The sequence below is a fragment of the Mytilus trossulus genome, chromosome 4, assembly GCF_036588685.1.
Source record: "Mytilus trossulus isolate FHL-02 chromosome 4, PNRI_Mtr1.1.1.hap1, whole genome shotgun sequence".
NCBI lineage: Eukaryota > Metazoa > Mollusca > Bivalvia > Mytilida > Mytilidae > Mytilus > Mytilus trossulus.
The window spans coordinates 71,855,995-72,000,173 of NC_086376.1; the positions used below are offsets into that span (position 1 = coordinate 71,855,995).

General features: G+C 31.8%; 2 protein-coding genes and 2 long non-coding RNA genes across 4 annotated transcripts; all 4 read left to right on the forward strand.

Annotated features, from left to right (window-relative positions):
• Positions 1 to 3,179: 3,179 nt before the first annotated feature.
• On the forward strand, positions 3,180 to 15,673 carry LOC134716791 (leucine-rich repeat-containing protein 3-like). The gene is made up of 5 exons (XM_063579799.1): positions 3,180 to 3,268; positions 5,688 to 5,857; positions 12,132 to 12,203; positions 14,543 to 14,614; positions 15,598 to 15,673. Exons 2-5 carry the CDS (start codon positions 5,688 to 5,690, stop codon positions 15,671 to 15,673), a joined length of 390 nt encoding a protein of 129 aa, XP_063435869.1. The 5' UTR covers positions 3,180 to 3,268.
• A 975-nt stretch (positions 15,674 to 16,648) lies between these two features.
• On the forward strand, positions 16,649 to 26,880 carry LOC134714154 (uncharacterized). Its single transcript, XR_010106502.1, has 3 exons — positions 16,649 to 16,729; positions 24,518 to 24,589; positions 26,811 to 26,880. It is a non-coding gene; the product is annotated as an uncharacterized LOC134714154 (long non-coding RNA).
• Positions 26,881 to 28,225: 1,345 nt separating this feature from the next.
• LOC134714155 (uncharacterized) lies at positions 28,226 to 40,176 on the forward strand. Its single transcript, XR_010106503.1, has 5 exons — positions 28,226 to 28,296; positions 31,014 to 31,085; positions 31,764 to 31,835; positions 32,937 to 33,011; positions 40,114 to 40,176. It is a non-coding gene; the product is annotated as an uncharacterized LOC134714155 (long non-coding RNA).
• Positions 40,177 to 41,381: 1,205 nt separating this feature from the next.
• Positions 41,382 to 63,196, forward strand: LOC134716792 (uncharacterized). The gene is made up of 11 exons (XM_063579800.1): positions 41,382 to 41,444; positions 42,071 to 42,142; positions 42,635 to 42,706; positions 47,471 to 47,625; positions 48,172 to 48,315; positions 49,606 to 49,746; positions 55,618 to 55,728; positions 56,260 to 56,382; positions 59,015 to 59,086; positions 61,765 to 61,797; positions 63,141 to 63,196. Exons 1-11 carry the CDS (start codon positions 41,392 to 41,394, stop codon positions 63,194 to 63,196), a joined length of 1,032 nt encoding a protein of 343 aa, XP_063435870.1. The 5' UTR covers positions 41,382 to 41,391.
• Positions 63,197 to 144,179: the final 80,983 nt, after the last annotated feature.

Consider the following 144,179-nt stretch of genomic DNA (forward strand, 5'->3'; position numbering starts at 1 on the left):
ACCAGTACACGTACAATGCATGCGTTGTCAATCTCTAGCTAGGGGTTAACTTGAAGTTCACATGAATACCGGTTAGAATGATGATGACGTTTTCACTTGCAAGCGAATCAGTCAAAAATTATGTTTAATCGCTTATTTCAACAAAATTAAAGGAAATTGATTGCTAAAAGCAAATTATTATTTCATTATTCCAATTTGATTAATGATTGATCTAAAAAAAAATCATACTTTATTTTTTTATATATATCGTAGCTAGTGCCCCTTTAAATATTAATTTTGACCATTTTTAATATAACATAAACACTTAGGCTTTATATATATCAAGACTTGTAAGTTTTATTTACTCTATGTTAATTCTAGATGAATTTGATGTGGTCTTCATTTGAGAGATATTTTTTATCTGTATAGAGTGGTGAATCTTTTAAGGGAAAACTGTCTTTTGCTGTTTTTTTCCTGATCTGGTTTAAAAGTAGCGTTAGTCTTTCCTTTTGCATATGGCAGGTACCTTCATTTTTGTTAAGCATATTCCAATTTTGTATGATTTTTCTTGTCTTCGGCCAGATCTTCTGTATCATTTGAATTCAATTGCTTGTTCTGTTCTGAAACTGTCTTTTGGTAGATCTATCATATTCATAGTTATAAGATGTGGTATGATTGCCAATGCGTTAATGTAATTGTTGTTACGACAACTCTCTACAAGCGCCACAATGTCATAGAAGTTAACAGCTATATGTCATCGCACAGCGTTAAACAATGAACAAAACTAATACAGCGCTATATGCTGTCTGGAGTTTTTTTATGTTAAATTTTCAGTTTCCTTTTTTTTAAGAGTTATCTTCATTTCTTTGATTTTCTATTCTTGATACTAGTAAGCTGTCATTTCATTTTAAGATAGTCCATTTTTTTTATCCTGACTTGTCGCTATTACTACCCATCCACTTGCTGGTATTTAAGTCCTGCTATATCATTGTCAGTTTGTTTTAGTTTTAGTTTTTTTTCGCCTCGCTTTTGCATTATTCTGAAGTGCACGCAGGGATAAGGTAGCTGCAAATAGTTTGCGGCAACTTCCCCGCGACTTTTTACCAATCAAATGAAGGTTGGACAGACTTGCCGCCAAACTTGATATCCTTATATAGTTTGATGTGAACGTCTGTTTACTATTTGTGACGAACCTCTGTCGAACTATGATTGCCTTATATAGTTCCGGCAATCTTCCAAAGCCTTCAGAAAATGCCTGTACCAAGTCAGGAATATGACAGTTGTTATTCATTCATTAATTTGATGTGTTTGGACTTGCACAAGGGGATCAAAATTTAAACTGTATAAATTATTGTGACCAATAATTGTTATTTACTTGCTTACCTGCTGGTTAAATTTTCATTTTCAAAGAAATGAGAAGTTGAACAATATAAAATGAGACCACAAAAAAAAACTATAGGTACATGTATATCTATTAATTTACTCAGTGCAGAATTCAGAATGAGGTAATTAAATTCTTAACAAATTCATATGTATAGAAACACAATCTAGAATAAATCTGGGTTATAATGGTAAATTTCATAAAACCAGGTTCAATCCAACATTGTCTACATTTTAAAATGCCTGTACCAAGTCAGGAATATGACAGTTGTTGTGCATTCGTTTGATGTGTTTTATCATTTGATTTTTTTTTGATAAGAGACTTTACGTTTTTGAATTTTTCTCGGAGTTCAGCATTTTTGTGATTTTACTTTTTTTTTTATGACGACATTTATACTGTTTATCCAAATTTCGCATGGAATTATCTTAATTATTTATACTCCAATGTGGTTTAAAAAAAAAGAATTACAATGTTTGAACATGAGAACATCATTCCCACAAAACATCAATAATTGCAAAGTTTTAGTTTGCAACTTTAATGATAATTCCTTAAAGGCAGTAAGATTGTAACACAAATGTTATTTTCAAAAATGAGGAATCCTTGACATACGTTTGGTACCAATAATAACAAATTCCCATGCAGAGGTTTTCTAAAATGACTTACAAATAGATGAACAGTTCCAGCAACTAATCGAATCATATATAACTCGGACATCTATCATATATAACATTCACTAACGTTTTACATGAAAACAACAACATTATAACATCCCTCCTATTTCAAATATAGAAGTAGGAAGTCTGTTTTAGAGCATGAAGTATGCCCAGTATTAGAAATAAGCTACATATAATGGTAAAGGCATACTATAAAGTTTGCAACAGACTTGCAAACTTTACATTTGTTTGCCGAAAGATCGATGCTAGCGGCCAACATTGGTGAACATTTTGTAAACTAAAATGATTGACGCAAGCTTGCTGTAACCTTAGCGAAATTAAGGTTGCGTCAAAATTTCTTTAAATCATATATCATACATGCGTGATTGTTCCCAGCCAATGAATAATATCCTCATCTGGCAAGGCAAATCTAAAATTCCTCCGATAAATATTTAAAACCTTTTTAGTTTTACACCGTTGTTTTGTTATATTTAACATTGCCATAAAATCATGAGGTTTGGCTAGCGGCAAAACTAGGTTCGACCCACAATTCTTTCTTAAAATGTCCTGTACCAATAGCAGTTGTTATCTGATTGTTCTTTTCTGTGTTTTGCATTGTCGTTTTGGTTTCTTGTTTGATTTTTTGTTCTCTCAATCGATTTATTACTTTCGAACATCGGTATACTACTATTTCCTTTACTTGAAATAAATGCGAATTAATAACCAATTTTCAGTTTAAATCTTGTGTCAAGTAACATTAATAAGTGTAAGTAAACAATTGATAGTTTTCTTAAGAAACCGATATATGAACTTGTAACTGAGTGTTCCTGGTAAATTCATCTATAATACACCAATACTTCGCAAAATATTTTGACAAACACAATATATCTTTTAATTGGTTTATTAGATGTTTATTGACTGATTACTAAAAATATTAAAACGCAATTTATTCTTAAGAACTGTTCTACTATATATATCGTAAACAGACTATAATTTAAAAGACTAAACATATAAACACATTGTTAACATTTTTGTACTGACGGTATGTAAAAAGTAAAATGCAAGCATCTGCTTGTTTTCAATTTAAACCATCAGTACAAATGTAAATTACCGAAAAGTGATTTAATTCTATTTTTGCAAAACTAACGGCGTAGAAGATGTATTGGAACGTATCCAATGGTATAAAATTACATATTTATGTCAATTTGGGTTAAACAACAATTAGTTGGGTGCTAGGAGGTGAAGAGTGTTACAGGTAAGTGGAAGAGTTCCTTCATTGGCTATTCTGTCCATTTTTAAAATGAAGGGTTTTATGTAAATATTACGTACATATTCTGGATAAGAATATATCACAAATGTGTAGTTTTCTTTGTATTAATGTGGTTGTTTTACATGGAAGCAGTCCGTAATTTATGTTCTTTGACAGATAGGCAACATATTCCAAAGGGACATTCATCCATATAAGTCGAAAATAAACTAGCAAGTCCATGTTTAGATAAGAACAAGACTAACTGATAAATACACAAGATACAATAAAGAAACCCAAGCATCCAAGGACTGAGCAACTCGAACTCAATCAAATATTGGTTTTAAGATTTATTTTGACAAATAGACAAATATTGCCGTATTCTAACCTCAAAAACTACATCTCTGATGACAGTGTTACATTTTATTTTAAAGCTGGTGCTTTCTAAAAGACTTTTTTGTCTGTCTCAAAACATTCAAATATTTGTAAATGCTATTTATCGTAACAATGAAACTGGTTATCGGCTCAATAAAATAATATGTTGTTTCGTTTTTAAAAGGCAAATTTTAACAAGAATATCAACCATGAAAAGATATCAGATTAACTTTAAAAATTATTGTTGGATTTGAGGGTTGGGTTATGGTAATTTGGAAATGTTACACTGTATTTAGCATGAAAGTACTAGTAACATTATGACAGTATAATCACCCGTTGTGTTTCCTTTGAGCAGAACTAACATATATTTTTTTTAATTCTATTGATATCTCAACTCAATATATATTTAATATCATATGTTTCGCTTGACCTATTATCATTTTGTGCGTAAGAAATTAAAACTTGTGAGATGTTTTCCAAGAAAATAATCATCAAAGGTATCAGGATTCTAATTTAGTACACCAGACGTAAGACATAACACTCATCAGTGACGCTCATATCAAAATATTAATATACGCAAACAAGTTCAAAGTTGAAAAGCATTGATAATTCAAAATTCCAAACAATTGTGCAAAATACGGCTAAGGTAATCTATGTCTGGGATAAGAACATTCTTAGTATTTCGAAAAATTCAAAGTTTTGTAAACTGAAAATTTATAAAATTGATTACATTATTGATATTCATTTCAACACTGAAGTAATGAAGCTATGCATATGTCTTTCTATAAGAGTTGTATGTTAAACTGTGTTCCATGCATTTTGAAAACCATCTTATTTCAAAATGGGCAATAAAATATGAAAATATGTTTCGTCGCCATTAAACCTAAGAAACTCTAAGAATATTGCACTAACGAGTTTTGTGATTTATATAGTAATTTGTGGAAGGAGAGGGAGAGTCACATTGCAGAACATTATTTTTGCTTTTGAATAACAGCTTCTACACAACCTTTATATTACATCATTCTACAAACCCTCATTAGACATATCAGTAGTCAGACTGCCCAGCTAGCTCAAAGTACGTTGATTTTGTTGAACGAGAAATACTGCTCTCTCAAAAGTTGCTAAGCCAGGGCTACAAATCAATCAAATTAAGGTTATCACTCAAGAAATGTTACGGTCGCCATCATGAGCTGATTGGCCGTTATGACAAAAGCCTATCAGAAATCATATCTGATATTCTTCCTCAGTCATAATAACCTTCCATCATTACCGAACTGAACAAAGAAATAACACGACGGGTGATGAATACGGTGCAGGAAATGCTTACACTTTCGGAGCACCGGATTTCACTCCCGGTTTTTAGTGGAGTTCGTGTTGTATTTCAATTAACATCTATAACTGTTGATGTAAATGTCCTTTGGTTTTGTGAGTCTTTGTTTACTCCTTGGTTTTTAATGTAATTGTCTCTTACGCTGTACATGATTTTTATGCATGCTATTATAAAATCAGGATTATAGGTTATGATTGTCACCAGAGACCAAATGTCGCAGTTTCTTACACTTATATGTCACCATGTGTTCTTAAAAAAAATGGTTTGCTTGATCATTTCAATACCGAAATACTATAGAATTGTATGTTGAAAAGCTAATTTTGAAATAACTTTTTGTACAAATGTGTTTGGTGTCTCATAACTGTCAAACTTTCATTTTATATTTTTGATAGAATGTAATATATGTGTATGATCATGTAGCTTTAATAAATATAAACTACGCTTGTAGAGCGAGCAACATATCTTGAATTAGTAGAAAAGAATTGAGTTCGAATCTTTTAAAAAAATGCTGTTTGTGTGTCATCTATTTTCGATTTTTTCTTCTTCTGTGCATTGGTTGTATCATTTGTTTTTCAATTACAGAATCGTATTAACCGAAATAAACTTTATTGCATTAGTGTTTGTATTTTTCATTTTCTTCTGTAGACTTTAGAAAAAGCAATTGAATTGTTCCTTCCACATATTTTGAGACTGTACTAATTCAAAATTATATTTACATTGCAGATGACTATATCAAACATGATAGTATTCTTCGTAATATCACTAACGCTTGTAGCTACACTCGGTTGTCCAACGGACTGTACCTGCAGCACAGGTGATTTTCCAACAGCAAATTGTTATGGAAGAGGTTTGGAAACGATATCATTTAACTTTCCTGAAGACACATACAGCATGTGAGTGATACAAACTTAAGCTTCAATTTTTGTTTGGTGCAATGATAAGATCATGCTCAGTACCAATCACTTCATAATATATAAACATATATAGAAATGCATTTCTTTTACATCTTTTTATTATGTTTTACATTGCAAAGGACAAGTGGCAATAAATACCAATTAAGGTCCAATCACATATTTTGTTGAATTTGTCATCTTGTTGCTCTATACCACAGACTACCAGTGTATATAAAGTGCGAATCCAGTCAGTTCATTTTCACTGTTGTTTGCGAGTATGTTCATTGTAGAATAAAGGATCATGGGAAAACTTTATTTGTTTACGTTTTGAAATTACCAAAATAATTGATTTGAAACTAAATTGTAACATATTTTCATTATGATATGTCTTTTTAATGTAAATCAAATGTATTAAAGTTCAAATATGTGTTACAAAGGCAACATTATATAGAATATCAATTATCAAAAACGATCCATTTTCAATATAGATGCGATGAATTATCACTGTATAGCATTTTTTTCTGATGTAGAATTATCGAAGATGCGATGAATTATCACTGTATAGCATTTTTTTTCTGATGTAGAATTATCGAAGATGCGATGAATTTTTATTGTAGATTAATGTGATAATTAGACTTGCAACAAATGAAAAACTTATTAGAATGCTTTAGTATTTATATCTATTTATAACTTGTATATGTCTATAAAAACTGGCTGGCCATTTGTACGTTTTCCCACAGACAGTGTTGACATGTGTGAACTGTATTGTTATGTTTCCCTGCTTTGTGATTCGCTAGGTCTTTTGAAGTTGCAAATTCCTGATTACACAAATCACACTGATATTTGTTGTTGTTTTCTTGGTGCATGTTTGTAAAAAAAATTCAACATTAATAGGGTTTGTTGTTTAGGTGCTTGTTGGCTTGACCATCAAAGAGTTGTTTTTATACGACCGCAATTTTTTTTCCGGTTCGTATATTGCTATGATGTCTTCATCGTCTGCGTCGTCCGAAGACACATTTGGTTTCCGGACAACTTCAATTTAAGTGAATGGATCTATATAAATTTTAAAGAAGGTTCAATACCACAAAAGGAAGGTTTGGACTATTTTGGGGATGATGGTTCCAATCACTTACGAAAAAGGGGCATAAAAGAAGCATTCTTTTTCGATTCAGGATTATTTCTTGTGTATAAGAATTTCGATTGCTCTGAAATTATACTACAGCACTCAATACTATAAGTAGAAGGCTAGGATTCATTTTGGGGGTTATGGTACTGACAGTTTAGGAATTAAGGAACAAAAAAGGGAAAAAACAAACATCTTAACTTTGTAGTATCCGGACAATTACTTGTGTGTAAGTTTTTGGATCTTTCAAGCATTGTGCCACAAGGAACAATATAACAAATAAAGGGAAGACTGTCGTAGAATTGAAATATGGTGCAATTTGTTTTTAAATAAGGTCAAAGGTTAGTGATAGTTTTTTCACTATTGTCAATTTATTTCACAAGAGGTTATAAAAAGTCTCCAAATAATATCTGAATTGTTACTAAACTTAGAAATTTATAATGAAATGAATTGTGAAACATCATTTTCAACTGCACCTCAAATGCCCATTTTCAGGGGAATTCAGACTAGCAACAATAAGAAAATAGAAGATGGAAGAAAAACCGACTCTCAGTTAATTTTTCTCATCATTTGCGTCAGTCGTCCGACATCGTCTGTTAACTTTTACAAAAGTTTTCTCCTCTGAAACTACTGAGCCAAATTTAACCAATCTTGGCGACAAACATTATTTGGGTATCTAGTTAAAAAAAATGTTTCCAATGACCCGGCCAACCAACCAAGATGACTAACAGTAGAACATAGGGGTGAAATGTAGATTTTGGCTTATAACTCTAAAACCAAGCATTAAGAGCAAATCTGACATGGGTAAAATTGTTTATTAAGTCAAGATCTATCTGCCCTAAAATTTTCAGATGAATAGGACAACTGGTTGTTGGGTTGCCGCCCCTGAATTGGTAATCTTATGGATTTTTTTCCGTTTTGGGTTATTATCTTAAATATTATTATAGATAGAGGAGATAATCTTAAAACAGCAATAATGTTCAGCATAGTAAGATCTACAAATAAGTCAACATGAACAAAGTGGTCAATTTACCCCTTAAGGAGTTATTGTCCTTTATAGTCAATTTCTCATAAATTTCGTAAATTTTGGTAAATTTTTACAAAATGTTTTTTCTCTAACTACTGGACAAAGTGCATTATAGATACATATATTGTTAACAACAAGAGTGTTCAGTAAAGTTATATCTCCAAACACATCACCATTACCAAAACACAATTTTGTCATGAATCCATCTGTGCCCTTTGTTTAATATACGCATAGACAAATGTGAGCGGCTAGTTTTTTTTTACATCATGACTTACTTGACTTAATCCACTTCATCCTAAGGGGGACATAGGGCGACTACAGTTTCTCTCCATTTCTTCCTGTCCATGGCTGTACGTTTGTTTCTTTCCAGATCATCCCAATTTTACTTAGCTCGGTTGTTAGTACCCTACGCCAGGTGGTTTTTGGCCTTCCCCTTTTTCGATGTCCTTGGGGGTTCCATTGGGTGGCTTGCTTGGTAATGAGTGTGTCTTTTACATCATATGTACTTTTAAAGATATATTTCTGAATTTTACGTTTTTTAGCATTGTGCCACAAGGAACAATATAACAAATAAAGGGAAGACTGTCGTAGAATTGAAATATGGTGCAATTTGTTTTTAAATAAGGTCAAAGGTTAGTGATAGTTTTTTCACTATTGTCAATTTATTTCACAAGAGGTTATAAAAAGTCTCCAAATAATATCTGAATTGTTACTAAACTTAGAAATTTATAATGAAATGAATTGTGAAACATCATTTTCAACTGCACCTCAAATGCCCATTTTCAGGGGAATTCAGACTAGCAACAATAAGAAAATAGAAGATGGAAGAAAAACCGACTCTCAGTTATTTTTTCTCATCATTTGCGTCAGTCGTCCGACATCGTCTGTTAACTTGTACAAAAGTTTTCTCCTCTGAAACTACTGAGCCAAATTTAACCAATCTTGGCGACAAACATTATTTGGGTATCTAGTTAAAAAAAATGTTTCCAATGACCCGGCCAACCAACCAAGATGACTAACAGTAGAACATAGGGGTGAAATGTAGATTTTGGCTTATAACTCTAAAACCAAGCATTAAGAGCAAATCTGACATGGGTAAAATTGTTTATTAAGTCAAGATCTATCTGCCCTAAAATTTTCAGATGAATAGGACAACTGGTTGTTGGGTTGCCGCCCCTGAATTGGTAATCTTATGGATTTTTTTCCGTTTTGGGTTATTATCTTAAATATTATTATAGATAGAGGAGATAATCTTAAAACAGCAATAATGTTCAGCATAGTAAGATCTACAAATAAGTCAACATGAACAAAGTGGTCAATTTACCCCTTAAGGAGTTATTGTCCTTTATAGTCAATTTCTCATAAATTTCGTAAATTTTGGTAAATTTTTACAAAATGTTTTTTCTCTAACTACTGGACAAAGTGCATTATAGATACATATATTGTTAACAACAAGAGTGTTCAGTTAAGTTATATCTCCAAACACATCACCATTACCAAAACACAATTTTGTCATGAATCCATCTGTGCCCTTTGTTTAATATACGCATAGACAAATGTGAGCGGCTAGGTTTTTTTTACATCATGACTTACTTGACTTAATCCACTTTATCCTAAGGGGGACATAGGGCGACTACAGTTTCTCTCCATTTCTTCCTGTCCATGGCTGTACGTTTGTTTCTTTCCAGATCATCCCAATTTTACTTAGCTCGGTTGTTAGTACCCTACGCCAGGTGGTTTTTGGCCTTCCCCTTTTTCGATGTCCTTGGGGTTCCATTGGGTGGCTTGCTTGGTAATGAGTGTGTCTTTTACATCATATGTACTTTTAAAGATATATTTCTGAATTTTACGTTTTTTTAAAAGTCAATTTAGTTTTCCATTGATGTATAGTTATTACCAGTCAGAAATATTTCACAAGGCAACTTAATCAAATTAGTTTAATAAAGAACTAATGATTCAGCGTATATTCTAGCTCTATGAACGTTTTAAATTTTATTACATTTGCCTTATAGAAACACACATGGACCCAACAGAAAGAGTGTTTTTGGGGATACTTTAGCAAACAAAGGGCATGACAACTTTCGAAAACCTGACATCAGTCATTGTTTTCATCGTTGTCTTCTTCCAATATTACTCGGTGAATTAAATACTTTCTACCACCCTTCACATGAACAGATATTGGTAGACGCCAAATTCTGTTGATTCGGTTTTTCCTTTGTACGATATGTAGTAACAAGATTTTGAAGGACATTTGCTGACATAAGTTCAATAAAGAAAAGCGAGATTAAACCGTTTTTACCCTCTTGCCGACCAGACTTTTGGGAAAGTATGATCACTGGTATGGTAATATGAGAGTTCACACAAGCATGCGTTTGAAGCATTGCACGTGGGATGTCTGTAAAAATGGGTTTTCACATGGGGGATTTTCCCCCAAAACTGACATCCTACGTGGTGGCAAATTTCACCATTTCTTGTGTAGATCATCATGAAGATTCCTGAATGTTCCCTTGGAAGCATACAATATATATCTTTATTTGCAAAACATACAAAAACCAGTTTTGGTTGTGGCAAATACATTGACAAACAAACATAATGAAACATAATGAAAACTCGACAATATTATAAGAAATATGATAAAAACAGTTACTGTTCTCCTTTCCTCAGTTCTAATGACTCTTTAATAAAAGAAACAACTGCTTTTACATCATTTGGTGTTGATGGATTAAGTATTATCACGAGTTTACAATGACACAACAAATGCACTTTCAATGTCAACGGCGAATTCTTTATATCCCGTTTAAAAACTTATCCGGAGAGTGTATCACCAGCCCAGTAGTCAGCACTTCTGTGTTGACATGAACATCAATGACATGAATAAATTCATCATATATACCAGGGCTAAATTTTGTGTATACACCAGACGCGCGTTTCGTCTACAAAAGACTCATCAGTGACGCTCGAATCCAAAAAGTTAAAAGGGCAAAATAAAGTACGAAGTTGAAATCAAATTCCCTAGAATTCTTCAAATATAATACTAATTGCAAGATAGCATTTCTTTTTATCAATGAAAGGATTCTCTAACCTTAGCTACCTCTTTTACTCACGTGGGTGGTCGGTGATTTAATGGTCATCATTAAGGTCGTGTGATTTTGAACCCGCTTGTGCCGGTGGTTTTGACTCTAATCTTACATGTCTTAATAGACAACTTTCCGTAAAAAAATCTGGTTTTAGTGAACGTCATTTGTGCGTTTAGGGGCGTCGTCACTTCCGTTCCAATGATGAGCGAGTGGTTGGAAAACTATAATTCTATATTGTACGAATTATTCGGCAAATTGAATTCTCAAATTTGACAATCAGCCTTGCTGTCATTAGGGAATTGTCATTAAGTACCTACAGAACAACCATTATTTCTAGTTAATCCTGCACAATGACGATCACTAAGACGCTTGATGAACGTAAATAGTTCAGGGATACAGGCGACCCGCTATATCTGGTAAATGATGTCATAAAGGCGCGTATAGTTGACGAGTTTTTTCCGGTGACAGATGAACTCGAAAGTGGTCTATTGACTAGGATTGTCAGTTTTCCTACCAAAGTCGGACTCCAATTGCGCCTACAATAAAACCTAACCGTCATGAAATAGCACAATAGTTGTAATAGTGGCGTCAAATACATTCAATCAAACAACCAATTAATCAATTTCATGTAAGTTTTGTCATATAGCATTTATTGGTTCAACGTATTTAAACACCCCTGTCTTTCAAATGATTTTAATGTATGAGAGTAGCCGATGAAGGTTAATCTAGAAAGGCAAGTCGCATGCATGAAACATACTTAGCGTATTTTTATTCCATTTGAAAGCAGTTTTTTCAGACAGACTTTATGTGAAGGTACATCTCAGATTACAAGCAGTGTTTTTGCATTTTGTCACATTAGTAAGAAGTTCCTTATCTTAAAATAAATATTTTAAACCACCAGATATGTATGTCAGCCATTATACCAGATATGACGGTACATTTGTAAGAAGGTTGCTCTACATATACATTCATTGCCTTTTGCTATTTATTGACCACGATCATAATTATTTGTGTTTACTCTGCATATATTAAACGTTTTAATTTCAGTCTTCTTGACAGAAATAACATACCAGGAATTCCCAGTGGTGTATTTGCAAATTTGCCATATCTGAATAAGATGTAAGCAAATATGTTTATAATAAACTGATTAACTGGTCACGGGAATGCATTGTTTTCACAAAGTACAAAAGGACACATAGTGTGATTTTTCAAATATGGAACTCAACTGACTTCACAAATTAAAAAAAAATAGAATTCTTAATCTGATTCAAATTATAATACCGATAATGTAAACAACTACATTGCTTTCAACAAATGTTATATACCAATCTTGTAAATCATCTGAAAAATCCATCACTCAGATGTTCATAGTTACTGTTCAGAGTTCAGAGCACAAGATAAGGTAATAAACCGTAGAAAAAAGATATTCCGGTAAACACGTAAAAATTACTTATCTAACATAATGAAGTGGTCAGCAATATACAATACTGCCGAATATTATATACAGATTGTATATGCTATTCCGGGTATTCATATATTTTAAACAATTTATAAATTTACACATATCTTCTATATAGCTTCTATCAGTTGTGGATGATAGAGTTACAATTAGATTGAGTCATAGTGAGTTTCAAATATATTGCAAAAATTAAAAGAAATTTGTAATATCATAGCTTTATCCTTGTAAGGTTTGAGTACAACACAATGTTGACCACCGTACACTTATTTATGTCATTTTTATCTATTATGTCTTTGAATTTTATGCGACTGTCATGCAGGTGAGAGGTTAAGCTAGCTATAAAACCAGGTTTAATCTACCATTATCTACATAGGAAAATGTCTGTACTAAGTCAGGAATATGACAGTTGTTATCAATTTGTTTGATGTGTTTGAGCATTTGATTTTGCCATTTTTGATTAGTGACTTTCTGTTCTGAATTTTCAGCATTTGTTTTTTACCTTATAATTTCATTACTATTTCCTTTTTTGTGTTGAATACTATTATCATTAGCCATGTTTTTGTCTTCATTTGAACGCTTGAAACCTCAAGAACATTACAAATACTTGATAAACAACGACACTAAAGCAAAAATAATTACAGGAAATCTAAATCCAACGTTTGGTTACGGCACGCCAGTGACAAGCCCAATGCAGATCGCAGTTTTGAACGATGTGTCTCGACATTTAAAAATTTATTTGTGGGTCTGTAAATTAACAACGATAACCATAAATGTGCACTTCTTTTCCAATAAACTAGAGAAATTTATGATGCGGCGAAAGGTATAAGCGAGTTGTCAGACAGGACAACAAAACAGGTTTAAGCACCTACTTCGAACCAACGAGAAAAAACACAAGTGTGAGTTCAACAAGAATAACGTTAAATTCTTTGCAGTTATATTCTCAAAGGAGGGTATTTCATGTGACCCATAGAATCTCAAACAGTCAAAGATGCAGAAGTACAAACGACAATTCCAGAGTTTCTCAGCTTTCTTGACATGACTAATTACTGTGGATTCATAATTGTTCAGATGGACCATGATTCAAATGTTCAACAAATTAAGATTTTTCTATGCGGAGATTGGTAAAACCAAGAAATAAAATATCAATGAAAACAGAAGTTTTCCTCTATCCACAAAAAAATCAGTTCCCACAAATATAAACGAATCAACAGTACTCCTCCCGATTTATAAGACACTATGCATCTATCTGGAAATATTTACGAAAAATCACACGACACAACATGGATACAGAATTGATTTATGAGCAACAGAATTCATTTGACAATCTTTTAAAAAATGTTTTTTAATGAACTCGTACGTTTTTTTTACAAAGTTCATTATTAGTATTTAAGACTCAAAGTCTGACAAAGGGTGAATATTATATTCTATCTTTCTCATTGTAAGATTTTGGCTACCTTTCTTATATATATATCTGTAATTCCATACCTGCTACTAATTTGCTTTTACACTTTCATCATGAGACATGTTTCCAGAATAATAATTTCGATAATTTTAGTAGATACCTCATTCACTGAGCTCAACTGAGAAGCCAGTCTTTTTCCGAAATATATCTCCTCTGCACATTGTCGACAAATGTCATTTGATGTTAAACATAAAGGAAAACAAGGCAGTAAGATATTTGAATTTGAATGCCTTGTATTGTGACAAAGAATAGTCAGACTAAATAATAAAATAATGTACCACAATTTGCTGTTGCCTTTCGTGATCTATATTTAGTGCATTATCTTTCTTCTAATGCGAGTACTAAAATTGAGAATGGGAATGGGGAATGTGTCAAAGAGACAACAACCCGACCATATAGCAGACAACAGCAGAAGGTCACAAACAGGTCTTCAATGTAGTACTTGTATGTAAATGCAACTAATTTGAGAGAAATTAAAGAAAGAATAAGAGCATGAAACATATAAACTAGTACAACATAATATACTCTTATATTTAGAGACATGTCTTATAACAAGATTAAAACAATTGAATATAATGCATTTGGAGAAAGTTCCAGCTTACAGATTTTGTAAGTAGGTTTAGATTATACATTATGTATTTGAAATATTCTATAAAAACAATCTTTTATTTCAATTATGTCACCATTGTATTATTTGACAAAAAGTCAATTTCCTGCTGTATAACAAAACACCATTATGAAATTATGATATTGATTGTACAAATGCGCATCTGGTGCCAAAATGTTTGCACCGTTTATGTTTTGCAAACATTTTGACATCCGTCGATACGACTTCAAATACATGGTTTCAGAATGCAACATCCTGCATTTTTTAGTCAGCCGATGCAGGCCTTTGATTGGAGGATTTTCTCGCTGTTTTAAAGACACATTGATGACATCCGTGTGTCTCTTTGGTCGGGTTGTTGTCACTTTGACACAATTCCTTATTGTGCGAAAAACAAACCGGGTATAAAATTAAAACCGAGGGAAATACATCAACTATAAGAGGAAAACAAAGGAATATTGAAGTGCAACAAAAACAAACGCTAACTCAACGAACTATTTTATAACAACTGCCATATTCCTGACTAGAAACAGGACATTGTTAAAAAAAAAATGGCGGGTTGAACTTAGTTCAGCTCTTGTGACAATGTTAAAGAAATATCGCATACATAACAACACTACGTATCAGAAATACATCAGGAAACACACGCAAGCACATTGATCACAGAGAAACTCACAAATATGAATGTTAAAAATAAGGTTGAATACAAATTAAAAGTAGAAAAAAAATATCAAAAAATGATTTATAGATCTACCGAATTAACGAAATGTTGTAAGGAACACACCTTAACTTGGACCAAGTCAGTCATGAATCCATGGGTTACTGTAAATAATAATAATAATAAATTACTATTATTTTCATTATAAATTATTATTATAATATTATTATTTCATATCAATAAGACAAGAGGAAAAAAAAACACCGCCACATTTTTGTTTTTTGTCATTGTATATTTCATAAGTAATTTAAAGTTGGTTTTCTCTTACAGGCGACTCCAAAATAACCCGATGACAAAGATTGAAGATACATACTTCAAACATTTGCGAAACCTATCTTATTTGTAAGTTTCAGTCATAAGGCTTGTATTTATCAGGGTTTTTTTTACCATTTTTCATCAATTTTTACCTAATTTTGGCCTATCATCGTGACAAAAGCACAGTAAAAGATAAAGATGTAATGGACCAATCTGAATAAATTTACCTTTAAATTTACCATGCTGTCAATTTTGCTACTTGTGATTTTTCTCTGTTTTAGGAATAACATGCATATTATTATTTTTTTTTGGTAAAAATGATTGAAAAATGTATATCTTAGAAATTTGAAAAGAAAAAATGACATGGAATGTACATGTTACATGGTTCTTGTAAAACTGTTTCTTTGAACCTACTAAACAATTACTTATTGCAAATACACAATTTTTTCACAAAATTTAGTTTTATTATCCTATTTTTTAAATTCATTGCTATTTTCCACTAGTATTACTTTCAATATTCCAACAGATTCTTTTTTCCCCTTCATTTGATTTAAGACCCAAATATTACCAATGCAAATAAAAGTTAAAAGTCCGAATCAGGCCATTTCCCGTCATATTAAAACATATAAATATCTCAAAAAGGAGCGTAATAACCTATCAATATTTCTAGCTAAATTCGTCGCTTAATTAACTAGTGTTCTTCTGACTTAAAGTATATTTATATATGTATATATTATTTTTTTCAACAAAGTACATCCTTATGTGTCAATTCTTTTTTAACATGACTTTTAAAGTTTTTTTCTAATGGTAAGCTGAAATTCTATTGTCTAATGTTGTTTGTTTTGGATGGCGGTGTGCGCAATAAGTTAAAATAACAAAATAACTCAATTCCGATGAAAATTGGAAACGGAGAGTCCCATATCAAATAGCAAATTCAAAAGCAAAAAAATAAAAAAAACAAATGAATGGAAAGCAACTGTCCTATTTTTGTACAGAAATACCCGTAAATAGGAAATGCAGGATCAAACCTGGTTAAATGGACTTTTTTTTCTATATATGATTTTCTATATTACAGGGACTTGTACTATAATGACATTTTTGTAATATCAAACAATGCTTTTGAAGACCTTGTCAGCTTGCAGACTCTGTAAGTGCTAATCATGTTTTATCAAAGATTAATATGCCTTTTAAGTTTTGCTCCAAATCTAAAATTTTCGGTTAAACTTATTTCATACAATGAGTTGTTTAAAGAAAAAATAGACATTAATGTGATAAATGTACCAATTATGCAGATTATATTCACCGGAAAATGTAATGCATACACTAGAGGAACTATTGCTTTCCAATGGTAATTGTCAAACAAAAGTAAGTGAATTCATTTAGTTTTCATTTTTCAACAAAGATAATAAATATAAGAAAGAAGATGTGGTATGATTACCAATGAGACAATTTTCTCAATTGACCACATTGACATACAAAATACCAACTGTAGGTCGCCATACGGTCTTCATAAATATAGTATAGTTTAAAAAAAAGTTCGAATTGTCTTAAGTGTACATGGTTAATCAGAAATAACAGTCAAGTTAACCAAACACACTGAATTCAAAAGAAAAGAAATGGCAGATACTTACAAAGAATTAAAACCCATTTAGCAAATAAATGTAGAAAACAAAGCATAGTTTTAGAATAAAACAAAAGGATCAGAAAGTTTGAGTAGCTCGTACATAACATATATTATTTAAAACAAACGAGATACTGTTCGTAAGAGAACAATCTACGTAATATGGTCTGTGTCTCAAATTTGCAACTCTTTCTTGACTTTCCATAGTTACAGTCAAACATAACATTGTTTTCTGGTTTTGACTTTTTACCGGGCACCAAAGTTATTGTGAAACTGCCTTTTCTAGAGTGGGCGTGAATCAGATGTTGACTAAAAAAATATAAAGATCGTCAGGACTAGATGCATACAATCTAACTCTCTTTCATCTCAAATACAAGTCAATAATATTAAATCTTTGACTTTTCTACACTTTACACAAGTATTCCTCATTCCCAACTAAAAGTCCAATTGAAAGAGTTGGTATTAATTTCTTTCATTTAAAAGAATGGCGAACGTAGATACAAGTACCTAGTCTTTGGGAGGAATGAATCCTACTTTGTAAAGAATCTTTCCGATTCGAACAAAAAGTGTCTGATTAGTTATCAAAAGTACCAGGATTATAATTTTATACGCCAGACGCGCGTTTCGTCTACATAAGACTCATCAGTGACGCTCAGATCAAAATAGTTAAAAAGCCAAATAAATACAAAATTGAAGAGCAGTGAGGATCCAAAATTCCAAAAAGTTGTGCTAAATACGGCTAAGGTAATCTACTCCTGGGGTAAGAAAATCCTTAGTTTTTCGAAAAATTCAAAGTTTTGTAAACAGAAAATTTATAAAAATGACCATATAATTGATATTCATGTCAACACCGAAGTGCTGACTACTGGGTTGGTGATACTCTCGGGGACGAAACGTCCACCAGCAGTGGCATCGACCCAGTGGTGTAAATAGTTATCAAAAGTACCAGGATTATAATTTTATACGCCAGACGCGCGTTTCGTCTACATAAGACTCATCAGTGACGCTCAGATCAAAATAGTTAAAAAGCCAAATAAATACAAAGTTGAAGAGCAGTGAGGATCCAAAATTCCAAAAAGTTGTGCCAAATACGGCTAAGGTAATCTACTCCTGGGGTAAGAAAATCCTTAGTTTTTCGAAAAATTCAAAGTTTTGTAAACAGAAAATTTATAAAAATGACCATATAATTGATATTCATGTCAACACCGAAGTGCTGACTACTGGGTTGGTGATACCCTCGGGGACGAAACGTCCACCAGCAGTGGCATCGACCCAGTGGTGTAAATAGTACCAGTCTGAAACTGAAATTATCAAGATGCTTGATTTCTCGATTGACATCATATTTGTTACGTTTGGAGGACGTGTTTTTAACAGACTGTCGGAATTTCAATGGGAACCGAGTGTGCCTTTCTTCTTGCCGACTAGTTTCCTTATTATTATGAGGCTGACTTCATACGGGAACATCTAAGGAAGAAATATAAGCAATATCCTCTAACTTTATGTTCTGCTTTATAGATGTATTCTTTCGTCAAATAATACAACATTTGGTGACTAGTATAATGTTGAACGAATTTATCCCATCGAACTTGAGATAAAGGATACTACAGATGCAGTTAAGTCTGCCTCATATCTTCACTTACGTTTAAAAATTGATAATGTGGGTCGGCTGAAAAACAAAACATTACGACAAAAGAGATGATTTTAGTTTCCTAATTGTGAACTTTCCATTTCCATGTAGCAACATTCCAGCAGCGCTTGCATACGGAGAATATATCTCCCAATTGATACGATATTCCCGGGGATGCATTTCCTATCATGATTTATTTGAGGATTGCTGCTCACAAGGAATCTATTAAACCAAGAGTTCCAAATGGTGAAGTTGAAATCATCCCTTCGTACGCCGTCATGAGTTGATTGACAGTTACGGTATAACCGTTTTACAGATCATATCAGAAATGCTCCTTATCTCGTAACTACAAAACACTTCTCTTTTCATGAATGTAACCTACCGAATTAGAATTAGACTATTTAACCAAATTTGTAATCACATAAGCAACACGACGGGTGCCACATGTGGAACAGGATCTTCTTATCCTTCCGGAGCACCCGAGATCACCCCCAGTGTTTAGTGGGATTCGTATTGCTTAGTCTTTAGTTTTCTATGTTGTGTCTGTTGTACAATTATTCATTTTAGCCAGTCAATTTTTTTTTCGATCTACGAGTTTGATTGTTCCTCTTTTGTAGCAGGACCTGCTCATCCTTCCTGAGCATCTGAAATCCCCCAAGATTGAGGTGGTGTTCGTGTTGCGTAGGTTTTTTTTTCTTTGTTTTGTTTTGTATACTAATGTTTGTCTGTTTGTCTTTTTCTATTTTAGGCACAACATTGTAAGGGTTATTTCTATTTATTAGTCTGAATGTGCCTCTGATATCCCACTGTTATCACAAAATCGGCCTTAACTTGTTTCCTACCTTTTCGATTGTAAAATATTCCTACCTATGTTATTGTAAAATATTCCTACCTATGTTATTGTAAAAATATTCCTACCTATGTTATTGTAAAATATTCCTACCTATGTTATTGTAAAAATATTCCTACCTATGTTATTGTAAAATATTCCTACCTATGTTATTGTAAAATATTCCTACCTCCTGAATTGTAAATTATTTCTATCTGTTCTACAATATTTTTTAACATGAATGAAATTATTGAGTCTGTAATCGGAATCGATTGTAATTTAATTGTAATAGACAGAAGCCTGTAATCGACAATATTTACGATTATATGTAATCGTAATTTAATCGATTTCAGAAAAACTTATAATGAAATCGTCTAATATTCCTAGATTACATTTGATTAATTTGATAAAATAGTTCCATGAAATATAACTTGGTAACGTTTAAATGAAAATAGACAATAGCGTGTATCATCAGTTCATAGTGCTGATAAACTTGGAAGCAAAGATATGACTTATGAGTTTATCAAATACCTTTTACTTGTCTATTGTTTAACCATCTAACCATTTAACTAGTATTAGCTTTAACACAGTGTAGATACGATTCTGTACGCGATCCGGAAGTCGCGATTTTCGAAACGAGGATTTCAAACTGGCTAACAGAACGGTTTTGTTTTGGTGCTTTTTTCATCATTTTTTTACTCCTATATCTATTAAGTGCTTTGCACATCTTAAAAGTATGTATAGCATCATACATATGAGTAACTGTAACAAAAACATGCAGTAGAATATGAAATATACGTGTGCATCACGTCAACTTCATAGAAAAAGGTGAATTCGATTGACAATTTTGCTCTCGTAGTACAAAGTAACTAATCTTTTATTGCAAATATTTACATCAGTTTACAGTTAAATATATACTGTTTCAATATTCTTACCGTATTTAAGTAGAATGTTCGTACTTCAAATAAAAAATATGCTTTCCTTGAGGATCCCAAAATAAATAACTGTACGATCAGTCTAAAACTGACTGTATTCTAGAAGCGATTTCAGATTTTTTGTCTGTATGACCAGTCGTGATTTTGAAGGAAAAAAAACCGGCAATTTGAAGGTATATACGTGTCTAAGTGATATTATGATTGTGTCCATGGAACTATAACGTGTAAATTCTTTCATCAGACAATTACAAATATATTTCTGATGATTTTTGTAGACGGCAAAATAATTATATTTTTTCCCCGTCAGTCTTACTTAAAATCAAATGCCTAAAAAGCAATACATGATGCGCTTGTGGACCTTTGTGTCGTTGCAGTTATCTGTTTAACGATTACATTTCTAAAGACTATTTACACCGACTGCTGTTGACAAATTGGTGATAACATACATCAAGCCTGTCTCTTTTAAAATGACAAAAAATAAATAGAGAAAGCTTTGTTTAAAAACTTTCGGTTTTGAGGAAAGAATTAACGAAAGTATACCCCGCCACTTCTATAGTCCATGTTTTGGAAAAAAATAAACCACCAAAAAAACCTAAATTATAGGTGCACAGGGGCATCATTTAATTACGAATAAGAGGAAGTTTTATTAATATATGGTAAGTTTTGAAATTTGCGTATAGTATACGGGTACCACCCAATAAGGTAGTGGAAAAGTCCTTATCGTGGAAATAGAAAGCTGGTGAATTTTCGAAAAAATCAAAATAAGAGGTTCACAATTGAATTGAATGATAAGGAATCTGAAAAAAAAGATGCATTAAGTTATGACAAGTGTCTGAAGGAAGTGTAGGATATAAAATAGGTTCGCCCAATATAACTTAAAAAGGCTAAAGTCCGTATTTTAGATATAAAAAAATCAAAAACATTTTTACCAAAAATTCGAAATAGAAGGTCCATAATTGATAAAAAATGGAGCAATTTTACAAAAGTTTAACAATTGGTTTTTGAGGTCAAGTTTGAAATACCTGATTGGTGCCCCCATATAATGCAATGTTTAAGACCGTATCTTGAAAACCCATAAAAGATTTTTAATAAAATTCGAAATACATTCCGTTTTTTTTATATAAATAAGACCGTTAATTTTCTCGTTTGAATTGTTTTACATTGTCATTTCGGGGCCTTTTATAGCTGACTTTGTGGTATTGGCTTTGCTTATCATGTGTTGAAGGCCATACGGTGACCTATATTTGTTAATGACTTTTCTCCTGGATTGGACCTCCTCTCTTTTTGTAAATGTTTGAAAACCCCAATGTAAATTAAGTGGTTTATGAGGAGATGCCCTTACCAAACCGGCGAAACATGTTGTACCGGTCCAATGGACGAACGGAAAGACGGACTTCATTATCACTATAAACCACCGCTTTACAAAGTGGTGTACAATTGAGTGTGAAAGAGACAGATCTACATCCAAAATAAAGTGAAAGAACTGTGATCAATTATAGGCTACAGTACGGCCTCGATTGTTTGTAAATACATGCATTTTTATATAACAATTAAATAAAAATACAATTTTAAGTATAACGGAGGACATTTTTGAATTTTATATAAACAAAAAAAACTTTCTCTTATTTCAGCAACATTCAAACATCCTTATACTTAATGTAGTAAGTCAAGTACACGCTATCAAGCTAAAACATGTTTGATAAGTTTTCAGGATGAGAATTTATCAAAATATATTTGTGTTATTTAGAAAAATGCCATCTTCTAATGTATCGTAATTAACTTTGAAATCACCACTAGAATACAGTGAAATAAAGACTGATCATACAGTTTCAAAATATACAAGCGAGACTGATCGTACAGTGAGAAATTCAAACAAGTGTAATTTTCTTATTTCTGGCTACAAATATCTGGCTGAATCTTTTACCACAACTTTAAAGATTGTTTTTAGGTTCACCGACTGATTTTTCTTAGTGATGCACTTAAAAATCTCTTGATTAAGGCAAAGATACGAATAATGAATGTGCTAGATTTAATTTTAAACCATTTGTGAATATAGATGTCAGCTGAATTAATCATTAAGCAATGTGCAGATGAACATTTTACCGTTTAATATAGCATATCCAACAAATTTAAAATGTGATCCAAAAAGTTCTCGCTTCGAAAATCTCGACTTCCGGATAGCGTACAGAATAGTATCTACACTGTGTTTAAAACAAATGAATTGTACTGCTATATTAAGAATAATAAAAAAAATAAGTAAAGTTCTGTACTATATTAAAGTATTAAAGTTATTTTAAGCATAATTTCAAAGAGTTGTAGTTAGAAACGATAAACCAATGATTCTCCGTGTGGTTAAGAAAGTAAACAAAATCTTTTTCAAACGAACCAATGCATTGCACATTCTTGATTATTATTTTAAAAATTGATTAAACAATTCTCAACAAACTTTTGTCTTTACTTGTCTGACGATCAACGAATTCTTATAAATAAAAAGTAGAGATTTTGTATTTCAATTATGAAGTATTAGATCGAAATGAGATTATATGAGTAATGTTATAAAGAAACACTATTGGTCACTTTATAACATGTTATTATGGAGGTTATTTAAATAGAACGATAAAAAGATAAAGAAAATGGTGGATTGAACCTGAATTTAAAGCTAGCTGAACCTCTCACATGTACAACAGTTGCTTAAAATACCATTATATTGACAACGATGTGTGAACAAAACAAATAGACATAATAGGTTAAAATGTCATAAATAAGGGTTCAGCTGTCAACATTTTGTTATAATCTTAATCAATATAAAACAAACAAATAAATAAATTCAGGTTATTATTAATCATAAATTTATTCTTGAAAAAAAGCTTAACATATACTTCTTCTTATTCCTAGATTTTTCTTTTAAAAGGAAACTTCCAACATTGTAATAAACTATATTCAAACATACCGGTTAAAAATGAATACGAAAAAAGTCACTTTATACTGTATGTTATGAAAAAAACCCAGCAAAATACGCAAAAATGACCTTAAATATAAAAACTTGATTGATGCAATGTTCATTGTAAAATTGTAATCACTATACACTAGTTCTGAAACCTACATATGAACATTGGATAAGAGTAAGATCGAGTAAGTGTAAGAAACAAACATAAGAATCGATTAGATACAAAAGTCAAAGAAATTGATAATTTATCAATTGCACAAGAAAAAAACCGTATCAACGTAACCTATTACATGTGTCAGTTATCCCTGGTATGATAGTATTTATAATCAACAAAAATATAAACAAATGTCAATAACTGTTTTTTACTATTAAATAAAGATTCGTGTAAGAAAGTGAGGGTGAAAATATCTCATTCCAAACAGGAAAACCTCTTTCAGAAATGACATTATCTAGGTTGTCAAAATATGACATCTTCTAGGTTGTCAAAATATGACATCTTCTTATTAATTCATTGATTGATTGTTTATTGCTTTACTTCAAGTGGCGAATATGTCATGTCATATGTCAATATCTCATCCGGTATGAATACATAATCTTTCGTTTAAATTAAGATATGTATTGGTTTCTGTTCAACAAGATGTTGTCCTCACACTCTCAAACGTTTCTTTTTTTGGCCATCCATATTATTGGACAAACCGTAACCTAATGAATGTTCTTTCAGAAAATTTGAAGATGTACGATAAGAAAAGATTTCAAAATTTTCAAAGTTGTCTAATAAATAGTTTGATTTGAACAAAATCTATAATATGAAACAACACATCCCTTTATCTCTATAACAGTTTTAATCGTAAATGAAATACCTTTTGAATATATTTTTGAAGCATTATATATGATACAAGAAGAAAGACATAATATACATTGTGTGCAATATTAACAATAATGAGAAATGTTTGATGATCTTTTATTTTTTATAAAGGATATTGTCGCATTGTAAGCTACTCTACGTGCAAGGAAATGTTTTTCTGTACAATATGAATTTATTACAACTGTGAGTATATTTCAACAATACCCCCAGTAATGCTAATATATATATAATTGATAAAAAAAAGTTTTGAGAACTTGTGGTGGCAATTTATACACATATTTGTTATTTGGATGGAGAGTTGTCTCATTGGCACTCACACCACATCCTCCTATGTCTATCCTCATTTGTTTACTCTCTAACTCCGATTAATGTACCAACTCTTGAAAACCTTCATTTAATAAATATTATATATAAGGGATGATAACAGGTGTTTTTTTTAAAAACTTAGAATTGCAGCGGCATGTTATAATGAACTTTATCGAATAGTTCATAATATTATGCCGCTTGCAATTCTAAGTTCTTTTTCAAAGAAAATGTATAACAACAATACGGTGGTCAGAGTTGTCTAAAACTTGAAGCGAGATGAGAGTTTTTGCTCCCTGATGAAAGCCTTACTGGTCACATTCTTAAATTTTGTCATCTCTATGAGATAAAACATACAGATCATATCTGTTTTTCAATCATTCTAACTTTTATGCTCGTTATTAATTTCAGCAAATTTTTCTCACAAACTTGTTTTTGTTCAAATTGTAAAGAAAAGCGATACATTTCGCGTTTCAAAGTGAGAAAGGAATATTTCATTTTTAGCGTACTCATAAAAGCCGGAGTCCTATATATTTGATCTATAGCTTCAAGCATTCTATTTCTCTGGTAAATTAAGGACAGTTCTAAAAAAATTGAACGGAAAAGTTAACATTCAATCATATTATTGATATTTATTATCTCTTGAGTTTAGAGATAGATTACTATATGCATAATGCATATATTCTTATCACAACAACTGCAAGTCTATTATTTAATTATCTTAAAACTTGTTGAATTGATTCCTATTTTATCTGAACATTTATTCGAATGACTTTAAATGAATAAAATATAGAGACTTTTACATGTTACCTTTACAAATACCTATACTGACAAAACGTCTTATAAAACTTAAGTAAACACATTTTATGCCCTTGTCCTGTACAGAAGGTAAGACTGACGTATGAATTGATGTTCTATTTTACTCCCTGCAAGATAAAAGATACAAATTCATGTTGACACCCAAACAAGTTTTTTATTTTCATTTTCAGTTCGGTATCATCAATTTCATGATCATCCCCTCCATATAGTATATTTGTTTTCGTTATTCAAATATGACACAATCAATGGATTGAGTCATGTATTTTATAGTCTTTACACTTTTTAAGTGATCTCTTGTTTGATAAGATAATTTCTATCTTCAAGTGTTTTGTTATCCTGTCATCTTGTTGATAAATTTATTTTTGTTTGCTTATGGAGAATATTTTAACTTAAGTAGACACTGTTTCTACAGAGATTGAGATGAAACTGCTTGAACCCGATCACATCGAGTTTCTGAATAAATTCTTTTAATTAATGTATTTATTTTATAAAGACGTGTGTTCTGGCAGTTTTTTTCTTCTGTGCAATAATTTTTGTAAATCTTGCTGTCATTATTTTAGTAAAAGATTCTACTCCGTCAATAAAAATATGAAATACACAATTTTTGGCAGTTCCGATAACTTCCATTGAATGTTTGTACGATTACCATTCGTTTATACGTGTTATCTGTAGACTTGATAATCAGTGACAAAGTGAATACAGTATTAAATGGTGTTATAATTCAATTATAACTTAATTTGAATGGTCTATTTACATTAATATGTTACAATTAAAACGAAACGCAACCAACGATGTACAGTAGTCTAAATCAACCACCTCATAACAAAGTCATGAAACTGTAACAAACAACAATGGACCAAACATTGCCCAGATAGAATCGCTATGTACAAAAACGAAATGCGGACTGGTGAAATTAATTTTACGTACGCTCACATTTACCTCATTGCAACATAATGAAAATAATCCTGATATTTTCATACTTTTCTTTTGACAGCTTTCACTGGAATGACAAGCTGATGAAACATTTCGTGTGATTTAAAACTTTATATTTAATCTTACATGATTCTAATTAAAGAGTCTAAAGATACCAAAATGAGCATTCAATTTCATATGCCATAGGACAAAGAAACGAATTATGACGATAAGAAAAACAACGTACAAAACAAAAAACAGCAACAAAGAAAACTACAGACACATATGTATATCTTTTTCTTAAGTATAGAAATTTAAAATGTTCTTGTTTTTTTGGGGATTTTTCTATAACATGCATGATGAACAACAGGGACTTAGGAAGTAACGATATATCAACGATTGAAGACACAGCATTTGGTCAATTACGGAATCTTATAACACTGTAAGTTTATCATTCACAAAATATTTCAAATTTACACCTCTTTTATTCATATGCAGTTGCTAATGTTGTCTTTTATTTATTGTTTGACCTTCTCGAGTATTCAATGTATTCGTTTTGATGATTTAAGAAAAATGACTAAAAAAAAATTCAAAAAAAGAGGTACGACAGATACCAGATTAACAGTCAAACTCATAGATTGAAAAAAACTGATAATGCTATGGTTAAAAAAAAATACACTCAAAGGACAACACATGTCTTATCATTTCAACATAAATTGATATTCCAAGTAACTGTGTGAGCGATTTTTGTATAAAAAAAGATATCATAATCTATAGAAATGTTTTATTGTTTATTTGGCAATATTGATGTGAAGTTCGTTTTCATTATCTGATGGGTAAAACACAAATACAAATATTTATGATTTTAATTTGGTTACAATACATAGCAAACTTTTCAAGAAATATTTTTTTTGTGTTCATCTCGTCAAAAAATTAAAATGAGCGCATGAATTAAGGATTTGCCAAATAAACAATTAAACTTTAAACATTTCTACATCTTATGGTGTTTATTTGATGTAATTCATTCATGTAGTTACTTGGAAATATTCGTTTGAAAAATATTTGTTTTAGTTGAAATGATAGGACAGTTTTTGACAGGGATGTCACTTTTGTGCAACAACTGTACACATAATATTACAGAAGAAACAACATAGAAAACTAAAGACTCAGCAACACGAACCTCACCTAAAACTGGGGTTGATCTCAGTTGCTCCGGAAGGGAATGTAAATTCTGCTCTACATGTGGCACCCGTCGTGTTGCTTATGTTATTACAAATCCAGTCTGAAACTTTTCGTTCCGTAAGAAGGTGATAAATCTTTTAAAGAAGTTGTCAATTGCAGGTTCATATTTGTTTTACGTAACAGTTAGTCAATAACATAAATGCCTTAATCTTACAGACATTTAAAAAAATTCCTAGAGTTTAAAGAAAATGCACCTATAATATATAAAATTGCGTTAAGCCTGATGGGTTTTTCAAATAGGACAGAAACATATGGAATCCACGAAAAGTTTACGGAAGAAATGAGAAAGGCCAAACTGATACTTTTAGTTTCCATGTTGAGGGTATCACTCTGACTTTGTGATGCAGAATAGAAATAAAAGTGTTGTTTGATTGCTTTTTTTGTTTTGTGTTTTTGTGTGAGTGTACTGATTTTGTGTCATTTATAATATAGCACTTCTAAAATACTGATTTCACAAACTTCGATTCAGCTGTTATAGATACATTTGTATGACCAAAATATTTTTATGAACAATATAGTTAATTTAAGTTTCTGTGTTGTAGGAACTTGCGGTCTAACAAGTTACAACATCTTAGTGCAAGAATTTTTTCGAATTTGACGAATCTTCAAACGCTGTATGTAAACTAACCTTGTTCACACCAAAAAGTGGTCATCATACAAACAATCTTATCAACACATTTGACCATTCTTTTTGTAGTAATGTTTTGGTTTTACCACACTGTTTTGCTTATAGGCCATAAACACACATTCCACTTGTAAATTTCTATATATAGAAATAACATTGATAACATTGCTTTCTCGACATATGAAAAAACTGTGAACAAAACTATTTCTGAAAAAAAATCATAATAATATAATATAATAGTGGTTTTGAAATAACTTTGTTTTTAGTAAACACATGGATTAACACTTTTGATTTTATTAAAAGGCATATGAAAACCATTCGTATTCTAATATATACTCTCTCCTTATTAAAGTCATGCTCTTCGTTTCTCAAGATCTTCCTTGATACTTTGTGGAAATACACCAGACTCATAGAAGTGTTTATGAATAATGTGATTTAAAAATGATGTCCATTTGTGGTGGTTTTTCTTTTTTTACATTTTAAGCAACCCATTTTGGTATGTGTGATTGGCCATGCTCTTTGTCTATGGTCTGATGTATCCTGCATTCCTTTTCTTATCTCTGGTTTCCATCTTTAAGAATAATAGAATAAAGAAATTATTTCGAACTCTGTGATTTTTTAAAGTCTTGCAGTTTTATAAAACATAAGATGTTCTGTTCAAATACACAAGAACATTTATTTTTCAAATAGATCAGCACGTTGCTTTGTCTGTTTACATTTTTTTACACTTGCCATTTTTCGGGCTCGGTGTTGATGGTCTTCCTTTGATATTTAATTAATAACACTTTTATACATTATGCCTTGGATTGAGAGTTATCTCATTAGCAATCATACCACATTTCTTTATTTATATTGTTTAATGGTTCATTTTAGGTTGTTGTCATAAATAAACTTTGTCTTCATTAATGTCTATCTGCGACGAAATTTCAATTATAAGGGAATGTGTGTTTAACCTGTTTACTTCATTAGATTAAAATACATATCCATCAAAAAAAACAATTTTACAACATAACTCTCGAACGAAAAACAAAATTACGATAATAATCATTAAATACTTGCCAATATAACAATATAATTTGATATTATGTAAAGTTGTATTTATTTTGAATCAAGTATCAAGACATTATTATACTGCTTATATCGAGAATCTTATCAATAGTCGAAGCATGCAAACATGACTAAGTCGAATGTCCAAACATTCAATATTTCAATTTGTGTTCAAGGACAATCAGGATGTTACTGCCGTTTTAACACTATTTTTTGTATGGTCTGTTTCTTGATACATTGTTTATCAACGCAAGAAAACGAGAATACGAATTATGCAAGATTGTTATGAAAACTGGATGTTTCAGTCAATTTAAAACAAATAGTGAAAAAACGTAGTATATAACCCTGAGCATATATGAAGGAGTCAACATTCCTTGCAATGAGGACATTAGGTCGTCAAATTCATGAATAACAACAAAATATGTGTGTGCTGTTTGCAATCTTCATAGCGAAAGATCACTGATGCTTTTAAATAGTTATTTAGGACTTTGATTGTATTGTCTTGATTAATATGAAAGCACTCTCAAGCACAACATTTTCACATGGCAGTATTTCATGACAATTTGGGGGATTTTACTTTTATACGTGTCCAATGATGTACATACACTTGTCCCTTTGCTAAATTTTATAATTGAAAAGCATTTGCTGAAACCCATTTTCTTCATAAGAGAACGCCTGTACCAAGTCAGGAATATGACAGTTGTTATCCATTTGTTTGGTGCTTTGGATTATGCCATTTGATTAGAGATCCTCCGTTATTCCTCGGAGTTCAGTTTTTTTTTGGTGTTTTACTTTTCTTTAACAAGATCCGTATATTCTTGTATTCTGTAATAGTTTGTTAATTGATCATCACTAGAAGAAGATTTATCACATTCTGGATCATTATTGCAGAATAGTTAATCATCATCATACATAATGATGATAACATTGAAAACTTTGGTTCGGAAAATGGCTCGTTGCAAAATCAGTCGTAGCAGAAGCGTCGTGAGAGCTGCAGCCGCTGCGTCATTTTTACAACCTCACTTTTACTATAACCTTCCGCGACTAACCACGCTCCTACTACGAATATACCACATTTATACCACGTTGTTCAAACCCATATTACGATTCTAACATTTTCACGACGCGTTAATCACGCTTTTCTTACGACCTGATTATGTTAGTACGTTGTTGGAATGACTGTGTTTTTTCCAAGAAATCCTCGTATTTCTAATGATAAGGAATGGAAGGAATGACATATTTATATTCTATATGGAACACGATGCTGATGTTATTGCGAAGATGGTAGTAAAATCTCGGTATGAATGTGATATGATCGTGGTAAGAGCGTGCTATATTCGGCGTATAAACGTTGTAAGATTGTTTTGCAATCAAATAGATTGTGGTATGGACGTAGTGAGAACCTGTTGTGCCTAGTAAGATCGTATTAATCGAAGAGAGGTCTCAGAATAAGAGTGTGATGAGAACTTGGTATCATCGTAGGGAGATCTTTGTAGACGGTTAACGAGGGCGTAGTAGCCTTGTGAAAACAACGAAAAATTACATGTGCATGCCCCTCATTACACGACCTCACCACGATCTGAATTTACTCTAGATCGCGGTAGTGCGATCATGGTCTAGCGTGACGGGGAATTAAGAATGAATTTTTGTATCTTTCAGTAAACTAGAGTCAAATGCTATTTCGAAAATTGAAGATTATGCGTTTATTAACCAGGACAAATTAGAGATGTTGTAAGTATACATGTATACATTTAAATTTTCTTCGAAAAAAAACACTCTTTCTTTGCCAATTTTTAAGGTTTAGATTGAATAAAACTAGATACTTTTCAAAGTTCTTTCCAAAAGACGTGCGTTTTGTCAGGATCATGACAGTTGTTATCAGTATGTGTGTTTCGCTAACACATTGTTAGCAATGTAATGGAGTGTAATGCGATTATTTTACTTATAATAGGTTTAGCTAGCTATAAAACGTTGTTTAGTACACCAATTTCTACATAAGATAATGCCTGTACCAAGTGAGTAATATTACAGTTGTTATCTATTCACTGAATGTGTTTCAGCTTTCAGAAATTTTAGGCACGTCGTAAATGGTAAAAATGTAACTAAAGTTGTCGCTATGTCAAATTTAACTTATAATGTATAAGCATGTGGAAACTTTACGACAGACGTTCTCCATCTCATATTTGGTCCAACTATGTAAGGTCAGTTGGATTTGAACCCCAAATTTTGTGTTATCGGCGCACAAATATATAAGATAAGAAAATAAGATTAAAACACTATCAATTCAAAACAATACAGAAAAGTAATCAAAATGCAGCATTAATATCATTGTTTTACATTTATCAATGTATGTAATTTTTCATAATGATAATTAGATGTATCAGTAGTTTGTTTTTCTCTGTTTGATAGACGGTTGAACCATAATTCTATCACAGCAATAACTCCAAATACATTTGCTGGATTGAAAAGAGTAAACAGTCTGTGAGTATCCCTTAATAAAGATCACAAACTCGATAACAAATTAAAACTTCTGCTATGTTTAAATTTTCTTTTTAGTAAATTTCTCATGACAGATTATGACAAAGATTCTGATTTATAATTATTGAAAGAGCAATGAAAATCTCATCATCTTATTTGGTGCTCTTAAAACTCGTATACTGTGATTGAAAGTTGCAATCGTATACTACATTTTCTACATTTGAAAATGCCTGTACCAAGTCAGGAATATGACAGTTCTTGTCCATTCGTTTTTGATGCGTTTTGTTTTTTGATTTTGCCATGTGATTATGGACTTTCCAAATTGATTTTCCTCTGAGTTCAGTATTTTTGTGATTTTACTTTATACTGTGATTGAAAGTTGCAATCGTATACTGTGATTGAAAGTTGCAATCGTATACTGTGATTGAAAGTTGCAATCGTTTGGATTGTTTTTTGTGGTCTCTTATTTTAATTATCTCATTTTGTCAGATAGGGACCAACATGTACCTTTTTAAAACACTAACAATTGTTCTACAAACTTTACTCCCTATACTGGCATTAACCAAAAGAAACTGTTTATAAAACAACCACAGCAATGCCTCACATAGTCTATCTGTGGCTATGGTGTACATGATGAAGTTTTTGAGTTATTAAATTTATGGTCCAGGTAAGAATGCATATGATTAAACTGTGATTTTTTTTGTATAGACTTGATATGGATTGTAAGAAAAGTAATAACCAAGTTCATAAATAATTTTTGTATGCTCTTAATCTATGTCTAAATATCAAATCTATGTTGTTGTTTTGTTGGTAATTAGGGTACACGGCAAAAATTAGTTTTATACAAAAATCAAACCTTGTAAATGTTACTTGACAGATTTTTGCCTAATTGAAGTAACTTTTAATAAATGTTACTAAGAAATTAATTAGGATTTTTTATATAGAAGATATTGAAAATATCATATTTTTCTCAATTTGGGGTTTGTTTACTTTTTTGCAATCACTCTGTTATCTTATTACTATAGATTTGTTTTACACCATTGGAACTCTGAAAATTGCACCTCTAAGAAAAATGTTAAACGTAATAGTTTGTTTTTGATTCAGGTATATGAACAACATAAGTGCTTTAAAAAAGTTGGTTGCTTATTCGTTTCGTGATCTACCAGATATGGGCTTAATGTAAGTATAACAGATTTGGATCTATTTTATTGATTGTGACTGTTTATTTAACGCATCATGTAAATGTAACGGAATTTGATGAGACTGTTATTAAAGTGAGAGGGTTAGCGCTATAGAACCAGGTTTAATCCACCATTTTCTACATTTGAAAATGCCTGTACCAAGTCAGGAATATGACAGTTCTTGTCCATTCGTTTTTGATGCGTTTTGTTTTTTGATTTTGCCATGTGATTATGGACTTTCCAAATTGATTTTCCTCTGAGTTCAGTATTTTTGTGATTTTACTTTTGAATACTAAGTCAAATGTGAATCTTATTTCTAATTTTGTAAGAAGTAAAACGAACAGGTTTCAAATATTCACATTGCAAAGATAAAAGACAAAAGAATAAATTTCAAGATCTGAGTAAAATTATTTTGGTGGTTGCGTAAACATTTTTAACATTTTTCCCTGCGACAATGTCTAAACATTTGAATATAAAAATATTCAAATATATGAAATTTGATAGACTGATAGTAATTAGATTTTGTGAGGTTATTCAGAGTCATATTTGATGTATATGTTTAATGCATATCTTATTGAAACAATATTGTATGAACGAAAAGTCATGATTTTCTTTTACTTTTGACTCATTAAGGGATAGTATGGACATATATATATATTGGACAATGCTGTCTTTTGATTGATTGTCAATATTTTACTTAGATTTAATGAGTTAAAAATGGCGACATAAACAGTTACTAAATGCGTCTGCAATGTATTTATTAACAACTAAATGAATACATCATATCTTCCAAATTAAAATTAGTACACAACTATATGTTTAATTTTAAACTTCATTAATATTCTGAGAAAACAACACCTTTTGCAATTCCGAAATAAAACCATGGGCTCGATGAAGGACCATGAGTGTTTAAACTTTAAAGGGATAACACATTTAGTTATCATTAAATTTTAAAAACAAAATTCGAACTCTAATTAAAATGTTAAATTAATCACCTTTAAGGTAGTACACCACTAATTCATGACCCCATTGCATTTATGTTAAATCCCTCAATTTCTGGCATGTACAGCTCTTTTTGTTTTCATTTCAAATAAAGTGGCAATCATTGTATGACAAGCAAAACTTTAGGGTGTCTAGTATTTAAAAAAAACCAACATACTTGTAAAGGCATATTCAATATTTTTTCAATATTCAAAATTAAAAGTCAAAGGGTGTTATACAATGATAATCAGTAATTCAGCTTTCATTTGACATCCAAAATATCTAGATATTCTACATATTTTGTAAGTGGCACTCATGCTTAGGAATTAGTTTGTGCTAGATATGTACTACTTTCTGGTATTTGCCTTCTGATCGGACCCGATTTAGGGGTGTAACACCTTAATAGAACGAATTGTAAAAAGAGGACTGATATACTTACATGGAATGTATATAAAATTTGTAAAGGTTACTATTAACTTATTTTAGAACGAGAATTATATTCGAATGATTATGAACACCACAAAGATAATATTAAAAAAAACTGATAGGAGTTGGATGAGTTCTGCCTTTTTGGAAAAAATATAATATTTGCCAAATGACATATCTATTGTTTTTATACAAAGTAAATAGTTTATAAAAAACACGTACAGGAACCAAAATTAAATTATTGATTCATTTTTTTTAATTCCCTGTCATTTCATAGTGACGTATCTTGTGAATTAAGTAGACTAAGGATAAACTTGTGTCATCCCTTGAAAAATTAAATGACGAGGCAGTCCGGTGTCATTTGCTGTCTTATCTGGCGTACTGATTTATAATCCTGGTACCTTTGATAAATAATTATATAGACCAGACATAGTCTGGGTATGTGTTTCATTAAGATCTTGTTTTGTTTTAGATGTGGTTTTTGTCTGATAAATCTTGTGTAGTAATCTTGCTATTCTAGTCTAACAGTAATTGTGGTATATGCTGACCTATTCTCTACTTTTTTGTTACACTGTCTTCTGAAATGAATGTCCATAAAGCCTTTCTTATTTTCTGTGTTTTGCACTTCGTTTCATTTGATGAAGTAGCATATCTTTTATCTCCAAGATCTCATTCATCTCCAGATTTCTTATTATTTTTCGATGCACCATTCTATTTTTCATAAGTTTTCTTAAATCTGCTGTCTTTAAGGGTTGCATTTTGTTTTTACGAGAAACATTAATATGCGAAGGCGCATTCTGCAGAACAATTGGTATCGTTTTTTTGGGATACTACCACTAGTCGATACTTATGTTAGATGACTTTCAGTTTTTCCAGGATATGATTCCTACCCGGTAGCTCCTTCTTAGGAAGTGGCATGCAAATACTGATACTTTTACGATGCTGATATGATATTTTAAAATCCGTGCAAAGCACTAATTACTTATCCGTGTCTGTCCTATGTGTTTATCACCTCAGTAATCTATGTTTACGGTTTGGACTTTTAGATTTTTTGCCTCAATCATTATTGAAGAGGCGTCATTTGTCACAATGCACAGATTACTTGATTGAAATTTGATATTAGGAAACTTTTTAAATTATTCTAACTAAAGAATAATTATCCCGCATGCAAAGCTTTGAATCCTTATCCAGATTTGTCTATATCTACTAATAAGTACTTTTGTTTAGGTATAGTCGGTTCCTCAACGTTTTTTTCAAGTTTTGGCGTTTCAAATATTGTAGGTTCGAGCATCACTGATGACACATCATATGAGTTGTCGCAATACGTATCTGACACAGGAATATTTGTACCGTTCATGTTATAACTATCACCTGATCAACATCTTTGTAAGTTAACTGAAAAGTATCACCAGCCCTGTAGCAATTCATTCGGAGGTCTTATAAACACCCCAAGGAAGTCCTTTGTTGCATTTTGAAAAACAAGACCAGGAGTTCTGTACTGGCATGCAACAACGGTTAATGATTGAGTGATTATACACTAATTTTGTTCACACTTTTAACCTTTTAAACAAGACCTGAATATAATTGTTGTCCCCATCAACAGATTAAATTACAGTTGTCTATAATTCAACCACAAATAAGGCTCATGAATCTTTAATGGGGCTTTTTTTTACAAACCAGTTTATTTTAGAAATGTTCTTCATTCATATCGCAATACTATGTATTTCTTTAACTGTGTGGCAATTTTACTCTTTCCGGATCCGTTGAATAAATATATTTAACCAACGTGTGGTCGTTGGTGGTCTCAGAAGATTATTGAATAAGTTTACAGGTCATAACCATATTTGACACAAAAGATACAATAAATTGAAAATAAACTGACAACGCCATGGCTAAAAGTGAAAAGGACAAACAGACAAACAACTTTTTGGAAATTTTACCCTCAATTCTCTTCAACTTTTAACTTGTTTGGCTTTGGAAATATTTTGATATGAGCGTCACTGATGAGTCTTATGAAGACGAAACGCGCGTCTGGCGTACTAAATTATAATCCTGGTACCTTTGATAACTATTTACACCACTGGGTCGATGTCACTGCTGGTGAACGTTTCGTACCCGAGGGTATCACCAGCCCAGTAGTCAACATTTCGGTGTTGACATGAAAGTCATCAAAGTGGTCATCTTTTTAAAATTTCCTGTTTACAAACTTTCGAATATTTTGAAAAACTAAGGCTTTTCTTATCCCAGGCATAGATTACCTTAGCCGTATTTGGCACAACTTTTTGGAAATTTTTATCCGCTCACCGAATGATTCAAATCACCATGAATGTGTAAATGAAATTGACAACCTTGTGAATTGTGGAATGCACTCAAAGAGTATTTTGTTTACCAAAAAATTTTTTTATTTGATTTCCATTAGAGAAACATGTTCGTGCAAAGTAACCCAGTGATTATCACATTTATGCAAACGAAATAATTAAATCAGCAATTTAAAAATCTTTGTTGTGACTGTGACTTTAAATTCAATAATCTAGCTCTTTCGATATGATAAATTCGATAATCAACTGGTACCAATATAAGAATATATATATATGCTAGCAAATTTACAGATCTAACATTGTTGGGTTGATGTTTAGACGAGTTGTTTATACATTATGTACACAGTCATGTATCACCATCATTGATGGCGATCCGATGGATACATCTGTTGTAGGGTTGTCACTAACTCAGACGTACTTATGTATATATATTTATATATATACAACTCGTCTAAACATCAACCCAACAATGTTAGATCTGTAAATTTGCTTTCGCAAATTTTTGGTTCTTCCCTCGCCGTGATTCGAACCCATGCTACTGTGATATCGTGACACCAAATCGCCTGCCCGCTAGACCACACGACCACCTGGGCTCTCAAAAAAAGAGCTTTCGGTGGGCATGTGTTACCTTTCCACGTCAGTTTTAATCTAGCGGCGTACTATAGTACATGATATATAAGGCATGAAGACGTTATTGTTACAGATCAGCTAAATTATCTAAAGTAAAGGATCCTACAACTTAATGTAAGATACAGTCACAGAAAATAATTATATTCATAAGTACGTCTGAGTCAGTGACAACCCTACAACAGATGTATCCATCGGATCGCCATCAATGATGGTGATACATGGCTGTTTACATAATGTATATACAACTCGTCTAAACATCAACCCAATAATGTTAGATCTGTAAATTTGCTTTCGCAAATTTTTGGTTCTTCCCTCGCCGGGATTCGAACCCATGCTACTGTGATATCGTGACCCCAAATCGCCTGCACTGCAGCCGTCCCGCTAGACCACACGACCACCTGGGCTCTCAAAAAAAGAGCTTCGGTGGGCATGTGTTACCTTTCCACGTCAGTTTTAATCTAGCGGCGTACTACAGTACATGATATATAAGGCATGAAGATGTTATTGTTACAGATTTATCTATAGTAAAGGATCCTACAAATTAATGTAAGATACAGTCACAGAAAATAATTATATTCATAAGTACGTCTGAGTCAGTGACAACCCTACAACAGATGTATCCATCGGATCGCCATCAATGATGGTGATTCATGGCTGTTTACATAATGTATATACAACTCGTCTAAACATCAACCCAACAATGTTAGATCTGTAAATTTGCTTTCGCAAATTTTTGGTTCTTCCCTCGCCGGGATTCGAACCCATGCTACTGTGATATCGTGACACCAAATCGCCTGCACTGCATCCGTCCCGCTAGACCACACGACCACATGGGCTCTCAAAAAAAAGCCTCGGTGGGCATGTGTTACCTTTCCACGTCAGTTTTAATCTAGCGGCGTACTACAGTACATGATATATAAGGCATGAAGATGTTATTGTTACAGATCAGCTAAATTATCTATAGTAAAGGATCCTACAAATTAATGTAAGATACAGTCACAGAAAATAATTATATTCATAAGTACGTCTGAGTCAGTGACAACCCTACAACAGATGTATCCATCGGATCACCATCAATGATGGTGATACATGGCTGTCTACATAATGTATATACAACTCGTCTAAACATCAACCCAACAATGTTAGATCTGTTAATTTGCTTTCGCAAATTTTTGGTTCTTCCCTCGCCGGGATTCGAACCCATGCTACTGTGATATCGTGACACCAAATTGCCTGCACTGCAGCCGTCCCGCTAGACCACACGACCACCTGGGCTCTTAAAAAAAGAGCTTTCGGTGGGCATGTGTTACCTTTCCACGTCAGTTTTAATCTAGCGGCGTACTACAGTACATGATATATAAGGCATGAAGATGTTATTGTTACAGATCAGCTAAATTATCTATAGTAAAGGATCCTACAAATTAATGTAAGATACAGTCACAGAAAATAATTATATTCATAAGTACGTCTGAGTCAGTGACAACCCTACAACAGATGTATCCATCGGATCGCCATCAATGATGGTGATACATGGCTGTGTACATAATGTATATACAACTCGTCTAAACATCAACCCAACAATGTTAGATCTGTAAATTTGCTTTCGCAAATTTTTGGTTCTTCCCTCGCCGGGATTCGATATATGTACTATAAAATTATAAGTAGCTTAAAACAAAGTTTAATAAAATATACATTCCTTCATTCTTTATCACCTCTGAATGATGATATCATCATGCACTCACGTAGACACCAACACAATTGAATTTATCTTATATCTAAATTATTATTTTGTATTTTGTTCACCAGACAGCAATCAAGATCTTTTTTAATGATGAACTGGTTAATGGTCGAAGCATTTCAGTGAACAATTCACTTTGATGATTTTCCTTTATAATCTGTAAACAGGAGGAATCATTCAAAACTCATTTTGTAAAACGTTCATCAAAGGATGAAACATTTATGCGACATAATCAATAATATTGTTTGTTTCATGCGCTATCAATATAGCAGTGTACTCGTTGAATAAGATATTTATCGGTCCTAACATTTATTACACTTCAACTCTTCAATACAGAAAAAGAAATGTTGAGTTATCCATTAATTAACATAAACATCCTGTTGGTATTAATAATTTAACATTGTACAGGCCAAAAAAAATGATTTTTAGCTGAAGGTTGTCTTCTTGGTATTTATTAGTTACTACGAGTACTTTTTGATCGATGTTTCTGAAGTTTGTATCTTTTTACTTTTTATGTACCTCTATAATGAGTCTTGACATGTTTCTAATGTTTGTTCTAGTGTGATGTATTTAACCACTCTATCGTGTTAGCAACAGCGATGGTAAGCCGACAAAAATATGTTAATTTGCCAAATTCTACAAATTCCACAAATTCAGTGACTGTCCTAAGGTGTCGATCATTGGTGAGATATACATCATGCCATTACTTTTTACTAAAATCTTTTTATATTTTTTCATACCGGCGATGTTTACTTTTGCCCATACGGTATAGGTATTACAGATAGTTGATGGCCTCGTGCTGAACTGTAAATACTCACATCCTTGTCATTATAGAAATAAGAAGATGTGGTATGAAAAAAATATTTAAAAAACTATATATACATGAAATAGGGGTAACGAATACCATCACTGAATGTTTATATAACATTTCTTGGATATTGATAGCATTTACATTGGACTTCTAGTATTTAAATCACCCGCTTTGGAATTCTTCTTTTTTTTTACAGTGAGCTTGGACAATGTCGCGTAAAAACATTAGAAAAATATGCATTCTACAACTTAACTGGAACTCTCACATTGTAAGTAAATCTTGTCTTAGGTAAAATGAAATAATTTCAAACAAAGAACTACAAAATTGGAATAAGCGTTTATAAACATTATATCTTTTTACGATTACACAAATCAAAGCACCATAAGATCATCACGTGTACTAATGGTTAAGCAGCTGTAAAGTGTCAGTCCATTTGTCTCTTAAACATCGTTACTTATCTGAAGATCTAAGTTTTATGAGTTGAGAATCGTCGGCGACCAAATGCAATTAGACATCTAATGTTACGTTGGCATAACGTATAAACGTTTGCCTGATCTAACTCAGCCAGTGGACGGCAAAATATTGGTCATTAGTTCATCGTATCAAAGCAAGAACTAACATCTTACAAACAACATTCATGTAAATAGTTTGGAATTATATACAATAAAGGTGTAGCGTTTTTCAAAATGGTTACGGTTTTCGTCTTTCAAGTTCATGATTGTTCAGACGGCCCATTGACAGCAAGTTATCAATTATGAACGATTATATCAGGAAACAAACAAAAATAAAAATATCGCCTTAAGTCTCTGATTCTATTCATCTTAACTAGATAATTGTTTGCTAAAAAAGGAATTTTAAACTTTTAGCACAGTAAATCAATATTAAAGGTAACGTTCGGTGATTTATAAAAATAATGTGATATTAAATGAGTGATTGAAATATATATAAAGTATAGTGACTCCATGAAGAATTTTATAAGTTCTCACTCAAAAATAGAATGTACGCATCTTTTAGAGATTAATTTGTTGTTACTGCTTCAAAATAACTTCAAAGTAAACTGATAAATGTATATTTATTAGTGGATTTCTCAGAAAAGTATTATCATCATAGCAAAAGATTAGCAATAAGGAGCAAAAGTCCGAAAAAGCTGAAGCCAGCCTCCATGTGTGGTATTTTACCGCTATGTTGAAAACCTATGATGGCCTCGAGCAGTTTTCTGCTCTTTAGTAGGGTTTTTGTCTTTTGACACATTAACCATGTCCCTTCTCTATCTAAATGTTTACGCCACATTCACGTTTACTCTATAAAAGACTTGTCCATGACGTCCGAATTAAATTAGTTAAAATAATAAAGTATTGTTTGAAAAGAGACATGAATATATGCATTCAAATTGTGTTTATTTATGATATTTTTCACTAGCGTATAATGGCTAAGTTATTACCAAATTCTTGACAGGAATCTTCAAAACAATTTCATGTTGGAAATACAAAGTGAAGCTTTCAAAGGTTTAACAGCAGTTGAAAAAATGTAAGTTTAACTGAATACAGTACTGGCAATGTCATTGTTACAGCAACATGTTGCCTCATAAACATCAGTTATAGACCTACCAATAGTTTATTGTAGTAAATATAATATCTTGTAAATTGAAAACAAATTGTATTAATTACAAAACTCTAACAATAGCCTGTCGTTCATTGTTATCTTCGACTTTGAGTCGTACCATCACAGTTCTTTGCATAAAAAAGTGTTAACGAAAATACCGAAATCCAAAGAAATGTCAATATTTAAAAAAAAAAAAAAAAAAAAAAAAAATCTGACTAAATTCTTTATCAATCATCCGAACAAATTGAAAAGAACAGTCATATGCATGGCTTAATAAAGGCGTTTTTAGAAGTTAATAATAAGTTAATCATGGTTTTATAACCCCGGTAAACAGAAGTACAGTTTCATTGCTTAAAGCTTTCAAAAAATGCAAAGAACAAGGATCATGAAAATACTAGTTCTCACTTTTTGATAACATATTATTTAATGATTTACTTTATTTCAGACATTTATAGGTTATATCAATTAGTATCAGAGTGACTTTTGAAGATTTTTTTATTCATTTTATACAACATGTATATGAAACTTGATTTACTGATTTTGTTTTATAGAAATTTAGAAAACAATGAGCTGAAGACAATCAAACGTAACACCTTTATAGATATGCCTAAACTAAATGTTATGTAAGTGATTTTATATATACAATTTTTTTTTTATGATACTGCGTCATCAAAGTGTTATATTCTTAGTTTTTATTTAAATTCAGTCAGATACCGTAGTTCACCCGTACACCGGTGACTCGTTAGTCGTAAGTGGCGCTCAAACAAAAATATTTAGAAGGAATATTTAATAATGAAGTTGTAAAACATCAAACACCAAAAATGTTTATAGACAATAGTTGTTTCCGAAATGTGTGTTGTGACGTCTGACTCTGACGGCCTATTTGATTAATTTTCTTTGGGGCGTGGAACGCCAAAGCACAGTTTAAATCACCAATTTTGAACTAAGACTTCTAAATTTCTAGATTTCTAAATCATTTAACTTATATTAAAATATATTTCTTTTGTTAACGTTTTAATACTCTGTTACACATACTGTAGCTTTGTTTTTATCAACCCTTCATGTTCGGAATATTACAAGCATGTAAGAAAGCAGAACGATTATTCTATTTTTAGTATTCTGCAAGGAAATGATATTATAGAAATCGAGCAAAACGCATTTGGTGACTTACCAGAACTACTTTACTTGTAAGTTATTTGTTATACAGTTATGTTGAAAACCACAAAAAAGACAAATCAACCAGTATTATTGCAATATTGAATATTATTAATCTCATTGAGCAATATGGGAATTTAGATTCAGATTCGTTTTATTTAAATATGCGCAGGTAGTCAAAACAAAATCCCTTTGAATAATATACAGGATTTGAAAGCATAAAAATGTGTGTTCTTAATAAGTGTAGAGCTTCATAGCTAGGATGCAACTTTTAGCTCTAATCGAACCGTTTTAATTTATTTAAACAAACGATCAAGATTTGTCGTCTCTCAATGTATAATTATTGCTTCTTTTCTATCAAGTAGGACGACAGCGATGATGTCGCATGCTTGTCATTCAATCTTTCAAAAAAACTCAAATTTCTGTTTTTACGAAATACAATATGAACATGAACCGTGTGAAACAAATTTACAAGTAAAACATTCACAAAAATAATTGATTTTATTCCGATCGAACTACAAGCCTACAGAAAGTTTATTTATAAGGATTCTTTAAATTAAGAGGTCTTTAATAGCTAACTAGATATATTACATTTTCAAAGACTATACGATGATCTATAGAATCTTGATTGTTGTCTTATTGCAAATCAAAACACATCTCCTTTTAAAACTCACCTGGCCCAAAGGGCCATTTGAACTTTTCTCATCACTTGGCGTCCGTCGTTCGTCGTCGTCGTCCGGCGATGTCTGCTAACTTTAACTTTTGTAAACAGAAATATTTATAAAAATTACCATATAATTGATATTCATGTCAACACCGAAGTGCTGACTACTGGGTTGTGTGATACCCTCTGGATTTAAACGTCCACCAGCAGTTGCGTCGACCCAGTGGTATAAATAGTTATCAAAGGTACCAGGCTTATAATTCCATATGCCAGACACGCGTTTTGTCTGTACGAGACTCATCAGTGGCGCTCAAAATAGTCATAAGACCAAACCAAGACAAGACAAGTTTATCAAAACACTCAGGCACACAGGTTCTGCAACAAGAGCAACATAATATATATAGTATACAAAATAATAAGTTGGTCAACAAATATTACAAATAACAAATAACGCAACCCTTTTATCACTACATCAAATTTCATTATTTTGACAATGATGTGTTAACAAAACAAACAGACATATTAGGTTAAAATATCAAAAAGAGGGGTTTATCAGGCAATATTGTGATTTAATCTTATTTACTATGAGGACATGCAAATATGTCAATTAAGATTTACGAAAAAGCATAATTATAAATCACACAAGCAAAAACGAAAGACAAGAATATGAAAATACAAAAAATACAAAATAAATCAGAAATAATAAAACACAAAAAATACTCATTTTACCTACTGTGGGTTGGTGTCGTAAGAACGTTTTAACTCTCAACATTGTAACCTTGGACTAGATATTAGTTTCAGGAATTTTATACCATCAACAATATAGGAACACGTTTTTCGAACAACAAAGAAACTAGTTTGAAACAACGATCAGAGAGCGCCTCAATTCATAAATTAACGTTCTTACTTGTTTGTTTGTTCGCTTGTTTTTTTCTTCTTCAAATAATAACAAGCAAAACTGTAAAACTGTGAATCGTTGAAGTTTAAATATGATTCTTATGGCAATGGTATCACAGGGGACCTCAATATAGTCTAGGACAGAGAGGTTGAAAACTTGTTTTGAAAAAAGGACCAAAATATCGTTCTTCATCTTAATTAGATTGGAAAGAGGGTCGTCAAGTCACAAATGAAGCTTTTTCCTTGTTTTGTAAAAAATGGTGTAAACGGGAAAAATCTAGTATGAAGTATGAATATTGTAGATAACAGAACAGCACATTTTGAAAATAATGTAGAAGTAAGTTCAAGAATACATAATACGTCTACTTCCAGAATAAAAAATACACTTCAAGAAATTTCGGGCTCTAGTAAGCGTTCTACAACAAATCTTTCAGTGCTTTTAACAAGTTCCTTAACTACCATCAACGAACTTATCACAAACTATTGTAATAAAATATATGAACATAGTGGCATTTAATGTTTTTGGGTGTTTTAGATAAATTACGTGCTTTTGATGATCCTTTTGATTCTGTTAACAGTTTTGATTTTTCCTTTCTTTACATTTCAATTCTTATCAAACAAGATTAATTAGATGGTTCTAAGTAAATCTGAATGCAAATGTATTTGCAGCAACTCATTAAAAACCTTTTCTATAATGAGAAAGGTAAACATGCCAGCTATACTAACTGGAGGTGTGATGAGTTGATTGAAACTGTTAACGTCCTCCTTGAAAATAAAATTTATCGACAGGTTGTAGGTATCCATATTGGCACTAATTGTGCCCCTTCGATAGCAGACTTGTTTTTGTACTGTTATGGATCACAGTTTATGACATAACAGAACCATCAGAATTGCATTTCATTGATGAATTCAATAACACTTACTGTTCTGTTGATGATATTTTTTCGTTCAACAATCAAGAATTTCCTCAATATACTGCTGCAATTAACCCAAAGTATCTTACCTTAAAATAAATCAAATTTAAAAGGTAATAACTGTCCTTTCCTATATTTTGATAATTCAGTCTTAAACTGGAAACTCCACACTAAAATTTAAGACAAAAGGGACAATATTTTGTTTCCTATTGTAAATTTTTCCTTTCTGGATAGTGATGTTCCTTTGGTACCATCTTACGGTGTTTATATTTCATAGCTCGTTCGCTACGTCCGTGTCTGTTGTGATTTTTTTGATATACTGGTAAATCATTAAACCAGGGATTTCGTTAGCAACAAATTACTTAAAACATTTACGAAATTTGTCCATAGATTTGGTTTTGAAGTTTAGTTGTTCCTGTAGAAAAATAATTTCTAACGGGATAGCACATCCTCTTTTTTACGGAAATGTTGTTAACCGTGCACGAAAATCTAGAAACGATCCTGGTAAACTTGTCAATCCTTTGAATAAATTTATTCTAAAAGTTAACTAATTCAACGCTGTAATGAGATCATTGAATATTGTTTTCATTGGCATAAATGTTGATTAATTAGTTATCAAAGGTACCAGGATTATAATTTAGTACGTCAGACGCGCGTTTCGTCTACATGAGACTCATCAGTGACGCTGATATCAAAATATTTATATAGCCAAACAAGTTCAAAGTTGAAGAGCATTGAGGGTCCAAAATTCCAAAAAGTTGTGCCAAATACGATTAAGTTATCAGTAAATTAAAATCAAACTTGTCTTAAATTGTTAGAGACTTTGAACTATCTGTCCGTTATCAGCGAGTACTCTCAGATATGTACCTAGTTTTTTGTTGTTGTTGGGATGGACAAAGTACCCGTCAACGTCCACTTGGAATTTTTATCCATCTATTGAGTTAAGCCTTTTTCAACTGATTTTGATAGTTTGTTCTTATGTTATACTGTTTTACCACTGTCATAGGTTAAGGGGGTTGGGATCCCGCTAAAATGTTCAACCCCACCACATTATGTATTTATGTGACTGTCCAAGTCAGTCGCCTATAAAACAGTGGTTGTCGTTTTTTATGTGTTACATATTTGTCTTTTATAGCTGACTATGCCGTATGGGCTTCGGTCATTGTCGAAGGCCGTACGGTGACCTGTAGTTGTTAATTTTTGATAGTTATTTCCTTGGCAATCCTACCACTTCTTCTTTTTTATAAACTTTATTATTCACATGGTAATAGGTTTATATGGACTTTAAACTGGCAGACAACATTGATGTGTACCATTATTAATGGGAACATCGACTATTAATAAAGTCCCTCATCAATTTATAAAAGCAAAAGCTTAAACAGATCAAACGAATGGGTAACAACTGTCATACTCCTGAATTGGTACTGGCATTTTTAGTTAAACCTCTCATGGGTATGACAGTATCATTAAATTCCATTTTATTGCCAACGATGTGTAAACAAAACAAACAGACACAGTTAGTACAAATGTCAAAAAAAGGGGTATATCAGTCAACATTGTGGTACAAAGAAGCACAAAATAGCATATATACAAAGCATGTTTAAACTTTTGCAATGATAAACCTGTCGCAATTTTAGTTATAATCAAGACATCGCAATAATTTCTGCATTGATATTAATTTTTATGGGTTTCGTGGGTACAGGTGAACCAAGAATTCAAATAGTCAACGAATTACAAATTTACTTACGGCTGTGTAAGCAGCAATTGCAAGTAAAACCACGAAATCCAATATCCACGAGAATGCAAGTTTTTCTTAATCCACGAACATATCGTAAATGTTTTGATTGGTCAATAGTGGTTTTTCTTTTTATGTTGGATTAATTCAATCATCTTTACACTTAAATTTGGTAGAACTCTGTTACAAAAATAATTTCCACAGTTGTCATTACACATATTCGGATTATTTAACGAGAATCAACCAAAATGAAGTACTATAAATGAAATTCAAGCAAAGGAATTTGCAATTCTGGTCCGAAATCCATGTGAGACATTAACAAACAAAAAAATCATGCCAGTTAATCATGTGTACTAAAACTTTTAAGCTTCATATCCGTTAATCCTCATAAATACTGCGACCAAGTTTTGTACATCGGTCTATACTTATGACTGAAGTCTTATCAATTCAGTGTATCCCCTTATACTTTCATAAACATTTTGGTAACATAAAGATGTATCTTAAAAATTGACCAATCTCTAATGAAGGCTAGCGATTTGAATAAGTGGGGATGCAAACTATACATATGATGTTTATTTCATTTCAGATCCTTGCTATCGAACAATATCATATGCAACTGTAAAATTCGACCATTTCATCATTGGATTTTACAAAGATCAAAAACTATTATAGATGGCGGTGTTTGCTCAGATCTGAATGGCCAACAAATAAAAGATCTGTTGGATGTGGAGGAATGTATTGGTATGTTAGAATACAATTCATTCAGACTTCATTGTTTCTTTTTCAATACTATTAGATTATTTTCTACAGTTAAAGATAAGCCATGGTTTCTTTTACTTTTTTTTGTAATTAACAGATGAAAATCAAAAACATATATATAAACCGACTAAATGTTCACTGATTACTGAGATTGTTCCAATATTTACATTCACACGTCTAACTGAAGTAATTTCGTGTTAATATTTTGAATATGCATGATTACTGTATACCTTTCTGTTATATTTGTAAACATAAGGTCAGTAGTGTTTTGTGGCCTTAAATCATTTGTTTTTATCATTTCCCCTGTGTTTGAAATTATTTTAACAACAAATTTATTCCCCAGCATAAACAATATATTCATTGGATGCTGTATTTTTGTCGAGTCACAGTGTTAAGATATATTCACTCAAATTGCCACTAAGGTTCACAAAAGAGAAATCTAGTACGTAAAAAGAAAATAATCGTTCAACCTAATTTGTATCTTGCCTTTTGTTTATATATAACCTATTATCTTCGATATTTCAATAGAGACTTCTACTGTGCCTGAAGTGTCACCAACAACAAAATCAGTTTCTTCAAAAATTAAAACGTCAACTGAACTAATTCCAATTATAACAACAGTTAAAGATGATGAACAAGATGTTCATACATGGTTTTCAACGGACATGAAAAGTATGTTAATGCTAAGAATTAATAAATATTTTCAAAATCTTCTGCTTTTTGTGCATTCCTGTTTGAAGGTCACTTGAAAAAAGATAAAGTTTGAACTACTCTCATTTTTGCCAATCGTATTCCTTCGTCTGTCGAATAGAGGTTGTATATAAAGCGTATTTTAAAGTCTTTAAACTTCGAGCGTATGGAAGATGCTTTTTATCTCTTGTAATATTGAATTTGTTTTACAGGGAATTTTCAGCACGTATTTTAGAAGGAACTATTCCAGATGAATCTTGGTTTGCTTTGTTCTTGAAATACAATTGTTCTTCAATGATTGGCAATATGTATAAAATATAATAACAACGACTCCCGTTTAAAGCTCACGTGAACGGAAGGAAAAGTTTGAGTTACTCGCAGTAGTACCCTTCACCCTATTTAGCCTGTAGGCGGTGAAAAGTAAAATATCAAATATTTCAAACTCTCAAAGCGGAAAATCTCTAATCAAACGGTAAAATCAAAAGCTAAAATGCATCAAACGAACAGATAACAATTGCCATATTGCTTAAATTTGAAAACGCATTTTCTTATGTAGAAAATGATGGATTAAATCTTGTTTAATAGTAATCTGAAACTCTCAGGACACTTGTATCACAGTGTGTGAGTGATAGATTATGCATTTTGTAAGGTTTTTATTGTCCTAAACCACACCAAGTTTTGTACGGATGAATCAATTTAAAAAAAAAGTAGGGAATACAATGTTTTCTCTCTATTATCTGTTACACTATGCAAATAAGAAGATGAGGTATGATCGCCAATGTGACAACTTTCCATCAAAGTTCAAATAAAGTTGATGTAAGAAATTATATGTAATTGTACAACAGTCAACAATGAGAAAAACCCATACCGTATGATCTGTTATTAAAGGCCGAAAAAAGAAAAATATGAAACAATTAAATTGAGAACGCTAACGGTCTAATTTATACCAAAACAATGTACGAAAAAAAATTGACAATGGGTTTAGAACTAAAGATTGCTTAATTGATTCCAATTTTAATATTCGATTCACTTCAACTTTTTGTAAAATTATTTCATAATTTTCAACACCTGATTTATTTCGCGGCATGAGCAAATATATTCAGTCGATGTTGTATTTTTGTCTCCAATCACAGTGTTAACATGCATTCATATAAATTTGGTTGACAAAAGAGCAACGTAGTTACCGAACAGTTATAAATCGTTCTATCTTTTATATATTCTATATTTTAATGTCTGCTAACCTATCATATCAAATCTTTAATATTTTCATAGAGACTTCTACTGAAGTTGATGTGTCACCAACGACAACAGCAGTTTCTACAAAAATTAAAAAGACAACTGAATTAATTCCCATAATCACAGTTAAAGATAGTGAACAAGATGTTCGTACCTGGTTTTCCACAGACATGAAAAGTAGGTCAATGCATGCTAATAATTAATAAGTATTGTAATAATCTGCTGTTCTTGCGCATTCCCGTTTTAAGCTCACTTGAACAAAAGATAAAGTTTGAACTTCTCTCATTTTTGCCGATCGTAATCCTTCGCCTGTCACCTATAGGTTGTAGATCAAGCGTATTTTAAGGTTTTTCAAGACCGAGCGTATGGGAGATGCTGTATCTCTATCTCTTGTTATATCCCATTTGTTTTACGGGGAATTTTCAGCACTTTTGAAGGAACTATTCCAGATGAATCTTGATCGATTGATAATCAGTATAAAATATTATAATAACGACTCCCCCCCCCCCCCTAGAACAAAGTACGCGGCTGTTTCTTTATAAACAAGAATGAGAATATTCGATCACTTGAGAAAGTAAAATGGCAACAATCGATGTACTGGCACGAAAAGAGCACAACATCGTAAGGGTATGTATCACCAATAAAACAGTCAACAGTACGATTTCTAACAATACTTATAACACAAGATAGTATACTTGTTTAAAAAACAACATGAAATCTAATAGGTTTTAATTTTTAGATCTGATTGTCAGTTTTTCATGATGATTTTTTCTGATACGTACACGTATAAACAAAATTCTCCCCATCCATTGTATATCAAATGCATGCACAGTTGTTATCTATATCGTAAAAATTAAAGTTATGATGATAAATGAAAATGATACTTTTTAATTTTGTGCATTCGATGCTTCTTTATTATTTACATTGAGCGATTGAAATAAAATATTTGAGATTTTGCAGCATCTTTTAAAGAAAATACTTATGTTGAACTTATGGTATCAATTTTCAGTGATGTACTATCAACTTAGTTCATGTTCACATTGAGCTAGTGTAAATGTTCTCAACACGTTCTTGTTGATTGAAATGAATGGGTTTTTTTTTGTAGTTTAAACCCGGTTTGGATTAAATTCATGCCGTGTTCCCCCCAAACGTCACGTACTGTAAACCTGTTCATGATCAGTTTCTAATTCTAAAAATGTTGTTTATTGTTTAAAGTAAAACAAATGATGCCTTTTTTTTCATATTAAATTTGAAAAAAACACGTGTAGTCTCCAAAGACGATGAATGTTCGATGCCTTGAATAGCTCCATCGATTGAGATTTCAGAAGATGCCACTTATTTAACAGCTTAGAAATTGGCGGACAAATACATGTTGGAAATGAATTTTCTGAACTCGTTTTAAATATAAAATTGACCTTGCCCAAGACAGGATGAACGTGATTATTTGTGTCCTACAAAATGCAGGACTTGGCAAGAAACAATTACACCAATAAGGATAAATACTGTAAATGCTTAGTAAACAAAAACTACTGTCAACAGCAAAATTCTCCTCCAAATGAAAAGAAAATGGTCATCTACCAAGGCTATTTTATTTTAATCATGTTTGTAATTGAGCAACTTATGATTTTTTTAAGTTAGATATGTAAATACTTAATTCATAATAGAGATTTCCAATAAAATGACTTTACTCGACATAACCGACCTAACTCAACGTATTTCGTCCTACTGCATTGAAGCATGACGGAGGGGAGCATACACTGCATGCATGTTTTGCTCTTTGAACACGTATTGTTGCTGGAATATGCCTTCTGTTAAAATCAACCCCAACTATTTTTTTTTACTCTTTAAATATTTTGTTATTAAACTTTGAATGAGTTTATTGACATAAATACTATCATGAAACAAGTAAATTAGCAACTTGTAATCAAACACACCCATCATTTTTTGTCATTTCACTTAACCCATATTTAAGTTCTTCTCACATTACGAATTTTAAAAACTACCAAGACGACATTTAGCATACAAATATTAAAATAACGAATTCCGAAGCGCGAAGGTTGCCGTTTTATTGTTTTAAAAAGATTTAACGTTTAAAGTAAATTCCAACACACCCGAATGTAAAAGGGGTACTCGACTTTTAAAACAAAATAATAGTTTTATATAATTTAATTGAAGATAATTTGATGTGGGCAGAAATATTTTTCAAAAGTACTTTCTCGTCTCCCTTTACCAAATTTCGGGGCGATGTTTTTGTTCAAGTAAACCTAAAATTGCATTCGAGGATACACGGGTAGAGGGCGTACTTCCCATTTTCGATAGCTAAATAAGTTTTAAAATCTCATGTTTTCCACAATATCATTTTTAGCGTATAATTATCCAAATTGTTTTTTGCATATCTTATCTTGGATCCGACCATAATCACGAACTGTATTGCACGAAACAAAAAATGATTGTCGTTTGACTTTGATAAATACATTTTAAAAACAACAATGTCTGAACATTAGGCATCTCGCATGTGATTCAAAAAATTAAGACTACAAACTGAATTATATTTTTCCCGTGATTTAGTAGCTCACTGAATACAGAAATGTGATACTGACGTGTAATCTAATGGACACATGGGCAGTACATTAAATCTGCTCTACAATTATGACCACTAATGGTCCTACAGATACTCTGTACTTTTGACATGACAAAAGGTCTCGCTTTGCTAGACTGTCTATGATTTTTTTTATTCTTAATTTGTGATATATACAAAAATCAAGGTGTAGTATGATTTTCAATGAGACAACTCATCACAAGAGAACAAATGACACAGAAATTTTAACAACTATAGTCCAACGAAGGGGTTACAACAATGAGCAAAGCCTATACAGCATAGTCAGCTATAAGAGGCTCCAAAATGACAAATGTAAAACAACAAAAACTAACAGCCAAATTAATGTAAAAAAATCAACGAAAGCACAACAACAAACGATAAGCACTGAAATAAAAGCTTCTGACTTGGGACAGTCACATCCGTACTAGGACAATGGTGTAACAGTACGAAATAAATATTATAAACGGGATAATTATTCTTTATTTATTAGTTGTAGTTGTTTTAAAGATAGTGTTCAGCAGCTGTGAATACTATCATTTCGGTACATGGAGATTATTTGGAAATACTAGAAATGGCTAGCTGTTTGTATGCTTCGATTCCGTCTCATGAGTCAATCCCTTTCTATCTGTTTAATTGTGATCATGATCATTTGATAAACATTCTTCTATGATCTCCATTGGCTTGGATATTTATAAAAACTATGTATCATAGATATGCATGCGTAAAATATAATTGTAAGTTCTCGACATAAACTGGCTAAAATATAAAATAAGAATTAAACCTTACGTTATACTAAGAAGCTATATATAATACATACACTTACGACGAAGATTATGCCTCAAGTTATAGCACTTATGATGATGATGATACTGATGTATGTCTTATATCCAGCGACAAATATTACATGTATATTGAGGATGATGAAAATTATTTATAATGATAAATACATATAACTTTTTAAACATGCCCGACAATTAAGAGTCGCACTTTCATATGCTAGCTAACAAGAGAGCGTAATAACTATACAGAAACACTTGTCTTTCTACGAGTAAACCAATACCTGCTCTTGCTCGTGAATGCATCATGCTTGGTGGAGAAGCCGAAAAAAACAGTCTTAAAGTCATTCGATCAGGGGGTCCAACAGAATAATTGAATTTGTATTCGAGGCTAGCCTGCTATCAGTCAATCCCATATACAAGTATATAATTATGAATATAAAATGTGTTTTTTCTTCAGTCGTGTAACACCATCACTGGTGATTCTGTCTTTGGATCTGTCGCATAGTTGTCACTTTTACATATATATATGGATGTACTAAAGAAATATTGACACCGAATGTTTGTGGCACAAAATCCTGTCCACAAGTTAACAACTTTTTTTTTTCTGTGACGTATTAAATTTATATTGAGATCCAGTTTGTTACATCTTGTGATCAATTTTATTTGGCAATCGTCAATGGCAGTCAGCAGGGTTAAAGAACATCAGTTGTTCGACCTGTTAGTCAAATGCGTTTTGTTTAAATATACTTTTTCACTCTTTTGGTCTTTTGGAAAATGTTGTTTGTGCTGTTTTTAGACCCTTCTACAACGAAATTTGTTTGACATGCACACGTATAAAAATTGCGGTTTTTATCCAACGCAGTCATAGGTTTGAACGTAGTTTTCAATTTAGACTCGTATATATATATATATATATATATACCTCCAAAGCGAGACAAAAGTTGAAACTTAAAATTTTCGCTAACTCAATCAATATATGCGATAGCTTTAAAATCTACTTCTAATTGAATAAATACGAGTAAAAGAAAATTCCCACAAAGACTGAAGTGACATAATAGTAGTCCCAAAAATGTATTAACTATGTGAAATGACATTCTCATCCACTTTTAATTAGAAATATTTGGGGACAGGATATTTTTAGCCAATTACTATAATAAGTTGATAGTTTACTATCCACAGTGGTCAATGCAGGTTAGTAGTCATCAATTGATAATCAAGTACACCTTCTAAATTACAATCTATATAACGGACTGGTGTACACATTTATTTACGCACATTATTATCAACTACAATTTTCTTTTTTTAATGTTCGTTGACTTTCATTTGAAAGAAAAGTATATGTCAACTACTCAAATTTAAAGAAGTAAATGACCTGTAATGGTTTATTTTTAAAAATATTCACTTCCCGTTGACGTACGCTTTCCCTGTTGAATTTGTTTTTAGAAGATTATAAATTGAGGAGATTAAGAGAAGAAGAAGAGAACGTTTGAAATGATACTTAATAAAGTATGATGCAATCCCAATTTTCAACTTTAACTGAGACACATTCTGATTAACATTTTAAGTTCATTTTTTTTCTGAAATTACGACAAAATCTATATAAATTATTACCCACGGAAATTAAATATTATAAAACATTAAAAATCGAAAAGAAAATTCTATCTGATAACGACAAACAAAATCAATACAAATATCAAATAATAGGTTCATTAAATTTTGCAATTATATCTGAAAATCAAAGTCATTGTCAAAACCATGAAAGACAACTCCAATGTATCGTATGATAGGTAAAGATACGTATATATACGTGGTCTTATGACAGTGAAGTTTAGGCGGGAATCTCAATAATCACGTGATATATAAAAATCATGATTTCTTTCGTTTTTCATCATCTTAGAAATATTTGATATTGATAAAATTTGTTATGAATGGGTTTCATAGTTTAGGATTCTTAGTTAAAACTTGAGTAACGCATTTAACAAAAATAATTGGTAAGCAATAACTGGTCCCGTCACGTGCGTACGTATTTCATTTTATTGGAAATCTCTAATACCAGTTTAATCGTTTGTAATTGGGATTAAGACACAAAATGTTACAGACATTTTTTTCTATTTTGTTTACCCTTATACATGTTTCCATATTTCACTTGAGCTGTTTGTTTCGACACAAAATACCACAAAAACTTGTTATTGACTTCCTTTTCAATATACTATAAACTACAAAAAACTTCTTTGTCAGTGTCTTTGTCTTTACAAACAACGACAGCACATTTTTCGTTGGCGTCTTAATTTATGTGTTTGTAAGTTGGTTTGATTAATCATTACGTTTACACAATTTTGGCCGCTGAATGTTGATAAATGTCCATTTACTGAATATATCAGTTGGGTTGCTTATCTTCATTTTTTCGATATCGTAGAACTATATACATTGTATAACTGTAATAGAAGTTGGAGATTTCGTAAGCCTAAAAAAAACCAGTTTAACCCACCATTTTTTAAATATCCGGAAAATTCACTCGTTCATTTAATTTACCTTGAAGATTGGTATTTTAATTTAAATCTTTTTAGTATAATTGTTATCCATGTTCATTTGGAGAACATTATTGATTATAAAAATCAATAAACAGAATATAAGAATCTTTGTAGTTTCTTGTTTTCTATTATGCTGTAGAGACAACATCTTCCATTGAAAGAGAAATAGTTACAGTAACAACAACTGAATATAAAAAAAACACAATCGGAACAACAAACTCGCCACCAGTGCAAATTACTGGGGATAAACGTAAGTTAAATATCTTTTTTTTTAAACAAACTTTAAGAGCATTATGTTGTTTTTGGTAATGCCTTCGAAAATTATTTCAAGCTACACAAAGCAGTAGTATACCAATATATCATATGAGTTGTTATTAATAAAAGCCTTCTTTAAAAAAATAGTGATATTTTGAAAAGGTTGTCAGTTTATATTTTCGTTTCAACATTTTTTTTCTTGATTTGTCGATTATAATTTCATTTAGAATAGAAAATATATTAAACTTGAGAAATATTTTCAAAATATTAAAAAACAATCAAACATTAAGTAAATTATTTGCACTGTGGACGGTTCATTTTAAAACATGAATAACTTTTATTACATGTTTTGCTAGCAACAGATTAATACATTAAAGACACATTTTCCATCGATTTGTTTGATCAATATGTTTGTGTGTGAATCTTTGACAAAGGTTACGAATATAAAAGAAAATCCTTTCAAATTGTGTATGATTTTAGGTTGGTTTTGAATTTCTTATTCGATAACCGTTTGTTCTTTTTTTAGTGGATACGAACATATTTCATAAAGTGACTTTACTTGGAGTAATGAGTTGTATCGTTGCTGCACTTGCATTTAACACAGCATGTGCAGGATGTTGTTTTTTGCTTTTTCTGTCAAGACGTAGAGGTAGGTATTTTAGACATTTCTGGTGGCAAGAAAATTTCCCACGTGCAAATTATATTTAATTGTTTAATGTACAAAAATATTACAAACAATATATACAAATGTGTAGTGTTTTAAAGTCGAAAAACATCATCATCTCAAATTGAAATTTAAAAATTGTAACCAAACCAAAAAAGAACACTAACAACACTACAGCCTCAAAGCAAACACCTAAATATTGCAAGCAACCATAAAACAAATAACATGGCCATAGATATAGTATAGTTTATTTCTGTGTGTGTTACATTTGAGTGTTGTGTTTCTTTTCGTAGTTCTCCTCTTATATTTGATGTGCTTTCCTAAGTTTTAGTTTGTTACCTGGATTTTATTTTTTCATTCGATTTATGAATTTAGAACAGCGGTATGCTACTGTTGCCTTTATATATCCAATAGCTCGTAAAAAAAGTTTGAATACTGGTAACTAGATTTACTCCAAATTGAACGAATGCATTTAGATAGACATCCTGACAATCCCAATGCCAGAATTAATCACCTTCTTATTTCATTTTTCTTCAAGAGTATATAACTTTATCTTTTATCTTAAAAGTGTACGAATTGATTAATAAGTCCTAGATGCACGATTGTTTTATAAGTTGTTCATGGCTTTGAACTAGCTGTCAGTTAACTGCGAGTACTCTCAGATATGTCCCTGGTGTCTTTTGGTTGTCGGGATGTACAAGTACCTGGCAACGTACACTTGTATGTTTGTCCATCTGATGAGTTAAGCCTTTTTCAACTGATTTGTATAGTTCGTTCTTATGATGTACTGTTATACCACTTTCAAATGTTAAGGGAGGGTTGGGATCCCGCTTATATGTTTAAACCCAACCCATAAGTATGGATGTTCCTGTCCCAAGTCAGGAGCCTGTAATTCAGTGGTTGTCGTTTGTTTATATGTTACATATTTGTTTTTCGTTCATTTTTTGAAAATAAATAAGGCCGTTAGTTTCCTCGTTTTAAATTTTTTTGCATTGTCATTTCGGGGCCTTTTATGCCTGAATTTGCGATATGGGCTTTGCTCACTGTTGAAGGCCGTACGGTGACCTATAGTGTTTTATTTTCTGTGTCATTTTGGTCTCTTGTGGGCGAGTTGTCTAATTAGTTATCGTACCACATCTTCTTTTTTTTATATCAAAAGAATATAACATTAAATGACAAATTTTAAAGTACCTGGTGCTTATTCCGACAATTAATTCTGACAACGATGCTCGAGGTCAAATATCAGTAAGAACGTAAGTGCTGTGCACACCATAATATTTCTCCTTATTCTAAATTCAATATGGGTTTAAAATTTAAAAAATGAATGCTTGTTTTTCGCGAATTGAACGCCATGCTTCCCAATTTTTGGTTATTTATACGACTCGAGATAACGCAAACATATCATGTTTGTTGATATTCTGCGTGGAACTGAATCAAAGATCATGTGTAAGCATCGTCTGATCGTCTGTTATAAGATCTAAGATATATACAATTCAGATGTATTGCCTTCTAAATCATTGTATTCGAATTCATTTGTGGTGACATTTCAAGATCTTTACTTGCACAGCCTGCTTTAGATTTCTACGGTTTATTATTATTTATAAAACAAATTATCAAACCAAAACTAAAAAGCTTAATTATGAATTATTCATATCCCGAAATTCTTAAAACTTTCTACTGAATTTTGATTTAGTCCAAATGAATTTATAAAAATAAATACCACAGAGCTGTAATTCAAATTAAAAACAGTTACTTACCATGGCCCTTGCAAGGACAAAAGATGTTTATTTAGTTGCATATTTCATTTAGGAAGTGATATTCTTTGCCAATTTCAAGTGCAAAAGCTACCAATGGGTTGTAGATTTACAAAATTGCAAATAACTGATAATAGAATAGAGAATGCAAATGGGGAATATTTCAAATAAATGTATACTAGTTTAGTGATAATGGGCGTCATAATAAACTCCAAAATATACACAAGAAACTAAAATTAAAAATCATACACGACTAAAAAAAAGACAAAAGGCTCCGGACTTGGGACAGCTGAAAAAATACAGCTAGATTGAACATGTTTTTTTACATCTCAACCCTCCTTCTATACCTCTAGCCAATGTAGAAAAAAATCATACACACAAATACACACACTAAATCTCAGTCCAAAAGCAGTCAGAGTCCGATTTCAAAATAGGTTACATTAGAAACTTAACAAAATGAAAATAAAACGTTAAATAACACAGCAGTTACTGACATGCCAGCTCCAGAATTCAATAACACTGATTTGAAGGTCATACTTTTAAGAATAGGGAAACATAAATTTATTGATGATTTTTCATTATTAACGAGCATAACCCGAAATGGAAATACATAGTAAGCATTTCAATATAAATAATCTTTTAATATCACGAGATAAAATAATAATATGAGCATTGCCTATTCATAGCGCATTATTTGACTTTAGTAGCGGTACAATTATGGTATAAATTGAGGTTTTAAAGATGAGAAAGATTGACAACCATACATATTACTATTATACATATAGTTTTTAGAGTATGACATTCTACCATATTGAATTTTGATTTTGAAAAGAAAAATAATTGTATTGTATAACTTTTTTAAGAAAAGGTATACCAACAACCACGTCATGCTGCTTACAATCATACGATCGACGTGTCTCTTTCAGATATACATGGTAAGATCTCCTATTTAACTTATTACGTTCTAGTCTAGTCAATCTAGCATAAATTTGACCCTTACATGAAATTAATTGCAACAGAAGATTTTTAAGTTTTAAACTTTAGCATAATACCCCAAATACGCACAGAAAAACATCCCATAAAATCTTACTTGAGGAAGACTAAAAAAAAATCAACATTAAAATTCCTATGGAAATTTGCATTGAAAAGGGAGATAGCAAAAAAGGCATAAATATCAATAAAAGTTGATAAAAATTTATAACTAAACCGCTCCCATTCATCAGAATGTATTTATTTTTTTATCGGTCTTTAGAGTATAACAAACAACTCTAGATGTTATTTCATATCATATTATAACCTATAATCTAGATTTCGTAATTCATTAGTTAACCATTTATTGAATTTTTCAACATGTCAAGGTAAAGAATCCATTGTTTTTCAAAATGGTCACAGAGCTTCAAATTTGCAATTTCTTTAATGAAAAATGCACATACAAAATAAAACTACCCATAACACTTCGGTTTTGTACATTTCATGAACAGAAGAATATATAATTTCGTCATTTACAAACTTATAACCCTATCGTACTTTACATAAATGTCAAGAAAATCAACAAAAAAAGGACCAAAAATAAGACTCATGTTTTGCGGAATTACCTCCCCCCCCCTTTTCAATGTTAATTTAAGGTCAAGAAACAGTAATGTAATATGTCGCAGATTTTGCTAAAAAATTGCATACAACCTTGGCTCGTTAAACTACAACTGAAAATCGAAAAAAATAATACATTTATCTCTTTTATTATCTGAAAAAATTGCAGATTGATTTATTTTAATATGGGTGAATATATGTATAGATTTGGCGATTTTAAGACAGATTTTTGAAGGGTTTTCGACGATTTTATGTGCTTTCTATACAAATGATCACCCATTTTGTAAGAATTCAATCAGTAATATTTCAAATGATAATTGAGAAAATTGCAATATTATTTCGATTTTCAGTTGAAGTTCATCGAGCCAGAGTTGTAAGCCAAATTTTACTGAAATCTGTGACATAGCCCATTTACTGTAACTTGACCTTAAATAGGAAATTAAGAATGCTGATTTTGTAATTTCCTCAAGTTAGATTTTATGGGACTTTTTCTGTGTATATAAAGGGCACAATGCTTTACATCAGAACTAAAACAATTTATGTTGGAATTAGTTTGAGATTAAATGTAAGTTTCACTGGAATATTCACAGTCAGTTTCGATCGAATGAAGACATCCATTGAAATAAATACTATTATAGATTTTAAAGAGCGCCAATATCGTTCTTTGAAAATACCCCCAGTAACAATCTTTGTGTTAAGGCAAACAAAATTTGCTAACTCTGATCTCTTTTAGTGGTCCCTGAGGAAATTATATTAGCAAATTATGGAAGAAGGCCGAGGCGAAAAGTACCTGACGGACAGTCAAACTCATAAATCAATAATAAATTGACAACGTCGTGGCTAAAACGGAAAAATACAAACAGACAAATAATAGTACACACGACATGACATAGAATGACATAGGCATTTAAGAATTGCTACTCAGTTTCAAAATAACTAGCTTTCCATAAGACTAGTATATATTGATAGTAATTAATAAAGGAACCAAAAAGCCAAAAATATATATACAGGTCAATTTGCTTGTTTTTGAGATAAAATTCATTGACGTTTTGGCGGGAAAATATTCTCAGCTTTATCATTGAAAAGTTTAAGTTCTTAAATACTATTAAAGAATAACAAAGATTTTATGAGACTGTTACAGATGGCTTAAAATTATACTTGTAAAAGATTTATAAAATAAAAATGGGGGTCAATGGGCAAAAATGTTAAGGCAATCAAATGGATAAACCAGAGGTTCCCGAAAAGTCTTACAGAAATTTCAAAAGAAGACAAGCGAAAATCCTTAAGCTACTAAATATATTTATACAAACGATCAGTACTTGGATGGTATGGTGTTAGACAGGTAAAGTTCAACAGAAAAAGTGCAATGTTGATAGAAACTTGAAATAAAGCTTGTAGTCAGGTAATGGTCCCGCTCACAGAGAAGACTGAATATGATCCCATTTGCAGAGAACAAATAAGAAATTATTACAGCATGAATTATATTGCTGGACTCGGGAATGGACACAACACTTTACGAAATCAAATGGAAATTTACGCTTCTTCAGATAATCTTTATGAAAATGCAACATACGAATTTGTATACTAAAAGGACTAAATGTTATTGAAGGATGTTTGTTTTGTCTCTAGCATTTTAGGTGCTGTATTTTTCTTCAAAAGATAGCTTCCGTCCAATGACTTGTTATAGACAATTTTATCTAAATTTCTATCTTCAACTTGACAGCTGGCCCTCCACCCAAATAAACTTCAAAATTCAGTTGATGGTCTTAACCTTTAATGTCTCCTGACTTGTTTACGATGGAGAGCTTCGATTTTTAAACTGCCAGTGTCCTTTCTTCATAACCATACGATCTCAATCTTTGTGTTCTATTGTGTGAAAAATTCGTAATTTGCACTTAGTATAAATGGAAAATCCAGTAAATTTCAATGACATTAATTGTTTTTGTTGTTGCATATTTGATCAAGCCCTGATATTATATTTTTCTTATGATTTTAACTACACATTTCACTATTTTTTGTTGTTCAGCGAGTATTTCAAGGTTTGAGAGCACAGAGAGTTGTAAGTATAAGATTTTATACTTAATTTTTGGTTCGTAAAATTGATGCAACAGTAGTGTATTGATGTAAAAATTTCGTAAATTGATAATAACAAACAAATAAGGGGGAATCGCCTGATTTTCAAGAAAAAAACGAGAGAGGATTTACCACTACATAGAAATATTGCGCAATTTCAGGAGTTCTGAAAGGGTAAGCTAGATATGCTCTACTAGTTACTCGCATTTTGTTGGTCATTGTAAGTGAAAATTCGATAATATTACTAATTAAGTTATTCGAGAAAACAAACCCCAGTATGGGAATAATAATTGGAACATATCTCTGGTCGTGTGTGGTCAATTTGTGTTTCCTTTGATTTTTAGCGAGTACTCGATTGTACGATAGTATCTACAGTTCTAAGTTTCAAACTGTATAGTATTTGTAGTTATATTTTGGTGCGTAAATTAGGGCAACAGTTGTTTACTGTTAACCTATGTTTAAATTTCGTTTATTAATAAGGACGATACAAATATAATTTACTACTATTCCAAAGCCTTAAAGCCTCAACAGTTTATCTATGTTCAAACCAGGCAAAATAATAAGGAAGAGACACATTGAAGTTTCAAACACATAAGAGGGAATCGCATGATTTAAAAATAGCGTAGGACCGGTGTAAACGCCACAGAGCAAACTTATGTAAATCTAAAGTGTTTTGAAAGAGCTAGTAGAATTTACTTCATAAGTGACCCCCATTGAATTGCGGAATGTAAGTAAAATTTCAAAAATAAGACTAATAAAGTGATTTTGCAATCGAAAAAGGAGAACGAAAATATGATAATGACAAATGGGACATATCTGTGGGTGTCTGTTGTGTTTTACAGATAAAACTATAAACTAGATGCAAGAAAGTTAGGTTGTGTAACTTGTTTAGTTTCTGGTTATTAATAAATGGTACTCTTTGGTGTGATCGTAATACCAGAAAAATGTTAATCGATAATCAGACTATAATTCGCTGATAAACAAAACCATTTCAAAACTTAATAAGAACGTACATGTCAATTGAACCAACATAGGGATGAATAATAAAATGAGAATAGAGAAGCAGAATTGAAACGGAGAGTTGGTCAGAGAGACAACTTCCCAACCAAAGAGAAGAAAACAACCGACGACCACCAATTGATCTTCAAAACAGTGAATGAATCCCGCACAATTGTATACATTGTCATGCAAACAATTAAACATATTAAACCTATGCATTATAAACGTCAGCATTACGTAATTTTTTTGTGGCGTAAAAGTTGAAACAATTGATAATATATTTTCCTTATAAATTTAATAACACATTTCTTTGTTTGCTTTGCTTTTAAGTTTTTACTCCTGTGCATGGAGGCACCAACAGTTGTAAGTTTCTTAAATGGATATAGTTTATAGTTTATTTTTGTTTGTAAATTTAAGCAACATTGGATTACCGATGTTCAAATATGGCATATCGATAAGGAGGGACAATTCAATGTATAAAAAAATTGCATTATTTAAAGAAAAAACCGAGACGGGATTTAACACTAGAAAAGTTTTCGTTCATCGACAATTATTACTCTTTTGTCCGATTGTAAGGAAAATACCAGAAATTTTGTTAATCGATAAACAGACATTAATGTGCCGAAAACAGTTTAATAAGTACGCACTTGTCACATATTATAAAATAAAAAAAAACATAAGGTCTTTCCTCGACTAAGTATTTAATTGTAATTTACAGCGTCTTCGTAACTCTTGTTATCGATAAAGTTAGTCTTAAATATAAAATTTTATTCCATTCCCAGTACCAGAAGTAGTTAAATTTCAACTATCTTTCAATGATTTAGAGTTATCAACGGCCAGCTTTTTATCTAGGTTATTATGTAGTTGTTGATTGTGTACCAGTTTTCAAAACAAATTTCGATGTGTTGTTTGTACGGTGCATAGCTTTGTTTTGATGACGCGTTATAAAATTGAGAATGGAAATGGGGAATGTATCAAAATGACAACAACCCGACCATAAAAAAAACAACAGCAGAAGGTCACCAACAGGTCTTCAATGTAACGAGAAAGTCCCGCACCCGGAGGCGTCCTTCAGTTGGCCCCTAAACAAATATATACTAGTTCAGTGATTATGAACGCCATACTAATATCCAAATTGTACACAAGAAACTAAAATTAGAATAATACAAGACTAACTTAGACTAAAGGCTACTGACTTGGGACAGGCGCAAAAATGCGGCGGGATTAAACATGTTTATGAGATCTCAACCCTCCCCTATACCTCTAGCCAATGTAGAAAAGTAAACGGATAACAATACGTACATTTAAAATGCAATTCAAGCGTAGTCTGATGTCAGAAGATGTAACCAAAGAAAGTAAACAAAATGACAATTATACATAAATAACAACAAACTACTAGCAGTTAACTGACATGCCAGCTCCAGACTTCAATTAAACTGATTGAATGATGTTAGATGTTTAGTATTATACCATCATAAAATATATTAGAAGAGCATAACCCGTGTTTATAGTTTAGTTATAGTGATGACAAAACATTGGCGATGGACAAACAGATTAGTGCAACCTCAAAATTTTTTCTACCAGATCAGATATATCGGTCGGATTCGTCCATTCATTACAGAGAATGCAGCAAAGACACTTGTTTGCTCTTTAGTGACGTCTCGCTTGGACTATGGAAATGCATTGTTATATGGACTCCCCGCAAATGCAATCCTACAATTACAGCGTGTCCAAAACACCGCCGCAAAATTAATAACAAGAAAGAAGAAAAACGAACACGTTAGTCCAATTTTTAAATCTCTTCATTGGCTGCCGGTAGCATATTGATGCAAATACAAAGTGTTGCTTTATGTGTTTAAAGCTCTGAAACAAGAAGCACATGTGTACCTTCAAGATCTAGTTAACATTTACAATCCAACAAGAACTCTTCGGTCAGAAAACAATATGTCAAACCAATAGTAAGAACAAAAACATACGGAAAGAGACAGTTTGATAGAGCGGCCGCCGTTTTATGGAATGACTTGCCGAAAGAATGACGAAACACTGAATCTGTGAATGCTTTCAAGAAAAACATAAAAACTTATTTATTTAGACAGGCTTGTCCACATAATTAATACTCGGACAGTTTTAGACTTTTATTCGATCTCAGTTTATATTTTTTATGTATCATACTAACTTTTTATTGCATTTTTTTTTTTACTTTCTTAATTTTTAGACATAAAGCTATTAGTCAATTTGTTTTAAATTGAAGCACTCCTGTTGATGTGCTTTTAAGAATTTTTTTTCAAAATTGGTTATTTTCAAATATTTTTTGATGAATGAGTTTTAATTTTCATATATTTAGTCGTATTTTTTTTTACGGTTTCTATTTTTATTTGATTTTTAAATTTGTTTTATGTACTTTTTTCATTGTTTTTTATGCATTGTAAAGCGCTTACAGTAAATGCTTATGTAGATAAGCGCTATATATGCACTGTAAATTTAAAAAATAATAATAATAATAATAATAATAATAATAATAATAATAATAATAATAATAATAATAATAATGATAATAATAATAATAATAATAGTGTTAATAGCATCTCTAAAAGGATATTATCCGTAAACTAATTATCAATCCTACCTAATTAATCAATTGAGACTTTTATTATTTTCCTTATGAATTTAATTACACATTTCTTTGTTTGCATTTAAGGTAATACTCCAATGCATGAAAGCACCAACAGTTGTAAGTTTTGATATAATTATTATTTTGTTTTTAAATTAAGGAAACAGTTGTTTAATGTTTACCTATGTTCAAATCTCGTAAATCGATACGGAAGCGGTAAATCAAGGTATCAAACAAATATGAGGGAATCGCATGATATTTCCAAAAAATGGACCAGGTATAACATTACATAAAAAAAGACCTGGTGGTATTATCATGTGTTCTGACGGTCAGCATGATAAACTATACTTATAACTCCCATTTTGTTGTCCCTTGTGAAAAAAGTCGATAATAAAACTAATAATAAATAATACGACGAAAACAGACCCGATACTACCAAAACGTTATGTGTCATACTTGTGACGTCGTCCTGGTCATATAAATCCCGTGATTTAAATTGCTTTTTGGCCCGCTTCAATATTTCCATTATGGACTGGCAACGGATCCTGAATTGCATGTAAATATATATTGTGCATGTAATTCAGTATTCATTGCCAGTCCGTGTTGGAAATATTGGACCTATATTATTTGCCAGTCCGAATTGGAAATATTGGCCCTGCATTCACATTATTACCAGTCCGTATTGGAAATATTGGTCCTATAATAACATTTGATGTATGTAAAAGAGGGATGAAAAACTCAAAAACAAGCAACGAGAACCCCATAAAAAACTAGTGGTGATCCTAGGTGCTCCGAAAGGGTAAGCAGATCCGGTTCCACTTGTGGCACCCGTCGTGTTTCTCTTGTTATAACAAATCCGGTTAATAGTCTAATTCGGTCGGTCACATTCATGAAAGGGAAGAGGATTGTAGTTACGACGAAAGGAACATATCCAATATCATTTGTGAAACAGTTATTCCATAACGATAAACTAACTCGTGAGGGCGTCCATAAAATTTACGAAGGGATGATTTCAACTTCATCAATTGGAACTCTTGGTCTAAAAGCTACATTGTGAGCAGCAACCCTATATCAAGAAAATCATGATAGGAAATGCAAGCACGGGAATATCGTATCAATGAGAATATATATACTCCGTATGCAGGTGCATCTGGAATGTTGCTACTCAGAAATACAACATTCAGAACAAGTCTGTATTGAAAAATTTGGATTATTTAATAAAAGTGTTATGAACTTGCTGTTTCTGTATTGGCACTAGTACAGACTCCCGGTCAGCTGTGTTTATCTCCGACCCTACATGTCTCAAGACAAATACAGCAAACCTTGAATCTATACCAGTGCCATTACAGAAACAGCCAGTTAATAACACTTTATTATTAAGTGATTTTAAGTGAATAATGGTTACGACAACTGGAACATATGTGTTTACAAATAGAACAATAAACTAAGAAAGGTAGCTTGTGGCAATTATAAAAATTCTGCACAGGACATTTACTACTCTCTTGTGCGATCGCGAGGAATAATAGCAAAATATGGGTTCATAAGTAAACTCACCGAAATTCTCTGATAATCAATATCATAATCGAAATTTACGTATTTGTCACATGAATTAACATATTATAGAATAATAAAATTGAGAATTGAAACGAAGAATGTGTCAAATAGACGACAGCCCGACCAAAGAGAGGAAAACAGCAGAACGCCACAAATGTGTTTACATTACAGAGAGTAAATCACGCACAATTTCATACATTGCCATTCAAACAATTATACCAATCAAAACAATCGTAACCAAACGAGTTTTTTTTTTTGTTTTCACGTATTTGATAAAACCATTGATAATATATTTTCCTTATAAATTTCATAGCAAATGTCTTTACCGGTTTTGCTTTTTAGCGACTTCTCCAATACATGAAAGCAACAACAGTTGTAAGTTTTGAACTTCATATAGTTTGTAGTTAATATTTTTATGTTTTTTGTAAATTAAGGCAATAGTAGTTTACTGATAATCAAATCTCGCAAATCGACAAGGAACAGGCACATCAAACAAATATGAGAGAATCGCAAAAACTGAAACGTATTTTAAACTACATTAAAAAAGTGGGGGACATCTCATGTGTTCTGTAATGGTGAGTAGGTTATGTTCCACCAGTGACTCCCATCATGCTGTTCATTGTAAGTACACATTCGTTCATAAGAATAAAAAGGGGATGATGTAATCCAAGAAAAGAAAACAGAATTGTGGTTACGACGGAACGTATTTCACACGTATTCAATAGCTTTGAACCGTGGTGCCTTCAACTTCATCACCTAGTACCCTTAGTTAAGAATGCCTCTTTGAGCTTCACAATGAAACGTTAAGTTTAAGGGTAATGCTAGCTTCATTTTGGTTCTTCTTAAGAAGCTCTTGTATTAATATTTTTATTTTAATAAAAGGAACAAATTAGCGAGAAGGGAAGTTGGACTCCATTGTGTGTTAAAAACACATCATTGAAACACCATAATAATTTCAATAAACAAATCAAGTATCTTGCTTATGTCCGTTTCAAAGTTTTATTTGTTTATATCATAGTGGGGTTAAAAAGTATACATGTTTTCTCAACAAAACAGGATATTTGATTCTAAGCTGGCCTTTTTAATTTTATTAAACCAAGTCAACCCCATTTTTTGGGGAAAACTGTTTTATTTTTATTTTTAAATAGAATATTTTCACAAAATGTCACAAGACAAAATGTTGCTGTTTTTTGTTTTAAAATGACAATTTTGATAACTGTGCCGTAATCATTTACAAGAATACTATCAAAACTGTAAGTTAAACCCATACACATACAAAAAAACTGATTCATAGAGTATCAACTGAAACAAAACTCAAATTACAAGGCATTTTCATGTTTTGTTTTGTCAGTTTTTATAGCAAAAGAGAGATGAGAACATCTAAAATGAGTTAAAATTGTAAGCCAAGTCGGAATAGTATTAACAAATCTTTGTTTCTTTAGTGTCTGGTTATGAGGATGTTGGATATCGTATCGCTAAGATATAGAAATAGTGACATATAGACGAAAAAACGAACATTTCTGAATAACTTTCTTACATATTTGCTTGAAAAAATAATAAATTTCAAAAACTAGCTTCTTAAGAAAAAGAAATTGGATTATGTTCTCCCAAAATTATTTTTTAGTCTTACAGAGAAGGTGACTTATAGTCTAAAATTTCATTTGTTTACCAATGGTTTCTGTGGCTCAGTGGAGAGATGCACAGTCTTACACCCGAAATATAGCGTGTTCAAACCTCACTGCAGGAGGGTGAAAAAAATAAATTCCCATATTAAATGTAACTTAACTTTACTTTCAATTTCAATTAAGACAACTGAAATACATGATAGCATAAAAAAGAGAAATCCCCCCCCCCCTTTTTCTCCTCACTCTGTTTTTGTTACATTCTTAGCCTGGGCACTCAATGATACCATATTTTCATCCAATATTTACTCAAAATTCTTTCCTAATGGCTCATTCTGTGAGCAGTTATGAATAGTGCATCTTTAACATAAACCATGGCCATTTATTTGACTTTGACAAAAATTCTAAAAAAAATCCACTATTTTTCGGTGTTTCGAGTCTTGATATTTCTACCAATGAGACAGATTTTGCATCTTTCTGTATAAAGTTTTCACCGACAACGTTTCCAAAAGTCTTCATGCATTGATTTAACACTAAAACTATGTTCTATTTTTGTCACTAAATGTCTGTAAAACCGCTTTTCCGCTTGAATTGTACATTTTTGTCACTTTAATTCAGCATGTCACGTGACTTTTGAGAGTTATCACGTGACCAACGTCAGAAATATTTTCCTTAAATCAAGTTTTCCTGAAACCTTGGCCAATTATCTATCAGATGAGTCCAACTTGTCCTTTGAGTGAGCTTTTTATCGAAATGTGCAATTGATTGAAAACAGATATCCTTTATTCGGGTAAAAAAGGTAAAAATCCTTGAATGTTAAAGGGTTAAATGGCACTAGCTACCAAATATGAAAAAATAGAATATGATTTCGTTTGGTTCAATCATTACTAAAAATAAAATTATCATTTATTTTTGACAACCATTTGGTTCAGTTTTGTCCAAAAAATCAACGAAATATTGATGGTGAGTTAAACTTGCAAGTGAAAAATTCACCTCATCAAATCAGTATTCATGGGACCTTCAAATCCACCCATTGACTAGAGATTGGTTACGCATGCATAAGTCGTGCTCATCCATGATATAAAATATAATGTCAACACTGAAAGTGAAACAAGGGTGAGTGAACCATTTCGTTGAATGAATCAATCCACAAAAAAATCATTGTTATACAGGTAAAAGTGTAATTCTAATGCAACATCATTTGTAACTATTATTTTGATTGAATAACGTCATTCATTTTCATGGCATCAATTTGAAATTGATGCTCTAAAAACGTACGCGCAAGCTCAAAAGGACGTATGTCGTGTTTGAATTGTATGATTTGACGTTGATTCCGTCGCTAGTAAACTTAATTTGCGTCCATCAACTCACCAATTGATACCGTCGGAGCTTGATATAAAACTTAATTTACTTGTTGCTTAACCTATAACATGACATCAAACATACTTATAAAAATCCAATTGCGAAGGACACAATCTCTTTATATTTCTGTTTATGTTTACATCGGGTTACGTGACCGTCGATAGTATTCGGAGGTCATCTCGATGATTCATAAAATGGAGTCTGCACGAAAATACACATGAAAAAATGGTATATACCGTATAGCGGATTATTTTTGCGGGTGTAAAATGTCGCGATTTTTCATTAGATACGGTATACGAAATATTGTTGGCGGTTATAATTTCGATTCAAAACATTTATCAATACCTTTCCATATTATACACTTATTTATAGGAGGGATTTATATTGGCGATTTTGTTCTAATACTCGAAAATAAGCGAAGATTTACATCCTGTGCAAATAACCCGCTATACGGTATATTATCGAGTACATGCTTTGTTAACTGTTTATATCAGACTGATTGTTACTTTGATATACGTTTTAATATGGAATAAATCAAATATGAGAATTTAAATCAAACTGGTGAACATGAAATTGACAGCTAGTACCCCTCTAATGGCTTATTTTTTTATATAAAATTACTAATTTCCTAGACCTTTTTAATTGATAGAAATAATAACAGATCATTTAAAACAATGAAGTATGTAACACTGATTTGACAGAGTGATATAGTTGATGGTTACCAATTGGTTGACTCTATTAAATAATAAATCAATCTTGGTATTTTTTTGCAGCCAAACAAGATTCAATGGACACATATAGCGTTATCAGTTTTTAGATTCAAGAATATATAAACCAAAATCTTACAAAAAAAGTAGACAGACCTACCCTAAATCAGATTATTGGAAAAGGCATGTGATGTCGGTGTATATAATGTGTATCGGGGATGTTATAAAATTTATAATTCAATAATTCTACGGGCATTTGAGCGAAAAAAATAAAACTACTAGGGGACATTTGAGCGCCAACATTAGAGCCCATTTAAGCGCAGGATTAATCCGCTCATCTGTATTCGCAAAAGCCCATTTTGGCGAAAATTTATCTAATCAAATAATGCTCACCTTTCTGTACATACCATGTCACCCAGGAATTTTTGTTTTCCTCAATACTATTATAAAATTAAAAACAATAACATATATAAAGTTACGAAGTAAAGAGTAATGTGCACCACAATCGTCCGTAAAATTTACGAAGGGATGATTTCAACTTCACCATATGGAACTCTTGGTTTAATAGTTTCCCTGTGAGAAGCAACCCTCTATCAAGAAAATCATGATAGGAAATTCAAGCATAGGAATATCGTATCAATTGGGAGATATATACCCCGCATGCAGGTGCTGCTGGAATGTTGCTACTTACAAATGGAAAGTCCACAATCGGAAAGCTGAAATCATCTCTTTTGTCGTAAAGTTTTGTTTGTATTCGATCCTCATTGTCAATTTCTAGATGTAAGTCAAGATATGAAGCCGACTTAACTGTATCTGTAGTATCCTTTATCTCTAGTTCGGTGGGATAGATCGGTTCCACATAGTCACCAAATTTTTAATTATATAGTCAAAGAACAACATCTATATAGCGGAAAGTAGAGTTAAAGGATATTGCTAACTTCTTATCTTTCTTCCTAAGAAGTTCCTGCATAAAGTCAGCCTCATAATAATTAAGAAACAAGTCGGCAAGTAGAGGGGCACAGTTTGTTTCCATTGGAATGCCGACAGTCTGTTGAAAAACACGTCCTCCGAACGTAACAAATATGCTGTCTATCAAGAAATCAAGCATCTTGATAATATCAGTTTCAGAGAATTTTTTGTTTGAATAGAAGTGATTCTTTACAAAGTAGTATTTATCCCTTCCTTAGACAAGATACTGGTTTCTACGTTGGCCATTCTTTTTATGAAGCAAAGTAATACCAACTCTTTCAATTAACCTTTTAGACTCTTAGTGCTGTGTTTTAATTGAAAAGTTTTATATTATTTTATGTTGTGCTGTCTTGAGTCTATTAGTGCTGTATTTTAATTGACATGTTTTATATTGTGCTGTCTTGAGTCTATTAAACATTTTTTTTTTATTAATTATATATTATTTCTTTACTAAAAAGGGTAAGAGATGTTAAGCTAAAATGGACTTTGACAATTTTATTTTTTTGCTAAAATGGGTTAAAACTCTGGCGCTGAAAAGGGTTCTACTTTGACGCTCAAACGTCCAATTTTTTCGCTCAAATGTCCTATGAATGCGCTCAAATTTCAAGAATATATCTTAACTTAAAGTGGACTGTGCCAGGTGTACCAAAATATTTGCTCATTTCTGTAACTTTTATAACTCATTAAGTGCGATGTTCCAACTTCATATTGGATCTTTGTGGAAAAGCTTCGCTATATAAATAGATACAAAGGGTACCAAAATAGGAAATGAGCTTCGTTGGCTGATGATAGTGTTCAAATCAGACATATTGGTAAGGAAAAACACTCATGTTCAATTATCGTTATCATTATATATTAGAAATATAAAGTTAAATAAATGTATAATCAATGAAAATATTATTTCTGATGTGTATTCTGTCTTTTTATAATTGAAAAATCCTTAGTCACTTTTGACATTCTTTTTAGAACTAGACATGCTATGTCCATTGTCATTGAGGCGACGTATTTTCTCTCAATGAAAACGTGGGGTTTTGGGGATTATGTTAAAATATATTGAATTGGTTCAAACAGATCGTAATACATTATTCGGTACCTATAAATGTCGGCAAAAAGTAGCTTTAAACCTTTAAACATATAATGAAAATCCTAAAAAGTCACACACTTTTATGTTTACCTTATTTACTTGACGTCCTTATAACATAACTTATCCCTTTTATCTATTTATTCTAACATTTCAAAATATCTTTCTTTATTTTGCAATTTGCATATCTATATCAATTTTTTTACTGCTAAAACTAAAAATTATTCAACTATTATGATAGTGAATACACCAAAGTTTACTGGAACATTTTAATTCAATAAATACTATATTTGTCTTTATAAAAATAGTATGCATATTTCTTAATATATCCCCTTCTTTTCTCATGTATATTGAAATATTTATTCACCTCTTATAATTTTTCAATCTTTATCTACATATCATGTGTTCTACTGTTTTGGTTGTTTAGCGTTTTTAGAAGAGGAGAAAGAGTGGTACAAAGTTCAAATTAATGTTTGATTTTGTTTTTCATAAATTTTCAAATAGACTGTAACCATGGTAACCAAAATCTGAAAGAGTTTCTTGTCACCTTTATGAAAGCAATGTTTTGAATATTAAGTTAAATCGATTACTTTTTACCAGTGGGTATTTAGAAAGGGGGAAATGAATATTAGAATTATATTTGAATAGTTCAAAATTGTGAATGATTGAGCAATAACCTTAAATGAACTCTATACCAACATGTATGTAACTTCGTTAAGGTTGATGACCCCTTTCTATAGCCATTTTTATACGATTTTTTAAAACTTCAATTGTATCAAACTACCAAGGGGAAACTTGATGCAAAGCAATCTTATTTACTGTTTCATTGCATTTAATAGAAAAAGGACTTTGTGGCAAATAAGCAAAGATTTTTTATCCACAGCCTTTAGAAGAGAAATTTTTGTTCTAAAATTTAAAACATAGATTACTCATTTGTTTTTCTATGATGTGCTAGCGTTTATTTTTACAAAAAGTTCTAAGTAACCAGTAAACTCCAAAGCACCTCGTGCTTGGTCACTAAAGTCGAGCGCACCCTTAGAGGTGTACTTGAGTTCTTCCATATATATATACTTGTTTAAACCAATCACTATATAAGTAAACTTGTTTTAAGGAAATTATTGCTAGCACTGCATGCAATAATTCTATATTTTGATTACCAGTCATCAAATTGCCAAATATGAGAGTACAAGGATAAAGGATGTGGATGTTCTATAAAATTTCCATATGCTTAGCATTGAATCAACACAAGGGTACATAATTCTAAAAATGAAGACCAGTGTACTGAGTTAAATCATACAAAACGGGGCAACTTATTTTACCATAGATTGTGAGATTTCTAAAAACTTCCAATTAATTGTTAGCATTGTGTGTGTACATCGTGCGAACGATTATGCATTATAGGAAATTGCATTTTTTATTTGAATGAGTAGCTGACAATACATATATTGTAGAATAAGCAATTGATATATATTTATATATATGTAACTATAGATTATTATTTTATGATACAAATGTACAAATGATTGATATTTGATAACTTGTTTACGTTATATCTACTTTGATATGAAATCAACATATTAAGCTTATTTTAGCTATATAATCATGTATTATAACTGACGACCTCACGTGGATTTTTATTTCTCACATTTTACGAAAAAAAATTCTGTTACGTTTAAAAGAGGGACGAAAGACACCACTATACATCTTAAAAACCTTAAAATTTAAGGTGACTTCCTTGGTTTAAAGACATTTCGGCAGAATGCTTAGAAATATATAAACAAACCAAAGATGTACAATATTTAAGGGATATTTTGATTATATATAAAATTTATTTTTGCTAAAAAAAAAGGCCCAAAACCATCCAAGACCAATTTTTATTTTATAAAGGGAGTTAATACATAGTGAAATTGTCCGAGAATTATGTACTATGGAGAAATCTTTTAAAGTATATATATATGATGATAATAAATACATCTATATAACACGTCTATTGGATTCTGATTTTGTAATGGTTAGTTTGTTTTTATAGTTACAGAATGGCATGAAACAACAATTAAGTACATTTTTGGCCAAACTTCGACAGCTAGGTGTAACCTTACATAGCTCAATAATATACTTAAAGCATTTGTATGTTGGTTTCATATAAATTAATCTTTCTATTCGATACAAACAAAATGTTGCCGCACCTTTACAATTGAATTGCATTTTATGGTAAATATTTGTACTTTTTTCACTTTCGATCTTGTATATCTGGGCGTTATGTATTCGGGTTTAGTTTTCTGTAATTAGTTTTTACTTCAGTTTCATTATGTATATCTCTTTCATATTCATTTGTTAAAATTAACTGTTTGCAATAGTGTGAATTGTTTTATATAATATGAATGTTCTTATCCTGGGCATACAAACAATGCCGTATTTGGCAAAACCTTTTCAACTTTTGATCTTCAGTGCTGTACAATTTTGTATTTTTTTCGTCACTGGTGAGTCTCGTGTGGACTAGACGCGTTTTTGGCGTATTGAATTTTAAACCTGATGCTTTTTGTTATCTATTGATCATGCTTTTCTTTGTCTAATATGTTCTGCTTTTTATTTGTATTGTAGTCCTGTAATTTTTTGTTTTCATTTTAATGTTATATTTAACTGTGCCATTAAAGTGCGAGGTTTGGCATGCCTTAAAACCAGGTTTAACCCACCACTTTTATTTCCCTTTAAAAGTGTCCTGTACCAAGTCAGGAAGATGGCCATTGTTATAATATTGTTCGTTTCTGTGTGTGTGTTGCATTTTAACGTTGAGTCGTTTCTGTTTTCTCTTATTTTTGAGATAAGACGTGGCACGGTACTTGTCTATCCCATATTCATGTATTTGGTTTTGATGTTATATTTGTTATTCTCGTGGTGTATTGTCTGTTGCTTGGTCCGTTTCTGTGTGCTGTTGCGTTTCGGTGTTGTGTCGTTGTTCTCCTCTTATATTTAATGCGTTTCCCTCGGTTTTGGTTTGTTGCCCCGATTTTGTTTTTTGTCCATGGATTTATGAGTTTTGAACAGCGGTATACTACTGTTGCCTTTTTTTATCTTGTCTAAACCTGGCATTAATTCATATATTTTCATCTCGATATTGACGACTTCACGTATAAACCTCCTGATTGCACTTGTGCTATTTCCCAATCCACATATAATCCAGCTGGCCACGTTAATACCGGTGACCTCAACATTGTTAATAAAACTTCTGTACAAAATGTGTTATCGAAAGGACTGCAGCAGACAAAACGTCTGTTCACAACAAAATCTAGGTCTGCTCTGCCTAACCACTATACCTGTATAAAAACCATGTGCTACCTGTCACATGATTTTTACCTGCCGCGTAAATGAATTATTGAGGTGCCAATCAGGAGACAATTTATACATACCTTTATAAACCGTGAAAATAAGATAGTGAGCTGCCTTTCATGAATTACAGTTTATGAATAATAAGCAAATAATAAATAAATATAAAAATCACATAATGAAGTTCGTCACAGAGACTAAATCCATCAATTGGAAACACAACTTTAAAATTTTGATGGATTCAGTCGAGGATTATGCCAGGCAATGGACTAAGCGCGAGAAGGAAGACGTAAACACTATTTCCGAATGGATTAAGGCAGTGAGGTCGTTGATATAAATCAGAATTAAGAAACTGAATGGGTCTATCAATGCCCATGCTATGTCAAACTTTTAAGACCTAAATGTTGCAAAACACCTATCCTACCTCCATGACAAATATTGTATTGTCCTTGCAGATAAAGCCCAAAACAACATCGTTTTTGTGTGTAAAACTCATTACTTTAACTGCTTGATAAACGAATTAAGTATTGACAATTCACTTGGAAACTCAACATATACCCTCACGACACTTATCAAAGAGGAAATCCTGGATAATCATAGGTCTGTTCTATGTTCCTTTGGAATTTCAACCAAAGATGAAGAATTGGATCGTCCATCACTGTCTGTGATACTTAAACTACATAAGTGTCATTACAAACAAACAGTATATTGCTTAGTCTTCCAAGTGCTCCACGAAACCTCTTTCTAAATTATTAACATCTATTTGATCAGCAATCAAAGACGGGCTTCGAAATTATTGTGGAACTGCCTATTCTAGAGGTGGCGTGAATCAGATGTGGATATTTAAAACTTCCAAAGATCTTTTAGTATACATACAATATAACACTCTTTCATCTTGTAACAGTATTAAGTCATTTGACTTTTCTACTCTTTACACAAGTATTCCACATTCCAAACTAAAAGCCATCTTGTCTTAGGGAGGGATAAATCCTACTTTGTAAAGGATCACTCTGATTCAAACAAAAAATTCTCTGAAACTGATATTATCAAGATGCTTGATTTCTTGATTGACAACATATTTGTTACGTTTGGAGGACTTGTTTTTTAACAGATTATCGTATTTTCAATGGGAACAAACTGTGCCCCTCTACTTGCCGATTTGTTTCTTTATTATTATGAGGGTGACTTCATGGAGGAACTTCTTAGGAAGAAAGATAAGAAGTTAGCAATATCCTTTAACTTTACTTTCCGCTATATAGATGATCTTCTTTCACTAAATAATTCAAAATTTGGTGGAACGCATCTATCCCATCGAACTAGAGATATAGGATACTACAGATACAGTAAAGTCGGCCTCATATCTTGACTTACATCTAGAAATTGACAATGAGGGTCGGTTGAAAACAAAACTGTACGACAAAAGAGATGATTTCAGCTTTCCGATTGTGAACTTTCCATTGCTATTGTCCATTTGACTTCTATATATTTGCAGAAAAAAATTCTTAAAAATTCATTTTTAAAAATTAATAATTTTTTTCTTGATGTATGTTTATATATGATATATACGAACTCTGACTATTAATTTCATAATTTTTGGTCAATAAATAAAAAAGTTTCCCATTAGGTCTCTATGTTAATTTTATTTTTTTAGGTGTTGATTACATGATGGAGTAAGTATAAGTGGTGTAACGGCCTTCAAACCAAAACAAAAACAACATACATGTGCTTTTAACAGTTTGTTTATTTTTACCATGTGACTTTACCAATTTTTAAATATTAAAGGACACCAATGAAAATAATCATCTCTTCAGATTATTGATTTTATATCATTATTTAAGTTGACTAACTATACACAAGCTTTTCATGCTTTTAGCATGGAGAGTTGCATAACAAGACAAAGAGACTCTGAAAAGTTTTATTGTAAAAACAAACTAAAGTTGATATACATTAAGTTATACATTAATGTGGAAATTGCACATCTAGGAAGCAAATAATTTAGGAATATAAAAAAAAGTTTTATAGTTGATAAATTCTGTCATTACTCATGTCCACTAACATAACATATGAAGGTAAACATATAAAACAATATTCATTTTCCTATCCTTTGTCTATAAAGTACTGTTTTACTAATTTATACTATATCTAATATGTTTTAAAACAGAAAATGGAAAATGCAGAATCCTATCATACATAGAAAAATTATTACAATCACATGACATGAAATCTAATTTTGTTTGTTGGTCAGTACAGGTCATCTTTATATTCAAATAAACAAAGTCACATGATACAAATAAACAAACTTTAAAAGCACATGTATGTTGTTTTTGTTTTGGTTTGAAGGCCGTTACACCACTTATACTTACTCCATCATGTAATCAACACTTCAAAAAATAAAATTAACATAGAGACCGAATGGGAAACTTTTTTATTTATTGACCAAAAATTATGAAATTAATAGTCAGAGTTCGTATATATCATATATAAACATACATCAAAAAAAAAATCTTTAATTTTTGAAAATGAATTTTTAAGAATTTTTTTCTGCAAATATATAGAAGTCAGATGGACAATAAGTAGCCACATTCCGGCAGCACCTGCATACGGGGTATATATCACCCAATTGATACGATATTCCCGTGCTTGAGTTTCCTATCATGATTGTCTGGATAGAAGGTTTCTGCTCATAAGGAAGCTTTAAAACCAAAAGTTCTAAATGGTGAAGTTGAAATCATCCCTTCGTAAATTTTACGGACGCCATCACGAGTTGGTTGACCGTTATGAAATAACCGTTTCACAAATGATTTTGGATATGTTCCTTTCGTCGTAACTACAATCCCCTTTACTTTTAAAAATGTGACCTACCGATTATTTACCTGATTTGTTATCATATAAGCAACACGACGGGTGCCACATGCGGTGCAGGATCTGCTTACCCTTCCGGAGCACCTGATATCACCCCTAGTTTTTGTTGTGGTTCGTGTTGTTTATTCTTTAGTTTTCTATGTTGTGTCATGTGTACTATTGTTTGTCTGTTTGTCTTTTCATTTTGCCATGGCGTTGTTAGTTTATTTTAGATTTATGAGTTTGACTGTCCCTTAGGTATCTTTCGTCCCTCTTTTATTCGTTTTATTATTCTTCAACATGATATATAACCATTAGTTTTCTTGACAGTTATTTGTTTTTCTTTCAATTAATCATGTTTGTTTCAGTTTGTTTGATTTCTTTTCTTCCAGTGTGAACATTTTTGCATTTATATAGGTAAGGCACATTTCTTTCGTTTTTTTTTTTGTCTATTTTCCTGATTTTACATAATAAGCTGTATGATCATTTGTCTATCCTTTTTTTTATTTTTCTATTTCTGGTATGCATTTAGTTGTCTCCATTAACCAAAATAAAATATGTTACAAAAGAATGCAATGAGTGTGTAGGTAAAGATAATATTTTTGACTAGGTTGCTTATAACCTGAACTGTGACAACATTATTAGGTAAGTTATACTGCCATCCTTTCGACGTCTTCTATTCCTACAGACTGATGGATCCGTTATATGTCGGACTAGCCTACTCTATACGGAGGGTACTATATCTAACCTCATGATGACTTCACGGGTCAGCTAGCAAGCAAGCTAATCACAGATATAACCTTTACCTACTTATTACATGCATGTTGCGGTAAATAAACAGTTTCTAAAAGGTAAAATAACAAAACACCGAACTTGCAGAAAAATTCAAAACGGAAAGTGAAGCAAATAGCAAAATCAGAAGCTGAAACACGTGCATCAAACGAACAGACGATAACTGTCATATCTCGAAGTTATCATAGGCATTTCTGTGTATCTAAAGGGAGGATTAAAGTTGGTTTTGTAGCTAACTTAACCTCTCTCTTTTATGACAGTCGCATGAAATTCCATTATATTGACAACGATGTGTGGACATAATTAACAGACATACTAGGTCAAGATAATCTTGATCGCTATTTTTATTTTTATGTCAAACGAGAAAATCAATAAAGCAGATAAGCAAAAATGAAACACAATAATACTATAATGATTATAGCAACAACAAAAAAACACAATGTTGTGATGTATAAGTACTGAGCCACGACAAAACGTCATTACTTAGACTCTATACTTCAATACAATCATGTATTACTTGTGTTAAGTTAATACGAAATATTCATTAACAAGGTCTTGGTATCTTCAGATGAACTTTTTTCAATGTTTTTTTTTACCTTATCCAACAAAAGGATCAAACGAAAAGACTATAAGATGATTTTTATTATTATTTTTTTATTATCAAACTAAGGTAGCACAATACAAAGACTTTTCATCCCCAATCAGACATCTTAAAACTGATGTAATTCCACTCTGCTTTATTAAAATTCTATAAATGAGGTACCAAAAGAAAGAAGAAGGATTAATCTGTCAAATTGTGATAATTACATAATGACGTAGTTATTATATAATTAATTGTTATGTAATTAGTTGCCATATTGTGATGTCCATACTTGAATGGATTTAGCTTCTCTGTTATTCAAAACATCCCAAAATATTTTGTAGATTCTTACACAACACAGTTTGATCTCAAAAACTGTGTCTCAGATTTTTCCTACTGTATTTCATTTTCTCATAAATCCTCAATGAACTTTGCAACATCAATTCATAGGAGACCACTAAATTCAATTGGGTATAAAATTTGTTCTATTGATGGTGATGGAAATCTCAGACACAGTTTTGGAGGTCTTTCGGTAATGTGAGGCGCACAGTTCGTAAATGTGACAAGTTTGAAGCCTCAATACAAATATGTTTGCATTTATTTATTTATTTGTTTGTCGCAAAATCAGGAATAGGGCAGTTTTTATCGAATAGATAATTTTCATGTATTGCTATTATCGTTTGTATTTGTTGCACTTCAATGTTTCTGTTGTTCTGTTGTTCGTTGTTTACCTTTAACATGTTATGTGTTTCCCTCGAAATAATTTGTTACCCAGATTTAAGTTCTCTTATTTAATAAATGACTTTTGAAGAGCGGTATACTACTGTTGCCTTTATTTGGGCAGAATTAAAACATATAAATACTGATGTAGGAAAGACTAATAGTCTTGTATATCTTGCTGTTCAATGTGAGCCAAGGTTACGTGTTGTAGACCGTACTTTGACCTATAATGGTTTACTTTTACAAATTGAGACTTGAATGGAGAGTTGTCTCCACATATTCTTATATCTAGTTATAAAAATTTGAAGAATAGTATAAATTAGATTTAAATTTCATTTTGATTTTCGTATCCAAAAGGTAAACTAAAGTGGCCTTGTCATATTTTAACCTTATAACAAATAAAAATAATCTTAGACTGCACTACATACGTTTTATGGTCACACGATCATGAGTTGGTTGACCAATACAATATGTTTTCGTCTCAACTTACTAGTGGCAGATTTGTGCAGTCTAAGATACCAGATTAACAAACAAATGATTTGAAGGTGAAAAATTATTTATAAATGTGATAGTAAAAGTTCTAAGATGTATATCGGTGCTTGACTTTTGCGCCGATTCGCATTTGCATTTCATTTGCACCACAGACCATATCAATTTGAGCCAAAATAATACATTTTATTTGTGCCAATACATATAGGTAAAATGTACAAGTTATAGATTTCTATTGAAAAGAGACTTTTAATTATCATGTTACAACCTTGTTTTGATAGCATAATACCGGTATAACATATTATCATTATTCATATTCATCAATAAAACAAGTGAAACTGCGAGCTTCTGCTCACTGATGATACTCCCGCAGCAAGTGGATAATTTTAATAGTGTAAAAATATGCAAGTGCTCGATTCAGACGATAATACAATCATTCATGGGCACATTAAACAATTTTTTTGAAAAAAATTGCAGTCTGAGTATTTCATTTGTTTCGGGCTTGATATAAGTCAGCTATACCGTGTGATGCATTTTCAGATTCATCACTCAACAACTTCCTGTTTACCGAGCACTTGCATATTTTTACACTATTAAAATTATCCACTTGCTGCGGGAGTATCATCAGTGAGCAGAAGCTGCTATACCGTGTGATGCATTTTCAGATTCATCACTCAACAACTTCCTGTTTACCGAGCACTTGCATATTTTTACACTATTAAAATTATCCACTTGCTGCGGGAGTATCATCAGTGAGCAGAAGCTCGCAGTTTCACTTGTTTTATTGATGAATATGAATAATGATAACCAGTTTTATTTGCTAATTGAAAATTAATGATATCCAATCATGCATTGGTCATAAAAGAAATTTCTCTGCACGTGAAAACAAGTTATCTAATTTCAACAATTTATCGTTTAATCAAAAGTAGGACACTCTGACCCTTTGACCAGACTAGAGACATTATACATTTACAGTAATAAAAGCTCACTCTTATATTTAAGTCGGTTAGTAATAACCAATTAAACAGAATTATCTTCTCTGCTGTCTTAAATTATTTTATTCCGCTTAATTTTCAATTAGCAAATAAAACTGGTTATCATTATTCATATTCATCAATAAAACAAGTGAAACTGCGAGCTTCTGCTCACTGATGATACTCCCGCAGCAAGTGGATAATTTTAATAGTGTAAAAATATGCAAGTGCTCGGTAAACAGGAAGTTGTTGAGTGATGAATCTGAAAATGCATCACACGGTATAGCTGACTTATATCAAGCCCGAAACAAATGAAATACTCAGACTGCAATTTTTTTCAAAAAAATTGTTTAATGTGCCCATGAATGATTGTATTATCGTCTGAATAAATATTTGTTATCGATAGCTATATTCACTTCAATCATATGAAAAATTAAGAAATTCAACAAAACAAACTTAATGTCATGAAAAAAGTAAAATCACAAAAATACTGAACTCAGAGGAAAATCAATTTGGAAAGTCCATAATCACATGGCAAAATCAAAAAACAAAACGCATCAAAAACGAATGGACAAGAACTGTCATATTCCTGACTTGGTACAGGCATTGTCAAATGTAGAAAATGGTGGATTAAACCTGGTTCTATAGCGCTAACCCTCTCACTTTAATAACAGTCTCATCAAATTCCGTTACATTTACATGATGCGTTAAATAAACAGTCACAATCAATAAAATAGTCAAAATATGGGAACATCAGTCATCATCGTATAACAATTTAACAGGACACAACAACATCTACTATCTACGAACACATGGATTGATTTGAGTGTCTGACGTCAGAAAAATTATATACGTCACATAAATTTGTCGTTCAATGTGCATACAATAGTTATCCAAAGTACCTGGATTATAAACAATTTAAAATTTTACATAGGCAATGAGCGCAGACAGGGTTAAAAAATCAAAAGTATGTAAGAATAAATTACAGAAATCAAACTAGTCCAAAAGTTATACCTAGAATTTATGAGAATCCAAAACTTTTAAAAGGAACAATTTAACAGGACACAAAAACCTATCCACGAACACATGGATCTACTTGAGTGTCCGACGTCAGATGCTTTGAAATTTGACTATCTTTTGAATTCATGCAAAACAAGCAGAAATTTGTACAACCAAAACTCATTTCTTCTTCATATACATATTCATATTCAAACAACAAGCACAAGGCAAATTAATATTGTTGTAAAATTTATTTAAAACCGTTTATAAGTATGTTTCTTTTTTTTGGCCATATATTCAATTATACGTAATAGAACAGATTCAAAGCAAAGAAGAGAAGAGATATGATGCATACAAACAGAAATAAATTCACTAATACACACTTGACAAAAAAGAAAGGAAAATCACTTTTATAAGTGTTCTTCTGTTTAACATTGTCAACCAGATTTGCTCAAGCTTTGTCTAACATTTTTATAGCACACGACAGGTAAGTTTTAAAATGAATTTCCTAATCCCATATGATAATTTCGTTGTAATCCTTTTCACATATTTACAGTTGTCTAATGCTAAAAGGTAAATGATCTTATCTGGACAGACGTGTTATTATAGTCGTCAGTGTCTAAAGTACTCTCAATTCGTTAATATGTGTAATTGAAAAAAACACCAGGTTTGGTCTAGTAAAAGGCAATATCTTCTTAAATCAAAATATTAAATACAACTGGAAATCAACATCCCAAGTTGTGAAAATCTGCATTACTGTTTACCGCTTAATTTCATGGAGTTATTCAAATAACTTTTTAATTTGATGTTACTATAATTTTTTCTTCTCAGTTAATTTTCAAATTCAACTTATTTATCATGATTTAAAGATAAATTGTGCATTATAAGTTTGCTTCTCGGCTGCAAGTCCCGTTTTAATGTCTTTTCTTAATCAAAATCTATAAATTGACATCCAGGAGATAATCTCTGGTACTAGCTAGTTCTTTGGGTACCCGTACCTACATGTAAGCGTAAGCGATGAACTATACTTTGTTGTATTTCAGTTCAAACAGAACATCGATCAGAACTGTGTATTTAAATGTTAAAGCTCTAAAAAGATCAAATGCTGAGCTTGTGCCAATTTCAGATGTTTAACCTTTCACTTAGCCATTTATGTCTAATAAATTACTTATAAAATGAACATGATATTTAGCATATCAGTCTTATTAACGTTGTTTTAGGAAATGTGGATTATGATGTTGTAGAACTACCTAATCTGTCTACCAATGAAAACAATGTGAAATGGTATTAGATGATCATAAAACTATTTAATAACGCATGTGTCGTCTGAAATTTATAATTTCTCTAACTTGCTATTGTCTCTTTATTATTGTTTTTAAACGATTTGTTTATCGTTTGATATATTTAAAATTACGTTTCCGTAATAACACAAGTGTATAATTTTTTTATAATTAAAACTGTAATTGAAACTGAAATGTACATACATAGCTGTATAATTTAGCAGTTGAAAGGAATAAATTATTGAACTGGCTTACTAGTATTCCTCGTTAACAAGTCGTTATCAACACCCATTGAATTCAAAGAGAAGCTCCCTTTTGTCTCAAAGAAGGCAGATTGAGGAGTTGTTTTTTAGCTTCATCACTTGTGATAAAAATTATTTTTGAAGGTGTGATTTAGTACACAGCAGGCAAAACATATATGTATTCTGCTCATTATTGCCAATAATCATACTATGAACATTTAATATAAAATATACTCTCAATATGTCATATTTCTAGATCATGAAATTTTTCTATCTATTTTTATGTATTTATAGATATGAACCCTTTAAATATAGACTTGTATCTGACAAATTTTATCCAAATATTTATTGTTTCATAAAAAAACTGGCAATCATCTTTTCTTGGGGATGGATAAATCCTACATTGTAATGAATCACTCTGATTCTAACAAAACTTTTTCGGAAACTGACATATCAAGATGTTTGATTTTTTGAATAACAACATATTCGATACGTTAAGAAGACGTAATTTTCAATAAACAAAATCAGCGTATTACCATGAGAACAAACTGGTGTCTTGCCATGGCTTTGTTTGGACTTGTTTGCTTGCTTTTTGGCCTTGAATGTTTGTCCTTAATATTTTATTAAACTGTGCAATTGCATTCAGGTATCGCAGATCAAATTTATTCGTTCATAGAGTGTTGATTTATGTTTTTTGATTGAGTTAAGCCTTGCAATTGATATTCTATCGTGTGGTTTTCTATGTTGTGATGTTATGCTTTTGTTTCAGAAAAAGGGAAAAGTTTGGTACTATTGAAACGTTAAATCCCGCTGCAAATATTTGCACCTGTCCTTAGTCAGGAATCTGATATACAGTATATGTCGTTTGTTTATGTAATTTATACGTGTTTTTCGTTTCTCGTTTTTTTATATAGATTAGACTTGGTTTTCCCGTTTGAATGGTTCTACACTAGTTATTTTGGGCCCTTTATAGTTGTTTGTTCGGTGTAAGCCAAGACTCCGTGTTGAAAACCGTACATTGACCTATAATGGTTTACTTTTAAAATTGTTATTTCGTTGGCTAGTTGTCTCTTTGGAACTCACACCACATCTTTCTATATCTATGATGTCTTCTCAGTGTATAATTAAAAATTTGGTGATTATGCTGAACTCATCTATTCTATCGATCTTGAGATAAAAGGATGCATCTAGAAATTGACATTTAGAGTAGGTTGGAAACAAAACAAAAAATATAAAAAGCTTCCCAATTATAAAATTTCCGTTTAAATGTAGCAACATTCTAACAGCGCTTGCGTACAAAGTATATATCTTCCAGTTGATCCGATATTCTAGAGTTTGTATATCCTATTACGATTTACTTCATATACGGTTGCTGCTCACAATGAAACTAAGAGTTCTATGTGTTTTACAGACGCCATTATGAGTTTGTTAATCGTTATGGACTTTTCGATTCACAGCTGATAACATATATGCTCCTAATGTAGTAATTACAACCCCCGTCCTTTTTTTCCTGAATGTGACCAACCAACCAGATTCAAACTAACAGGAGCAATACAACAGGTGCCACATGAAGGTCTGCTTGCCCTTCTATAGTACCTGAGATCACCCTCAGGTGTTGATGTTGTTCAGTGTAGTTTTCTATGTTGTTTATTGTATACTTTTGTTTGTCTGTGTTATCAAACGATAAACAAATCGTTTCAAAACAATAATAAAGAGACAATAGCAAGTTAGAGAAATTATAAATTTCAGACGACACATGCGTTATCAAATAGTTTCTTTTTTAGCCATAGCTATAATGATAAATAAGTTTAATTTTCATACTGAGATTTTCGTTATTAAATTTTAAACATAGATTACTAGCTTATTTGTCCATAATGTGCTTGCGTTTATTGTTTACATACTTTCTAAACAATCTTTACATTCCAAAACACTTCAAACTGAGTCCCTAAAGTCACCCATTAGGTGTACTTGAATTGATAAAATTGAGAATGGAAATGGGGAATGTGTCAAAGCGACAACAACCCGACCATAGAGCAGACAACAGTCGAAGGATCCATACTTATAGATATAGGAAGATGTGGTGTGAGTGCTAATGAGACAATTCTCCATCCAAATAACTATTTAAAAAGTAAACCATTATAGGTTAAAGTACGGCCTTCAACACGGAGCCTTGGCTCACACCGAACAACAAGCTATCAAGGGCCCCTAAATTACTAGTGTAAAACCATTCAAACGGGAAAACCAACGGTCTAATCTATATAAACAAAACGAGAAACGAGAAACACGTATATATTACATAAACAAACGACAACTACTGTACATCAGATTCCTGACTTAGGACAGGTGCAAACATTTGCAGCGGGATTAAACGTTTTAATGGATCCAAACCTAGTCCTTTTTTCTGAAACAATAGCATAACATCACAACATAGAAAAACATACAATAAAATATCAATTGGCAGACTTAACTCAATCAAAAAACGTATGATTACACAATGAACGAATAAATTTGATCTACGATATCTGAATACAAATGCACAGTAAATTAAATATTAGAGACAAACATTCATGACCAAAAAGTTAACAAACAAATTCAAACACACTGAGAAATATTTATCCAATCAATGTTCACTTTAGAAAAAAACCTTGTTTAAACCAATATCTTAATGTATAAACTTGTTAATAAAGATCATTGCTAGTACTGCTTCAACAAACCTCTAGGTATCAAGTACCGAATCGTCCAATATTTGAATACAATGGAAAGGCTATTATTTTGTTATATTTGTTATAATTTTATGTGGGACTGTACATTTTGAATTTTACTTGGAATTAGCTAAGTTTGTTATTTTGCTTTGTAAATCCAAATGGTGAACCAGTCCGCAGCTCCGATAAGAGGATCCTTCTCATCTGTTTGGTCAACGTTATCTTCCTGAGACGTGTCTTCTTCAGAAATGTCTGATGCCATCCTCATCTACGATCTGTACAAATATGTAGAAGATGTATGACTTGTGTTAATGTGTATTAACATTAAACTAGAGCTAGAGAAATAACAGATAAAGTGAATGGTTCTTATTAGAATTTCTAAGTGTTAAAAGATAAGATAATAGTATGATTATCGTCTAGTGGAAAATAAACCTTTTATATTCAGGACTTGAACATCGTTGGTTTGATTTGATTTATTTTATATCATGAAACTAGATCAAACTTTAAAAACGACCAATTAAAACGGAACGTAAATCTAACAAATAATTATATGTGTGATTAAAAAAGGGTGTAAGACCTCAACAAAAAAATACCGCCTGACTTACCTTTTACATTTTCTTTAAACTAATAAAGGTAATGAACTTAATTTTTAATGCGGAACAAGTAGAAGGTTCTATGATGTAAAGACAATAAAAATCAAAACCAAGGAGTAAACAAAGACTTACAAATATAACAAATACAGCAATAGTTAAAAATAAGAAATAAGAAACAATACGAACTCCACTGAAAACTGGTTGTGAAATCAGGTGCTCCGGAAGGGTAAGCATTTCCTGTACCGTATACGGCACCTGTCGTGTTATTTCTGTGATTAGTTCGGTAATAATGGTACGTTATTATGACTGAGGAAGAATATCAGAATAACGATTTGTGTTGATATGATTTAACAAAATTGTTATTATTTTGTGCTAGGCATTTTCGAATTTACAGGTAAAGTGAATAGTTATCATTTTTTTTAAGTGTTAAATACATGGATGATTGTTGTTGTGTTTCCTTGTTTACTTTTTTACAAAACGCAGCAGAAAAATTCCACCGTTCGAATAATTTGTTATACGGTTAAATACTGAACCCCCGAAGGACCATAGAGGTGGAATAAAATCCATAGGGGTTCACCCCCTATGGATTTTACTCACCCTCTATGGATCCGAAGGGGGTCAGTAGTGAACCATAGAACTTATAATAGTCCACCGTTTACTTTTCTACGGATTATATGGCATACATATGGATACTCGGTTTCAGTTTGCGACCACACGTTTACAACAAATGTAAAAAAAAACAACAATACCGAACCAGAAAAAAAGGGAAATTCAAAACGGAGAGTCCTAAATAAAACTGAAAAATCAAAATCACACACTCATCTAACGATTTGCAAATAACTCTTCTTATCCTGACAAGGTACACCCCAGTTATTTTATCATGTATAAATTGGTAACATTAAACATAGTTTTAAAGCTAGCTTAACCTCTCATTTGTTTGACAGTCGCATAAAATTCCATTTAATTGACAACGATCTGTGAGCACTACAAAACAGACATTGGCAAAAAAGTCTAAAATTGGGGAACATCAGCCAATGTTGTAATATAATCTTTATCACTATAACAACCACAAACTGTTTAAACCAAAAAACACAAAATGGTGTTAGACAAAGTACATAAGCAAAAATCAAAGACATAAATCAAAATTGAACAAAGCACAATAACACAATGGCGGGATGTATGAGTACCGATATACGTCATTGGTATAAATTAAAATATGTATAAACAGTAAAGGTTGAAAAAAAAAGTAATTACGATGCCAACTACGTCAGGACCTAGAACCTTTCCGTTTAGACCATCATGTATTATTTGTAAAGTTGATACAGAATATTTATCAACAAGATATGGGTATATTTTGATGAACTTTTTTAAAAACGGGACGAGACGCTCTGTGACCTAACCTATTCAACTTTCTGTTCAGACACTGGTGACGTTTTGTAAAGTCTGAGTAGGAACTGGAACTCTTGAATATCGAATGAGTTGGGAAACGTATATCCCATATACAGGTGAAGTCTTTATATTGCTGTTTATGTCGGGAACATTTATGATTTCAAAATCAAAATCATATTGCTTGTCAAATATTCTGGAACTGAGATTACCACTTATGTAAAATTCGAGGTATAAGTCTAAAAATGAGACTGAAGAAACTTTGCCTATTCTTATTTTGGAGGATATATTAATGAAAGCCAATCAAGAAGGTTTAGATTTTTAATGGAAAGAACAGAATCAATATATATGAATATGAAATTAAAACATATCTAAATATGAAATTAAAATATATTTGAATATGAAATTAGAATATACCTGAATATTAATTTAAAACATATCTGAAAATAAAATTAAAATATTTTAGAATATACCTGAATATGAAATTAAAATATACCTGAATATGAAATGAAATATATCTGAATATGAAATTAAATGATCGGGCTTCTGTGATTAACTTGTTTTTGACAATTCTAGTGTCTGAAGGAAATTCGACTCATTTGTTAATAAGAAAAGGTCGGTAAGGCGATGCTAACAGTTCGTTCACATAGGAAAACTTGCTTAGAAGTATACGTTCAAAAACAAACATGTTGTTAATGGGTCAATCATTTTCCCTCCTAAACATTTATTTATTACCAGTGATAATTTTTATAACGTTGAAGATTATTAATTCAGTTTGACTACCAAATGTCAAGAAAAGATTCGTTTGACATCTAACTGATGAAGGATAGTTATCCGTTATTTAACATTTGTTCAAGAATAAAATCAAGTTTCTTTGGTCATGTGATACTCCTTTAGATTTGTTATACATATATGAAAATATCTATAAGTTCATATACTTGCGCAACGTTACTAATATGAAATGTTAAAATACGAAGATGATTTTTATAAATCGTGTTGATAGATATTCAGGCTGATCAAATCGCCTTCGTCACTATCAATAATTTTGACAATATTGTGTATATATTTTGGAATAACTGTTATTTATTAAATGGACTTCCTCCAATACAATCATGCTTTTGCTTTGCAAGAAAACATAACTGAGTAATTCTGGATTCCCCTTTTATTTAATTCAGTTATTAACAATACAGGATATAATATGATTAATATTCACCTTATTATTCAATGAAGTATTGAAATTTGTGATGACATTGTTAGACTTTAAAGTTACAAAAACATCTAACGACGTCTATATTGTCTGAAACAGACCGTGTTAAAAAAAATCCCAAGGAAGCATAATCTTTTTGATAAATACTTTCCTGTGTTGTAGATATTTATTCGCTATGGAATGTCAGTTCATTGACCAAACGAGTTACATGGATGTAAGTATAATTATAATTTTCCGCGTTTCGAAGTATAGAGGAAAATTATTGTACTAACGGTTCTTTCAATATATGTATGGACACGTGATATTAATTGTAGTATCACGTGAATGGTCATTTTGGCGGGTTTATTTCCCTATCAGACCATTCTCTCGCCAACTTCGAACTGGTCAAGTTAGATTTAATGTTGGTTCATTAATATTTGATTTTTTCTTTTTTCTTGTACTATATATTATTTGTATTTTTGTTTGCTTTTACACATTTTGATGGTATTTTGTTTATGTAAACTTAAGCTAACTTTCAGTACTGTCCAAGTACAGCTCTCGAGACGATCTTCCGAGCATTAGGGTTTGGACACAGGTTTCCATATCGACTAAGGTAACTTGGTTGTTGGTTTTTCCTGGCCGGCGGGTTCGTTTATGACGGAGTCAATGTTTTCATTTCGTATTGAAAGCATTGTTTATATATATGTATATAGATATTATTTGCATAAATATTATGTTTGTTATGACAGATTATAATAAAATCCGGTGTCCTTCTAGTCTTGTGGGCGATCGGCAATTATAAATTGTGTTTGATATATTTATTGTTATATATAAGTATAGTGTGTACACTATTATATTGTATTCAATACTCTTACTATGTACAATGTAGCACAGAAATCAAATTGATAAGTTCGATTTATAAAACAAAGGTTTACTTTTTATTTATCAATTACAAGATTGATCGTTTATATAAATATACAGTGTTAATTTCCATTGTTAAACCCAAGCGTACATTTTAGATAAATACATTGAATGAAAACTACGGTTCCTAACTGATCCTAATTTGTTCATTGGGATTAAAAATTCGATATGTATCTGTTTACAACTCTGTCTTGTATTGTTCTGGTCGTACTATTTCAAATATTCAATTTCATGACTGTATCATGTGTTTTCAATACTATCATATAGTTGGGTTAAAAATTAATGGTAAACCCTAGTTTTTAGTGTTTTAATGTCTAATCTTACCGTTATAATAATATAATCGTTGCAAAGAATCCTGCTCAAACTTTAGTGAAAGACGGGTTTAACTTTGCATTGTTGCGAGAGTTTATATTCTTTGTTGAAGGCAATTGTAGTGATCTTGATTACAAGTACTTTTCAATTGAGTTTAGTTATATGTCTTGTGTTTCTGTCTCTGCTTTAGAATTTTCTATATTTTGCATGTGTAGTGCATCATAACATAAGACATTGTTACATGTACCATGATGAGCTTTCGTGCATGACTGCTGTGTACATATTTTTTACATGGAACATTTGATCAGACTTTGACTTTTCGACTCCTGACCTACATGTATGCACGTTGGGTGTGTCATCATGTTGCAGCGTGTTCCTCTGTATATTACCTTGACCTCAAAATATAATTTTAAATTGACCTTGCTTCTGAATATGTGGCATGTAGATGTGTTGTCATAAGATGATGAGTCTATTGGCACAAGAAACTTCGTGTGAGCTTGACCTTTGCCCTCAATGTAAAACTTGTATATTTTGTTTGAATTAAATGGAGAATTAACTGTATGATTGGCACTCGTACCACATCTTCTAAGATATATTAGATATATAGATATATTGTTAGTTTTGTGTACCACGATGACCCTTTTCTCAAAATCCGCTTTGTGTCTTTTTTTACAATGGTCTCTTGTCCAGACTATGACTTTTTGACTCTTGACCTTTGCATATTGGATGTGTCTCCTGGTATGATTACCTTGACGGCAAGTCAGATGTCTCTGGTGTTTGTTAGTCTTGTATGTTTTTAATTGTAAGTTTATTTTATTATTTGGAGTTTGAACTGGAACACATTTTGTTAAGCGCCATCTGAAACCCACCTCTTGGCGGGGGATTTTCTCGCTTTGTTGAACTTGAAGATACAAAAACGGAGATGTGGTATGATTGCCAATGAGACAACTATCCACAAAAGACCAAAATGACACAGAAATTAACAAATATAGGTCACCGTACGGCCTTCAACAATGAGCAAAGCCCATACTGCATAGTCAGCTATGAGGACAAAATAGTGGCCTTTGACTGCTTTCTGTTCTTTTGACATGGTAACTGTCTCTTTTACACATTCCACATTTCCATTCTCAATTTGTAAGAATGTTTGGTTCAGATGAAACTAAATCCGTTGATTTCCGTTAATATCAAATAAGAAAATTTACTACTTCAGTAGCATTGTGTGCTGCCACTTGTGATAGATAATGCAAAATGTTTCAATCATTTTACTTTAGATTTAATTTCATGGACATGTACATGTAGGTATGGATAGTCTGCTTTTATATCATAAAAATTCACACAGACGATATACGCATATCAATAAACTGAACTCAATGCTAAGAACCTTTTAAGTACACTTAGACAGAGAGCTCAATCTAGTGAAACACTTTGTTAAGTTGGTCACATTTAACTTGAAATATCACTGTCTGTTACCTAAGTGCACCGAGATCCTGAAAAAAATGTGCAAGTTAAGTCTATTTAAAGAAGGAAGTAAATACGCTGATTACTGAAAAAAATGTAAAATATGTCTATTAACTACAGATGCCCCTGCTTGTGAAAAAAAATGAGTAAACTTACACATATAGATACAGGATTCGCGTAATTTTGACCGTTTTGTGACCATACGCATTGTACATAAGTTTCAAAACATTTAGTTGAGGCAAATTAAAGTTAAAAAAACCGGAAACAATAGATTTAGCAGTTTTCCTATCTCAAGGTTCCGGGTTGACATTTGTATCATTGGTACTCGGACCACAACTTTTAACATCTAAAAACTCATGAACAACAGTGACGCCATCGGGACCCAATATCGAACTTAATAGATCTGTGTTTATGGGGTAATGTGAATCGCGTACATGTATTAGGTTCCTAACATTTTATTGAGTCAGACTTATTTAAGAGAAAGGAAACGAAAAAGTCAGCACTTACGTTTTTAAAGGGACATGATAACTCTTGAACGGTAAAAGTGACACTTAAAAAGTTCAAATTTGATTTTGTGTTGAGGTGGGGATCCCGCTTACATGTTCAACCCCGCCTTATTCGGTATGTATGTGCCTGTGGTAAGTCAGGAGCCTGTAATTCAATGAATGTCGTTTTTTGTGTGTTACATACTTGTTTTTCGTTCATTTTTTAGTACATAATTTGTTCGTTTATTTTCTCGTTTGAATATTGTTTTATAATGTCATTTTAGTGCCTTTTATTGCTGACTATATGCAGTATTGACTTTGCTCATTGTTGAAAGCTGTATATGACCTATATTTGTTAGTGTTTGTGTAATCTGGTCTTTTGTGGCGAGTTCTCATTGCCACTCATACCACATAAGGGGGAGGGTTGGGATCTGGCTAACATGTTTAACCCCGCCTTATTATATATGCACGTGCCTATCTTGTTTTTCGTTTATTTTTTGTACATAAATCAGACCGTTTGTTTTCTCGTTTGAATTGTTTTATATTGTCATGTCGGTGCCTTTAATAGCTGACTTTGCGGTATGAATCTTGCTCATTGTTGAAGACCGTGTGGTGACCTAGACTACATTGTATAATTGTTAATTTCTGTGTCATTTAGTCTCTTGTGGAGAGTTCTCATTGACGCTCATGCACCAGCTTCTTTATTTATTGTGTAAAAGTTTTGTAGTATTTGGTTGAGGCAAGCTAAAGTTGGGAGAGCGGAACCCGTGTTTATGCGACTTTTGGGACAGACGGACTAGTGTAACTCTTTATGCCCCTAAATCATGGCGCTAACGCAGAAGTTGTGACTATTGTGTTGGTGATACACACCCCATAGCACTGTCATTAACACATGTACATATAATTTAATTATAAAAATATTCAATCTTAATTTTGATTTCTTTATTTTTGGCCCAAATCATATGCATGCCCTTCACAATGACTGAATGAGTATCAAATTTGACAAATTTATTGTACATAATTATACATTTTATTATATTTTATAACTTTTTTTCCAACTAATTGAAGCTTACCAACTTATTGATCATCACCATCCGTTATATGTCTTTTATCATTCTGTTTTGAACAAACAGATTTGTTTAACAGTTAATAAATATGATATAATAAATGTGCAATCAAAGATATATGCAAGCCGTCAACTGGTCAAGTGGCTAGATGCACATATCGTTAGCCATATAAACAACATGTCCTACTTGGGTGGTTTTAAAACTTCTAGCATAGGTGGATCCAGAGGGGAGTCCCCCCCTTTCGTGGGAAAAAAATGGTTGATTATAAATGGAATCATTGCAGCATGACTGGAGTTTACCTTTTTATTCGGAGACTTGCGGTTATCTTCTGTTATGTTCAACGGGAACATTAGAATGATCTAGAATAGAACCCAGATGGAACCAAGAAGTCGGGTTGCCTTAACCAAACAACCCGGATGTTGAACCAGTAACCATGGCTTCGAACCAGAGAACCAAGGTTCAGAACCAGAAAACCCAGAGGGAACCAAGGTTTAGAACCAGAGTGCCCGGATATAACCTTATTGCATTCGGAATTCTCATGACTTTTTATATCTTCAATGTATTTTCCAAATCATTTATTTATTTAGTATATTTATATATAATTATTCATCATATATTTTAAAGAAAACAATTTGTATAAGGTTAATTATTTTTGTATAAATATTGCTCAATCTTCAAAATGTCTTTTTTTTAAACTCTTCCTTTAAAAAGAATTGAAATAGTAAAGGTTGGTGATTTTGCTCATAAACTTGAGTTATATTTTAAAGTAATATACTATAATATTTAAAAGGAATGTTATCATTTTTATCTCTATAGAAATTTAAATTTAACAATTCTAAAGACACCTCTTAAGGAATATATCTCCCTCATGCAAAGCTCTGATTCCTTTCACGGATTTGGCTATACTTTTTGGACCTTTTGGATTATAGCTCTTCATCTTTTATATAAGCTTTGGATTTCAAATATTTTGGCCACGAGCATCACTGAAGAGACATGTATTGTCGAAATGCGCATCTGGTGCAAGAAAATTGGTACCGTTAATTTTATTACTACCACTGGGTCGATGCCTCTGCTGGTGGACTATTAGTCCCCGAGGGTATCACCAGCCCAGTAGCCAGTACTTCGGTACTGGCATGAAAATACGGATTTTTTGTGTTATTAAAATTTGCTGTTACAAAATATTAGAAATTATTATAAATTAAGGAATATATCTCCCTGATGCAAAGCTCTGATTCCTTTCACGGATTTGGCTATACTTTTTGGACCTTTTGGATTATAGGTCTTCATCTTTTATATTAGCTTTGGATTTCAAATATTTTGGCCACGAGCATCACTGAAGAGACATGTATTGTCGAAATGCGCATCTGGTGCAAGAAAATTGGTACCGTTAATTTTATTACTACCACTGGGTCGATGCCTCTGCTGGTGGACTATTAGTCCCCGAGGGTATCACTAGCCCAGTAGCCAGTACTTCGGTACTGGCATGAAAATACGGATTTTTTGTGTTATTAAAATTTGCTGTTACAAAATATTAGAAATTATTACAAATTAAGGAATATATCTCCCTCATGCAAAGCTCTGATTCCTTTCACGGATTTGGCTATACTTTTTGGACCTTTTGGATTATAGCTCTTCATCTTTTATATAAGCTTTGGATTTCAAATATTTTGGCCACGAGCATCACTGAAGAGACATGTATTGTCGAAATGCGCATCTGGTGCAAGAAAATTGGTACCGTTAATTTTATTCAGGCCATAGTTTTTATTTCCAGAGCAATATTTTAGTGGTACTTTTTTTAATTATATCGTTAAACAATGACACCAAAAATTTACTATAAAACAAATTTGGTTCAATCATAGATGTCTGGGTGGAAGGAAGTAAACTTTTTTGCGGGATAGGTTTTGATGTTAAATTCGGAGGCAGAGCTGCCTTATATTTTGTTTATTTGTTTGTGTTCTAAAATCGGTAAGAGCAGATCTAACACCTGTCGCAGGTTCACAAGACAAAAAGTCAAGATACCATTGATGCTGTTTATGTTTGGACAAAATCCACCTGTTTATTCTGTATTTCCAAGAACAAAATGCTATGACAATTTAAAAGAATGGTCAACAGGTTTTTTTTCAAACATTCTAATAGTCAATACGATAAAAAAAAATTATGAGAATGTAATTTACTAGGCTATTACAACTTCAGCTAAAATATAAGTATAAACCTCTCTATTCAAGTCTTTACTTTTCACGGAAGAAGTATCTTTTCAGACAATGATATGCACTTGGGGTAGAAGGGGGTCTAAATTTAAAACTAAAGAATTTTTAATAATTTGTCAAAATGTAGTTTGTATACTGCTTTTTCAAAAATATAAAAAAAAAAATGTTCAGCGGGATTTGTTTTGCCGCTATATGTCATGCAAAATTGCCAGATTTTGTATAGAATCATCAGTACTAGGGCTGTCTTAAACTTGCAGTGAGGTGTGAATTTTTGCTCGGTGTTGAAAGCCTCACTGTCGATTTGAGCCGGTAATATAGAGCGTTCTCAATCTGTCATTGAGGTGAGAGTTTTTGTTTTGCTCCGTATTGAATTACTCACTGTGACTTTGAGATGAAGAAAAGCACTTATAGCGCTGTTCTTATTATCTTTTTTCTCGTTAAACTGTTTAAAGATAAAATATAACGGGATAGCTCTAATAAAAAAATTCAAGAAAAAAAGAGGTCATAGGATTTGTTTTCTTGCTTTTTAATATTTAAAATGAATTCGAAACACATAATTATAATTATTACGTTATCTGAGTTATTTTAGTTTTTAATATATGAGCAACCTCCCCTCGTGTGGCAAAAGTTGAAAAAAGGAATAATCAAACAAAATTATCCCAATCCCCCCTCCAAAAATAAACAACAAAGCAATAAATATTATAAAACACAAATTATTTTATATCAATATGTGAAGTTTTATAAACATACCTAGATATTACTATCGAAATACACACATTTCCTTAAAGATCTAGATCGATTGTTATCTGCTTTTTCACGTCACCAGCTACCTTTAAACACAGGCTTCAATAAGTTCTGAAAGTGGGACATGAGAAAAGCTAACGAGCAGTATACACCAATTTACAGCTGAATTGAAATTTCAAAATCTTCTTGCAAGATGACAATATCTGTTTGTAGAGAAAATGACAATGCATAGAAAATAAACGCGTTTATTTTGTAAAATAATCTGCCATGATTTGTATTGCTTTGATGGGTCAGTAGAATGTAACAATCAGTCAGGATAATTGAGCAAGCGATCCTATCCCATTTATATTTTCAACGTTTTTGTTATTCAAAATTGGTTTATTGTATTAGTATAATTCGTTTTAATTGCAAGCAATCAATTATGAAATTTATCACCTATGTTATCATTTTCGCATTTTGTTTAAATTTTGTTTTGGAAAATTTACAAGTCATACAAGTCATATAAGACCACATATATCAGTGATGGAACTGTGCGGTTTTTTCAAATATTTTTGTCATTGAGGAGACTGTCAACCATAACCCAAATAAACTCATCATAGATACCAGGTTTTAATTTTGAATTTACGTCAGACGCGCTTGTCGTCTTCAAACGACTTATAAGTGTTGCGTGAAAATAGAAAAGTTAAAAAGGCCAAATAAAGTACGAAGTTGGAGAGCTTTGAAGACATTTTTTTTTAAAGTTTTGCCAAATATAGCTAAGGTCATGAAACATTTGACACAATTTACAGCTGAGGAGAGAGTAATGTAACCAAAGCATGCATATACATTAAAATAATTCCTATGCACGTGTTTTTTCTTCTTCATTTAATAAGAATCGATCACTGTCAGCAATCAATACGAAAATATGCATGGTGATAGTGGGGTGGGGTTAATACAGGCAAGGCAGTAGTAGAGATTTCCAATAAAATGACTTTACTCGACATAACCGACCTAACTCAACGTATTTCGTCCTACTGCATTGAAGCATGACGGAGGGGAGCATACACTGCATGCATGTTTTGCTCTTTGAACACGTATTGTTGCTGGAATATGCCTTCTGTAAAAATCAACCCCAACTATTTTTTTTACTCTTTAAATATTTTGTTATTAAACTTTGAATGATTTTATTGACATAAATACTATCATGAAACAAGTAAATTAGCAACTTGTAATCAAACACACCCATCATTTTTTGTCATTTCACTTAACCCATATTTTAGTTCTTCTCACATTACGAATTTTAAAAACTACCAAGACGACATTTAGCATACAAATATTAAAATAACGAATTCCGAAGCGCGAAGGTTGCCTTTTTATTGTTTTAAAAAGATTTAACGTTTAAAGTAAATTCCAACACACCCGAATGTAAAAGGTGAACTCGACTTTTAAAACAAAATAATAGTTTTATATAATTTGATTGAAGATAATTTGATGTGGGCAGAAATATTTTTCAAAAGTACTTTCTCGTCTCCCTTTACCAAATTTCGGGGCGATGTTTTTGTTCAAGCAAACCTAAAATTGCATTCGAGGATACACGGGTAGAGGGCGTACTTCCCATTTTCGATAGCTAAATAAGCTTTAAAATCTCATGTTTTCCACAATATCATTTTTAGCGTATAATTATCCAAATTGTTTTTTGCAAAAATGATTGTCGTTTGACTTTGATAAATACATTTTAAAAACAACAATGTCTGAACATTAGGCATCTCGCATGTGATTCAAAAAATTAAGACTACAAACTGAATTATATTTTTTCCCGTGATTTAGTAGCTCACTGAATACAGAAATGTGATACTGACGTCTAATCTAATGGACACATGGGCAGTACATTAAATCTGCTCTACAATTATGACCACTAATGGTCCTACAGATACTCTGTACTTTTGACATGACAAAAGGTCTCGCTTTGCTAGACTGTCTATGATTTTTTTATTCTTAATTTGTGATATATACCCAAATCAAGGTGTAGTATGATTTTCAATGAGACAACTCATCACAAGAGAACAAATGACACAGAAATTTTAACAACTATAGTCCAACGAAGGGGTTTCAACAATGAGCAAAGCCTATACAGCATAGTCAGCTATAAGAGGCTCCAAAATGACAAATGTAAAACAACAAAAACTAACAGCCAAATTAATGTAAAAAAAATCAACGAAAGCACAACAACAAACGATAAGCACTGAATTAAAAGCTTCTGACTTGGGACAGTCACATCCGTACTAGGACAATGGTGTAACAGTACGATTATGCCTCAAGTTATAGCACTTATCATGATGATGATACTGATGTATGTCTTATATCCAGCGACAAATATTACATGTATATTGAGGATGATGATAAATACATATAACTTTTTAAACATGCCCGACAATTAAGAGTCGCGCTTTCATATGCTAGCTAACAAGAGAGCGTAATAACTATACAGAAACACTTGTCTTTCTACGAGTAAACCAATACCTGCTCTTGCTCGTGAATGCATCATGCTTGGTGGAGAAGCCGAAAAAAATAGTCTTAAAGTCATTCGATCAGGAGTTCCAACAGAATAATTGAATTTGTATTCGATGCTAGCCTGCTACCAGTCAATCCCATATACAAGTATATAATTATGAATATAAAATGTGTTTTTTCTTCAGTCGTGTAACACCATCACTGGTGATTCTGTCTTTGGATCTGTCGCATAGTTGTCACTTTTACATATATATATATATATATATATATACCTCCAAAGCGAGACAAAAGTTGAAACTTAAAATTTTCGCTAACTCAATCAATATATGCGATAGCTTTAAAATCTACTTCTAATTGAATAAATACGAGTAAAAGAAAATTCCCACAAAGACTGAAGTGACATAATAGTAGTCCGAAAAATGTATTACCTATGTGAATTGACATTCTCATCCACTTTTAATTAGAAATACTTGGGGACAGGATACTGTAGCCAATTACTATAATAAGTTGATAGTTTACTATCCACAGTGGTCAATGCAGGTTATTAGTCATCAATTGATAATCAAGTACACCTTCTAAATTACAATCTAACGAATTGGTGTACACATTTATTTACACACATTATTATCAACTACAATTTTCTTTTTTTAATGTTCGTTGACTTTCATTTGAAAGAAAAGTATATGTCAACTACTTAAATTTAAAGAAGTAAATGACCTGTAATGGTTTATTTTTAAAAATATTCACTTCCCGTTGACGTACGCTTTCCCTGTTGAATTTGTTTTTTATTAGAAGATTATAAATTGAGGAGATTAAGAGAAGAAGAAGAGAACGTTTGAAATGATACTTAATAAAGTATGATGCAATCCCAATTTTCAACTTTAACTCAGACACGTTCTGATTAACATTTTAAGTTCATTTTTTTTCTGAAATTACGACAAAATCTATATAAATTATTACCCACGGAAATTAAATATTATAAAACATTAAAAATCGAAAAGAAAATTCTCTCTGATAACGACAAACAAAATCAATACAAATATCAAATAATAGGTTCATTAAATTTTGCAATTATATCTGAAAATCAAAGTCATTGTCAAAACCATGAAAGACAACTCCAATGTATCGTATGATAGGTAAAGATACGTATATATACGTGGTCTTATGACAGTGAAGTCTAGGCGGGAATCTCAATAATCACGTGATATATAAAAATCATGATTTCTTTCGTATTTCATCATCTTAGAAATATTTGATATTGATAAAATTGGTTATGAATGGGTTTCATAGTTTAGGATTCTTAGTTAAAACTTGAGTAACGCATTTAACAAAAATAATTGGTAAGCAATAACCGGTCCCGTCACGTGCGTACGTCAAGTTAGGTACGTATGTCATTTTATTGGCAATCTCTAGTAGGACGTATGGTAACCATTGTAAGGCAGAATTACGAAGAATAACATTATAAATTCCATTTAATTTATATCAAAGAACAAGCACGAGAAACACGAGCCAAACTCATACAATACCTAGAATACCTGTTTTAAGGTCGCTATGCGACAAAATATTGTCTAATGGAATAAATTGTAAACTTAACAGGTATTCTATAAAAAACGTGTTGATGTAAACAATAAACAAACACACGTGTTTTAACAAAACAAAAACATGTGATCCCGTACTATTATTAAATATATTTCCTATATTTGCTCGTTTGTTTACCTTCTTTTATCACTTCACTGCGTACACATGATACGGAACAGTATCGGCGAATGTAGAAATATGTGAAAAAAATTATTTATAAGTAAAACATTCATACAAAATTTTGAATTTTCTATAACAAGAAAGTAAAAGTACACTTGTCTCATAGTAAAACTTAACCATTCAAATATTTACAATTATTTTTAATTTGAAGTATCTAATGCTACACAAATACTTTTAGTGGAAGATATTAGCAAGCAAAATCAAGGGAATTGTGCAAATGATGATACAAGCATGAAAATTAGCACGAAGCATCATTTGTATATACTTTTTAAGAAAAAAATGCTGGCCATAAGAAAATTTAATTTTTTCAAGGTGGCCACCACCTTTTTTAAAATGATTGTTGTCAGTTCTAGATTTAAATACTTCTTTGTCTGAAAAAGTTTTCTTTGACATTCTTCGAGTAAATAATGTTAACAGGTTTGGTGGATACCTTCTTGATATGTGACGTATATACTAGAAATGAATATTTGACATATGTTCTGGGTTTGCGCATGCGTGTAAATATTTCCAAATTCAACAAAACATTTGAACTATTTATTACATGCTTAGCTCTTTTGAATTTTTAATGATATTATGAATTTGTTTGATGACATTTTTTAAGGTTATGAAACACATGTGTTTTACAATTTCGCACATGCGCAATCTATTTATAAATAAGGAACAAATTACACACAATACAAGAGCTCAATGATGGAAATCGTAGTTCATCTAACAGATGCGGATTTGAATTTCTGAAACATATCTTGATCGTCATTCATTCCTCTTCTCACCTATGCTCTTCTGTTCGAGTATAAAGTGTTACTTCTTTGATGCCACTGTTTGAAAACACACCCTTTCAGTTGCAATGATCAAGCATTCGGTGGATAAGGTGATAAAAATGGTTAACTTTCATAATATCGGTCAAACATCAATTATAGCTACAGATACATATTTTGTTATTGGCTAAACAATTTCAGTTAGAATGGCCAGATTTGTACGGAGAACATAATTTTATCGCCATGTTTGGTGGATTTTGAATTAAAATGGCTTCTTGTAAAATTCTGAGTGATATATCGCGTGATAGTGGATGGACATGTGCCCTCACTGAAGCCGACATTGCAACACAAGTGACAGATGCTTTTCATGTATGTTCAAATGTAATTAGGAATAGACACGCGTATCAGATAACTGCCTATGATTTGCTTGAATTGATAAAGCAAGCCGTTATGAAAGCGTATACACAATAAATAAAGTTCATGACTCTGTGACGTTCAAGTATGTGATCAAAAGGTGTAAGGAAAAAGAGTCATATCGACCACAGTTTTTTTTTGGCGTTCAATTATGAATTTAAAAGTTCATGTGCCTTCGGTAGTTCGCTCTTTTCACGAGTCAGCCATTATATCGTACTTTAGAAACAGTCCACATCAGGCATGATACCGATCTTGGTCTTGATCGTGTGAACTATGCTCGATGGTTACCGATCCATCTCCAAGATATGGCTTCCCTTCATGAACATCACCCAAAGGTGGCAATGAAAGTTGCAAATGGTATTATTTTACTGTACGTAAGACCAGCAAGTTGATTTCTTATATCACAATTGATCAGACACACACACATAATAATAAGTCGTGAACGACGATGTTGGTACCATGCATTTAATCGAAGATTCCTTCGAGATGATGGATGGTAGCTGGAACAGAAGTCAGTAGACTGGTAGATAAATTTGACAGAATTAGTGGATTGAATCATTCTACACCAGATGAACGACGTCATGAAGATTCTCCGAATACACAAAAGGATTTCTTCGAAAAACTTTAAAGGTTTTCTAAAGTGATGAACGAGTTTGGAAATCCATTTCTAGAAGAGTCGTCAGATTTATACAAAATGTACTCTTTTAGGGAAATTGTAGGTAAGATATTTATAAACTCCAAGATATTCATTCTAAACAGTACGATAATTTGGAGCAAATGCGAAACGAAAAAGAATCTGTTTTTTTTTAACCAGATGAAAAAGATGAAAAAGAACGTCACCATAAAAAAGCCGTAAAATAAAAATGAAAACTTCTTCGTGAAATAAAACGAAGCTAGAGAACCTAACCACTGATTGCGATCTCTTTTCTATACATTTCATTTCTTTTTTAGTCATGAAAACCAAACTGCTCCTCCGTCTTTGTGTCCGAACGTGGTGTTAAATCGCAGCAAATGGGTATACTTGAAACATTCTGCGATTAGCAATAAACTGATCCAAATTCTTACGCACTTGTCGTTTGTGGGGCAGCAATGGTTAATTTATTGCCTCCACTTCGAACAAACATTTTTAATGATTATGCAAATAGTATCATACTGCCTACCATAAAATCTTCCTCCGATAAGTATCCAAGAGAAGACATCGATTTAATGTTTACTAAATTAGTTATTTCACGGCTGGGACGAAAACAGAACTCAAAGCACTGGTGCTAGACAGAAAGGAGTCGGTTTTGGTAAAACGCCAAGGGACTGAGTTACTTTTCTCTATGAAGATGACAAAAAAAACCCGAAATTGTTCAAGTTTCATACCGACAGAATTGCTTTTTTTAGAGACTAATGAAAATGCTTAAGCTACTCAGGGTAAACATATTTTTCGCAGTTTCAATACGGACACTTCCCAGCTATCCCCTCGTAACTGTGAAAAAGCAGATACACGAATGATTGTCCATGATAAGCATGCTGCTGAAAAGTAGTACTGACATAGATGTAGTAGTATAAGGAATTTCAGTACTCGCAATATTAGGTGTGGACAAATTGTGGATAGGTTTTTGAAGGAATAAAGACTTCCGATGGCTTCCTGTACATGTCATATCAAATGCGTTTGGTCCTCGTGTAGCAGCTTTTCCTATCTTCGAAGCATTCAGTGGGTGTGACACTGTCGGCATTTCATCGGAGAGTAGAGAGGTCAGCTTAGCAGCCATTGGAAATATTCTCAGATGTAACGGATGTTTTTGCCCGATTTTGTATGAAGACACAAACATGGACATCTTTGAAGTATTTTATTGCATCATGTACGAAAACATCACCGTTTGCTGTTAAAGAGACATGATTAAAATAATTTCAGTGCAAGGAAGCAGCGGCCTTATGATACTATCCCGCCTACCACAAAAATCATTATCATTACCTGTGGCAAGCGGAATAGCATCATAAGGCCGCTGCTTCCTTGCAAACGATGTTAAACTTCTGGAGCACATCAAAATAGAAGCATATTAAGTTGAACATGTATGAGCGCGTCTGGATTTATGCATTCGACAGGTTCATGTACCAAGTCATCAACACAGGAAAACAAGTTAAAGAAAAAAAATAATGACATTTAGAAACCAAAATGAGCTTCTTTGGTGGCCGCTGGTCCTTTTGTCATGAGTTTTTGAAATGCGGATGTAAAAAATTCAGCTGTATGGTGACTGTAAATGCTACCGTTATGGCTTTCTGTGTACATGTTTGTGAATTGATAACTGTCAGATAATTATAGGATAAGTAACCTGTCTTTCTAAACAAACTTTATTATGCATTTGAACGTAACAAATTCAGTGATATCTCTTGTTTAGTTGATAGGAATGAAAAAAATGACATTTTCTACGTTTTTCCGCCATTTTGGGACCGGGAGTCACTTTTTTCTTTATGTTTGCTTGTACTCTAGGAACTTTAATTTAATTTTATCAAATTTTAAGTTGGATTATACTTATTGCACAGCTTTCAAAAGATTTACGAAATGTAGCCAATTGGATATGACGCCATTTGCAAAATGAGCAGTGACCATCTTAAAAAAATGCCTTTTTTATGGCCAGCAGCAGATTTATTATTTTATTTTCATTTAGTCATACACCAAATTTCATGCTTGTATCACGGATTTTTTTATTGCAGTTGTATGTACGTAAATTGATTTTGATCCATTACCACACACATTTCGAATGGCTGTCCAGTGTAATGTTCGTGTTATCCGAATGACAATGGTAATAATGTGCTGTGCCAGTTTCCAGATTTACACAGTATTCCGCTAAACCTATGCATACCAAATGATACCTATAAACTGTGAGTCTAATTGAAACAAATCCCAGATTATTATTTTTTCATTATATATATGTTGATCGCCAATGAATAAATGAGTTCGGGTTTTAACAATACTTTACTATGGTGCTCAATAAGAATAAGGTAATGTATTAGGACTGACAATTAAACAATTATCCGACAAAGTTCAAATAAAATGGATTTCAACAATTATCGGTGACCGACAAAGAAATAAAACCATAACGTATAAGACATATGCGTATATGCCCCGGCATAAAAACAAATGAAACAATTCAATTGAGAAAACTGACAGAATGTATTTATTAGAAAATAATTAACGAAAAACAATTTAACAGACATTATTTAAAGACAACCACCTGACTACAAAATTGTGATTTGAGACAGGCACATGAAGAATTTGACTGGCCACAATAAAACAGATTTGTGTGCGCTCAACTCTCCCCTTACCTAGAACAGTGGTGTAACAACACAACATAAAAAAGAAATCAAAATCGGTTGAAAAGTACCTTACTATTCAGATCGATACGTTATGTGTGTGCTCGCATAAAAATTTATTCTATTGACAGTTTACATGTTTGTCATGGGAACTTTGTTTCTCACTCGATGAAACATAGACGCACTCGAAAAATCTCGGACCGCTCTAAAAACAAACACGGACATATAAGAAATGATTTACTCTTCAAAATGTGCTTATCAATGCAAAATAACAATAAATTTTATACATAAATTTCATGTATGCATTTTCTTTGAAATATGCATTGGTATGTGTATTAAAATGGCTTTAAGCATTCTATTTTTTGGAATATTAAATAGCCTACCAGAATAGATTTCTGTCTGCTCACATTTTTTATATATACCTGATAAAATCACACTAAAATAAAACGATCCAGCAGGAATGTTTACCTTCTGTGCCGGTGGCGTCAACATTTCGTTTCAGTTGTTTTGAGACATCAAAATATGGCAAACCTTCATTGAATTGACAGACACTTGTTTATGACCAAAATGCAGTATCTAGAGCAGATTTTTTTAAAATGATTATTTCATTTTTCCATATTTTACTGACTAATTGACTTATTGGATGGAGAGTTGTCTTACTGAAACTAATACCACTTACATCAATAAATAAAGGAAACAGTAGTAAACCGCTGTTCAAAACTCGAAAAATTCGAAAATTTGAACAACAGAGACACTGAATGGCATGTAAAAATCAACGCCAACTATATAATTTTGTGAAAACATGGAATTTTCAGAAATTTGGATAGAAGCTTGTTTAAGACCTAAATGGCTGTGTCCAAAACATTTTTTATATATTTATTTGCAATTCCCGTATATTTATTTGCAATTCCCGTATAGCGAAAACTAAACTTATATTTTTGTACAGTTGATAAGTGAGTACAGTATGGTGTTTCAGTTTGTTACAATCCTTCGTAGAGCTTTATGAAACTTTGGCAAAAAGCTTTGTAATTATAAATGTTCCAGACCATATGAGTATTTGGACCGTACGCGTACGGTCCGGACCGTATACGTATACTCATACGGTCCGACCATACGCGTACAGTCCAGTACGAGCTGACCATACATGTTATTTGATCTAATGGGTTAAATTGAAACAATCTTTATTATTAGTTTTACAAATTGTTTTTGATAATTTATTACAATTAGATATATACAATGAACAAACGAACAATTGAAATAAGGTATTTTGTTTAATTGTATATCTGAATCAAATTTTTGTACTCTCGCCCAAGGTGACACAATTCAAGTAACGTAATATTTTTAGCATTTTCATGTATGCAGTTCATGCATGTTCCTTTGCATTTGCATTTTTTGGTAAAGTATTCTAAAACAATTGAACTCCCACATTATGTTTACTTCCGATACCTTCAATTTCAGTGTTCATAATACAATTAATGTATGACTGATCGACATGCTTAATGCATGAGATTAACATATTTAATTAGCGTGAAAAAGTTGAAATATAAAGGTTTTGTTTCAATTACAATGAACCTTTTTAATATTAATTTGATAGTTAAGTAATGTTGATCTGCTATATGCATTTGTAACATTATAAACTTGACCAACTTTTTAATATTAGTCAGACCGTACGCGTACGGTCCGACCGTTTGAGTATTTTGAAAAAGTACGCATACTGTCCAGACCGTACGCGTACGGTCCGAATACTCACACGGTCTGGAACATAAACAGATAATGTCTGAAGCAAACATTTGAAAATATTTTCTTTTCTCATTTTTTGTATTTTTCTAATAGATTAACCCTTTTTACGTACAGGTTTAATCTGAGATTTAATGTTTTAGACATGATAAATTTGTATACGACAGTTGTTATCCATTCATTGGATGTGTTTGAGCTTTTGATTTTGTAATTTGATAAGGGATTTTCAAATTTAAATTGTATTTTCCTGGGAGTTAAATTTTTTACTTTACTTTTTAGGGTAAGGATTCAGTTTCAGTACTTTAATCTTTCAATCTTTTATGGGTGGATTTTTCATAGATAAGTACAATCGAATAATAAGCAATGATTGGGGTTGTTAAATTTGATGTTTGCCTTTTTTGCCTCTTTGTTACATTTGTTTGTGATATGATATAGAAAGATAAAATTGAGAATGGAAATGTGGAATGTATCAAAGAGACCACAACCCGACCATAGAAAAAACAGCAGCGGAAGGTCACCAACAGGTCTTCAATGTAACGAGAAATTCCTGCACCCGGAGGTGTCCTTCAGCTGGCCCCTCAACAAATATATACTAGTTCGGTGATAATGAACGCCATACTAATTTCCAAATTGTACACAAGAAACTAAAATTAAAGTAATACAAGACTAACAAAGACCAGAGGCTTCTGACTTGGGACAGGCGCAAAAATGCGGTGGGGTTAAACATGTTTATAAGATCTCAACCATCCCCCTATACCTCTAGTCAATGTAGAAAAGTAAACGCATAACAATAGGTACATTTAAAATTCAATTCAAGAGAAGTCCGAGTCTGATGTCAGAAGATGTAAATAAACAAAATGACAATTATACATAAATAACAACAGACTACTATCAGTTAACTGACATGCCAGCTCCAGACTTCAATTAAACTGATTGAAAGATTATGATTTCATCATATGAATATCAGGCACCATCCTTCCCGTTAGGGGTTAAGTATCATACCATCATAACATATATGAGAAGAACATAACCCGTGTCATGCCAACAACTGTTTTTTGAATAAATGTGTTTAGTTCCAAAGCAAAGACCCTATAAGTCAATCAATATTAACGCCAAAATATGCAATCTTTAATGACCTGACAACAGTATCGTAACTATATCCCTTCTTCTAAAGACAGTGCATGGTCTCAATTTAACGAACTAACAATGTAAACCTTTACGTTAAGTCAACTATAAAAGGCCCCAAAATGCGTAAAACATTCAACGAGAAAAATACCGGCATGATTTATAATAAAATGATTAACAGATCACTAAAAAGACGACGAATAGTTACAGAATGTGGCATGTATGGACATGTAAATACATTTTTATCGTTCAACTCTTTATACATACGACAGTGGTGTAAGAACACAACTTAATAACAATTCCGTAATTGGCTTAACGCATTTGATTGACACCAATGTGCAAAATGTAAAAATAGTACATAGCTGAGCGGACGGTAGACAAGATTGTAATCTCGAACTAAAACATGTCAACCGAGGCAAAGCTGTGATTTACTATGTTTCCTCGTGTTTATGGTAAACTCTCTAAACCTCTCAATTTACTGTTATAACTTAGTCATACAATATATTCCCATTTTCTCCAAAATTTTTAGTTTCAAACCGAGGGATATGTTATAGGCCTTTCAATATTAACAATAGTTCGACAGATTCATGCATGTACTCGCAGGCACTCGTACTCTCAATCCATTTCACTCTGAAAAAGTAAATACTTGTTGAGTTGCCTTATGGTTTTGATCACTTCTAACCTCTCATTAGAACTGTCAGAATAATCTGTCATAGAACTATTCTAAACTGTCCTAGAACAGTTCTACCTAGAAAAGTTCTACATTAGAACTGTTCTAAGTAGAACTGTCAGAATCAGTTATAGTTATAACTGTCAGGATCCGTTCTAAGGTAGAACTGTACAAATCTGTTCTAGTCATAGAACTCTTAACAGAACTGACTAAATCAGTTCTAACCGTAGAACTGTCAGCAGAAATGTCTAGAATAGTTCTAGTCTTAGAACTGATTAATTTGAACTACAATATGTTGGATGTAATTGATAAAACAAAACCACGAAATATATAAGATGTGATGATTTACTTCAAACAATAACGCCTCAACATAACAAATGACTAAAAGAACACTAGAGCTCTACATATTCTTTAGTAATAGACAGCTATACAAAAGGTAAACGTCATTTATTGCTAATGTATGAAATAGTTTATCAGTTTTAATTATTTATCATAAATATATTTATTCAATTTTGGTTACCCGTTTATTATAGACACGTGTACAGTCCATACAAAAGAAGTCTAACGAAGATTAAAGACACAGATTTTTCAAACTGAGGAAATCTGACTGTATTGTGAGTTACTTTTTAAAAATTTTTTATACACGTACGAATAAGAAGCGAATGATAATTAGTCGTACTATTTTCGGCGAAGACTGCTACCTGGTCATCAATTTTTGGAACTATTATTACGGCTCTGACGGAATGACTAACTTTCCATCAATGATCGCTGGATGGCGTTCGTTCAAGCATTGGTTTATCTAATTTTTATAGAAAGTTTTATTGCCCCGCTGCTTTGAAGGACAGAACATTGTAAATATTCAAATGACCCGGCATTTAACCACTACTATGATATGAATGTAATTACAACTTCGTTTATCTATAATACAGTTAAATTACTTTTTATAAATATTTATGTTTCATATATTTTCATAGGAGAATGGACGAAATTGGTATATTTGTTATATCTGTTAACGCTTTTCGTTATTCGAGAAATTTGCAGACATTGTAAGTAATCAAAGAGTTAATTCCTATTTTTGACATATTGAAAATACCCGCATATTACACAAATACCGGGATTTAAACAAATTATTCAATCCCGTAGTGGAATGAACTATTTGTGGATTCTTTTAAATTCTATATAACTTTTGGACTATTTCAAATCTCGGTTTATTTCTGAAATTAATTCTTACATACTTTGAACTTTTAACCCTGTATGCTAACATTGCACATGTGAAATTTTAAAATTATTTGTATATACATTGAACGACAAATTTATGTGAATCAATGAATGTGTTTGTAGATAGATGTGTTTTGTGTTCTGATAAATTGTTCCTTTTAAAATTGTTACACGATGATGACTGCTGTACCCATATTTTGACTATTTATTTATTATGTCTGTTCTTGTTCTTTCGTTATTTATGTGTTTTGTCATTTGATTTTGCCATGTGATTATGGACTCTCCGATTGGATTCTCCTCTGAGTTCAGTATTTTTGTGATATTACTTTTTAATGACTTGTGTAATTAAATATTTTTGCACGTTCTATGACTCTCATATTTATTTGATTGAGAGGTCATACGGGTGTTTTATGGCCGCAGTTATGTCCTTCCTCTCTGTACTAAAAACCTAACATATTTTGTTTGATTACGCGGTATATCGATACAACGTTTTGCAACAAAAGCGGAAAAATACGAATGCCTACCGAGATCCAAACTATTAGAAAAAGGAATCATTACTTTAAAAAAATGTCTAACACGCACTTGCACTGTACTATCAACGGAAAAGTGGAATAGAATGATATCAATGGATGAAAATTTGCTTGTAGAGTTAAGGTATATCTGTTATACAACTATCAATTTAAACTGTAACAACGAACACGAGTATATTCATAAAAAATGAATATATCACTACAATATGATAATTATTACGATGAGGTTTCATTCCCTGTCATTTATTCAATCTCCACACAAGAATTTGACTCAAAATATAGATTCTTACATTGGTACCAGTGGATTATCGGATTTATACAATCGAGATAATTAAATTATCAATTTTTAAGTCCGAGCAGCCTCGGCGAGGACTTTAAAATTTATAATTTAACTATCGAGATTGGATAAATCCGATAATTCACGAGTAACTATGTAAGAATCTGTTTCTCTAATGATTAAAAAATACATTTTCTTTTTTGTTAACCGAAAATCCCCTTCGAATGCTTTCACATTGCACGAAGTTGTCAATTTCATTAACACCTGTTATAGCATATTTTGATTCATCCAGTTGCCTAAAAAGGTCATGACCCTTAAAATCATCCAATGATGTTCTGAGATCACCGGCAACCACACGTTGATGAATTTTTTTTATACAATGGGTTCGGAAAGGGATAAATTTCCATAGAATTAGAGAAATATATAATATATATATGTGTTCCTTACAGAAGGCTAAACATTGTGTGTTACTTAAAATGTTGAATACTTAATCTTTCTTTTTTTCTTTCTCGTGCACCTCTTTGTTTTTTATTCTTTTATTCTGTTTAAATTCCCATTGGAAGACATCTGACATACTGATTGAGCATAAAATTACTGTTATCGATAGCCTATTACAAACAGTTTAAAGGTAAACGATTCAGTCTAATTACAAACATAAGTATTGCGGTTGTCTACGCTGATATTTATATCAATCTGTTGCTGTAACATGACATACGTATAAATCTAAAATGTTTGGTTTAATTTCAGACTCTACTACTGTGCTTGAAAGACCACCTGCTACGACCAAAGAAGTTTCTACAAACATTAGAACTGCAACTAACAAAGGTCTTATGACCACAACGGTCAATGGTGTACAAGATGATCATACTAGATTTTCATTGGAAATGAGGGGCATGTTGACAAGAATTGAAATGAATGTATGTTTTAATGTTAATTTTTTCCCCCTTGCCTTTTCTCTTATGTTTCATGTTATCTGACCAACATATCCTGTTTGAACTATTGGATACATTTTTCGTAAGTTGTGAAATTGTTTGTTAAATACTTGTGTTTTCCAATGGTTTCAAATGAATAGTTGTTTTATTTCCTTCTTTTTATATCAGATTCTCTAGAATGATAAGCACATATGGTGATGCTCAATTCAGGCTAAAATGTGATGAGAAGTCAATCTGTAATGTCATAGTCAATAAAAGGGACCAGTTAGATTGTGGCTTTCACATTTTAAAGATATATGTGGTCATCTATGGATACCAACTTTCAAAACGGTCAAAAGCTATCATTATTTAGTCCGAGCAAATTTTCTTATGGGTGACTTCAGGTTGCCTTATGAGCAAGAATATTGTATGAATGGTATAATGATGAGAAACTCGAACCCGGGAATATAGTTAAAACTGATCGATATAAAATATTCAACTTTATTGACCTGTGGAAATTGCCTTTCTGAGAAACTGATAAATTGTTTTTCTTGGTAGCAAGTTGTGACTGAATAATACATTTTCTGTTATTCAGTGTATTGTTGCTAATGCTCCAAATGAACAACGATGGTCATGGATGGCACAGTTACATTGAAAAGATTATTTGACCAAAATTCCATCGATAGACATAAACTTCTTGCGTAGGCCTACTGATATAAAAAAAATACTTTTTTTTTTCCTTCAGATTTTACACTCAAACCACCATCACTAAAAAAACCAACGGAACATCATTAGTTGTGTTGTTCTTAGTAAAGCTGCTTTAATGAAACAAATTGACTCCAATTTTATATGTTGTTATATGTAAAAATATCTTTCTTTGTACCATTAGCTTGGTTTAATAAGAAATAAAGAATTGAAATCTCTATCTACATCAACGAATGTCGGACATGTGATTAAAAAAATTAAATTAGAAAAGCCAAACGCGTTATTAAAACGCACTTTAGCGTCAATTGCAAAAAATCGCACTTCAACGGTTTAAAGTTCTACATATTTAGGAGCATATATATAAGGAAACATTCTCTAGTGGTAGACAGTCCAAAATAATTGTGTGCATTAATCTATTATGCAATCGACTTCTTCATATTTTGATTGTTATTTTAGTACTCTAAAATTACGTATTTCAGCAATGTAAGAATATTTATTGCACTTTTTGGGGGGTTTTTGTTTATTGCTGTGTTATATATTTAATTATCGTTCATTTTTTGGGGGATACATTTGTTAGGCCGTTAGTTTAAGAAATGAACAGGGTGCATTCTCTAGAATCATTTTTCATCTTCCAAAAATATTTTGTGACAGGTTTCAATCAGAGTTCTCATCCAAAAAAATGGATTCATTTACAAACAAGAAATAATAAAAACTATACACTCACTAAAAATGCGTCTACAGTCTGTCGTCCAACGTTTGTTAAAACAAACTCTGCATTTCTTTATAACTTTAACATCGATTAAACTATCTATTTTTATGTTTCCCACTAAAAACAGTTTGATTCTGACGAAGGAAAAAGAGGTACAATCCGAATTGTCATAACTCAAAACAAAGATACCAATTGATAAATTTAAATGATTTTGTTCGCATTCCTTTCTTTCGGTGCTGATATTTTTCATTCATCTGATGAAGACGAAAAACTGACAATTAAAATTATGGGTGCATTTCTTTCTAACACAAACGATGCAAACGCCTAAGCGGGCACACGTTTTGATCATTTGTTTCTAACATACGTTTGCAAAGTTTACATAAACTTTGACAAACTATGCACTCGTTAAAGATGCGTCTACAGTTTGTCGTTCGTCGTCACTACTTTTATTACGTTAAACAAACTAAAACAAACGGCACACAACGTTTACAAAACTTTGGTTAGAAAGAAATACAATCTTACTTTCCTAATTCATGAATGACATTTACTGTCCCTTTGGTATCTTTCGTCCCTCTTTTATATTTGCGTTTGTATGGCACATTGTCATATTCTAGTTTGTTCGTTTTTCTCGATAAGTTATATGGTATTTTGATATCGTGAAATTTCAATTATCTTTAATTTATGCTAAACATGCACACATTATTGCAGCTGAAAAAGATTTCTGCTTAGAACGTCATAACGTTTCAAATAAAATTCATCTTAGATACCAGAAATATGTTTTTGTTATTTACACCAGATGCGCATTTCGTCTAAAAAAAATGAGGGCCAAATAATCCGTTATGTTTTGCGAAATACAACTAAGGTCATCTTTTCCTGAGGTAAAAAAAACTTAGTTTTGTTAACAGTAAATTTATGAATATATCAATGATAACTCAAGTCAACAAAGAAGAGCTGACAATTGGGCTGGTGATACTCTTTATCGTGCATAAAGAACATAATAGACGTGTCAAATGCGTATTTAATCGTTAAGATATTTTGTTTCTGATGTTTTTTTGTATTCATTCACAAGTAACAGTAATAAAAAAAGAAGAAATGTGGCACACTTATGAGTAAACAAAAATGACACGCACAAACAATTTTCAAAACTAGAATCATTAGAAAATCAATTTAATTTGTATTCTTATACTCAGCAGATTTATATATATTTGTTCATACTTTAGTTTGTCTTTCCTTTTTTATAGCGCACAATCACAATTCAATGTACGCAAGTAACACGACAGGTAAGTTTTGAACTGAATTTGATTGAAAATTTGTTAATTGAGTGGAAATATAATTCAAATCAAGCAGTTTACTTAAATAGATTGTCGCTTGCTTAACGTCAGTTGTTACGTATAAATAAACATTTTAGTATCAACATATTGATCTGATAATTACAGATATTGACTATAAGTCATTAGTTTCTATAGTACTTACATCTTAAGGTATGTCATTCAAATCAAGAGTCCACGCCTCTTTCAACAAAAAGAATGTGTCATGAATATGTCTTGGTGTCTTGGTAAGAACAACAGAACAACTATTTCTACCTATTGTTGCAGAAAACAATTTTTAATAACCACAGCACGTCAGCATATAAACATATGATATAGCACACGATATTTTACTATGCAATCAGCCATTGCAGTTCATAGCACAGTCAAGGAAATACAATCCTTAAAGTACTTAGGAAATTTAAAACATATATGAAAATTCTCTTTTCCATTCGTTTTTATGTGGGTTTTTTTATTTTGCCACTTGATTGGGGACTTTTCGATTGAATTTTCCTCGCAGTTCAGTATTTTTGTGATTTTTGTGATTTTTTACTTTATCTTTAATAAGGTCAAATATCGGGCTTGTTTTCATATGTCATCATTCAACTTTGACGGCGCCAGTTGGGTATGCTACTTTTAAAATACTTCAGTGTTATTAACTGTTTTTGTATTGGCCTTGTTATAGATGCGATGTTAGCTGTTGTGTACCCGAGACTCGAAGATTCAGTTCATAACCCTTGTATTAAAAGAATGTTTTGATCAGAATAAACACAGAAAAAGATCGTGAGGAAGATACATAATTTCTAATCTAAGCTCCAAGTCAAGAGCTTGTAATTCGGTGGTTGTCGTGTGTTGCTTTGTTACATATTTAATAATCGCTATTTTTTTTAAATTAATTCGGCCGTTAGTCTTCTCGTTTTAATTGTTTTATATTTGTGAGTTCGGGGTCTTTGTAACTAACTATGCGATATGGCCTTAATTCATTGTTAAAGGCCGTACGGTGCCCAAGAGCTATAAATGTTTGTGTCAATTTGTTTCTTTTGGAGAATTATCTCTTTCGAAATCATACCACATCTTCTGTTTTGTTGTTTGTACGCATTCGATTTGTTTTGTCAATATAATAACCAGATGTCATTTCTAATTTCTCGTCCAAGTACTTCATATTATACTATCACAAATGAATTCATCTAGAATAAGTAGAGAAGCTGGGAAGAACAAGTTAGACGGATTAACTGTTCTTAATCTACGATTGTCTGCAGTCTAATGACGGATCAACGGAAATGAAATAGGGCCAATAAAAACCACAGAGGTATACCATTGTCCAAAAGCATAAATCGATGGAGAGAAAATAAATCACGGTTACAAACTAAAACCGTTGGAAATATATACACTATAAGAGGGAAACAACGAAACAACATAACACTAAAGTGCAACAAAAAACAAACGACAATGCAACATACATAGAAAAGAACTGTTAGGTAGCAAGTATCCTATTTCTGACTTGGTTCAGGATATTGTTTGGTTCGAATTCGTAGTCGAAAAGTCTGTGAAATATTTCCGTTACAAGACTTCATTACATTACAAAACACTGAACATCATTTAAACTTTTTATATTATGATTTTAAAGTTAAAAAAAATAAATACAAATGTTTTGATGCATAGCGATATACGTCCAAAGTGAAATAAGGCTTAAGAAAATAGAAAACCGAAGTGAACGTATTTCGTATTGTCCCTGATTGTGTAGGGAGTATTTGGCCTGTTCTAAAAGTAATATTTACTATTGCTTTTTATGGACATAGTTACATCATCAGTATTGCACGTGGTGAGTATCCGTAATAGGGCTGATTTGCTAAAATATTTAATAAAAGAAAATAATATTCCCATATTCTTGCTAACTTTTCGTAGAAAAAGCAGTCAAAATTGTGGATTATGATGTTGCGGTATTACCTGATCTGTCTCCACCAACGAATACAGTCTACCTCAAGAGGATACTGACCCACAGAGAAGATCTTAATTTGAGATCATCACGAATTATTTTCGTTTAAAAAAATTAATGTCTTTAGCATGATAACCAATGATAGTAATGTTGTTTAACATTTCTATCAATTTGAATTGATAATTCAAAACAATACATTAAATTTTCATAATAACGTATTTATATTTTTCTACTAAAAATAATTTCACTTTTAGTATATCGAAATTGTTGCAGAAGACTACAGAACAACTGATTTAAAGTTCACATGAGAGGCATATCGCTGTGTTTACTGTTTATCATTGTGAATAATTTTAACCCTATTAATACAAAAGATTATAACATCTTGAAAATTAATCAGGAAAAACTATAGTATGTTTTATGTGCGCAGATCATGAGTAAATCATTTTATTTATTTATTATTTATAAAACAAATATATTTATATTTACGGGCCCTTGTCATATGTGAACACTTTATATGTTGACAACTCAATGGTGAAAACCCCAAAGTGAATTTTACAGTGAATTGTACATTGAACAAATCAAAATGAAGAAGCACTATTGTCATAATTGTCGTTTGCAAAGTTGTGAATGTTATATATAGACAGTCAAAACCACTGCAGGGAGACAACGTTATTGTATTTTCATTAGAAACCATTGTAGCATACGCTACGAAGAGTACAGGACTGATATATAGTGGCATATGATACTCAAGTTTGCTTTATCAATAAATGAATAGGTATAAACAAATGCACAAAATTGCATTTGCCTCATAACCATGCTGATTTGTTATTAACCCCCCCTCCTTCAACCCACCCATCCATCTCGTTTAATTTGATGATTTGTGCTATATAAATATTTCTATATCTATTGTTATTTTCTTAGATAACAAAAAAAAATAATAATTTAAACGGTACATATCGAAAGGAACTCCACCTAAAGTGTCCAATTTACGATATTGGTCATGACTGGTTTATTTTCATATATTGTCATTGTAGTCATTTAAGAAATCAAAAGTTGCTTTCTATAAAAGTGTTTAAGATATGTAATAACTCAAACTGTACAATTGCCTATAAATTTGCATTACAAAGGTAAAATGTTCGAAATGGTTTTCCCGATTTTTTTCGACTTCATAGTGGATAGACTTCAACCTAAAACCGGCCATATTAGCCCTATATAAAAATAATGAGCTGTGTTTTGATTGGAATGAGACAGGTATCCACTAGAGCTCAAGGAAATTGAGTATAAATAATTATATGTTATGGTACGGCAGGGATTATATCTGGTTTTTATCTCGCCTTGACGGATTCAAAACGTGAGACAAAGGTTTGCTTTCCCAATGTCAACAATGTATAAGTATGTGATTATGTCAGTTGAAGGGGAATCATTTGTGATAGACCAATGTTATATTATATTGTATCAGCAGTATCACATCTCATTTCCATGGAAAACATTTGTACCTGCTCTTTCAGTTATGGTATATTGACTTTGAAACTTTTGCTAAGTTTACATGTATTAGTTTGTGATTATATTTCAAAAGTTTTCAGATGAACTGCTCATGTGAAGTAAATGACATTTGGTATTTTATTTGCATTTGCAAGTATTGTGTCCATGGCGATTATATATCCCCAACCCCTCATTATTGACTTTGGAACTTTAACATAGTTTACAAGTTAATGTTCGTGTTATCTGAGCGTCACTGATGAGTCTTACGTAAACGAGACGCGCGTCTGGCGTATAAAATTATAATCCTGGTACTTTTGATAACTAAATAATTATGTTTGATTAGATGGAACAACTTATAATAATTCAATGGTATTTAGTATACAGATGTATTAGCATTGGCACAACTGATTTCCATAGATATTGTAGCGCAATGTACATTCAGTCTTGGTTCATGGACTTTGAATAATTACATAACTTACATGTCAAAGTATTTTAATTTTAATTTAAACATTTGCATTATCAAAATTATTAAAAGGCAACCCATACTTTCATGATAAGAATTTGTTTTTTTCGTCCCGTAGAATAAAATGGAAATAGTTTGTAGAGGACATTTTATAAATCTGGTTTGCTGATTGTTGTAAACATTTGACTCTGTGGGGTGTCTAGGGTGAAAAAGGTTAACGATGATGGACAACAGGCAAATGACACCAAGTGAACGCAAACACTTTCATGACCCTTCAGTTTCAGGCTGCACCTTTTTTTCTTGTTGTCGGAAGAAGTAAAAGAAATATGATTTGATTGTCTTTCTGTATTTCACTTATAGAGGATAGTTTTATAACATTACTATACACATTTCTTATGTCCTCTTAGGTCCTAAAACTGAATCAATGATAGGTAATAAACTGACAACCCCTTTTCAAACAGTCATCTGGGTTTGATTATTTTTTTTTGTAAATTTTTAAAGAATTAAATTTTTTATTAATGCGTTCACCAAGCGTGTACCTTAGAATTTCGACGTACTTCAAACTTATGCAACGCGTGTTTTACTTTTGCTTAGCGTTCCTCTTGCGTGCAATTAACGTATACAGTCTTTGTCAACTTTATCTGTACGTCTGATGCGTCTTGACGCTAATGTGTGACTCTGGCATTATGTAGACGAAACGTGCGTCTTGCGTTTTAATCTATAATCATGGTAGCTTTGATGACTTTTTACAGAATTGTGTTGATGCCACTGCTAGTGAATGTTTTGACCTCGATGGTATCACCAGAGCCTAGTAGTCAGCACTTCGGTGTTGACATGAATATGAAGTATATGGTTATTTTTATGAAGTTACTGTTTACAAAATTTTAATGTTTCGGAAAAAATCTAAGGATTTTCTAACTCTTTGGAATTTTAGGTCCTCAATGCTCTTCAACTTTGAACTTGTTTGGCTTTATAAATATTTGGATATGAGCGTCACTAATGAGTCTTGTGTAGACGAAACGCGCGTCTGGCGTACTAAATTATAATCCTGGTACCTTTGATAACTATTTACACCACTGGGTCGATTCCACTGCTGGTGGACGTTTCGTCCCCGAGGGTATCCCCAGCCCAGTAGTCAACATTTCGGTGTTGACATGAATATCAATAATGTTGTTATTTTTATAAATTTCCTGTTTACAAAACATTGAATTTTACGACAAAAAACTATGTTTTGCTTTCAGATATCGCAGATTAAAGGAGTAGGTCCATTACGACCCCTTTTTGGTCCAAAAATATAGCAGTTTTTCAAAATTGTTAAAATGTAAACTTTTAGTTATTTATTGGAAATTAGGATTGCTTCTGCTTCATAAACATGTGCTGTTTTTGACAATACAACGCACATATATCGAGTAGTAGCACCATTAAGTCATGCTAAATCACTGAAATTCTCACATTTCTAGCTTTTTAGTTAAATTTTAGACGGTTTCCGTGTAAAACGAAAGTGGCCGCACTCGTGTTCATCCTTAATATTGAAATGCTAGTTGTATTTGACGATAATACATAATTTATATAAAGGTTGAGGATGAACACGGATGCAGCCACTTTCATTTTGACATAAACCATCTGAAAAGTGACCGTTTTCCGGCATATTTGACAGATTTTCTATATTTGAGCCTGAATCGGATCGTTTTTAATGACTAAATCAGTTAAAATCTTTCACATAAACTAATTCAATCAAATGAAATAGACAATTAAGTGTTTAAAAAGTGGTCAAAATCTTTCGTCAGATGAACCTGAAATTTGATGCCAAAATCGGCCATTACTGGACCTACTCCTTTATCCGTTCATAGTGTATTAATATACGTTTTTTTGACTCAGTTAAGCCTGCCAATTGATATTTTATCGTGTGTTTTCTATATTGTGATGTTATGCTATTGTTTCAGAAAAAGGGAGAAGGTTTGGATCACTTTAAAACGTTTAATCCCGCTGCAAATGTTTGCACCTGTCCTAAATCAGGGATCTGATGTACAGTAGTTGTTTATGTAATTAGGTCTTTCCGCTTTTCTGTGGAAAGACCTATTGTAACTTTTTCTTCTGATTATTTGTTTTTTCTTCCGCCTAATTTTGTTCTTGCGATAAATATTTGTTTCTCAATATGTCGCTTAGATATTTGGTATATGATATCGAACAGTTTATGCGCTTTTAGAATTTACCCTGTGTGCCCGAATACTTTTCTTTGTAACAATGATTTTCTTGTGTCCACGAATCCTTCGCAACCGTAAAATTTTACGACAAATTTATTTTATAAAATCGCTCGTTATATCCTTCGCATGATTTGTCCTATTTTGACCGAAGCAATAGGAACGCTCCATATGAGAGTTATTTCCCCTTATGCATTTGATATAAGTGATATGCATTTCTATCTTGTAAATCATTAGTGATAGAGACCTAGGATATTTTGATTTGAGGTACTTGGTACAAAAAAAATGAAAATTAGGTCAAGGTCAATGGTCAATTTGGATTTTTGAATTTGACTTATTTTTACTTATTCCCAAAAACCGTATAAGATATCAACAAATTATTTTTACTAAATTGTTAGTTGCGACAGTAGCAACACGTAAACTTTGTTTGTAAAAGTACGTTGAATGTAAAAGGGAGTTTTCTCCACTCTTGTATTTAAAAATATGCGTATGGTGATATAACTCATAAATAAAATATAGTTAAGACCTATGGTCTTTTGGTTTGAGGTCCTTGGTTCATGACCTTGAAATTGATCTCAAGGTCATAGCTTAATTTGGCGTTCTGGATTTTGACTTTTGCTTTTACCTCACATGTACACATGATAAAGCTATGAGACATTTGGCAAAATGTATCAAACCATTTAACCTTGAAAAAAAACAACCGGAAGTGAACTTGTGTAAACCGGAAGGAGCTTATTTTGATACTTTATTAATATAAATATTATATATTTGGAATCAGTGTCAAGTAAATATTTAAATATTATCGGAAGTAACATTTTTCAAACTGGAAGTAACAAATTATCTCCCTTATTTAAAAAAAAATAGTAAAGAAACCATATATTTTTGAAATCAGCGTACTCTAAGCTATCATTTAACGATTGAAATGACATTTTAAACTTAATTTTACAATTTTCATATTAAAACACATAGTTTTGGGTGGAAAAACCTTCAATTGTTCTCTGAACAATTGGAATTAAATTTAGACGTGTTTCTCGTTCTCGTTTATTATATAGATTAGACCGTTGGTTTTCCCGTTTGAATGGATATTTGGTCCTCAATGCTCTTCAACTTCGTACTTTATTTGGCCTTTTTAACTTTTTTGGATTCGAGCGTCACTGATGAGTCTTTTGTAGACGAAACGCGCGTCTGGCGTATATACTAAATTTAGTCCTGGTATCTATGATGAGTTTATTAATTGACACTAGTAATATTGGAGCCCTTTGTGACTTGTTGTTTGGTGTGAGCGAAGGCTCCGTTTGAAGGCCGTACATTGACTTATAATGGTCTACTTTTTTAAATTGTTATTTGGATAGGGAGTGGTCTCATTGGCACTCACACCAAATCTTCCTATATTTAGTTGTAACCTCTTCCTACGGCAAGACAGACAATACAGATTTCAGAAAGAGTTTGAAAATATATCTTGGTATTTTTTTCCACTATAAATATAATTTAAACAAAAAAGCATCATAAGGGTCCTGACAAACAAATATTTCTGCCTGGAGTCCTTGAAAGAAAACATATTAATTTAGTTGGAGGTCTTTCATTTTTAGATAGACATTTGATAAGAAAATGTGGGTAACAAAATAAATGTTTTTCATTTAAAAAATTCCCCATCCGTGTTTTAAATAAAATCTTAACTGACACTGATTCCCAAAACATGTAGAAAGAAATATTTTATTAATGAACAATCAAAATCAAGAACAACTTATGAATAACTCTGCGATAATGACGAAAGATCACTTCAGACGGAATCCATAAATCTATGGTTTCATTTTTTCTTCTTTTTTTTTTTAGATAAGATGTACATGTATTTCAAATTCGGATAAATGTATTATATCATTATTGAAAATTGTGTTTAGCTGTAAAAAAAAGTATATAATTAATTTCAGATCAGTGTATTAAATTATTATTGAACATTGTATTTTCAAAAGTTTACTATTCTAATATGAAATATAAGAAAATAATACGTACCGATTATCAGGTTATCTGCATGTTGATATCGTAAAATATCAGCTGCGAGACATGATATGAAGCTTTTTGTAGAGTGAGCGTAGCGAACGAGATCAAAAAGCCTTCATATAATGCCAAGCAGCTGATATTTTACAATATCAATATGCAGATAATCCGATAATCGATTTATCGGGCTATATTTGCGTGTTTCGGAAGTGTTTTTTGTTTTGTTTCGCCAGCACACAAAAGATGACTTGATAAGTTCGGGTCAAAGTTATTAACGTCGGTTCAAACATAATGACGTCGCTGATAAGTCCGGGTCAAAGTTATTAAGGCCGGGTCAATGTATTTGACGTCACAAAGACATGATACGGAATAATATTAAGAGCTGAACAGAGTGATATAGAGAGAGGGACGACCGATAAATATCCATATGCAACCCTGTTCTTATCGATATTAACAATGTCAGGGTACCTTACAGTCAAAGCTGTAGCAGTAAGGTCATTTTAACAACTTTAGTGAAATAAATGTATATTCAAGTGTTCAAAAACAAAACAAAAATGTATCTCAAATTAAAATAAAGTTAAAAGGTTACTAATAAAATTGACATGAAATTGACATAGGTAAATTATAAAATAGCGATAAACAGATTATCATTGGTCATCTCAACTCGATTGCTATTCTTGCTTTTGCCGTCCCGTCTCACGCGAGAAAATCAATCTCGTTGTGATAATCAACTATAATATATAAATACGAGTAAATCTGAGGTTTCAAAACTTCAGGTATTTTTCACGATTCAACATTTTGAATTTTTCAAAATTTAGTAGTCATTGTGAATTGTGTAGATTCACAGAATAAAGTACAAAATATGGTCAGTGTTGGTTGTTGCAATCAATTTTGTTATATTTGAGCCAGTCTGAGATGTGATAATTGCTTATTTTTGGGATGATTTATATATTTGAATAAAAGAAGCACATGTCTGAACTGCATGATTATTATACAGAAAGAAAATATACTATGATTAATTATTAATCAATTGAAGAGGTGTTATGTCATTAACTGTCATCGTCAGTATGTCAATATTAAATGACCAGTTAGTTATTTAAGTTTGATGTAACTTATCATTTGGTGTGTAAGGACAGTGTATCCAGGATACAATGAAAATCTGCGTTATCGCCCGTTTACTACAAACAGTAAACGTGCGTTTACTTTTAACGAAAATATAAGACACGTTTACGCGGAGGTAACCGTGAAAGTAAACGCCCTTTGACTTGTTGTGTCTACTGAAATTGTGAAGTTAAGGGCATAAAATACAGTTACAGGGGAGGTAATGACGTTGCTAACGTAAAATGTCATTTTCGCGACGTCAAACTGTGACATATCGGGAAAAGATGCATTTTTCGACTGATTTTTATCATTCAAACTGATTTAATTTGAGAACGAGTTCATGGACCCCTATTTTTAAAAAAAGCAATTTGTTTTATTTTGCAGGGAGATTATGTGACCCAAATTTGATAAAACTGTAAATAGAGGATTTTTTTTTAATTTTGATAAACATGCAGCAAAAAATGACGTATTTTTCTCAATTCATGAACATTTGATAAATATGAGTTATTTCTGAATTAAAAATGCACATTTTTTAAGGATACTTATAAAATACAGAAATTACCGATTATTTTACAAAAAACAATTTGTGTTTATCTTTTATAACAAAAAAGTTTTGTTTTTCTTTCGAAAAAGAAATTACTGCCACAAATCTGAATTTTTAGCAAAAATACAAAATTTCGACCTCATTTTACGCAAAAATTAGCACATGAAGGTTTATTTTTTATTACATATTTGATTTAATTAGGTAAAAAATAGTCTATATGCAAATTTTCACGAACTTGTAAATACAGGATCAAAACTGTATCGTATGCCCTTAACGCAGAGTTATCGCGGCGAACAAATAAAGTGCATTCATGTAAACGCGGCGTTCACGTTTTCGACCGTCTTTATGTAATGCTTTGTCTGCACCCAACTGTACCTCAAAAACAATTACTGCATTTATGAAAAGTTAAATTTGAAAAATCAGATCTAGACCTCTTTTCAATAACAAATCTTACATTCTTAGCAATATGGCTTTGGATGTTAAATCTAATTGGCTTAATTAATCCTGATAATAAACACATGAGCGCATCCCGTCCATCACGGACTTTCTTTAAAAAATACTAATGCCCAGATCCGGTAAAGAAAAAAAATCGTAAAACATTTTTCACGAGTCACGACTATTTCAACACCCCTATCTTGTCAATAAGTTACAATTTTTGAATAATGCTGTCAATACAACTTGCTTGGCGGCCTTTCAAACGTATTTGATTGTAGACGTATTGTGGGAGATTTCGTTAAGTTTGCCATCCTATGTAAGACATGTGACTTTTATACTGTATACATATATCGAAAGGAAATAGGACAGTTCTATTTGAAATATTAGCAAAATTTTAAGGAAACTGGCATAACAAAAATTCCAAAATCTGTCTGCTTGTACATGTTATAAAGATTAATTTTTCTCCAATAAAACTAATGTTTCGCTTCGGAAAAACAGCAGAACTGTGAGGAATTCGATATCCTTTTTTTTTTTATTATTATTAAATGCGGTCACCGGTAAGACGATTTACTTTTGACCTTTATATAATAGCGCAATGATTGTTCAGTTCATGTCTGAAATAATCCTTCTTTAAACTTTAAAAATCTAACAAAGAACAAATCTACTCTACCATACATACGTCCCTTTGCTGTAAAGCCAGAAAGGATTAACTACTTATTGAGGAAATGCATATCATGCAGGTAAGTACACTATACTCGGTACTCTTAATAACAATGAAGCACCATACATTTAAATTAAATAAACCATTCAAAAGCAATGTTTGGCTAATAAACATTGTGCCTTAAAAAAAACATATACAAAGGTTCGTAACCATTTTTGTTATGAATTCTAGTCTCTATTTATACTCTAATAAAATAATGATTCAAAGAAGACTTTTTGCATCAGGTTACTGAACATTCAGAAATATTTGAGTGCATTTATTATTGTGATTATTCATAAATAGAAATGAATGTAATATTTAACTATAGCGATTTTAAGACTGAAAAATACCATTGAGGCTATCAAAATTAGTTTGCGAAACATATCTTACGTAATTTTCGCAATATAAAGAAGCTTCTCAATCTTTAGTTTTCTATGCAGTGTAGACTATTTTTTTTTTATAATGCCGCTATACGATTTTTGCCATGGGTTTATCGGTCTGTCTTCGACTTTCTATTTTAAGTTGTCCAGTTGTTATCTCCCGCTTCTTAAAATATAGTACTGCTCGAATGCGACAAACAATACATCATGTTAAAGATAAAACAAAAAATATCACAAAATTATCAATCACAAAACTAGATTAACCTTTAAAATCGGTGGATAAAAAATCAACGTTTTGACAGTTTTGTTATGGTTTCATGTAGGTTGTTTAGTACAAGTACTCCATCACAAGCAAGAACAAATAAAATGTGAATAGTACTGGTTGACAGGTTCATACTTTTTGGCACAAATATATATGATGATGCCGTCCGATGTACTTACCAAAAATGATAATTGCATTTAGGTCGGACGAACTTTTTGAAATTAAATTTTGATAACGTAGATTCAACAGATAATTAAGGATTTATATTATATTAAACTGTACTGACAATTTTCCTTTTAAATTTGTTTCACTATATGTGACGGGCAAATCCTTTAGAAAGTTGAAACTTAGTTGAAATTAACTTACAATATTTAGGAACAATTAACCCATATATCCTTGACACCAACAATTAAATAATTACTTAATAGTGCTATTAAAGACAATTTTATCAATAAACATGTTTTTAGTAAAGTTTGCATGTATATTCAGATTGAGCATCTCTAAAATACAAATCATTATCGATGATCTAACTCTTTGATACAATTTTCCTACTGAAAGAGCAATATGGCTTGTTTTTCAAATCCGTTTATCTTATATTCTAATCAGTAAAGCATCAGCTCACTTCCGTCCATTGTGTTCAAATTCTGTTTTAACAGATGAATACAGATTCAAATGAAATTTAATGATTCTGTTTATATAAAAGTTTAAAAAATACAAAAAAAAAATCATATATCTATTGTATTGTTTCATGCGTAGCTACATGTTATGCCCCTTTTAATTATTTTTTCGAAATATTTAATCAAATATCAATTTCATTCAATTTCGTTGAAGCAAACTTATTGACGATCTCCTTTTAATTTAGATGTATATCTTTTTATTCAAACTCATATTTATACACATGAAGAAGCTTTTCGAAATGATCGAAAAGAAATTTCCTTAAAAAAATCCTCTTGTTTTTTCTTAACAATTGATGATAGTGGATATCAAAATTACATCTGCTTCCTTTCAATCTAAATTTAGACAAAGTGCCAATTACTTCCAAAAGCTCTTCTTCCCAACTATACAAATTGTATTTTATAATCACTCAAAATAACTAGCATACAACAGAATATATGATATTGACCTATTTAATTAAGTGTTTATAAATTTTCGACATAGTCATTAGATCGTTAAATTTTTTTAAAAGAAAATTTCTATACAGTTCATTTTTTTTAATAGACCTTGCTAAACACTTACAAAAGACGATGATCAAATACACGATCAAACAATTAAAAGTATAGTAAATCCTTGCGTTGTGGGTTATAATTCGCTAAAGAATTGTATAATTATCAAATGTATAACGTACTTGTATGTATTCACATACAAAATTTATTCATAAAATGTTTTTAAATATGCGAATAAAACCAAGGGAATCTAAAAGTTTTAATATTTTGAACCGTTTTTGTCTGATGAGTATTTTCTGCTTTCAAAACATCACATATTTTTTTCATAACGATACTCGCTTTTCTTTTGGTCATTGCTTATATTTTCTTCTAAATAATATATCAAAATTACTATGCGTTTTTATGTTACGTATTTTTAAAATCATAAAACGATTAATTTAGGATTACGCATGAGGTTATTTACGTTTCATTAGCCAGATATTTTAAACTGTTTGTAATAGTTCAGGAGAATATCTTTTCCTTGAAATCATTTACAATTTCATTTTTTTCGAAATTGACCAGTGATAATTATGAATCCAATGTTATTTAAACCTATTTGGGTGAGAATATGCCGTTTGACGTCAAAATAATAAGAGAGGGATATGGTTTGAATGTAACTAAACTGGATATTATCCAAAAGATGTGAATAAATTGTATAGAGACCTGCCACTAAACGAAATATTCACAATGAAGAAAAAATTACTGCAAAAAATAAACAAAAGTCATGCAGTCACATCAAAACCGTGCACCATTTTTTAATCGTTCAGCATTATAAAACATTGGTCATGCTGATATTTTATGTTTTAATTAATTTACGTATTTTTTTTTTCAAATTGACATGTATAATTATAGATTATCGTTGATTATCTCAACGAGATTGATTTTCTCGCTTAAGTTGGTGCAGCGAAAATGAGAAAAGCAATCGAGTTGAGATGACTAATGATAATCTGTTTATCTCTATTTTATCTATGACGACGTTGTCAATTTCAATGCCAATTTCGTTAGCAACGCCACGTGGCCTCCTTACAGTTTCTAGCGATAATTTTTCCATCTCAAGCGAGGAGCATGATCGATATGAAAGTTATCACAAAAAAAGATCAAAGGAAAAATGCACAAAATAGCGATAAACTAGTATATCGACATCGAGCCAACTGGATATATATAACTACAAATCATCTCTAAAATGGTCAAATATGGTTGAGAAGACCTACTAGATAATATATGTACACGACAACGATAATTAGAACTTATTTTTAAGTCGTCAAATGTACATGTTCATACAAAATATCTTTTTCGAAGCATCCAACAAAGACAACACTTTGTGAATTATTCCATCAAAATAGTTGAACAAGTAACATTTGTTAATTTTTAGTTATCCTAACGGTAGAAAGATTTTATTAGAGCAAATGGTACAGTAGCAAGAAATTTTATTACTTAGCTAACGTCGTCAAACTGTGTCAAGTATTCAGCGAAAATTCCGTTCTTTGTAACATCCTGAAATTTTGATATAACTAAATTATTTTTAAGAAGTGTTATCTAGAGCATACGTCTGGTTAGAAGAGTTAACAAATGTTTTAAATCCGCTAATGGATACTTTTAAAATATTTGGTACGTCTTTTCAAAGGATATAAATGTCGAAATTAACTCAAAAGAACTTTCTTTAACTTAATATAACATCGAAATTAACACAAAAGAACTTTCTTTAGCTTATTCTAACATGAACAGCAATAGCTGTCCCTTACTATATTTAGACATTTCATTTCAAAGGAAAACTCTATTCTAAAATTTATAGCAAAAGAAACGATTTTTCTTTCCCTATTGTTACACTTTCCTTTTTTAGACGGCGATGTTCCTTTGGCTCCATCATACGGTGTTTATATATCCCAACTCGTTTGTTATGCCTGTTTGTGTAGTGATGTCATAGATTTTAACTATCGTAATCAATGCATCAATGGTATATTATTAAGTCAGGAATTTCGTTACCATAAATTTCTTAAAACTTTTACTGAATTCTTTTATAAATACAAATAATTTAAGTAGTAAATGTGGCTGTTACTGTAGAAAACTCATTTCAAACGTATTTCACATCGATCCCAAAATTCACGGTAATATTGTACTAAAAGCGCGGAAATTACTATGTGATCCGCGTTAACTCATCGAACCTGTAAACAAACTTAATAATAAAGGTAATCTTAACAAGGTTGTAATTAGATCTTTGAATATATTTAACATTGGCACTAACATTAATTTGTTATCAGCAAATTTAAACATAGCTAAATGTGTATTCCTTTCAAACGGGATATATAAAGACACACCCATGTTAATTTTAATATATAACGAGGTTAACTCCTATTTATCCCACCTTCCGATACATTAATTTTTTATATTGAACAAGTCAGGTCTTCTTTGGCTGTCCACAACGTTAAAAACTAAATCCCTGGGATGTGTTTTAGTTGATTTTAGTCTCTGGTGCATGATATTTTATTTTTTGTTTAATTTTTTGTATGTTCTAAACTTATTGTCAGTAACTAAGGGTACACGCAAATCGTACTTTCTTGTTAATTTGATCTGTTGATACTATTTGTAATATTTTTTTGTTATTCAATCATTACTTATTCATGGTTATATCTGGTGTATATACCAGCTTTGAAAAGTGTTTAGTATCACTATAAATTTTCACTTCTTCGTACTAGGAACATCAAAAATTTGTTTTGTAAACAAATTGTTTTCATGTATATATTATTCAAATGTCGATTTTTTGTGCAAGCTTATTTTTTATTTTTCTGAAATTGTTTTACATTTCACAGCTATATAATACTGCGAATTTAATTATTCATCCTTTATTTTATGGATTTTGATTTTACATTGCATCATTATTTGTTCAGTGTATATTCTTCTTCTTCTTGTCTCCGTATAAGTTTCCGTTATAAGGAGCACCACCATGAGTTATGGCATTATAACGGAGGACACTTGGAGTCTGTATCGGTACAGATTATTAACATGTCTTTTGATTGAGTTTAGCCATTTCACTTCATATGTTATAGTGTGTCTTTCTATGTTGTGACGTGATAATATATACATATTGTGTCAGATAAGGGGGAAGGTTTGTTAGCACTAGAAGGTTTAATCCTTCAGCAAATGCTTGCACCTATCCTAATTCCGGAATTTGATGTTTAGCAGTTTGTTGGTGTGATTCATAACGGTTTTTGTTTCTTGTATTCTCTATGTAGATTACACAGTTGGTTTTCGCGTTTGAATAACTTTACACTATTAACTTTTGGGGCTGTTTATAGCTTGCTGTTTGGTGTGAGCTGAGGCTCCGTATTGAAGATCACACTTTGGCCTGTACTTGTTTACTTGGATGAAGGGTTGTCTCATGTGCACTCATACCACATCTTCTTATATCTATTGTATGCAAAGTTTTGTCAGCAATTCATCTTAGGATCGACACTATATCGTATGCACTTTTAAACGACAAACAGTGTATCCCCTTCTTGTCTTTTCGTCTACTAATACTACAGGTCGACAGACTGTAAATAACATGTAGGTCTGGTACAGAAATCCATTATTCTGATCAGAAGAACTCTGAATTCATTTCAGAAATATTTGATCATTTGCGGTATGGACTTTCGGGCAGATCATCCAACCATTTTGGGTGAAGTACACTTAAAACAATCTTTTTAGAATAATTACCTCTTCATCATATATATATACATATATATATATATAGTGCGATGATATTCAACACTTTTTAGTGTTTTGTTTTCCATCTATTTATCGGTATTGTAACACAATCTTTTAGACTCATATATACCGGTATATATATATTTATATACAACTCGTCTAAACATCAACCCAACAATGTTAGATCTGTAAATTTGCTTTCGCAAATTTTTTGTTCTTCCCTCGCCGGGATTCGAACCCATGCTACTGAGATATCGTGACACCAAATCGCCTGCACTGTAGCCGTCCCACACGACCACCTGGGATTCACAAAAATAAAGCTTTGGTAGTGTGTTACCTTTCCACGTCAGTTTTAATCTAGCGTATTCATCTCCATGCCTTATATATATCATGTACTGTAGTACGACGCTAGATTAAAACTGACGAGGAAAGGTACCACACGGCCACTGAAAGCTTTATTTTTGTGAAGCCCAGGTGGTCGTGTGGTCTAGCGGGACGGCTACAGTGCAGGCGATTTGGTGTCACGATATCTCAGTAGCATGGGTTCGAATGCTGGCGAGGGAAGAACAAAAAATTTGCAAAAGCATAATACAGATCTAACATTGTTGGGTTGATGTTTAGACGAGTTGTATGTACATAATGTTCACAGTCATGTATCACCATCATTGCTGGTGATCCGATGGATTAATCTGATGTAGAGTAGTCACTGACTCAGACGTACTTATAAATATAATTATTTTCTGTGACTGTATGCAGCATTAATTTGTAGAATCCTTTACTATAGATAATTGAGCTGATCTGCAAAAATAACATCTCTATACCTTATATATCATGTACTGTAGTACGACGCTAGATTAAAACTGACGAGGAAAGGCAACACACGGCCATCGAATGCTTTATTTTTGTGAATCCCAGGTGGTCGTGTGGTCTAGCGGGACGGCTACAGTGCAGACGATTTGGTGACACGATATCTTAGTAGCATGGGTTCAAATTCCGGCGAGGGAAGAACAAAAAATTTGCGGAAGCAAATATACAGATCTAATATTGTAAGGTTGATGTTTAGACGAGTTGTATATACATAATGTACACAGCCATGTATCACCATCATTGCTGGTGATACGATGGATAAATCTGTTGTACAGTTGTCACTGACTCAAACGTACTTATATATATAGTTATACAGTAATCCACGAAATTAAATGAAAACATGAATACAAAATATAACCTGTCATTATCTAATTGTTATTGTAGTTGAATGTACCTATCAATATGATTTTGGCGTTATTGATGGTTATCTTAAGCCCAGAATATGTCACAAGCTGTCCAATAGAATGTCATGGTTGCCTTCCGACCACCAATGGAAAAATTGTATATTGCTACAGTAGTGGTTTACAACTTGTACCGCAAAGCTTACCAAATGATACATACATATTGTAAGTTGATATTAACTTATTAAGCAGACAATATTTTAGCAGACAAAATTTTATAGCTCTTTACTAATGAATTTTAAAAGAAATTTGGAAGTTCGCAGTCTGTATCAGCACCTTGATATTCATTTATTTATTTTTCTTGTGATGTCTCTCATAATCAGTTTTAGAATGGCATTTATATTTTGAAATATTTCATATATTCATGTAAAGCTCTGGTACTTTTGCATAATATTAGGTTGTGTACATTGTAGTAGTAAGACGTAAATAAATTATGTGTATTGTACTGTATCGTATAATAGAAACGCATCACAAGAATTGACAAATTCAGCATTTGTATATTATCCCTGTTAAAGTGAAAAGAAATTAACTTTTTCAAAACTGACTAGTCATTTATATTTCATATGAATGATAAATATATTTCATTTTTTTATATGCAAATGGACGCGTCTAGATGAAAATAGTTTTCTCTAAGCATATGCTCCTTACAAGATTGATTTCAGCGAATTGTTGCGATATTTAATATGAAGAGTTGAGCAAACTAAGAAACCAACATGTTAAAAATATCTTTCATTCATTTTTGTTGAAGACATCTTTGGACCAACTCGATACAAGTAATTCAGACCGGTGATTTTAGAAACTTGCCCTTATTATACGAAATGTAAGTTTTTCTTATTTATGTTATCTATTTTGTTTTTTCATATCTAAAATTTTCATTGTTCATATATCTGTATACAGTATAAAAATGACCCTATCGGTGACTCGGGAACATTAGAAAAGTAAGTCTTCTGGTGACAGTGATAAAACAAATAATATATAGGATTTGGGTTTTTCAGTTAACACAGTGTGTTGCTGAAACAGCACAAACCAAATTTTAGATATCTGTGATATGTATATATTTTTTTTCAAACTTACAAAAGAAAATGCAAGTATTTCATGTTGAACATGATACTTAAAAATATATCCACTGAGAAACTACAGTTGTTTTCATTCATTATTTGAGTTATTTGTTGATTCAGTAAAAGGTGGAGTGGTATGCTTGGCAATGGTACAACTATTCACAAATAGGATGCTGAAAGCTTCAAATCATAGCACGGCTTTCAACAAACAATGTGCAAAACCTATATGGCATATGATAACGTTCTGAATCATAATGTATGCATACATGTATGTATATATGTTCAGGTCTCAACATGTGACACCTTTATGACAGACATGCTCCATCGGAAAAATATATATCATGGTGATTGCCCTGTATAACCACGTTTTGTCCTATAGAGCATGTCTGTCATAAAGGTGTCACATGTTGAAACGTGAACATATATACATACATGTATGCATACATAATGATTCAACACGTTTTTTATACCATTTATAAGTTGTATACCATCACATACAACAGTTTCATTTTTTGTAAATAATAATGTTCAGAGCATACATTATTAAATAATTTAAAAAAATAAGTTTATTCATTTTAAAAAAAACCTTTTCAATTGATGGGGTTAATTCATCAAGTATTTGATTGATTTAAGAGAACAAGTACTTCTATGATGTGATCATTCGAGAGTGGCCTACTATTTATTAAATGCTAAACATGTGGGTTTTGTTTGTGAAGAGTTCCGGATAGTTACGAAATCATTTTAATGTTTTGTTTGATACCATAAAACGATTCAATCATTTAGATATTTTTCAGTTTACCTTGACTCTTTATGTCCAACACAACTTCACACGAATTTGGTATTTTCCTTACAAACCTTGTATTCTTTTGTTGATGAATGTTAATATTTTGTCGGGTTTTTTTTGTGTGTCTCATTGCCGTATAATAGATATAGGAAGATGTGGTGTGAGTGCCAATGAGACAACTCTCCATCCAAATAACAATTTAAAAATTAAACAATTATAGGTTAAAGTACGGCCTTCAACACGGAGCCTTGGCTCACACCAAACAACAAGCTATAAAGGGCCCCAAAATTACTAGTGTAAAACCATTCAAACGGGAAAACCAACGGTCTAATAAGCCAACATGACTTCCCCTCTATTCGTATTTAAAAACATACGAGATAACATCAATACCAAATCATGACACAAAAGGACTAAATTAAACTTATAACAGAAGAAACTTGATGAACGTCGCTTGTATGGTCTACTTTATATCGACGTCACATGGTGGTCTTTGTTGAAAGAATAAAAAGAAAACAAAAACAAAATAATTCGAATGTTTATATAGCAAAAAGTAACATTGTGTAAATCACTTCAATTATTTTATTTCAAATGCAAATCAAACTGTGGAATTGTTCTGGTGCAAGCAAATTTTTACTTATGACCGCATTTTGAAAATCAATGTTCTTGTTGCATTCTTGTTTAAAGCTACACTATAGTATGATATGATTTTTCATTTCCTATCGTTAATTATCCATTTGTAGATGGTGACGTTCCCTTGTCACCATCTTATTGTGTTTATATATCTCAACTTGTACGATTCGCTCGTGTATATAACACTGCTTTAGATTTTAACAAGAGAAATTTATGTATGACTGAAAAATTATTACACCAGAGTTTTCGATATCACAAACTAGTCAAAATGTTTGTTCAATTTATCATCGGTATAAGGACATCATTCGTAAATATAGCTCAACGTTCAGACTTCTTACACGTTTAGGAACCTCACATCCATTTTTATATGGAAATATTCTTTATAAAGCACAAAAATATCAGTATTCACCTCAATAAACTAACGAAACATTTAAATAGACTTATTAAGAAGGGATATACTTACGATACTGTTGTCAGGTCCTTAAAGATTGCATTTTTGGCGTTAATATTGATTCATTTATAGGGTCTTTGCATCGGACCTAAACACAGTTATTAAAACAAATAGTTGTTGGCTTGACACGGGTTACGTTCTTCTCGTATATGTTATGATGATATGATACTAAACCCCTAACGGGAAGCATTGTGCCTGATATTCAATATGATGAAATCATAATCTTTCAATTAATTTAATTAAAGTCTGGAGATGGCATGTCAGTTAACTGCTTGTAGTCTGTTGTTATTTATGTATAATTGACATTTTACGTATTTTCTTTGGTTGAATGTGTGTTTTAAGCACGACGGGTGCCACATGTGGAGCAGGATCTGCTTAGCCTTCCAGAGTACCTGAGATCACCCCTAGTTTTTGGTGGGGTTCGTGTTGTTTATTCTTTAGTTTTCTATGTTGTGTCATGTGTACTATTGTTTGTCTGTCAGTCTTTTTCATTTTTAGCCTTGGCGTTGTCAGTTTGTTTTAGATTTATGTATTTGACTTTTCCTTTGGTATCTTTCGTCCCTCTTTTAAAAGGTATAAAGAAATTATAAAAAAAAATATGAATCTGAGGCCAGTTTCACAAAACTACCTAAGGACAAAATTTTCTGTTGCAATAATAGAAACATATCTTTATTTTTCAAATTTGTACAAGTTAAAACCATTTTTAAGCAAGATTTTGTACAGGTTACAACATGTACGAGGTACTTTTGTACAAGTTATAACTTGTATTTTCGCATTATACAAGTTATAACATGTTCAATATTTTTGTAATGTTATAACCTGTACAAAATCGCAACATGTACACGACATATGTGTAATCTGCAAGTTGCGGAAGCAATTTTTTGTTCTTCCCTCGCCAGGATTCAAACACATGCCATTTGAGATATGGGAGAACACCACCTGTACTTTGTCCAGCGCTCTAGACGACTCGGTCTCTATTTTTTCTAAAAGATAAAAGTGATTCGGCTGTATTCATTGATATTTATTTATACTATCATTGTGGTTACCTTTATGGTTAAACGTATTGCTTTCAAATTTGTTCTATCTTCAGTCGTATGAGTAGCAACAAGGTGACAAAGATAGAAAACAAAGCTTTCGGCGACAATTCAAGCCTAAGGATCTTGTAAGTATGACTTATTGTAAACAAACTTTTCTTTAATTGTCTTTTTGAATAATGTTTTTCGACCTTGTTTTAACAAATGAAAGAATATTGTTATATGTTAGGGCTTCTGTTTATATGATTCAACCTTCTGAGGAAGTTATGTTTTTGATTTGTGCAAATGCATATTTATTTGAAACATGAAAATTAATTAAATAAAATATTACTATAATCACTTTAGTACCGAAGCACTATTGATTGAGTATATCATTGGTTTGTTTCATGTAGATACATTGGTTGGAAACAATGTGACTCTTTGTAAATTGTGTTTTTTTAGTAAAGGATTTGTTTGCATCAAGAGATACATTGTACGTATTGGTATACAATATCCGTAACTTGTGTCTTTAAGGATAAAGGACATTTGTGGGACTTATTGTCCATATATGTGTGTCATCAGTTCAACTATTTCTGATAAATTTATAAGAAATGATTGACGAACACAATGCCTGTAAAATGGGTATCTTTTTTAATATTTACATTTGTTACATACTTTTAAATTTTTTATCAACGGTACTATACATAAAATTGTAATGTTTATCATTTACATAAGTAAAAGGATGGTTGATGCAGGTTTACTTAAGGGCAGCGTTTTCAGCTGTCAAAGAGTTTCATACTCCATGGTGGTATCTGCTCCCAAAAGTGAAGATGCTACACTATTAGTTACAATTTTATAGTAAAAAAGGGGGGATTAAATTTATTAAATTTTCAAGCATTTCAATTTTGATAATTGTCTTTTCACTTATTACAGCTCATATGGTTATTAGTTCAGATTATAATGAAAGTATTGTATATCAAAATTTACAATTGGTTTTATTATTGTAGTGTATGCACGTGTTTTTAATATGATTGATTTTGAAACATAAACTGTCACATCTGTGGCCTGCATCGTCATAACATGTTTTATTAAAAAAAAAGATGTGGTATGAGACAACTATCCACAAAAGACCAAAATGACACAGACATTAACAACTATAGGTCACCGTACGGCCTTCAACAATGAGCAAAGCCCGTACCGCGTAGTCAGCTATATTAGGCCCCGACAATGTAAAACAATTCAAACGAGAAAACTAAAGGCCTTATTTAAGTAAAAAAATTAACAAAAAAAAATATGTAACACATAAACAAATGACAACCACCAAATTTACAGGCTCCTGACTTGGGACATGCACACACATGAATAATGTGGCGGGGTTAAACATGTTAGTGTGATCCCAACACTCCCCCTAACCTGGGACAGTGGTATAACATTACAACATCAAAACGAACTATAAAAATCAGTTGAAAAGGGCTTAACTCATCAGAGGGACAAAAATGCACGTGGGCGTGGCCGAATACTTATACATACCGACTTAAAAAGACACAATAAACAGATTTGAGAGTACTCGCAGTTTTATGACAGCTAGTTCAAAGCCACTAACAACTAATAAAAGATCATGTATCTAAGACTAATCAATCAATCAGTACACTTCCAATATCCAATGGATTTAGTGTAAAGACGTCATAAACAGCAAGAGAAAAACATGACATTGTGCAATGCCAAGTTAAAGGTATCGGCAGATTGTAGATCCTTGAATATGTATATGTATATAACATACTAGTAATATTTAGTTAGCTGCTTTAAATTTACTGATAACAAAATCAATATTTATACCAATAAAAACAATATTCAATGATCTCATTACAGTGTTGAATAGGTAACATTTTAGAATAAGTTTATTTAAAGGAGCGACAAGTTTGCATGGAACATTTCTGAATTTCCGGGCACGGTTAACAATATTTCCGTAAAAATGAGGATGTGCTATCCCGTTCGAAATAAGTTTTCTACAGGTACAACCAAACTTCAATACCAAATCTTTATATCTATGGAAAAATTTAGTAAAGGTTTTAAGTAATTTATGGTAACGATATCAGTGATTTAATAATTAACCAGTAATACATAGGTTGCGTTCGTTAAAATCAAAAACGTCACAACAGACATGGGCATAGCAAACAAGTTGAAAACCGTAAGATGGTGCCAAAGACACATCACCATCTAAAAATGGAAAATAACAATAGGGAACGAAAAATCGTCTTTTGTCATAAATTTTAGTGTGGAGTTTCCCGTTTAAAACCGAAATTAGTCCAGTCATTCTAAGTGAAATTTGGCCCAACCTTAAACAAATTGCAACAGAAACAAATTTGGTATCATTTGAAAGCTATACATGTCCTTTATCAAATCTCAAAAGTCCTAAGAAATCTTAGTTGCCGAAAACTAATTTTTTGGGGGGGAAAACCTCAATTTTAATGAAAAATCGCTGAAAACTGGATTTGTTGTATTTAATGAAATTATGAATAAAATCTTCAACTGACATGATTTCAAAACGAGTTAAATACTTAAATCATGCAATATCAGCGAATTAGAAGACATTAAACCAAGTCAAACCAGTTTTGGGGTAAAAATTGATGATTTTATCAAAAAATCGCTGAAAACTGGATTTGTTGTATATAACAAAATTATGAAATAAATCTTCAACTGACATGATTTCAAATAGAGTTAAATACTTAAATCATGCATTATCAGCAAATTAGAAGACATTAAACCAAGTCAAGCCAATTCTGGGATAAAAATTGATGTTTTTGCCCAAAAATTGCTGAAAACTGAATTTGTTGTATATAATGAAATAATGACAAAATTATTTAAATGATATGATTTCAAATAGTTTTAACGTCTTAATTTATGCCATATCAGCTAATTTAAAGGTATTAGACCCAAGCCAAGACATGTTGGGGTAAAAATTGGTTATATTGTCAAAAAATCATTGAAAATTGGTATTTTCTAGTTAAAATGAAATTCTGAAGCAAATTTTCACAGCATATCATTTTATTATGTACACACATAGTTTCTCAAAGTCAAAAAAGCTGTTCAGTTGACTTTGTATAAATAAATATTTTTCAAATAAAGATATATCATTCTATGTGAACTGTTAGTATTTCAATATTCACGTTGAATTTATGTCACACTGTGTAAGATTTGGTGAATTTATACAGTTTACACCTCGACATTCACCACAGCCTATTGAACAGTCAATTCCATGATTCCTTCAAGTACATCGCTTGCTATCACAATTCTGCTGACAATTACAACGAACAATTTTCAATAGTTTGTCTGGTGCAGGTGGTAATGTTGACCGAATTGAAAGCAGTTTATTTCCTGATGTATACCAACCCCAATCGATTGGGCGAATTTCTACATCATCTTGAATCCAGATTTTACTTTGGTAGAAAGTTCTAAGAGAATGAAATTTAGCTGCATTGGATGTAGGAGGCAGATAGTGTACTTGTACGTTAATGTTCCCAACTAGAACCTTGGAGGCAAATTTCCTATATCTTAGTAGATCCAAACTTTCTAACTCTAATCATTCATACAGATGAAGGAATATTTCCTCTCCCGCTTTTTCTATTTCGTTATGACTTGAGTCGTTCAAAAATGTCATAGCTTATTTTTGCAGGTACTGAGATGACATGATTTTTTTCAATATAGCACCCTTGCCGTGTCCAAATATATGATACACGGTGTCACAGCCAGTAAATGCATGAATTACAGGCAAAATGTTGCATATAGTCTTCCCTAATTTTTTCCTTTGTTTTATTTATGTCCCATATTCGTATTCTAAGGGTAATTTGAAGTAAATGTTATGATGATCTGCTTGTCACCTGGAACAGAGTATCACTAGCAAATCTGTGTCTTCTCCAATCACTATTACCTGGCTATGTTGTGAATGTTGTACAGCTGTCTGAACGATGGTTACATCAGCATCATCTGGCGCATGTACTACTTTATAATTACAATCTTCTTATTTCAAGCTAAGCATTTTAATAAATCTCTGTTTGTTATATGATTTTGACAAGAAAACCTCCTTTTTCGACCTACATGGCATATCAGCAGAGAATTCCACCTTTGGAGCCAATATTCCCTTTGTACGGCGCACATGTGTTACATCTTTCAATGTTGGTGTATCAGGGTAACCATCAAAAACAGTGGTTGCATCTGCATAATGTTTGATGACATATTGAACATAGGACTCAAAAATGCTACTGAAAGTCTGTCCCTTTACCCATGGTATGCGGTGTATTAGCTATCCACTATCTAAAACAAACTTGTTCTGTGTTTATTTCTGTAGTTTCACTTTTTACCAAATTCCAAATTGAGTCAGAAAGAACAGGTTTATGTGCTTCTCTTGGGAGTCCATTGCTATCGAAAAGGGAAGAAGGAACGATAAAAAGCTCATATTGGAAGATGACAGATATGTCGTCGAAAAGCGTATTTGCAACTGCCGTGCATCGTTGAAACAATAATTGTGGGTCCAACTCTACAAGTTCACCATCTATTTTGACGCTTGTTTTGTTGCCAAGTGTAATAAGCTGTTGGTTTTTACGGAAGGTATAGTCCATTATGTTTTTCCCACTAAAGACTGTATAATTCCTTTCCCAACTTCTTCTGCGATATCTGCATTTACAGAACTGTCTGCTGTAATACTATTTTCAATGTTCCGTAGGGAATCATCCCCTTTAAATGGGTCCCGATCCTTTATGAAAGAAAGAACAGTAAGTATGTCATCCTTATCCCGTTTTTGTCTGGCCTGAGATTCTTCTTTGTGTTGCTCACTTGTGTGATATTCTATACCTGTTAGATCTTGAACATTTTGGTTCATTTCTCCACAGGCTGGCATCGACAACAACCATTGTGACCTCTGAACATCACCCATACCACGACCTCTTGTTAGACCTCCTGCAGTTTTAACACTTCGCATAAGCATTTGTTCGATCATTAAATCGGAGGACAGTCCAGCCCAATACCTTTCGCTTCTACGCAAGACGTGATGCCCTTTTTGAAATGCTGCAAATACTTCTGGATGATCTTTTGGTAGTTGTTGCATTTTCATCAAATATACATAAGCAGATTTTGTGCACAAATTGTGACCTAAAGCTGCTAGATAAGGTAACATTGCACTCATAGCGTCCAAATGCAAGTTCCAATCACCTGTCCTTTCAGCTTTGATTGAAATTCACGCTGCATGCTTGATGGTACAGTGCATCTACAGCATGCAGATCACTAATTGATTGAAGTCTTCCTTGGATTTTTGATGCCCATTCATCGTCACGTTCATTGCATACTTGAATGATTCTAGTCTGAAAGTCATCTGTTCGTTCAGGAAAAACTTCACTACCTTTCTTTTTATTGTTTGTTGCTTCTCTGCCACAGAGAAAGCAGTGATCTTTGAAATTGAATTGCGGCTTGGAACGCAAACAAGGAGTATAGACTTTAATTTCTTTCAGAATGTTTTTTTGTCTATTATATCTAAGGATTTCTGTCGGATTTGTATATGTTCTTCTGCAGGACTGGTGAACACACTGACCTGAATCTACGTTCAAATCATCCCCTCTCTCGCTGCTTGCTTTAGCAATACCTTGACTCCCCTTTTCTCGCAACTTGACCAATGATTTTCTGTTATCATCTTTAAAAAAAATTCCACAATTTTCCATACTTAAAACAGTTATCACCTGAAAAGGAAAAAAAGCTGTTCTTAATAACGGAACATCTCAAGGGCTTAGTATAAAATCAAAGTTAGAATTGGTTAGTTTAATAGTTCTTTTAAGCGTCAACACCAGATATTCAAGCAGTGAACTATTTAAGGAATCTGGAATTATTCCTGTTACTAAGAGAATATCTTACCACAAATCATTATCAATGTATAAATCAAAACACCAACTGGCACCAAAATATTTATTAATTCTTATTGTGCCTACAAGAAGTAAACAATCGTACAATACTCGACTTTCATCATCGGATAATTTTATTGTCCCTAAATCAAATACAGAATTATACAAATCAAGTTTTTTTTTATTGGTCCAAAAGTGTGGAATTCATTGTCCAGTGAAATTAAAAAATCAAAAAGTATATCTGCTTTTAAGAACTCTTACAAGTCATTTTATTTTGAAAAGTGTTAAAATTTTAAGTTAAGCCACAATGTATATCATAGGTGTTGTTGTTGTTGTTGTTATATTACTTTCTATACGTCTATTCTTTACATGTGTGTAATGGTAGATTAATTATGTTTTATTCATATTGTTAACATTGTATGTATATATAGAGAGCCTTATTGAAAATTGGTTTAATTTAAATAAGTTACTCTCTTTAAATAAGGCTATTATTATTATTATTATTATTATTATTATTATTATTATTATTATTATTATTATTATTATTATTATTATTATTATTAAGCAGACATCATACAATGACGTGTTTTATTAAATTGCATTTTCAGTGGGTTTTAATCTACCCTTCTTCTAATTGTACGTGTTGTGAACAGAATTGTTAAATTTCGATTCAGATCTGTTTGTTTTATTTTCTTTAGTTTCTTAACATCCCATCGGATGATATGTATCGTACATCGGGTTATTTTTTATGGGTTGTAATTTTCCATTATTCCAAAGGTCA

What these genes read in the sequence shown, in the direction of transcription:
- LOC134716792 (XM_063579800.1), top strand. Translation starts at nt 41,392, where the DNA reads ATGTTGGAAATACAAAGTGAAGCTTTCAAAGGTTTAACAGCAGTTGAA. An exon ending in TTAACAGCAGTTGAAAAAAT is followed by an intron (nt 41,445 to 42,070) that starts GTAAGTTTAACT and finishes TTTGTTTTATAG; the next exon opens with AAATTTAGAAAACAATGAGC. An exon ending in GTTTTCAACGGACATGAAAA is followed by an intron (nt 48,316 to 49,605) that starts GTATGTTAATGC and finishes ATATTTTCATAG; the next exon opens with AGACTTCTACTGAAGTTGAT.
- LOC134716791 (XM_063579799.1), top strand. Translation starts at nt 5,688, where the DNA reads ATGACTATATCAAACATGATAGTATTCTTCGTAATATCACTAACGCTT. An exon ending in TTGCCATATCTGAATAAGAT is followed by an intron (nt 12,204 to 14,542) that starts GTAAGCAAATAT and finishes TCTTATATTTAG; the next exon opens with AGACATGTCTTATAACAAGA. An exon ending in AGTTCCAGCTTACAGATTTT is followed by an intron (nt 14,615 to 15,597) that starts GTAAGTAGGTTT and finishes TTTCTCTTACAG; the next exon opens with GCGACTCCAAAATAACCCGA.